We start from the raw sequence: 114490 nt of genomic DNA on the forward strand, positions 1-114490 counted from the left end.
TTAATTACTACTAATACTAATAGTAATACTAGTACTAATACTTATACTGAACTGAAGGCTGCAGAGAGACTTGAGTACTACATAATTTAATTACTACTAATACTAATACTAGTACTAATACTTATACTGAACTGAAGGCTGCAGAGAGATCTGAGTATTCCATCATTTAATTACTACTAATACTGATACTGATACTAATACTAATACTAGTATAATACTAATACTGAACTGAAGGCTGCAGAGAGACCTAAGTACTCCATCATTTAATTATTACTACTAATAATACTAGTATTAATACTAATACTAGTATAATACAAATACTGAACTGAAGGCTGCAGAGAGAACTAAGTACTCCAACATTTAATTATTACTACTAATAATACTAGTATTAATACTAATACTAGTATAATACTAATACTGAACTGAAGGCTGCAGAGAGACCTAAGTACTCCATCATTTAATTATTACTACTAATAATACTAGTATTAATACTAATACTAGTATAATACTAATACTGAACTGAAGGCTGCAGAGAGAACTAAGTACTCCAACATTTAATTACTAATAATAATAATACTAGTACTAATACTAATACTGAACTGAAGGCTACATGGAGACCTCCAACATTTACTTTTAATAATATATTAATATTATTAGCCCACCACTATTACTGCTACTAACACTAGAGTCTGCACTGCAAACTGTGGACAGCTATACTCACAGATGAATTGCTAAATTACCACTAATATATTGCTATTATATATAACTATATTACTAATATTTCTACTATTACTACTACTACTACTACTATTAGACTACAATGCTATTACTCTGCATACTGGGTGCCTGTGGACTTTTACTAAAGCTACTATTTCACAACATCCAGTCTTTACTGGAAGCTGCAGAGCTGGACTCACAATATAATAGCTACTAATGTATGGTATTGCAAATATTTATTATTATTATTATTATTACATTCAGAAGTTAGCAATTTTTTCAACTTGAATTCCAGCTATGTCACTACTGTTTCTATGGCTTCTACAAGCCTTCTACTTCTGCTACTACAACAACTACTACTAGAGCCACAACATACTATAATAATATGTTATTATTAGCCTGCTGTTACTGCTACTTTTTTATACTACTATTATTATTATTATTATTATTATTATTATTATTAATAATAATAATAATAATAATATTTTTTATATTGTCACAAATACTAGCTTACTACTTTTATTCAACTATTCAAACTACTATTTCAACAATTACATCATAGTAGCCTATTACATGTAATAGTGCTGCTAAAACTGCTGCTATACTGTTGCTGTGTCGCTGCCACTAATATTAAACATTAAAACACAATATTATTTTCTAAGAGGGAAATCATTCTACTACAGCTGCCACTGCTACTGAGTATATTTCTGCTGCTCTTAATGTCTAAATGGAGATAATATAACGATGGTCTGAAGTTGTCTGTGTGTCTATTTGTGAGCTGGATATGGAAATGAATATAAGTCTGATTGTAGACTGCAGTTCCAAGTTCCCATAACTTTAATAACTCTACTCACATTAATTTATTATATCTACGCATGCAGACACACAGTGCTGTCCTGTAGGTCTCACAGCTGTTCTCAGCTGGATCACTGTGAACAGCCAGAGAGAGATTTTGGAGATGTGATTGTATCAGAGGGAGTAAAGCAAACCAACTACTGTCTCCATCCCATCGTCTCTCTCAGTGAGCAGTTGTCAGGGAGGTGCGAGATAATACAAAATCCTGTTGTTGTTTTTTCTTCTCCTCTCTAACTTCTTCCTACTCACTGCTTGCTGGCTGCGGAGCCTCGACTTGATGAATGAGGTGTTTTCTCAGTGATGTCAAAGTGTGCTGCTCTGACACACGGAGCCTGAGAGGAGAAGTGGCAGGACGCCGCCCTGTCTCACAGTTTATCCGCAACACGGTCAAACACTGAAACACTGAAACTCTGCGGGCCTGCACGTCAGCCGCCGCAAAGAGACATAACAGGCCTCTAATCGAATTACCTCTCTCATGCATTCACTGGGAAAACACACACACATACTGTATATCTCGGAATTATAGACTAATAGCACTGCTGTGACTGCTGCCAATCATAATAATAATAATAATAATGATAATAATGATAATAATAATAATAATAATAATAATGATAATGATAATGATAATAATACAAATAATAATAACAAATACTACTATTACTAATAATAATAATATAACTATAACACCAATAATAAGAATAAAACGAACTAAAACTATAAAACAATAACAACAACAATAAGAGCAATAATAAGAATACAGTAATAATAATTAATTAATTCTTCTAGCTGGTCCCACTGCGAGTATTATAGGCAACAATAATATAATATAATAACATTATAGCAATATTAGTTTCGTTAGAACAAAATAAAAAGAACCAACAACTATTACTACTACTACTATTATTACTATCACTATTACTACTACTACTAATAATAATAATAATAATAATTACAACAATAATACTAATAATTTAAAGGGAAATTCTAACCAATTGTCATGTTAATTCACATTTTAAAGCCTCTGTTTCTCTTAAAATGATCGGAGTTTGTATTTGCATTGATTTTTTTTCTTTTTGCTGGTTTATCTGAATCCTGTTTGTTTCTTTCAGGAGGTGTACAGCTAATGGCCGACCCTCTTCAGGTGTCAGAGCCTTATATGTACCGACTTGATAATGATTATCTCCAACACTCCAGTCGTGTTACAGCCTGCTGCTGCTGATGAGCCAATACTGCTGCTATATGCACCATGTTATGGAGATAACAAGGAGCAACTGAGATTAGAGATTATTCACTACAACAAGGATTAATACCACACTATGAATTATTCATCATTGTGATTACGTTTTTTTTTTATTTTTATTTTTTTATTTAAAAACTGGCCCTGGATTGTGACTCAGTGAAAAAGCTGAATCACTTTTGAATTCTTGGGTAATAAAAAGCGTTGTGGACATTTAACACGCCCTAAACACACGGAGGTCTGTGATGTCTCCATTATGATTAATGACAAACGACTGCAGCTTCATGTAAAACACGCAGGAAATAAGCTCAATTCATCATTTTAATCACCATTCAGCTATTTTACAGCATTTTCTTTTGTCTTTCAGACAATGACTGGTTGTATGTTGAGCCATACTGTACATAAGAGGCTCTTAATGATAATATGGGAGGTTCGTTTTGATTTTAGGGAATTGTTTCAACTTGAATGGGGGACCTTTGCACCATAATGATCACAAAATAATTTTTGCTACCATCAAAATAAAATAACATTTTTCCTGATAATTTGACACTCAAAGGTCCTTTTGGCTAGACATGAGTTTTATCTGCTGATAATACTGCAGCTCGAATGTAAAAACAGAATTATTTAATAACAGATATCACTCTGAATGATACACTGCTTGTATTTTAAACACACACATTTTCAGATTAAATATTATTTACTGATATTATAATGGACAATATGAGGAGCCTGATGACCTTTTTATAAACCAAACATTTTTTTTTCATCATTTAAAAAAGTCCCAGAGAGATTAAATACTTTAAAAATATATGACTGACAGCATATCCAGTATAACAAATATAAACATTGATTCAGTGCACTCTACAGTACATTAAAAGGTGAGTTTTAAAGAAAGTTATCATTGTTTTCTAATAAAGACACTGAAACACTCAATTTCAAATTAAAATATACATTATGTTTGAATAAATGAATGAATAAATAAATAAATAAATAAATAAATGGCACATCCCCACCCTATTGGGTTGGGTAGTGAAATTAGTAGTCCTCTTAAAAAATACAACTTTTCTTAAAACTCTGAATTGTTTTTTTAAATAAAAATGATTGATTATTATATCATATTTTTGTGTATAAGCATTATACTATATATTCTTAACCATTGCTATGTGCCATCACCTTAAACAGATTTTGATTTTAACTTCAGATTTAATGTTTTGTTTGTCTCTCATACTGAAACTGAAAAGAAAAAAAAACTCAACTCATGAATAAAGCTCCCATCAATTGTAAATGTGTAAATCCATGCAGGATGCATCAGTTCAATCTGTCACTTTATGAGAGAAGTCTCAGAATTTGTCCTAACGTTAAATTAGCCACAGCACCTGTGAAAGCCATTTCCAGTATTTATTACATCTTTGTCTTACTGCTGGTCTGGAGCCTTTAAAACATTGACCTATTTGCTCTTATTTTATGGAAGACACAGTTAAGTTTTATACTGTTTTTCTCTGTCCTTCTACTGAATGGCAGCCTGTCCAGAGCTGCTGGAGCAAAGGCTGCTGGGAGGCCGCCAGCACAGACTCTCCTGTTTGAAGTGGTAGATGATTAAACGGGCTGTGACAGGTGTAAAAGCAACCTTTGTCATGTCAGACATGTACCGTCATTGCTTCCTCGGCTCGCCCACAACGGAACGCCCTGCTGCTCACCTGCTTGCTCACACCGAGTGTGTGTGGATGAATGAGTGTGTGTGTGTTGGAAGTAGATGTTCTGGTGGGGATTGGAGGGAACAATCCTGCACCATCACACTCACTGCCAGCATCATGCTGAATGATAAATACATTCATCCTCATTCGAGAGGTGCAAAGCTTGTTGTCTGTGTATATATGGTCTTGGGGTTAAAAACAAGTACATGAAATGCCACAAATGATGGTACATACTCCCGGGGGAACAGATGCATGTCTGTCTGTGACTTGAGAGAGATGGAGGCACATTTATCTGCTGTTATGGGTTATCATTTGTGTCTCCAGCAGCTCCAGTTTATCACTTCAGTGTCATGATGTCACATCAGTTTGACATCAGGGTTCATTTGACCTACACTCTCTTAACGTTGGCTCCAATCGTGCATCAGCTTGTATCATGAGCTGTTTCTATCATTTGTGCCGCTCTTGTCTTCAAGGACCCTGGATATCAGTGGGAATACTCCAAGATAAAAACTTTGTAAGATAATTCACTTTATGATTTGATATAAAATATAGGTCTTATTCTGTTATGGAGTCAAACGAAGCTTTGATAAAACAAACCGCGGCTACGCACACTGCCGTGTAATATGAGGGATTAAGTGGATTAGCAGAGCAAAGTCTTGCTGCATGTAATTATAATATTAATTTGCACACTCTTCAGGTTGTGTTTAGTCATATTGGATGTGGGATTAAGCGGATATAGGAGCTCCTGTTGCTAGGATTATGAAATAAATGTGAACACTTTTCAAGCTGTGTTTCAGTTTGATGTGGACTCTTCGATCAGCAGCAAGTTGTCTGCAAAAGATCCAAAGTCCATTTACTATTTTTAGATATCTTGATGGATGACAGAGCTCCATTGATGCTTTTATTTTTGTGATTGCTTATTGTGACACATGGTAAAAAGAGTTTGCTGTATTTCTGAATGAAAGTCAAGGGGATTAAGTGAAAAATGTCTTGCAATTACCTCTTAATATCTTAGTTCTTTTTAATTCCCATGAAACTGACTCATAATTCCTTTGTGTTTAACAAGCAGTTGACTCATATTCCAGGACCTCAGGGAAAGTTTTGGTCCCACGTCAAAGGAACCCGACCTGGAAGGAGCCAATAGTCAGATAAGCCCCCCCATCCATCACCTATAAAACTTAAGTGTTTAAAAAAGCCATTAAAACAAGATAAGGCATGAACAATTCAACACACTTAGCCACTGAATGCATTTACAATGTGATCACAGTGGAACTGTATTATGTGTTATTCGGGGGGAAAATGACCACAAAAGCAACATCGCTGGGCCAGAGCTGCAGGGAAACTGAAAAAACTCCCCTCTGCATCAAAACAAATGAAGATTAGAGTTTGTATTCGGCAAATTGTAGATCTGCTAGTGTAAAATGAGACACACATTTCATTTATGTCTTTTAGCCCAAGAAATGCCTTTGAAGTTCTCAAATTCCTTGGTGATTCTGTGATTTTGTAACTGAGTACCAGTAGAGTCCCATAGGGGTCGCGACCCCTCCAATGGGTCACAAGACAAATCTAAGAGGCCACAAGATGATTTAATAAAGACATACTTTTACATTTTGAGAAATACTCATATTTACTTTCTTGCCCAGAGTTAGATGAGAAGATCGATACCACTCTCTTAACTGTACGCTAAATATGAAGCTACATCTAGCAGCTAAGATAGCTTAGCTTAGCACAAAAGTTGGACGCAGAGGAAACAGCTTGCCTGGCTCTAGATTAAACAAACATAATATAACATGCTAATCAGTGAGCTTTAAAGGTGCTGGTAGGCAGATTTTACTAAGCTAAGATATCCGGCAGCTAGCTGTAGCTTCATATTTAGCACTTTGGTACACCAAGTCCATATTTGTCACATGCTTTTTTTAAAAATCCGCCATCAAATAAAAATCGGAAAAATTGCACACTAATATCCGATGAGTTTTATTATTGTCTTTATTGCAAGAATTTGCAGTACGAGACAAAAAATAAATGAATTAGGCTACGTGGGTGCAATGGATAGCGCTGGATTCCGAAAACTTTAATGACAAACAAAAGTTTCGGAGTTGGTGTGTAAACGCGATTGACCCAACGGGAGGTCGTATTCATTTTTAAACATGTGACAATTGCGGATGAAAAATACGGACTTGGTGTGCAAAGGCCTTAACTCTTGGCAAGAAAGCGAATAAGCACATTTCCCAAAACTAGTTCTAAAGTTTATGTTTACCTGAATTTTCTCCAATCTTTATTGTTTTTGATAAGTTCTTCAGGCCTTTAAAAAAATTCCCACTATCAAATTGAAAAGGGAAAATCCGTTTCTGATTTGATGTTGACAACTTGCAGACACATGCAACAAGCACAACAAATGATTTGGAGATCAAAGCGAGGTCGAGTGTGGATGCCGAGTTTCAGACGCCAGGCCGCCTGTCTTTCTGTCTCTGGAAAACCGAGCCTCATCTCGTGTCTAGATGCATAGGCCGTGTTATTGTTTCCACGCTAACGCCTCCATCCTGTGGAGTCAGCCAGTCCCTCTCTATGTGTTTTGTCTCAGGAGAGAAGGTCAGGTCTCTGGTACACTTTGTGACTTTCCCTGAATCAGCTGTTTGGAGCCTCAGTTCGAGAGAAAACAGCCTTGGGCAGAGGTGACGTCACTGATAGCAAAACACAGACAATTTGGAGGTGAGTGGGTGGTGGTGGTGGTGGTGGTGGTGGTGGTGGGGGTATGGAGGTTGGATACTTGGGCCTGGTACTGTAGTGGATTATGTACAGAGCAGCTGGCAGACCTTGCAGGCCCACTCATGCTTTCAAGGTCTAAGGAGGCTCAGCTGCTTGTTAGGAAGATATGAGAGGAGTGTGTGGTGCAACTGAAACAATCACCAATTGTTAGAATCTAAATTGGGGCAGATGGAGTAATATAGGTGCCAATTTTGGATGTTGACCAAGAAGAGATGTTTTTTTCAGAAGGAAAAAGCACATAACAAAATGTAATGCTTCAGTTTCAGGGTCCTGGTATTGTGCATGCTGGCTCACTGTCACACTATCATGGCTTACTGAATACAACTAGAATACAACAGAGCCATTGTTACTGTTATTAGTCAAATCTGTGCTTCTCCAACTATGACAAGTCAAAATGTCTGCTGTGAAAATAATATTGTTCCGTCTAAGAAGATGACATTTCTGTGTCATTTTAAAGTGTCAGTATTTACAAAAACACATATTTTTTCACTTTCCTCTAGTGGTATCTTATCAGGGTGAGGTATAGCTTATCTCTCTGAGATTACTGACTCTTTATCTGTATCCTTCTCTATCTATCTCTTTCCAAAAGAAGTTATTTATATGGACTTCTTCATGCACCTGCAACCTGTGTGTTTTGGATAAATGTCTAAATGTAAATGTCTCTCTCCTCTCAATTCCTGTCATCTCTCTAACTTTTTTTTTTCTCACTTTTATTTATTTAGGGGGGAGTTTCACTTCTCTTTTTCAGGAACGCTCTGATCACATTCACACAGTTACACATTTACACCTGGAAGCGGTCCAGTACAACCACAGTCTGATCTGCTGGCCAGCAGTTGGGGTTAAGGGCCTTGCTCAAGGTGACACCTCTGGTGACACCCATAGACTATATAAAATATGGACGTAGTCTCCATGACGTCACCCATAGGTTTCTGAAGAGTCATTGTGAAGTTCAAAGTGGGCTTGGCAGCGACGACACAGCATAACTCCCGGCTAATCCAAAAATGGGTTGCTCGTCGGTGGAGCTGAGGCGGGCCCGGGTGACGGAGCAGAGCAGACAGTTAGCAGCTATCGACCTGAGACGGCACCCACCTGTCGCTCAAAGCGGCCACGCCCTCATTTATGACTAACTTTATGTTTATGTAATCTAAACGGGTGAGTTATATAAAAATCTCCCCCCACATACAGTTGTCATGTTTATTTCTGCTGTAAAGTTGGCCATTTTAACATGGGGGTCTATGGGGATTAACTCGCATTTGGAGCCAGCCTCAAGTGCAGTTTTGGGCATTTGCTTCAATTCACAGCACCGGGGATTGCCGCTTGGTGACACCCAGATTTATCCTGCCGGTCCGGAGGGATTGAACCGACGACCTATCGGTCACAAGATCGCTTCTCTAGCCTTTAGGCCACCATTTGTGTGCCCTCAAATAAGGGCCTATGTATGTAGCCACTGTCGCTGATGAACGTGCCAACTTCAGAAGACATCAACAAGAAGTGGAACAAAAAGCTCAGTAGTCTTCTGCATTTGAACACACATCTAGCAAAGCCATCGTTAAATGTTAACACATTGATTGCATGAAAATAGTTTTCTATTTAGTGATGAGATGAGGCAAATTATCCCATAGTTACTCTATATCACAAAATGAATATAAGAATCACTGTGAGGTTTATAATTAAAGTAAGATATCATGTACAATACATCTGTCTACTGTTTGGGCAGTGCATATCAACAGCTCAAATCTGATATGAATTAAAACCTATGCAGTAAGTATCTACAACATAACTCCTTGCATCAAGTATAAATCAAGCTTTAAAGTGATTCAATATCAGAGACCACAGTCAACAGTTTTGATAAGTAGAAAGTAATTTCTTTCAGTTGTGGAAGAAGTACTCCGAATTTTTTATTTAAGTAAAAGTAGTAACACCAAAGTGTAAAAATACTCTGTTACAAGTAAAAGTCCTGCATTCAAAATCCTACTACAAAAGTATTAGAATCAAAATTTACTGAAGTATCAAAAGTACTTATTATACAGAACGGCCAACGTCAGAATGATATTATATTATTGGATTATAATTATTGCTGCATTACTGTATATATCACATTAATATTGCAGCTGGTTATGGTATGGCAAATTTGAAATACTTAACTGCTGGGCAGCTTAATATACAATAATATATCATAATTTATTAGTCTATTCAGATTATTAAGACAAATATAAATCTGTAAAGTAACTAAAGCTGTCAGGTAAATGTAGTGCAGTAAAAAATACAATATTTAGCAGAAAATAGAAATCTGGGACAAATGTCTCCAAGCCTGGGCAGATAAAACTAAAAACTATTGCTAGATACCACCAGAGGTAAATAAGAAAATTGTTTTTTTATGTAATTTGGGTGAACCGAACTTCTAAATGCACGCAGAAATAGCAGCAAGATTCAAAACAATGTTTCAAAGAAACTGCATCTCCAAGTAGGAAGTGCCCAAGTTTGGCCTTGACCTTCTGTAAATACAGTTAAACTTTCTTTCCAGGGCGAAAATGTGTTCAAATGTGTCTATAGCTTTTCAGCCAGAAGAACAAATAAGCCCTCGGAGATCTGATAAGATTTGAGCTTCACTCAAAGGGGTCTGGAGCTCCACCAGACATGGCCGCCTTTGCACTGCGCTTGTCCTTCCATGACCGTACAACCTCGCCTCTCACACTTAAACACACATCATGCAGACAAACACACACACAGCTCCCCTTCCGCACACATTAAACACACTCTCAGACCGACTTGGAGGTTTCTGTCGCCCTCTCCTTCACTTTAGTCAGTTGCCAGACAATGAAAACATTGAGAGGCAGTTTCTATGGCGTGACCAGGGCTTTTGTTTGACCGAAAAACATATGCATTCTACATGCTCCAATTATGGTTTTATCAGATCGCTGTCAAACACACCAATCATGCGCCTTCCTTTGTGCCCTCTCTAACGGTGTGTACTGTACCAAGCAGAGCAGTGGCTCGCTGTGTTTGCATGTTTGCCCATGGTGGGAGTATAATATCTCAGGCTGGTTTTGTGTCCCCGTTGGCGGAAAACACGCGGCTTAGTCGAAACACAATGTGTCACGATCCCTTCCACTTCACAGTAACAGATTGGTTTCGAATGCAGAACTTCCTTGTGTGAATGTTTTGGCAAAATTAAACACAAGCGGTGCTGCCATTCTCCTATCCAGCAAACACATCCAGGTTTCTGCTTCGACCGCCACTACGAAAAAAAGGAGGCCATATCAGGCTGATCTGCAGCACGTAGTGTTAAAACTTTCATTGTGACTTGCACTGTACGCCTCAACAAAAGAGGCCAAGAAAGACACGGCTTCCGTTCAGTGTCAAAGTCACGTCCGCATTGCCAGTTATTTCACAAGAACACTGTTATCATAACTTAAGTTATTTAACCCTAATATGAATATATAAAGACTGTATGGTACACCTGCAGCTGGAAAATTGTCGGTATAGATAATTTTCTGAACATTCAAACTGTCTTTAAGAATAAAAGACAAACTTCAAAAGTCTTCCAGTTTGACCCCAGCCCTTTGACACAAAGACAAACCCTGGCCAGTGAGCATGGTTTGTTTTGGTAGACGCCGTTCAGCAGCTTAGGTGCTTAGGCTCCACTAAGCCCAGTGTTTACAGATCTGCTAAAACGCAGCCTCATAGCCTCAATATGCTGCATCCATGGCAGACAGACATCGCTGAGGTCTGGACCGGCTGATATTATCCATGAAACATGATTAACATAACATGATAATGCTGGTGACTCAAGGCGAGGATGGAGCCGTCGTCACAGCCGGTATCGTCAGTGTGGCTCCATGACACAATGTGAATTGGAAAAACAAAATTTGTGGAACAACAGTAAAGAATACCACAGCTTGATATAAACGTCCCACGGGGAAAAAAATACAATCTGACCTAAAATTTTTAATGAAAAGGTGAAACACTGGCTGAAACTAAACCAAACGTGTGATCACTGATTTCTGATTGGGAACATACATATGTAAATTGATTGTAATATACAATGTTGTATTATGTGATTTTATGTATGATGTGGTATTAAAGAGACTGTTCCTTTAATAATATTTAAAAAATTTTAAATTAACTATTTATTCTATTCTATTTTTTAGTGTACTTTTAGCTTATTTATTAATGCCCTTAATTATTAGTTAATTACTTTATAGTTTTCACCAATTGTTTTGCACTGAATTTCTGAGTGGTGGATGTAAGAAACACAATTTCGTTTTTATGTGGAGCATAAAAATGACAAATAAAGGAATCTTGTTATAATCTTGTTATCTTGTTTATTTCTATTTTTTCTTAAAAAGCCTAACCAGGGACAAGGTCTGCAAATAAGCTATGGGTAGAAGTCCTATATACATTGCAGCAGTTGCACTTTAATTAAGTGTAGCAATGCCTACATGTATTGTCCCTGTCAAATAAATAAATAAATAAATAAATAATTAAATAAATAAATAATTAAATAATTAAATAATTAAATAAATAAATAAATAAATAAATAAATAAATATCTTTTAGGATTTCTGCCTCCACTCCAATACAATGGAGAGGAATGGAATTTCCTTTGTGCACAAATGGCAATTTAAAAAAAAAAAAAAATGATTTCCAGAATTAGTGTCCATACGTGGAAGTCAGAAGGGATTGTTTCTTTGGTAGAAAGTACAAACTGTAATTTTTTATATCAGTGAACTGACCCTTTAAATAACATAAAAAGGTAAATGGGTAGCACCCAGGCTATTATTTTGTCCTCCTTGATTTTGAAATCTGGGATGTGCTACCCTATCACATTTTTATGCTTACTGGATTCAGGGTCTAGCACTTCACTGTGAATCCCGTTGTTGAGACCATGGACTGTATATAAAGATGGACGACATGACAGCTCCCCAATAGTGAAGCCAAAACATCTCGATCGCCCCCTGGTGGCAGGCTGCAGTATAGGTCATAAAGCCTACCCCCTCCATGTTAGTGAATGGGACATGGGCCAAACTAACAAGTCAAATAACACATCAAATACATTTTTATTTAATTTTTTTTATGTCATTTTAGGTAGTTCTCATCACACTGATGTATGTTCAAGCATACTTTTTTTCTGATAAGTTTGGTTTTAATTAGTTATTTGATGCTATAAAAAGGGGGTGAGACGTCATGATTGGCAGCTGTGAGTCTCTATCGAGCTGCGGCCGTACTCGGCTCATGATTGGTTCGAGCGGGTGACCTCGGTTCTACTGTCCGATCACTACTGCGCAGACTCTGGCTCCAAAAACGTCAAAATCTCAAGATGGCAGCTCCCGAATTGGGGATATTTTGGCTTCATTTCTGTACAGTGGGAGGAAGTGGAGATGCGTCGTCCATCTTCATATACAGTCTATGATTGAGACGCAACCTCATTTACTAAAAAATAACCCTTAAATAACATATTTAAATTTTTCCAGAAATATATATTTTGCAAATCTACTTATTAAAACATGATTAATGATCTGGAAAATACAAAAAAAAAAGTCTGCACAGTTGAGTGCGGCTGCAAATAATAATTTATCAACACCTCAAATAATTAAGGTGTTGACTTTATTGACACATAACAAGAATAGTTCACTTTGGGGGAAACTCGTTTTTGCTTTCTTGCTGAGAGTTCAACGTGAAGGTCAATATAACTAGCCGGGAGACTATTAGCTTAGCTTAGCATAAAGACTGGAAGTAGGGGAAACAGTTAGCCTGGTTCACTCCAACATTCAAAAGTCTGTCTACACTACCAAAGCGTAATAATACTAGTAATAAACATGCTGTATCTCGTTTGTTTAATCTGTATAAAAACTGAAATGTAAAAAGGTAAAATGTAAAACTCTTACGGGAGTTACATGCTGTAAGGACGTATAAACGGAACTAACCCGCTGATTAAACAAACGACATAAGACGTGTTAATTTGTTGGTGAGCGTTAAGCTGCGTTCATACGAGCAACACAGCGACAATTCATTTTCAATTGAAGCCAATGACATGAAGCTACACATTGATGCCCAACACTTGTGGATGTGATGCGCTACAAATTGAGCTGGTCTCAACTTTTTTCAGCACTCCAATGATGCGGTGAAGCGTCAACCAATATGTTTGTTCCGTTCCATTTTAAAAAAATACCGTTAGCCAGTTCAGTGCTATTTCACGACATAATACACCAACGAGCGCTTCAGCAACACTTTAATGGCGACTTGCCTACAATGTAGCTGGCCACGCTGGCCGTTTTGTTGCTCGTAGTATGAACATAGCATTAGAGGTGTTGGTAGACACATTGCTGAACAAAGGAGAGAGCTTGGCTAGCTGTTTCCCCCTGCTTCCAGTCTTTATGCTAAGCTAGGCTAATCGCCTCCTGGGTCTAGCTGTAAACAGACATCAGTTTGGTATCAATCTTCTCATCTAAGTCTAACAAAGTGAACTAGTGTATTCCACCAAATGTTAAACTATTTCTTTAGAGACACACATTTTCTCATCACTAGGACCAATTGGAAGCTCATAGCGGTTAATGACCAATAAAGTGCAAGAGTCTTTATCTTCCTGCTGTGCTATGTTTTGAAATATTACAACGTAATGTAGAATAAGCTCTTATCACCGAGCGGGTTCGCATTGCGGCACAACACCTTGACATTTCCTCATCTCTCAGCCTTGCTGTACATGTGCTGTGAGTCATTCATCAGTGTCCACTACACCTTAGACTTTTGCCCCACAGTAAAGCACCCGGGGCCACTCCATGTCAAACATGGCTCCTCTTAACTTTGTACAAGACATATTTACGTCTCAGCGTTTTATGGCACAAAAGGATAAAGGTCGTCATGAAGGTCGTTCAGCGAGGGAGAGGACTGAACTGCGTGAACGAGTCTGCGTGGGAGAGAGGGAAGCAACGAGGGGGTTGAATAGAGGGAGGGAGAGGAAGGAGAATAAGAAAGAATTACGACTATAGAAGGGAGGCTGCTTTCCAACGCCCGCATGGCGAAGGCCGGAGTGTAAAAAGCCACACCGTAAGAGCGTGCACGCATGCAAACACACACCTAGAGGGATTCCTACCTGTGACTCAGGTCAGTGGGAGTCTCAAGAGCGAGAGGCGGTAATCAGTAACAGTGTTATATGGCTGTGTTAATAGTTAACATGGCCCCTGGAGGCTGTGCCCCTGGCCCAAGCACCTGCAGCCCCTTTTACAGGCATCATCCATGGAGAGAACAAATAGTCTGAATGCTTGTTGGGCACATCAGCTTTACATCAACCATCTCATCTGACATGCCAACAGGTGTTTGGTGAAAAACACTCCTAAAAGAAACTTTGGTTTTGCAGAACAGGGTCAGTTATTGGAGGTCAAACTTTGTTATTACCTCCATAAAACTTTGGCATGCTCCGTACACATTTACTGCTTCTTCTCTTCTCTTCTCTTCTCTTCTCTTCTCTTCTCTTCTCTTCTCTTCTCTTCCAGCTTTCCTTCCAGGGTCATAGTAACTAGTGCTATCTGTCTGCCCGACTCCCCCAGATGGCCTTCTGGCTTCACACACAAATGAATATTTGACAAACACCTATGTCAAAAATCTGAGTAGCTGCTTTGAAATTAGCCCTCGCTTTCTATCGTCTCTCTCTCTCTCTCTCTCTCTCTCTCTCTCTGCACATAGACCCACAAGCAGGCATTGGCCCAAACAGAAACACATGCCTCCTTTGGTTCTTGATAAACAGAGGCAGCATGAAATGGAGCTCAGGTCAGGATAACCTCATTGTGACCCACCGGCTCCATCTCTTGTACTGACCTCTCTCACCAGCTGCTGAGTGTAGCCTGTTCGGCCCATCCCTGCAGCCGGGTCAACCACACACACATACACACAACACAATGCAGACTAGTACTGCCAAAAACTATACAGCTTCCACGTCTCTTCTTTCTACAATCGGTTCGTGACACCTTTCTTCACTTCCGAGCCGAATTGATCAAGTCTCAAAGTCCGAGGGCTTGATGCGAACGTAATGGCAGTGACATCCAGAGAGCACTAAGGCAATGTTAATGCTTCTCTATCCGGGCAGATGGAGGTGTGTGTGTGTGTGCACAGCGCAAACAGACCCTTGTACCGAGGAGGCTAAGCTGGAGCACTCGGTAGTGTAAAAAAATCTGGGCTAATGTCTGTTTCTCCCACTAAATTGTTTTTTGATAAGGGAATATCTGGAGATAAGTGTTGTCACTATCCTATCTGAGAAGTGGAAGCCGGTTCGATAAATCTCCTGTGTAATCTAATAGGAGTCATGGGCAGTAGCTGCCATCCAGGGAATACTGTCTGTCTGTCTGTCTGTCTGCTGAAGTGAAGACTCACTCTAATTAAAGAACAGGAGAGAAGTTAGCCAACACGGCCAGCTTGTAAAAAATGATAACATCTTTACATTAAACAAATGACTATCGCTACTCATTCAGGATTACTTTGGATTTGTTGACATATTAAAGCAATACTGATAGCCTTTGTCAGTTGCCTAGTGACAGTATATCTCTGTTACGGCACACAGAGCCAAAAAAAGTGAGACAAAGTGGACAAATGTGGCATTTGTATTATATTCTGTGTAACTGAGGCAGGGCCAAGATGGTGAGGGAAATGTCAGATGTCAGTTGGAAATGCCTTTATGATAACCACCTACACAGAGGATGTTTGTATGTAATAGACCTTTGAATTGGATTTAAGTTATATTATATCATATATTAAAGCTGGGGTCTGCAACATTGGAGAAACCAGCCAGAGTACGCTAGATTTTTTAAATTATCCAACCGAAAAACCAGCCCAGTGTTGCCAACTCTTCCAATGAAAGTAGCTAGCAGCACTAGCTCTAAACCTGGCGACACACCAACCCGACATCTGAAAACTAGCCGCGACGAAGGCTGCATGTTGTGTCGCCTCATTTGTTTTGGCCGACAAGTTGCACCCGAGCAACTACTACAGCCGACCAGTTAGCGTGTACGTTCTGCGCCTGCGTGAGATGAAATAACTCTCCACACCAGCAGGTTGCGGTAGTCTGTATTCGTCATTCAAAAAAGGGAAACCGGAAGACCGAGGACTATACAAGCCGTTGTTATGATACGTACATGAAACAAAGCAGCATTTGCCGACCATTTTCACACCACTCTCACTCACCACGTAGCTTCATTCCAGATGGCCATGTCGTTGTGAACATATCCGTGTATTGGAATGATCAGATGAGATGAAGATGAAAAATTCAGATTCAGATTCAGACAACTTTATTGATCCCAAGAAGGGCAATTCAATTAAAAATGAGAGGAGCCTTCTGTGTTTTTTTTTCTTGATGTTACTCATTGGCTTGCTTTCCTAACGTCCGTTTCTCTTCTCTTGCACTGATTAGTTAAAGCTGAACAGCCAATCAGAGTGATTTCTCTCACCGAAGGGCGCCGCCGATCCAACATGCTGAATCGACCGCAAAACCTCCAACACGGGCAGACTAGAGCCGACGGTGGCAGACACACTGCAAAAACTAGGCCGATGGACGCTCACCGACGACCACAAACTGTCCGACTGTCCCAACTGTCGGCTTGGTGTGTCGGGGCCTTTAAGTCCCTAAATCTAAAGAGAAAGTCACCAAGTTGGCAGTCCGCCTGTTCAGGCCTCCCTCTAAATTTAAAAAAAAGTATCCAAATATTATCATTATGAACGTAAACAGCCTGTAAGCAGGTAGACAGGTCGTTCAACCATTATATCTGGACCTAATGAAATGATTGGACAAGCTTATTACAGTCCTTTTTTGTCAGAGCTTTTGATTTATTGATTGCTGTCGGCATGTAATGAGAATTTCAACACATACAACAAAAAAAGGTTTCTAAAACACATTACCTACCCTAGCTTTAAGGTGTATAAAGTTGCAGAGAATCTTGTTTGCGACAGCTAATCCATCGCAGCAAACACTGAGCCGTTTCTATCTTTTTGTATTACCACTGTGAGGTTAACTGTGAGAAGCTGGGCAGTTTTTTTGACAAACACTTCCTTGTTGGTGGATTTTACTGTGGGAAACTCCAACATCTGGGATTTGAAAGTCGGCTGCAGAAAAGCATTACATTTATGGGATATTACGTTGTCAGGAAATCAAGCCTGGATGGCAAACAATATGCTAAAAAAAATACCAAATAAAGTACCACAGAGGCTGAGAGACTGTTCTCCAGGTCTTTTTCTCTGTGACAACAATCTCTCTGAGCTGGAGGCGAGCAGGGTCTCCTCCCCCCCGGTGACCCGAGCTCACAGGGGTTGGTGTTAAGTAAACTTTGTCAGCAACGCAACGATCTCCAGCAGAGAACTGTCTCTGTGCTCATCAGGAGACCTTCTCCGTGACCCCCACCTCTCCGCCTTGGCATTCCTCTCTGCCACACCACCTCCCTGACCCACCTCGTCTTCATCTCTCCCGCCCTCCTCCCCCCCCCGTCAGCCCCGCCATCCGTCCGTCGCCTTGGGTCCTGCTCTCTGTCCCAGCAGCCCGTGCGGCCGGCTGGTGTCTCCTCTGTTGGAGACAGCCTATCAGGGGCCTCACGTCATCTGTCTCCAGGACCTGACTGACATGTCGACCTCAGAGATTACCAGCTACTATCAGAGAAAGGGGGGTTGTCTGTGCTCCCTAAGTGGATGCTCCTTTCTCTCACCATAACACTGGTTGGGAACTGGAACCTGCTTGAAACTCTTATGTGGCGTTTTATCTGTCTGGGAGCTGCTCTGTTGATTCACTACAAGGTCTGCGGGGACAGAATGCCAGACAGTGACAGATATCAACTATCTTGGCCGGCGTAGACGCAGAGAGGAGAGAAAACCTCAAGCTTGTTGGTGTGTGCTGTAAACATCTAGCGAGTTTCTGCTGTCCATCCTAAAGGGGTTTGTAATAACAGCACGGAAAATGTGCCGGTCTGCTATCAAGGTCCACATGCTGCGTTCCCAGGCTGCATGAGGAGACCTTCAACAACCCCGAATATTAACAGGGCGGTTGTTTGTGAAAATTCTTCCAGTGCAGGTTGAAAATCAATATTAGTCTCTTCCTTTTTTTCCCCGTAATAATTTAGTGGGAGTATCATCAGGTGTACAGAAACATATAAATAGAGCACAAATGTAAATGATTGTCCCTCCATATTTTGGTATTTTTCCCCCAAAGCCCCCTCCCTCCCAACCCTCACCCATTGCCGATGCAAAAAGGATAAAGAACAAAAAACAAAGTTAAAGAAAAAAAAAAGAATTAAAATAAAATAAATAATAATAAATAAAGTAAACTTTGACAGTAATAATATTTATAGGACAAATCCCAAACTACAAATAAAATTAAAGTAAATAATAATAAAAGTCAAAATTCTCTGAATTTCTCTCTTAAATGTGAATATTTTCTGGTTTCTTTCCTCCTTTATGACAGTAAACTGAATATCTTTGAGTTGTGGACAAAATAAGACATTTGAGGACGTCATCTTTGGTTTTGGGAAATGCTGATCAACATGTTTCCCCATTTTCTGTCATTTTAGAGACCAAACAACTACGGTTGTCAAAGTTAACGCAATAATGCGTTATCGCAAATTTGTTTTAACACAACTAATTTCTTTAACGTATTAACGCAACTTGCGATTTTTAGGTTGTAGCTCAGTTTTAAAGTTAGAGTGAAGATACTGTCATCATATGAAACTAAAAAACCTAAAGAATCCATTGGTACCAATCATGTCATACTAGCTTGTCGCGAAGGAGGTTAAATAACACTCCAAACTTACGCAAAAATTTGGTGAGGAAAAACTGTCATGGCCATTTTCAAAGGGGTCCCTTGACCTCTGACCTCAAGATATGGGAATGAAAATGGGTTCTATGGGTACCAACAAGTCTCCCCTTTACAGACATGCCCACTTTATGATAATCACATGCAGTTTGGGGCAAGTCATAGTCAAGTCAACACACTGACAGCTGTTGTTGCTTGTTGGGCTTGAGTTTGCCGTGTTATGATTTGAGCATATGTTTTATGCTAAATGCAGTACCTGTGAGGGTTTCTGGACAATATTTGTCATTGTTTTTTGCTGTTAACTGATTTCCAATAATAAATATACACATACATTTGCATAAAGCAGCATATTTGCCCACTCCCATATTGATAAGAGTATTAAATACTTGACAAATCTTTAAGGTACATTTTGAACATCTATAAAATGTGTGATTAATTTGCCATTAATCGACTATCGAATATTTTTATCGACTGACAGCCCTACAAACAACTAATCAATTAATCGAGAAAATAATAGACAGATTAATCAACAATGACAATAATCGTTAGTTGCAGCCCAACAAATATGAGTGGTATCGATCTTCTTGTCTAACTCTCAGCAAGAAAGTGAATAAGCATATTTCCCCAAATGTCAAACCAACATTTGTTTTTCAGATGTTAGCCAGGTTCAACCTTCAAAACTGTCAAAACGTGACTTGAAAGGGTTGATAAAGTCTTTCCACAGGAGCCCTGCTATATAATCTAGCCTCCCTCTTTCTACATTGACTCTCTACACCACATTAGAAAAAGACCTTCCTCTCTGCCAGGTGCTGTGAAGCCGGTTGACTCTCAAGCTCTCGTCATCGCTCTCTGTCTAGAACATGGAGCCCTGGGATATTTGTGTATCATGTATTGATTTGGAGGTACAACCCTTGGCTGTAAAACGAAGATAAAGAAGTTAGGCATTAACTATTTTTTTCCAGGGGTCACTCTGAGCTTGTTTCACATAGCTTGAACCCACCTGGAAAAAAAAAAAAAAGACACCAAAATGCCTGCCCGTGTGATGGACTCTGGAATATTGATTTTTCTCTCCGAACACAAAAAAAGGCCTTTGCTGCAGTCAGTATTTCCCTCTGAGCTCAGATAGGGCTGCTACATTCCTGTCTACTCCCTCCAAGGTTACTGCCTGCTCGGCGGAGGCGAGCACCTGTCAGATGTACGCTTGTTTTGTTATACAACGTGTCTTTGTAGCATTTTGCTGTCTCCATAGAACCCCCTTTTTTCCTCCAGTAACAAGCAGAAATTGTAAGAAACAAAAAGAGTTGCTCAGGGGAATTCAGTAAACTCTGGCTCGGGGAGTTTCCTTGTTGTCTCTATCAGAGTTCACAAGGATTACAAACTGTTGAACTCTCTACTCGCATGTCGGCTTAAATACTGATCCCACAGCTAACCCCGTTTAGAAACCCTCACCTGGCACCCTGCAGGAGGACAGTGTCACCGACGCCTCCTTGTTTGCTTAGTTGAGAGTTAAATGTGATGAGGTTTGCACTTGTTGATTAAGTATGTCTACCCCATTGTTCTGCATAAGGTGTGAAATTAAGCACATCTAAAGAGAGACACTATTGGTTAATTATCTGAAGAATTTACTCTGATGTAACTAGTACTGGAATGTAACTTAGTACATTTACTCAAGTGCTGTACTTAAGTACAATTTAGAGGTACTTGTATTTTACTTGAGTATTTCCATTTTCTGCTACTTTTTACTATTATTGTACTGAAATATTGTCATTTTTACTCCACTGCATTTATCAAACTGCTCTAGTTACTTTTTACATATCATGTGCTTATATAATATGACACTACTAATATACCCAGTAGTATATAACGTATCTAAAATTGAAACATTAAAATACTAATAACAGAATAATATAATATTCTATGATAATATAACAATTTGAAAGAATCCATTCTGCACAATGACTACTTTTACTTTACATATTTTAATTTTGTTGATAATACTTCTGTACTTTTACTTCAATGCCATTCTGAATTTATTTTCTTATTTTTTTATTATTTTCCGTTTGTGTAAGTGTTTTTCTTTACTTTTTCGTCTTTTTCTTTTGAGGTTATATTGTCATGTTTGTTATCTGTGTTTTGCCTGTATTCATTTAATTTATCAGACAGCTTTAGTTACTTTTTACATATCATGTACTTATAAAATATGATACTACTAATATACCCAGTAATATATAAAGTATCTAAAATTGGCTCCACATTGAAAAACTACAACATTAAAATACTAATAAAATAATATTATAAATACTATGATAATTTAACAATTTCAAAAGAGACATTCTGCAAAGTGACTACTTTTACTTTTCATATTTTAAGTACATTTTGCTGATGATACTTCTCTACTTTTTCTCAAGTAACATTTTGAATGCAGGACTTTTACTTGTAGTGGAGTATTTTTAGGCCATGGTTTTTCTACTTTTACTCAAGTTAAGGATCTGAGTATCTCTTCCACCACTGGATGTAACTGATAACACTATTGAAGAGATCCTAATAATTTTTTATTATATTGTCATGTCATCATATTTTCGTGTTTGTTATCTGTATTTTGCCTGTATTAAATAAATTAAAAAAAACGGGATAATACTGGTAGTTATTAATGTTTCTTCAAGGAAATAAATCTAAAACACAAGCATACTAATATGAATTCTTTAAAAGTCATGGTTTCTGTGTTAGCGAATGCACTTAACCCATTTGTGCCCAAAGACTACTGTATATTTAGTATGATAAGGGAAAATGCCACAACATTTGTTCTTGAAATTTGGTACACACATAATTTGGGTAAGTATCTATCAGAACAACTTTTGAAGAAAAAGGCTCACATTGTGATTATTAAATGTTTTCCTTATTAAATATATTTTTTTTACACTGCATATGTGTGCATATCTTTGATATTCAACTTGTTATGAGTTCATAGATACCAAATACTTGATTGTGCTTCTTGTAGTTTCTGAGATAGACATTTTCTTATAATAATAATAATAATAATACATTTTATCTGGTGGCGCCTTTCAGGATTATCATATCATCTTATCATACTATATCTAGTATTTGGGCACATTGAACTACTGTTTCTTCCTAAAATATAATGGAATCTGTTGCAAAAACAGTCGTCCCATGTACCCAAATACTAGACATAGTATGATAAGAAAAACTCACTTTTCAGCCAAACAGTTTGACCGATTTTGAAAATATTTTCACATTTATGTTAAGGCAAAGGAAATTAAAAATGTCATGAAAAAAAAACACAACTTATTTATGTGTTTTAAACCATTTTACGTGACTGGAAATGACTTGTGTGTTAGTGTTTGTAATCTAGCCTATAAAATTAATAGGTTGCAGCATTTCTAACCCTCGTCAGGAATCTTTTCAATCTCAGCATCAAAAGCACTCGACAGTTTACTGCCCAGGCAAAGGTTGCACCTCCACAGTTTTATAGAATTATTAAGTAAGCAATTATGATAACCCACTGTTTTAAAGATAATAGGATGATAAGGTTCTGCCAAACTCACACTGTAGTTTGCCCTCACGCTGCTCTTCCTGAGGAGGAAATCAATATCTTTTGCACTTAGGCCACTTCGTCCTCTTCACACGCCAAGTGTTTATTTTACCTGCTGAGCATTAAAAGTTCCAGATGATCCACGGGAAATAATAATGTAGAAATGTGCCTCGTAGCTGCACGTTGTAATGGCCCTGCATGGCTAGTGGCATTTTATCAAAGCTCATAAACCTTGAATGACTATATATTGATAAAGGCTGTTTAAAGTGTCATTGGAACGATAACATTTGCACTGTAAATGTGGCTTGCAGGCTCCGGCCTCCAATCGTGCCGGGATGATAAGGACAGCGACTGACTGCGGCTACGAGCAACAGGTCAAAAGCCACACAATATCTGGTCTGGTGATGTTAAAAGCCAAGTTTTACGTTGTCAAAATCGTTAAACGGAGATAATTAAATCAACTCAGAATGAAAGCTGTGGGCCTTTAAAAGAGAAGCTAAATTCCCTATGATAATGCCAAAGTGTCTGCAATTGATGCAATTTGTCCTTAAACACTGAACTGGGAGTAATTTGTACTGATGCAGCCAGACTCCTGTTCTTATACCGAATACACATTTATGATTGTTTAATACAAAATGTAATTAGAAATATATTTTTAAAAATATATTGTATTACATTTCCACACAATCTTATATCTCCAGGTGAATAGGGTAAAAAATTGAACTAATAGATATTATCATTAAATTTCCCCAGTTTATTACTTACATTAAGGCAATTATTTTTTGTATTACAAATTTTCTGAAATTGAATATGCAAATGAGGCATTATCTTATCAAATATGTGCTAATTTGCATACATTTCCAGAACAGAAATCTGAACATTGGATAAAGCCAGGTTAAAAAATTCTTGGTTTTTACAGAGAGGATTTTGGATATCTCTTTTTATCACTCCATAAATCAGAAAATACTGTCAGCTATAAAAAAAATCTATTTCCGCCATGTGAATAAAATATTCCATAAATCAGGCTGTGAATGATATATGAACAAACCCCTCTGCAAAAAACCTTCAGAATATAGATAGGAATGAAAATGCAAAGTTTGGAGTGTGTAAGTGCTACTGAAGTGGAGATTTCTGGCTCAGAGTCTGAGAAAGAAATCATTTTGAGAAAACGGCCTTTAAAGATATGGATTGTAAAATTTCATACATTTTTGCAAGACACTACAGGTGAATAGGATAAAACAAAAAATAATTAATAGATATCACCATGAAACTTCCCCGGTTGATTACTTACATTAACACAATTCATTTTTTTTATGACAAGTTTTCTGAAATTTGATATTTAAATATGCAAATGAGGCATTATCTAATACTAAGTTTGGTTGAATTCAAGAGAAATCTACAGACGCAAACAGACAAAGTAGTAAAATAAACAGCTAAATGTGTATTTTGGATGTTTTCTTTCCACTAGTCTGAAAGACGACATGTTATGGAAGCAAAATAGCCCCAAATCTCAAAATTGACCGTTTTTTTTGCCAGTTTTCTTACATACAAGTTACTTTTTGCTTGTTTTACTTATAGGAGTTTTATACCAACGCATACGGGAGTGTTGTTTGTGTTAATCTTCTCCCTCTGCATGCATAAATAACAACCACCCACCACTGAGAGAGAGATGGACGAGTGGTTTGACACTTTGCCCTGATCAATATCAATAAAGCAATCAGCACGTCAGGGGCCTATATGTTGTGAGGAGAGATCTGTAGGAGAGTTTATGGCTTTACTGTGGAGGTGGGGCTGCTGCTTTCAGGTACACCAACCCACCCTGCGAACACACAAACACATGCGTGCTTATATCACATTTGGAGACATTGAGTGAAACTAAATCCCTGAATGTTTGCGATAACTGCAGCCATGACTGAACTTCATTCTAACTGTAAATGAACCACAACAAAAACAGTTTATCGAATGTCCCAATTAAAAGTCCAAAAATTTGTCCCACAAATAAATCTTCAGGCCATTCCCTTCTCTGGTCCTCGAAGAGTCCAGACAGCTAGATTGCACTTTGCTCAGCCCTGCCATAAACCGAGACAATAAATCCAACCAGACTTCTGAACTGGATGACATGAGGGAGGAAGAGAGGGAGAGGACCTTCAGACAGCCAGCGATCGATTCCTTCCAACATGGAAGGAAAGCCCAAGTGGCCAAAATAGATGGGAAGAAGTGTTTCTCCCCTTTTCTTTTATCCGTGTGGTCCGACTCAAATCCAGGGAAGAATTGATTTCTGCAGGTTTTAAAAAAGGAAAAAGGAAACACTGACATTGAGAATTTGAAAAATAACGTTGTGTAAAAAAGAAATGTGTTGCAGATGGCAATGATTCAAGGTCTGATACTCTGACTTTGCCCTCTTTTCTGTTGGTCGAACGTATGCCAGACCTAGAAATCATTTTCCAATGAGACCTCATAAATCGATGCGGTGAAATCAGAAAAATGCATCTAGTGTTCATTAGGTAAACTTTTAGTTTTGGATGCTGAATGATGTTCGCTTCTTGTTGTCTAGGCTTCAGTTTGGCTCAGACAGTTACTCATCAGACTGTTTTCACACAGGGGATCACAACATGTTTAGCTCAAGTTCTGAATCAAGACGTGGTAGTAAATTTAAACTGTTGCATTTCCTGCTGCCGGCCGAGGTGAGGATTAACAACTCGAGCCTGCAGCTCTGAAACAACTACTGAATAACCTCTATAGATGAATGATGGCATCTCTGTCACACCAAAATAGAATGTGTCCAGCGTGACTTATTGTACATTTTCTTGATTTGTCCTCTGCACCACAAATACAAGTGCATCTATGACAAGGGGAGGCCTGCAGTGTTTAGTCATTGGATGTACTGCCACCTTGTGATGCGCTCTGAAAGCTGCATGTCAAAGCCCTGTTGTCAGGGCTTCATTTCACAGTAAATGTACAGTGAATGTATTCATTTCTGTCAGGTCATAACTTCAGAAACAGCACCAAGGGCGAAGCCTGAGGGGGGAACGCGCTCTTTCCTCCCTCGCGGCCATGCTGACTCCACCAGCAGATGGATGTCACTGACCCTTCTCAGTGATCACAGCAGAGACTTGAAGCAGGGTCACAGTCACTCTCTCGATCGTGGTCGCCCGCTCTCCTCTCCAGGGGTCCAATTCATCTCTATCTTCTGCTCGGTGAAGCCTGCAGCTCCGAAGCCACCATCACTCACGCTCCGCAGGGCGGCCGGTGGATTAGCTGACCCCCCATGTGTGGGAGTAACAACCCCTGCAGTCCAGTCAGCAAACACTGCACTGCTGAGAACGGCATGCAGGCGTGGCGGTCAGGGATCCTCCCCAGGATCAGACCGCGGCCAGGGGAGAGATAGCGGCGTCTCCAGCAACCCTGACAGTCAGTCAGCACGGCAGGGCCGGTCTGGAAATGATGGACATCAGCCTGGTTCTGACATTCACCCCCCTGGAAGTCTCTGTTCAGCATGCAGACTATTCGGATGGTTGAATTTTATGGTTTCTATGATTCTGACATGGCCAAAAGTAAAAGGACAAGCAAAAACTCTGGCCATTAATATGCTGCTAACCAGCCTTTTCTCCTATTCAGCCACAAGAGCATCAGTGAGGTCAGCCACTCATGGCAGGCTATAAAGGGCCTTCCTCAAGCTGTTGCCATCAGCAACTATTTTAAAAATGTATTCATCATTTTTGTAATTTATTAAGCATAAAATACAAACATATTCTGGGTCCAGCTTGATCCAGTTTTAGGATTTGTTGCCTTCACCTTAGGTTGGGGGAAATTGTGATGGGCATTTCTCACTTTTTTGTGACTTTATCGATCAATCAAGAAAATAATCAGCAGATTAATCGATAATGAAACTAAGCGTAAATGCATCCCCACTTTTGGGTGATGGATAAAGCCATTAACCAGCTTCTGCAGGGTAACTAATACATCACTTCACTGCATATCACTCCGCCAAGCCAAACAGCTACTAACACTACAGGCAATGTGCAAACTAGAGCTGCAACGATTAATCAACTCGTTAATTAATTGTCAACTATTAATGCATACTAGTTTGAGTAATTTTTTAATAAAGAAAAGTGAAAGATCTCTGATTCCAGCTTCTTAAAAGTAAATATTTTCTGGTTTCCTTACTCCTCTGTGACAGTAAACTGAATATCTTTGAGTTGTGGACAAACAAGACATTTGAGGACATCATCTTGGGCTTTTGGAAACACTGATTGACATTTTTCAACATTTTCTGACATTTTATAGACCAAACAACTAATCGATTAATCGAGAAAATAATCAACAATGAAAATAATCGTTAGTTGCAGCCCTAATGCAAATGCTTCACAAAAACAGGGACATTTTGAACAGTAAAAATTACATAAAACGATTAATTAAAGAATGTCAATCATCCTAAAAAGCATTGGTAAAATGAGGTAATCTACAAAAAAAACCCACAAAAATAATTATCATTTTACAACATCATTGTATGACAAAGCATTAAGATTTCCCTTGAGTGAAACTAAGGGGCCCAAACATTTAAAAAAGCTGCAGAAGTAAACATGTTGAAGCGACTGGAGTGTCCACTAGGGTCGTACTCGACCAAAGAAATTCTTAAGTCGATTGTTGTCGGCTAATTGATTAGTTGATTTAATCGACAGATCAGAGTTTCTCCACAAAGAATCACACAAAAGCACCACTTTAAATCTTGTGTTTACCAGAGATGTGCTCATAAGTTTCTTGGAAATAAGAAACCTTAGTCGACTAAGACCAAAACTACCAATTAGTCGACTAATCGACTAAGAGGAGGCAGCCCTAGTGTCCACATACTTATGGCCATATAATGTATATATATATATTCTCCATGCAGGAAATGGTGACAAAGAGGCCAGCAGCATCATCTGCCATTCACGTCACTGTCTAACACTGTAACAGGTAAACCACATGAGGGCCCGTTGGTTTTAAAGACAAGTACTTGAGTGTAAAATGACAAAGCACCACAGACATGACACCAGACGACACAGCGACCGTCTCGGCCTCGCGCCAAGTCACAGAGATCTGAGAGGGAATGAAAAGGTGTCAGAGTCTCCCCTACAGTCAGCGCGCAGTGACGGAGCGAGAGGGCGACAGCATGATGGATGCCTTTGTTATGAGCGGCCGCATGTGAGCCGAGGCCCCAAAGATGTCCAGGTTATGAATGGACTAGTCGATGAGCTAGAACATAAATGGCCTTTGGTCATAATTTCTTAGCGCTATAGGGAGATGTCACCGGCTCACTGGAGAAGATGCATCACTCTATCTGGGTCTCCTGAGTGGTTTTACTTTACTCTTTTTTTCCCTCTCCTGATTAGCATAGCTGACCTATCACACGCTGGTGCTGAGTCATTATTAGGTGTTAGCATTTTCAATTAGCTCACACCTCCCATCTCTGCCACCCCGTCTCCCTCTGCGAAGGCAGACGCTGCACAGCAGGAGAAAAGCAACAAAATGCTAATTTGCTGCTTTTAAAGAGGATATCTACATCTGAGCTTGAGTTGGAAAACAAAACAAGCTCATGAACAAGAAGTTAGAAAAACACTTCTAAATGTCCCCGTGGTTCATGTCGAACTTTATTTCAGCTATATGGTTGTTTTTAAAAGCACTTATTAGCAATACAGACTGAACGGTTTCCATGATACATGTCGTACTGCATATGTCAAAACATTCATGCCAAAGAAAAAAATACTACTGATACATTTCCAACAGGACAGTTAACAGGTATTGAAAATAAAGTACAAAATAGGCTTTTTTTCATAACAACCATAACAAGACAACACTACCATAAAGCGTATTAGTGCTTCTAGCTTAAAGTGTTATCATGATCAATGAAAAGAATCAAAACTGTTACTCAAAAAAAGTTGCTTTCAGTCATAAAAGGGAAAGAAAAAAATGCTTGTATGCGGTTGCAAATCCCACATAGCGGAGCGAGCGAGCCACCTTTGCTGAGCCTCCACGTGGGCAACTGCCTTTTAAAAGAGGTAAGGCAAGTTCTGTCTTTAGAAAATCATTAGCTTTCCTCCCAAATAAAACACTGGTGAAAAGATACTTGACACTTTTGACAACAAAATGTCTTTTTTTTTCTGCTTCACAAACGAACAGGTTAGGCTTACAGAGACCTATTTTTAGAGACTTCTACTGATGATTGCTAGAAAGCTATTGCCAACGAAAAAGCAAAAACGAAAAACATCACAAACGTATCTCAACATTAATATCAAAGCAGAATGTTAGAGAGATTTTTGAGGCTACATATTAGGAAGGCAGTGATACCTATAAATCCTATTTTTTTGGGCAGCAATACAAAATAATTTATTCTACATTTTCATCTTAGTGTTCTAATAGATTGTACTCTCTAGCTCAATAAATGTCGATTTTTTGAGAAAAAGGAAATACACTTAAATAAAAAAAAAAAAAGTAATACAAGATAAAGAGCACCTTATCCCCATACATGTTATTTAACAAGTAGATTTTTTGGAAGCAAATGGCACAGAGTCGTCAATGGTAAATTAGCAATGCTCGTTGAATTGTACATTTTTTTGTCAGACAATACCACCTCAAAGTTTCAACAGTTTAACATCAAGTTGTGACAAGATACTCTTGTTACAGAAGTGTTTTGCATCGTGTGAGTTTGTGTGTACAACAAACAGGTACAACTGGGGGGGGCTGATCACTGGACAGAAGCTGAATGAGTTTGTGTTGAATCGCTACACGGCGGCGGAGGGATTCGCAGCCAAAAAAAAAGGGCGTTGCAACACCGCCACCGCCGCCGTTCTTGGTACAGCTTGGTAAACAAAGTACGGGTGTGGTGTGCTCCCTGGCAGTTACTACAACTCTATCTGTGTTTTAGCACTGAGCTGAAGTGGACCTCCAAAAAGTCAGCGCAGAAAAGAGCTTTTTTTTACCCTGACTCAGCTTTTCTAGTGCAAAACTGCCAACATCTGGTCTTCAACTGCGAGGACAGTCGGCATACAGCGTGTCACGACGGCCAAACTGAACACAGACATGAAGCTAAAACACTCACCGGACCTTTGAACAGTAATGTGTCACAGGTTTGCCATACTGTCGTGAAAAAATTAAGTACTTTAAGATCCACATCTGGAGCTTCCGATACCAAATACACGTGCATAAAGATTTACAAATACAATAAAACTCGACTGCAGCTGGCAATCGACTGCGACAGATGCGTGAGAACTTTACATCAAAAAAAGGTATCAGGCCGACCGCTACATCGCCTCCTTTACACTTCTGAAATTGCTCGGAGCCGTTTCTAGGATGAAATCCAGAAATGGGCCCCTCAAGTTCATATCCAAAAAGGAGCCGTCATGGACTCAATCAGAGAAAAGATCTTTCACATATCAAGTAAAAACAGAGACACAGAAAAGGAGAATGAGAAAGGGGGACGGCGGGAAAAGAAAGGTGGAGAGAAAACGGAGAAAAGGGTTCGACGCCTGCGATGCAAGCATCGTTCTTGCTCCAGTTAGGACACACGACAGAACAGCAAAACCGATATTTTTTTTCCTTGTTTTGCAACAGAAAATCCATCTGAACACAATCAAACCATTAAGAGAGCATTTGTTGTGTCCAATAAGACATTTGAGAACGCCCTTGGCTGGCTGACTCGGGTGCTGTGGGGATGGTCGAGCAGCGGCAGCAGCAGCAGCAGCTGGTGTGATTGTGGCTTTGCGGGCGCGGTGTCGGTGTTTAAGAGAAAGAGAAAGAGTCTGTAGGGAGAGAAAGAGAGGGGGGGGTCTAGTAAAGGAGGATGCGGCGCTCGATGGCCTTGCGGCAGATGGGGCACTCGCTCATTCGGTCCCCACACAGCTGGCAGGTGCCGTGGCCGCACATGAAGATCATGTTCTTCAGCCGGTCCAGACACACCGGACACATAGTCTGCAATCACAGTTCAGGTTTTTGTTGTGATAAAAAAGTCATTTCAACTTGCAAAAAAAACTTTATGATGCAGGCATCCGTTTGATCACACAACATTTTATATCACCCATTTTCATTTTATACTACCGTAGTAGTTCACGAGCCACACCTGGTGGTTTGTGTCTATATAAAAAAAGTGTGACGCCACATCAAGGTAAAACATTATCTTTTAACAGAAATGGTAGAGCTCTGAATGTCCTGCAAAGCCTTGGTGCTAGTTATTATAGCGGCTTCTATAGCGGCTATTTGGTTTCATTCAGGGGGGAGTTTCACTGAGAGCAATGCTCTCTTCTTCAGGAACGCCCTGATCACATTCACACTTGGATCCAGTATAACCACAGTGTGATGTAAGGAGCGGCTCCACTGGAGCAGTCGGGGTTAAGGGCCTTGAGTATGGGCACCTCAGTGGTGGTAATGAGGGATGCGGTCCGGGGGATTGAACCAACCACTGCCCCGTCATCAATTTGGTCTTAAAAATAAAAATAATTCTCAGAAGAGCTGAAATAATTAGCTGATTGATTTATTTGACAATCAAGCAAAAAAAGTAATCATTTAACTCTAGGGGCTGGGCGATATGGTCAAAGTCTTCTATCACGGTATATATCATTTTATATCACGGTAACGGTATATATCACGATACATAGTAGTAATCTGTAAATTCAATTAAGAAATGGTTAAAAATAACCATACTATACTTCATCACATTTGATTATTTTCTTCTTCTATTTGAAACTTCTATACAAACAAATACAACTGCTTCACATGAGACAACACTAGGGTTTAAAACAAAAGACTCAAAGGAGTAAAACAAAGGTCCTGACAACAATGTCAAGGTCATTTTAAGGTTAACAGGTGTAAATAAATTCCAGCTTGGCTTCAGTCAGCGATATAAAAATCACACAAATTTGTATTTTAGAGTATACCAAAACAAAAAAAAGACGACTTTTCCTGCATGATTTGCTCATGTTTTATTTAAAAAAAGCTGACGATACAAAACAAACTACAGTGTGCAAATGTCTGGTAATCGTGTAACCGGAGTTCTTCCTCATCTTGGGTTGGTTGGGATGCCTCCTCCTTCCTGCTGTGTGTTTACAACTTCCCCCTCCTCCTCCATGTCTTCCCAAATCACGTTACCTTGCGAGGAAGCTGGATTTGCGAGATCATGATATCGCGAGATCAAAAGAGAATCGCGAAATCCTGCAAGAATCATGCGAAAATTGCTGCCGCGGTGGAAACAGTATTGCCAAATCTCTACCGGTTGACACATTTCTACCGTCGCACGGTATATACCGCCATATCGCCCAACCCTATTTAAATCATTTATCAAGGAAAAATGCTGCAGATTTAATGGACTTCAAATGTGAGGAATTGCTTTTATATGATTTTAAGAGCAAATTGAAGACATCAACTGGGAACTTGTGATGGACATTTTGCACTATTTACCGCTTTTTTTAATTCATTTGGAAAAACCCTTCAATAGACTAATCAAATATAGGTGTGTGTGACCTCTGTCCTACAGTCCAGACAGTTTGGACTCACCTGTTCCTTGATGTCCTGGAGCTGTTGCTGTAGCTTCTGAACATCTGCGTTGACGTTGGTGTTGTCCTTGTCTCTCTGCAAGGCCGGGATGTTTCCGCTGGCTGTTTGGATGCGACAGCACACAGATATGTTGAGGGGGGGAAAAAAGGGAATTCAGTTACCAGCCGAGAGACTAGACAAATTAAGAGGCCGCGCCAGCGGCCACATCAACCTTCTACTAATCCTCATAATGATAAACTATATTGCCAATAAAACTGAAAAGCAGCCACGCCGACATCGCCGTTCAGAAACAAGCTGGGAGCTAGATTTCTGTTTAAAACATGTGTTTTGTAAACAAGCGTGGATCACAAACACATGCACTGTGAATTTTAATGTTTGGCAGATCAAAATTTGGGCTCTAGCAGTCTGTGTTGGCATTCATTCTTAAAGGACTTGAATTCAATGTAATTATCTGAAACATAAACTGACACAGGCATCATACAACCCTGTTGGCACTGTAGGAGCCACAGGATGCATGAGTATAATGATACCAGTGTGAATATATTATCTGAGCACTCAACAAGAATTAGCTGGACTGAGGCCCTGTTGTGCACTCCAGACTGGCAAACATCTGCCAGAAACAGTGAGCACCAATGTGATTCTTATATACTGTATATCAGCATATACTGTTTAGTGTGTGTATGTGTGTGTGTGTGTGTGTGTCACTGAAAAACAAAGGGAAGGGGGTTTAAGGGGAGGGGATGGGGGCCAGGGCAGCACTGGGGGGAGCTCTTTAAAAAAAGGGTCTGATAAGGGAGGGGATCATAGAGGTATACTTACACCAACTTAGTGCCAGATTGTTGGGCTGGAGAAGATCCTGCGATCCCCCTGCCATAGTGTTAGAACTCCCTGCTGGGGATAACCAGTCACATTGTTATAGCGGGAGCGGTCCTCGCCAGCTCAACAGCTGGCCTGGGGACCAAAAACTACTCACTACAGCCTCTAAGGGAGGTTCAGAGACAGGATTTGAAGAGAGAAAGCTAGCAAGTTGGAAACAGTGATCGAGGGGAAAGAAAGGGAAGCCTCCTCTGTGTGGAATTAATAGTTCAAATGCAGAGCGGCAAGTGGTTTCTCTCTTTGCCATCAGCCAACGCTAAAGCATGAGTCTAACGCCTGTTAGAAGTACATAAGTAAGGGAGTCAAAATAATCAAAGTGACAGATGAATCTCGTGCACTAGATTTGCTCTCATAACAGACGTCGACAGTCAGTGTTACTGGGATGAAGGGAGAGGAGGTAAACAATCAATGCTGCCCCTTGCATGAGTGTATGTCGCTTTTTTTTTGCACGTCTGGTAACGACTGCTGCGAGTTAGATTTGCCAACAAGGTGACACGCGGAGAAATGTAAAAATATTTCAACATGAAGTTAGTGAACTTACAACAGTTTCCCTTTTAACTCAACATAAAAAATGTGGAAAACACGATAGGAATAACCACCGGTGAGATGCACCACTAAAAGAAGGTTATGGGCAATAAAACACTGTGTTCAACCTGTAGACAAGAAGATGGATTGTGAATGCAACCAAAAATAAATATACTTACACACTATATTAAATCACTAGCCGCTGGACAGTTCTGGGTAAAACTGATGACATTCAGGGCTTGTGTGCAACTGAAAGAACACGCTTGTTTATGTAAAATATGTTTTCATTCCAAAACTGAAATGTTTCTACGAGGTAGGGGTTATAATTCACTTATTTTTCACATTCATGGGAGTATTAATATGCGTATATATCATTATGACAACAGGTCGTTTAGCATATGTTTACAAATAAGTTCATCCATTTTTATGTGAATGTGATTAGTCAATCTCTTAGAGGCCACCGAAACATCAATAAGGTAATCGGGTTGTCTGTATATTAGGACATTATTGTATTATTCAGTGCAGGTCAGCAAAACTCAATTTGGAAAATGGCTTCTGAGATCCTACATATAACAAGATTATGATCTGAAAACACAAAATCCTCTTTCTTTGGAGGATCTCTTTGGCAGCCAAGCACTTGTGAAGCCACTGTCCATATCAGCCAGAATCTAAATAGAAGCTACAACAAAATGAAATGATAAAAAAATGGATGCAAAGATTAAAAACATGCCAGATCTTGTAGTGGTAAAAGAAATAAGATTAACTGATTCAAATGTCTGACTTAATTTGTACATTTTCTAACAAGTCTACTAGGATGAGAAAAAACAACAACAAAAACAATGTATCAGTGATGCAAACAAAGGAATAAAATGCGTAAGCAAGGCAGCGACAAAGCAAAAAGATAAAAGCAGATATTTTGAAAGAAGTGGAAACTAGAAAAGAAAGAAAGGGAAATTAAAAGAATTAAAAGGGAACGTGTGGAAGATTCACTCACTAAGGTCATCATCATCATCATCATCATCATCATCATCATCATCATCATCATCATCATCATCATCAGCGGCTTCATCCTCCATACCTTTCCCTCCACAGCAGAGAACAAAGGGAGTGCGGCGTTCTACCACAGCCCGGCACTGTACGCACTTCTTCATGAGGCTAGCACAGTCTGGTGACGACAACAAAACACACATTGGTCAGAACCTGAAAGCAAAGTTTATTCTGGGTACAGTGTGTTTTTTTATAATTCAGCAGCTGGTCAGAAGAGGTATAACTTACTCTCACAAGCGCACATGTGGCCACAGGGCTGGAACAAAACGGCTGCCTTTTTGTCAGAGCAGACTACGCACTCCTCAATCTGCAGGGGGGACAAATTAAAAAAAACAAAAGCGAATAAAAGTACCCACTCTTTATCGTGTATCTAGTTCTGCGTGGGACAGATAGTAGTACTGCTTCTGATACCTTAGTTCTGGACTGGACCTGATCCTTGCAGATGAGACACTTCTTGACACGAGGCGAGCAGAGGGAGCAGGTGGCGATGTGTCCGCAGGGCCCGAACAGAGTGTCTCTCTTCATGTCCGAACACACCATACACTCTTCCAGCGACTCGATGTTGCTGTTCAGAGACGGGCTGCGGGTGCCGACCTGGCCGCTGGAACATTGAGAATAAAAACCACGGTGTGTGTGAGAACAGAAGAGATTAAAAAAGGGAAGAGAGGCTGATGGAGAGCAAAGAAAATAGGGTGAGACAGAGAGAGACTAAATAAAGGAATCGAAGGAGAAGGAAACAAAGCCTTACATGAAACATTTTTAGCAAAGAATGGAAATCAATAAGGTCGCTGATGATTTTCCTGAGATGGTGCTCTCTTCTTTTTTTTCTGGGTCAGGTGTTATGCTTCCCGGCTGGTTCCGACTACACAACATATTTGTCGGTTATGATGGTTCTATGTCAGATTTGGCGATTGAGAGTCATAAATTCTTGTCGTGACTTGTGCCGAGAGACATGACAGACTACACGTCGGACACCGACCAATCATCGCTGGTCGTCTTTCGCGACGTGCGTGAGGTCATCAGGAAGGATGCTTGATGCTAATGGCAGTAGCCTATACACCGGGTTGCTGACGAGCCTTTGCTATTTCACGACAGCTTTTTTTTCTTTTTTATTGTGTCTGTTTATTCTGGTAGTCACTCGAGGAAACTTAAAAAAAGGCTGGGGTGTTGTTGCCATAGCTCCACAAATGTTTCCTCAATTTCACAATTCCACCTCACAGCACCAACATCGTTCATCTTTAGCTTCGCCACAGTTTACAGTTGAGCGCGCCTGCGCAGCAGATCGCTCTGTGCTCCTATTGCTCAAAGTCACAGCTGTGATGAAATAATCAAACATGCTTGACTTTCTGTCGGGACGTCGTGAGGCGTCCCAGACACGGCGTCAGTTGTCGTCTACTATGCCACTCTACAAAAGATAAAATGATCGATTGTCGCACGAGCAGACGTCATACGACGGCCGTGTCTGGTTAAAATCGGGCTGATATTGTGTAGTCTGAACCAGCCATTACAGTCACTGTGGGTGCATGAATATACTTAAAAACACATTCCTGTAATTTCATCCTTTTCATTCCTGTGTGTAGTAAAGGTTTTCTTCTTTGTTTAAAGAGTTTTTCAGAAGCATCGTAATATCAGTTTGATGAACAGTTAGGTGCTGTTTGGACACATAAATGTGAAAAGCAGACGAAATAAATAAAAATAGATCTAGGTCTCTTAGTCTAGGTCTGTCTGACTGTTTTGATAGTTAATCCATAAAAAAAAAGGAAGCATAAAAAATGAACCCCCGTAACACCACAAGTTGATGACTTCTCACCTCAGCTTTTGTACAAACAAACCAGATATAATGTGTTAACTATTGAGTTTTAGACATACTAGTTTACTTAGAGTCCAGGCATTACATTACATTCATACACTTTTGTCCAACTTACAACTCGAGAATACGCTTTGTACTTGTTTCCCCCCCCGTTTCCAGTCTTTACACTAAACTAAGCCAACTGCCTTTTTGTCTCCAGCTTCATATTTAACAGACAGACATGAGAGTGGTATTGATCTTCCCATCTAACTCCTGGCAGGAAGCAAATAGGTGTATTTCCTAAAATGTCAAACCGTTCCTTTAAGGGATGTTTACCTGCTCTTCTCTTTGTGACATTTGGCCAGAGCCTTGCAGAGGCTGGGGTCTGGACACAGGTCTAGAGGGGACTGGCCCTTCTTGTTACGAATGGTCAGGTCCGCTCCGTTGGCTGCCAGGAAGCAGGCGATGGATGCTGCACTCTTCTTCTCTGCCCCCTGGGTGCCCAAGCCCATGATTAACTGCAGGGAGCCAGACAGACACACGAAAACAGATACATCAGAGGCACATCAGGCACTTTTGACATAAAAGATTGTTTTCAAGTTGAATCCAGTGGGACCAGAGTCTCTACTTTCACTAGAGTAAAGAGCATGACGAGTAAGGACTCCTGATTTTAATATTAATCAGATGGCTTCAGAGTTAAATTCAGATGGACCATGTTAACGTATTATCAGATCACCACTAATTAGCCAGTCAAAGACATGCTTTAAGATGGCCATCAGGCAGCGTGACCCCCCTCACCCCCACCCAAAATCCCATTAACTGTCCCGTCTCTTTCTCCCTCCTCCAGCTCATCGCCTCCCTCAGTCTACCCCAACTCAAAGCCTCTCTCTCTCTCCAGCAATTTGGGCCTTCCATGTCTGATTGTCTTCAACCAGTAGCTTTTACATCTCTGCTGATGGAGCCATCGGGCCGGCTAATTCAATTCTCATCTTGAAGCAGAGGGGAGAGCTATGGGAGAGTGACCCAACTGCACATATCTCAATTAGGCCCGCTGTCTGTCTGTTCCGCTCCTCCGCGGGGAACCAGGGAGGGCAGGAAGGGGGGATAGAAGAGAAGGATGCGGAGGAGACGAGAAAGAAGTGGGAGGGAGACAGAAGGTGACAGGTAAGTCTGTAGCTGCAGCTAGCCTTAAACCCGTCCCTGTAGGGATTAGTGATGTGGTGTTAACATGGAGCGGGTTCAGGTCTGACATGGCCTCTACAGAGGGACAAACTCATTCAGGCTGGTCAAGAGGCTGCAGCGAGCTGGTTGGCTGCTCCGTGCTGCTGCTGTCTGGATGATGGGCCGGTGCAGGCTGGGCTGTCCAGTGATGCAGATGACGTGGGGGGACTAAGGAGAACTGAGCTTCCTGTCTGAGCCAGTGGTTCACTTACTGATCTTCATACAGGTGTGTGTATACAGGTCCTGTAGAATGCTGCCAAGATAACTCTAAATATAATCAACTAAAAGCATAAATGCTAAATGTCATGACATGATTATACTCTCTAATCTAAATATTCAACTCTTGAAAAAGCAAACGTGCCTCATACTTCTGAAGGTGACTGCACACTCTACCTGATGCTTTATAAGAAAAAAAGAAAATCCTACTGAAGGTGGTTTGTGTGTTCTCTCGCGTTGTACCGATATAACGCGCTAACGTTCGTTTTAACGCAACTAATTTATTTAACGCATTAATGCAACTCTCGATTTTTAGGTTGTAGCGGGCTCGGTTTTAAAGCTAGAGTGAAGATACTGGCATCATAAGACATTAGAAAACCTAAGGAAACTCCGGTGTCTCCCGTTCTCCCGTTCTCCCCGGCCGCGGTCGGGAGGCTGAAGCAGGAAAATACATTTTCAGCATCGATTCACGGAGAGACCTTCGTCTGGTCAGCTAACATTATTGCCAAGCAGGTGAAATATAGAGTGATATTGTGGTTTTAGCTGATGTGTGTCGCCTCACTGTGTTGAGCGATGCTCGTTCATGTCTATGTAGAGCGAGCACAGCGCGAGCCCGAGCAACAGGATGCTGACTTTCGTTGACTTAACGGCAACAGGTGTCGCTGTTAACAAGCAATTTCTGATTCTTACAAACAATCCCTTTAGTTTGTCTACTGATTGGTTATTTTTCCTGCTTTTTATTGTCATTCATTTTTTGTTGTATTTTTCGACATTATGTTAGCTTAGTTTCCTTTTTTTTACCTTTTTTGTTATTATTTGTTTTTCTCTTTATGTTGAGGGGAGATCCGTTGTATAAGCCCGAGGCTTCTTAACCTCTCCTGTCACATTTCTTATTTTTTCATTATCTGGATTTTATGAAGTCTTATGTGTTCAATTCAATTTTAAAAAAGAAAGTTCAATGTTTGCTGTTAGTTAGAAGTTAGAAGGGGTTAAAGTGAGTTAGCCAACCAGAATTACACGACCTTGCTCCCAACACAGATCTGACACTGTTAAGCTTTGGTATGAAAAGATAACCATGGGTTTCTATTACTGTGTGTTTACTCCAGAGTTATTATAGGATTACTAGAAACACAGTAGCCATTGGTGATGACTTGTTGCCCTCTCAACCATCAGTACTGCTCTTCAATCTCAAATACATCAAATCTGCAGCACGTTGCAAAAGGTGCATTATTCTGTCTCACACGCCGGGCTGTTGTATAAAGGAGGCAGGAGCTGTCCCCAGGTGTGAATATGTTTGTATGTGCCTCAGCCCTGGAATACACTGGTGTCTTGTTCAGGGTGTCTCGTAGTGTTCTGTCAAATTTATGCTGGTAAGACCCTCAACAGGAAAAAGCAGGTGTAGAATATAAATGGGTTTTAAACGTTGAAGAGCCGTGAGTGGCAGTTGAGCAATGGAAGGTAGTTTAAAGTTAACATGCTGCATTAATGTGCGTGCCTTTTGTAGACAAATACATCGGGGAATGTTTAACTGAATCACATCAGCCTATTGGATAATGAGGTGCCACATTTCCTGCTTTCTACGATTGACCTCCAGGGTTTTCAGTTTGTTGTTTTCTTGTTGATAACTGCATCTCTTGGCTGTTAGACAACACACAAAGCGGTTTCATTTCACTGTAATGTTGTGATGCCTTATGATACCTTAAGGAACCTTGACCCAAGTAAACGACTGCCATCTAAGAGGACCAGTGAGGTGGTTAATAATAGATGTGTACGCACTGTGTTCTTTGAGGGTTCCCATGGCTCCACTTTGCTGACGTCCTGCATATCTTGGAGCTGTCGCAGTTGGGACAGCGTGTGGTGACGCAGTGCCTCATGAAGTGGTGTGTCCCCGTCCTTGTCCTGCACGTCGAGCTTGGCCTCTGCCCGCACCAGCAGCTGTTAAGAACGACACATAAATAAGCAGTCGCGCAAACAGGCAGTCAAACAGAAACCCTAGCAATAACCATAAAGCAGCTTTAATTTTATGCTACAATGCAAATGCCACAGTGCTGATTTATAAGGTTGCTGCTCACAATGAGCTGCCTCAGTGTTGTACTCCCCAATTATGGAGTGCATTTTTTCTTGAGTCCACAAGATGGCAACGTGGCAATCTCAATCCAATACTACGCCAAATGACTCTAACCAAGACACTGCCTCAGAGCATTTCCCTACACAGCATCAATCTGAAGCAGGACTTCATTCAACTGCAGGACATCCACCAGTGTAAATTAAATGTGGGGCTGCGCTGATGTACTACTCCCCCTTTGTGAATGAGGGACTGATAGAGAGATAACTAGAGACAGTTTGTGATGGAAGTGAAAATGATAGAAGCATAAGAAAGAAGAGGACCCACTAACCCGGACTATCTGGGTGTGTTGACGCTCTACCGCCAGGTGTAACGCCGTCTGCTGGTTGACGTTCTGGATGTCTAAGCTGGCACTGCCCTTGAAGGAGAGAAGCAAACACACACAATAAACATATGGACATTTGTGCATACATAAACAGCCAACCATAATGAGTCACACATACATTGTGTTCCCATAAATATGTGATAAATGTAGACAAAAAAAAAATAATTCAGTTAAAAAGTAAAATAATTGTTCAGCTCATGAAAGATTGTATTCTGGCTTTATGTGCCGTGACAGAACCTTCCTTCCTTCCTTCAACCCTGCCGACCAACAAAGTGTCACCTAGGGGGTTGGAAAAAAAAAAACGCATCCTACAATAACGCTGCATGTGATTGTCATTTCCAATTGCGAACACCTCAGCTGAGGAGATGTGGAGGGAAGATAAGCATTGTGATCAGGCAGTGTGTGAAATCCCCAAGTAATAAGACTGACTGACTGGCTGGCTGGGTTGGCTGGCTGGCAGGGAATCTGCAGTGCACCTTGTAGCGTGGTGCAATTTCTGAATAGAAAGCTGAGCCATCACTGCGAACCAGCCCATTGCAGGGACTTGGGAGGAAAAAAGGCCGTCCCCGGCTAAAAGAAAGGTAGCTTGCACAGCGAGCGTTCATGCGTTGGAATGTTGCAGCAACATTGCTGCCTTGCACCATATCCAAATTAACCCAGTTCACCGCTTGGTCAGGTGACTTCTGCTGTAAACTCCTGTATGTGTTAATCTTCAGAGAGTTAAACCTGCAATCTCAGAAGGGAAAAAGAGCATGAACCTATGATTGCAAGAGGAGGAGGATATGAGGGCCCAACAGCACTAAAGAATACCCCTGGAGGCTCTGTGAACCGTATGGATTCAATAAAAAAAAGGCACTTATAGCAGCTTCAACTGGTCTACAGCTTGCTGGCTGTAGGGAGTGCTGTAGAAGCTGCTCTTAATGGTCTGCAGGCAGGGAGAGCCAGAAGTTCAGGCTGAGCTGATGCAGCTATGCTTTGCGCTAATAACTGTAAACGAAAGGGGTCTCTTATGGAGTGTGAATAATTTTGATAAGCATGCATTCAAATGAGCTATTTATATGTCTATGAGTACTTGTGTTTTGTTACCTGGTGCACCAACAGCTCAGCCACCTCCACGTGGTTGTTGAGGGCAGCCAGGTGCAGTGCAGTGTAACCGTCGTCCTTCTTCTCGTCTACGATCCAAGGCCTCGGGAGTTTAGATAGCAGCACACGCATGGCACTGCACAGAGGAGAAAGGGAGAAAAAAAGTGAGTGTTTGACGGTCTAAGCTGGGAAGCATGACGGAAAAAGCCCAAGAAGGTACAGAAAGTATAGTCGATAGTTTCTGATGTAAACTGCCAATGTGAATGACTGAAAGTCGCATGCACTCTATGATAGCTGGGGGCCAGACACAAGCTGCTGTAAGCAAACACATCGCAGTGTCTGTACTGCTGATACACAGCATATTCCAACACTTTTTTTTTTTTTTTTTTACAGCAGAGCATATCCCATTTTCACACATAGGGACAAGAATACTAAATCAACTTAGGGAGGAGTTGCTTTCCCAAGCAGAGTGTTATTTACATCAAGCTCTGAGCGATACAAGAGCTGTGTTTTATTTTAGAGTACCCGTCCCCCTACCATCTCTTCAGTTAAAAAAGGAAGCCACTTTTCCCTTGATGATGCGCAAAAGCGCCTATCATTGGGAGGCAAAATGGTAATTACACAAGGTTTAGCTGCATTCACTCAGGTCTCCTCCTGGGGATGAAGCAGGCAGGGTGGGAAGGGGGGGCATTGTTTAAACAGCGCTGTTTAACAGAAGTAGCCTGGTGTGGTGAAAAGAGTCAGTCAGTTCTGTGCCATTGAAGGTCATTTAGAGGATGTGTGCCACAGAGAGAAGTGGCTGCAAAGACAACTGTACAAGAGTCACAGTGGAGATAGAGGGAGGTTGACTGTCACTTCCTACATTGAAAAAAAAGAGATGTCTGTTTTACTAGTAAAAGGAAGCCACACATGTTTCCATTCCTTATTAAATGCAAAGAACGCAAAAAAAGACAGAAGGGAAACATTTAAAAAAAAAAATCCATGAGATTTGATTTAAGCTGTAGAACTGTTGTAATTAGAAATAAACAGTTAACACTCTTCTTCTTACTAGATTTAGTTTAGTGTTTGAACTAAACCATTATCTTTTTACACCCAACCTCTACCTCTCTTCTTGCTTTAGCCCCTGGGCACACATCCAGGCATATGGTACATGAGAAGAGACGCATCCGTAATTTAGTGTGTGACCAGCGCATCAGTCGAGGACATGTGATGAGGAACAACGGTTACAAATGCAAACTCTTCAATTTGTGCAAATGCTATGGAATATAAAACAAGACACTTTAAAGCCATATCCCTGAACTGCTCTTCTTGCATCTTGTCTGTAGTTGGGTACACAATGTACCTTCAATAAGCATTAAAGCAGCAATGCTGGAGGGAACACTTCTGACCTTGATTAACCCTGAATAATCATGCAGGGCATATCTTTGAACTGCGACAAAAAGGGAGGCAGCCCATTTTACTCTGACTTTGATATGGCTGAACAGCCCCCCGAGCGAGCGCTGGAGTGTTTACATACACAACGGTGAGGTAAATAGGGTCGGAAACAGCACGGGGAGGAAATGGGCTCCAGCACAGAGCAAGGAGGCCACAGCCTGCCCTGCACAATCAATGGAAACTGTTAACTACTAAGACAGAGGAAAAGAGAGAAATGCAAACCAACATGCTGGCAGGCTTTCAGACTGAAGGTAATCAGGATGGCTGGTTTCCCTGCGGGTTTTTTGCTAAACCTACAGCTTGTCTCCCTCCTTCTGGAGTAATGAAAGAGAGCATCATCAGCACAGCCTCTTGAGGAAAGCAGAGAAAGAGGGGCAGGGAGGCAGGGGAGTGGGGGGGGGGAGGGGGCAGGCAGTCAGCACCTCTGTACGGACACAGATCCGGGGCTGGTATACTGCTGCAGTGATGAACAGCGCAGCACACTGATCCCAGGCTCCCTCTTGCTCTCTCTCTCTCTCTCTCTCTCTATCTACCTCTCATTGCACAGAGGCTTTACGCACACACACACACACACCTGCATTGCTTGCAGCCATCTTCAACCACTTAATGCAGAGAAGCACTGCTTAAATGTGATAGCAACCGCACCCACTCTGCCTAATCTCACATTCGTAATGTGTCGCCTTTGTTACAAAGAATTACTTGCTTGCATGCTGTAGATTTACCATCTCAGGGGGGACTTTTTGAGTAATTTCATCCATGGCCCTCCCACTGGATAGGAGTTGAGACTTAAAACAAGCAAATTATTCAAGAAAAAGACCTTGCCACATCAGATTCTTGCCTGAAGCTGTAACATAAAAACTTATTCCCAGCGGTTAAACACAGCACTCTTTTAGCTTTCTTTCAAGTGAGGCTGATAGACAATACAGGAATGCAGTTTTTTACTACAACTGTTTCCATCAGAATCAAGGGCAATTGTCCCACATAAAGCCTTTGTTCTTTTTGTGCCAATTTCCTTCCTCCTATTGGTGCAATGTATAACATTTGTGCGATCTGGATTGGCTGGAAATATCTCCTATATGTCGAACAGCTGGCCAATAAATGCACGCCTGCAACACTACAGGGGCAGACTGGCGCCTTCTAGTGTCAGAAGCAGGCACTTGAGTGCTGGGCAGGTGTTTGCTGGTGTAAGGAGCCCCTCCAATAGAAGTCTAGATTGACAGGCTCCCTGCCACGCTGGGCGAAATGGGCGGACATTAATATTAATGCCCCATACTGGCAATGCTGCATTGCAGTTAAGCTATTTGCTGTAAAGGCAGAAAAAAAAGAGAGTGAATTAAGAACCAAGAAATAAATCCTAGTTGGTTTTTTTTTATCTCTTGAGTAAGTGATGTTAGCGGTGACCGAGGGTGGTGTGAGAGAAACTGTGAGTTGGCCCTTGAGGTAGGTTGTAGAGTGGCAGCTCAGGCTGCAGATCTTTTACTGAGCAGGAGATGCCGACTTGACCCGGGAGTTAACATTTAGACAACTCAGGTTATCTGCTACGAGAAGGAGGCAGATATTTAGAGTGAAGTGAGGATCCCCTTATAGCAACTGAACTTTAAAACCAATGCTGTGTGAATGCAGGAGGACGTGCAGCTGAGGGAAGGGAACGGTAGAGGAGAGAAGGGGAGACGTGATGGAACTGGGTCACCCTGTGAGAGATCTCAAGAGTCCCTGAGGAGAGCTACACCGGGGCCCGTTGTCTTGGGCTGCAATTTGTCATTGACCAGGACGCTCTCTGACGCCCTCAGCTCTGTGTGTGTCGGCGTTTGTCATTGTATGTAAGACAGCGGAAGCGTGCGTGTGCGTGCAATTGTGTGTGTGTGAGTGTGAGCGTAGGGGTCGACAGGTCCCTTCTGCCGCCCTCGCCTGGCTGACAGCCATCTGTGTGGTGGTCAGTAGCCGTTATTACAACAGGAAGTGAGAGTCGGGGGACAATAACTTGGGTAGGACAGGGCAAAACGGGAACAGTCAACATCCAGCCTGAGATTAATGGCTGTGCACAAACATATGGTTACTCTGATGTAGGAGACGTGTTTGGCATACCGTCATCCATTAACCGAGGCTTCAAGCTCAAGAAAAGAGATTCTGCATCGGAAATTAGTCCCCAAAAAGTGCCACCTGCCTTGGAAAAATAAAATGCTTTATACAACTGATAATGGAAATGATCAGTGCTTATATGATCAAGCATACAGATCAGCTCTATACTGGTGGGGGTAAATACTCCGTACCCCAATACATTAACCAAAATGTTTGCAACCATCAAATTTCAGTCTTGACCTTGGAATACAATCCCAACTCAAGGTGCATTTACTAACTTTTACCAGAGCTTTAACCCTTGGAACTCTGCAATAGAAATGGTCCTTCAGTGCCTATATTGGTATTTTTCATTTCTCAAACTATCTTCAAACGCTTCATATCACTAAAATTTGTACAAGCTAAGCTACAAGGTTATGTCAGTCAATAAACTATTATAATTGATAAAGTACTGAAATTGTGTCAAATAAAATGTTACTAAATAAAAACAAAACAAACTGATCCGAAAGATTTCTAAATGTAGAAAAATTTAAATATTTCTTAACACTCCATAAATTATTTGAGTTTCGCAATCTTTTTTGTTTCTGAGATATGCTCATTTATAAGAGCAGATCGAGTGGAAAAGACGTTTTGATAGTTTCGTTACGTTCCACATGTAATGTAATGATGTCATCACAAGCGGAAAATGTGATAACGCGAAAAACAAAAGCCTTCGGTTTCTGCTGCCAAAAAAAATGAATGCTGTAGTTATTATAGCTTTTATTTTACATTGATTTAAACAGAACCATGCAAACGATGATCTCCGTATGGGGCAATACTCTGGCGCCACCGCACATTTCACCATGTTCACGAGCCTACAACGTAATGACGCGAAAGACAGAAGGGTTGCGTCCCAAATTCCATACTAACATGCTATTTAGTACGCTAAAATAGTATGTGCGATTTTTTAGTATGTCTGAGAGCTTAGTATGAAACCAATAGTATGCATATTGCATACTATTTCTGGGGAAGTATTACAGTATGCAAACGCTGGACACTACGGCGGCATAAATATCCCACAATGCAATGCCGTAGGAACAACAACGTGCATAACGGACAGCTCTGTAATGTCAATGACGCTTCAATTTAACTGTAAGTATAAGATTTCACTTTGCTAGGCGTAATATATATTTTAAATTAATTCAGAATTTGATTCTGACAAACCGTTGTTTTGGTCACATGAGGTTGGCATGGGTTACTATGGTTACATGTCTCCAACCAGCAAGGAGGCTCTCAGGAAGTGACGATGTAAATTACAGTTCAGTGCGTCCGAAAAGATGAATTAATGCTCTAGCTATTATGGTTTTTATTTTAGATCGATTTAAACAGGATCATGCAAACAACAATCTCTCCGTGGCCGCCCACAGGATCCGTTTTTAAGGGTTAAACTGTATCATGGATGAAGATGTATTCTATCTGTACCACTTTTCAAACTTTAACAAAATGTGTTTAACTTTAAGCAAACGTGCACAAGACATCCTAAAAGTGCAGTGGATTAAATTGTAACAGCTACTAAGCTGGCATGTCGAAACATTCATCTCCATGACAACTGAGCAATTTCTATTCGCTGATGAACACCATTTGATACGGTTACAAGTCTTTGGGAAAAGAAGCTGGAGAGTTTAGTTTAAATCATTTTGTCAAAAATAGTCTTAGATGCCTAACCTTATCCATACTGCCTTCGACAAACTTAGCTGGTCACAATGTTCCATGAGGTTTACCAATAATTCCTTCCCCAACACCGGTAGGATTTTCCCCCTGATGCAAGGTCCTTATTGGAGCAGCCTTTCGACTTTCGAGATGAGACGACTTCAGACGATACATGAGGTGTCAGCTCATCGGGGACAGGATCAATACTTTCAGGTCCCTTTGAAATAGTGAACCCTGTTCCCAACAAATCATTCACAAATACAACACACCAACCCCAAATGGAGCCCCCCTTCCCACCCAGGGCAGGGGAGGCACTCTCCATCATGTGTGAGAGGTTTGGAAGGCACCGAGTCCTTAAGTCAGTGGCAGCTGGGAGGGTTAGAGACATAAAACTGTTCAGGATCTCACTGATCTTAAAACATGTCGCTGTGAATGATGATTATTTTTGAAAAGGTGTGTGAAAATCAGCATATTGTAATTCAAGTCTACTGATAGATAACTAGACTTCTGCACCTCCTCTTGGCTCTGTTTTCAGGCTTTAAAACAATCTAGCTTGTGACGGAAGACTTTGGCCAATTTCAGAGAGAGAGCGTTCCTATTGGCTGTTCATTTAACGGTGGCAGCTGTAAATCACTCGCATGGCGGCCGGGTAACAAACTTTCTCATTTAACAGCTACACAGTAAACTACAAGATGTTTCTGAAAACATTTGAGGTGATAAATAGGCATTACAGTAACAGAATATTGATTCATATTTGATCGGCGCAGCCTAGTGCAGATGCCATCAGGAGCACCGGAGGACACCAGAGATTTTTTTCAGATTACCTGTCTCATGCACCACTGTCAGGATATAGTGACCGTTTTATAAAAATAACTTTTTTTAAATCATATTTGCTCCAGTTCTACCCACTGCTGCATGTTTAGTGACAGCAGCAGTTATGCTGTCACTAAATAACACAGCAGATATTGGACGGGACACATGATTTAAGCAGCCTATAATCCCCATACAAATATAACTGGTTGACTTTCAGAGCCCCTTAAAAGTTCATCCAGGCCATCACTCCACCGCTAGAAGCAATTAGTTACCAGTTCACTTTGTCAGGGCCGTCCCACAGCTACTGGGCAGAGTAAATAAACAGATAGCGTCCGGGCCAGCAGTGCAGCAGTGAGAGCTGAGGACAAGAACCTAGCTGGCTCCGCTCAATAAAAAAAGCCTTTCATTACCATGCCGTGAAGAGAATAATTTTCCCTACAATGTGACCTTCCCCTGCCTGCCTGTACCTGAGGCCCCTGAGTGAGCATGCTTTTATTAAGGACTATTTGCATAAACCGGGAAGGGAAGGGGGAAGACGGGAACGAGGTGCATTTCTATAATGTTTTGGTTATCACTATAGCTATTGCCTGTGCCTTGAAGGTTGTTTAGGAGACGCCAGGTGCATTTTCAAGCATCTCAGGTACAGTTGTCTGTCCATTTGGGAAGTAGGTGGGGGCCTATAAAGACTTAGCTTTAATTAGCCTTAAATCACCTGGTATTATGGCGCGTCCTGATTCATAGAAGAAGGAGGCAGCAAGACAGTCAGAGAAGCCCAATGGCGCGTTAATGTCCCATTGGTTCGAGATGACCCAATTATTTTCCCCGTGCTACTCTTCCTTTGCACTTTATTCTCCTCAGCACCTTGAAAAAGCCTCATTCTCATTTCTGCAGCAGCCATTATAGTCATAATATACATCCTTTTACCCAAAAAGCGCAAACTGACATAAAAGATAAAGCAAGGACATGCAGATTATATTAGATAAAAAGAGATTCCTAAATCACGCACACTATGTCGAACAATCGCCCAATAGCATCATTACCTATAAAACAACCATGTGATTTATGAATGAACAACCCTTTTCACACAGGCTTGGGAAGGCCTGGGTCATAACTAATAGGTTGTGCATTCATCTTTTGTTCTTTGTTGAACAAATATTAATAAAACTGAATTGAAATTAATTTTAACTGAATGAAAATGACTCACAAGTAGTTGACCTGGGTCTGACATAAAGGAGTGAACACACTTTGAGAATGTGTAAAAAAACAGAATATGATAAAAGATGACAAAACTACATGACAGATTTAGTAACAGCACTTTGAACGGTTGACTTGACGCGGGACAGAGTATACAAACCGAGACGCAGAAAATGAAAGCTGTAGCTCAAATGACTTATCAGACAAAAGATACAAACAGATTTGAGTACGCCGTCACCAGAGCATCCACACTCACCGGCCTCTCTTTCCTGTCATTACAGTCATAGCGCCGCATAACAAGCTGCTAACAGAGCAAAGAAAGACGTCTCTAACTCCTTTTCTCACTCCCTTTGCTACAAACCTTTCTCTGACTGTAATCCAGAAATTAAATTCATGAAAACAAAACCTTGTCCACCAATTGTCAATATCTGCACACCTATGCACTCTGCCATATCAATATATCTCGGATGCTGTTTAACATATTGTATGTACAGTATATGTAATGTTTTTTATTGATGGGTGTGACGTTACCCATTGGTTTGTGGACATTTTGAAGCCTCGAGTTCGGCATCTTGGTCGTCACAATCTTGGTTTTTGGCCGTTGCCAGTTTGGCTTTTTGCTAAGTACAAACGAATGCTGAATAAGACATTTTTAGGTGCCCAAGATATCCCTTTGGAAACCTAAAGGCAACGTAGCACACATGCTCCATCTGTGGTTTTCTACAGTCCAAGAAACAAGACGCAGCAAATTTGTCTTTGGACATTTTTTGGAGGCCTTTTGTCAATGGTTGCTTTTTACGCAGGTGGACTTCAGCAAAAAAGTTCTTGCCCTAATCTCCACTTTGTTAAGTACCCTCTTGGCCTCACATTGAGATACAGAAAACCCTGAATTTGAACCATAATATGTATGTTTTCTAACCTGCTAGGTCATTAGCAGGCTGTGTGTGGAGCCACCATGTCCTTTGTTTTTAGGACACAATCTAACCCACCAGAATCTAAATGACTTCTCACCTGTGAAGCCAATGTTTCATTTCTGACCGACAACTACTCTTTAATTGTGACTGAGATACTGGCCGTTTCGTGATTATAAAGTTTCTTTAAGTTTCAGTGAAACAAAAAATCAGACTTGCTCCCGCCTGGTGAAATTAACTGCAAGTGCTTCCACGCTGAGGTACAAAGCAGTAAATAGAACAGAGGGATTGACTGGGTTTTGCAGAGCGGTGGAGAATTCAGCCGTGCTGAAGGTCCTTCGATCGACAGCCACTCAGCAGCATGCCACACTGTCACCATACGGGCAGACGGTCTGAGAGGCTCCCATGATCTACAGTCTCACTGCAAATCTACCACGTTAAATCACCCCCCCCCCCCCCCCCCCCCCCCCCCCCCCCCACTCCCTGGCCTGCCTCCCACCTTTCTGCCCCCACAAACACATTATGTTCACCATCCCCCTGAAACGCTCATTTCTGTATGTTGTAACCGGTGAGGGTCCCTTTACACACAGCAAGCCAGCAGTACCAGTAAACAGAAAAACAAGGATAAAGCACCATCAAATTCTCTTCCGCGGTAATTGGCAGAACAGATCCAAAGTGACACGAACAAGCTGCCACATTGCAGCTGATGAGTCTGACTTTTTCAACAGTTACACTTTTAGGCACACCAGCAGAGGGAGAAGCTGTGGCTGACAAAAGCGGTTTGGTAATTAAAATCTATTGTTTGCAGAGGGAAATAATAGGGATCAAAGGGCCTTGTATCAGCTACTGCCTCCCCTAAGCACTGAGACAACAGGCCATATGCCCCAGAGCAGCACAGAAAATGTCTAACAGAGAGCTTTATAATGGCGGGGGAATGGAGCTTGTATGAACTATACATTACGCAGATAAGGCTCCATAGAAACTTACATGTATTCCACACAGATTCGTGATTCTACAGATGATGGTTTTCTCCAACAATTTTGCATGTAAGCCACTCCGCCCAAGCCCAATAATGTAATGCTTTTTTTTTACTGTCGATTTTCTTCAGTATTCTTTGCATGTTCGGACACAAAGACCCACACATGCACAAGCACACCAAACGCCACAAACAAACACAACTCCTTATCCTCTCTGACCTGTCATACTGCATTTACATGGGAGCCACTGACTTCAGTGTCCGTACGGGGTTACCAAGGTAACCTGGTCTGCATTATTCAACAGCTAAGCTTGGTTTTAGCTGTGAGCATCGGCCTGAATGTGTCCCTCGGAGTGCATTAGGGTTACTAATACTCCATCCGCTGACAAAAATTGTACATGTCTGGACATGGGATACTGAGCAGAAGTTTTTTGACACATCGCACAGGTGAACACCATTTCGAAGTTGTTCGCACAAGACTTGAAAATCAGCAATTTTGGCTCCCGAAACATTTGATATTGTTAAAACGGGTCACCAGTTCTAATCCTTCATTAGCTTCAGGGCTCGAAATTAACTTTTTTGACCATCGTCTCAAAATACAATTTAAATCATCCCAAATTAAAAGATGGCTCTCCAAATTATAAAATGACTGTTTTTCTACAATAAAATAATTTCCATAATTAATTAAAAGTGATACATGACATAAATAAAACACCATGGAAATGATTAAATTATAAATTACTCTCTCGCAATTTTACATTGACAACTTTGTCAGAGATTGATACTGTTTTTTTTTTTACTATTTATTATTGGAAATAAATTAACAACTCAAAACAATGACAAATATTGTCCAGAAACCCTCACAGGTACTGCATATAGCAGAAACAAACATGCTCAAATCATAACATGGCAAACTCAAGCCCAACAGGCAACAACAGCTGTCAGTGTGTCAGTGTGCTGACTTGACTATGACTTGCCCCAAACTGCATGTGATTATCATAAAGTGGGCATGTCTGTAAAGGGGAGACTCGTGGGTACCCATAGAACCCATTTTCATTCACATATCTTGAGGTCAGAGGTCAAGGGACCCCTTTGAAAATGGCCATGCCAGTTTTTCCTCACCCACATTTAGCTCAAATTTGGAGCGTTATTTTTACTCCTTCTCAACAATCTTGTATGACATTGTTGGTATCAATGAATTTCTTTTTTTTATAGTTTCATATAGTACCAGTATCTCCACTCTAACTTTAAAGCCCGCCCACTACAATCTCCAAAAGATCGAATGGCGGCAGGGCATGATGCCGACCCGTCAGATTTTTAAGAGGTTAATTAAAAATCGCAAATTGCGTTACAGAAATTAGTGCCGTTATTGTCAGGTTAGCTTTGACAGCCCTAATAACAATATTCAATCACACGAGGTGGCCAGCTTAGTAAAATGTACTCAGTGACATGTTTTCTTGAGTTTTGTGTTGTGTGAAACCGTATTTACTATACTGCAAGGTCTATTCTGGTGTTTTACATGCGCTCACTCAGCTAAGAAATGTGCAGCACACTTCTCAGCGTTTCATAAAAAACACAAACCAAAGTACCATCACTGATGTTTAAGTACCATCAATACGCAAAAATAAATTCTATTACTTATGCCAATACATCAAGTAAATAGATAAACTACATTTGTTTTTAAATGGGGGGAGGAAATATTAAAGATGCCTGACAGCTGTGCTGTGGAAGTACATCACCTTGCTCTGTCATATTTATTACCTGCATTGCCGAGGCACTTAAAGTGCCACAAATAAATCCTGCTCTTTCTAGGTTTGGCAAGTGGGCAAAAAAACCCATATCATCAGTGGTTATGGTGTCGTCACAATGCAAGCTTTTCTCTTTGCATGCTATAGTCACTTTCCCAAAAGCTCTTTATGTCCTTGAGTCCCTTCAGTAAGAGATGTACCCCTCCCTATCCCTCCATCCATCCCTTGATCCCTCGTTTCCTCCCTTTCCCCTCTATCCATCCATCCTTCCCTCCCTCTGCTACCCCCCGCCCCTCCCTCTTCCAACATGTGCTATAGCAACGTAGCAGCCAGGACTCAATGTTTCAGCTTGCCACAGGACAGACAGAGCATTACAGCACGGCTGAGCTTATCTATTGGCTCAGAGCCACTGTTGGCCCGGCCCTGGGAGGAAGTGTGGGCGTTCTGATTGGTCACAGGGGGATTGAGGCTTGTATCAGCTTGTCCTCTGGCTGATCTGTTGGACTGGTCCCAGCTCATACAGAGGTGGACACTGGGAGGGCATCTAGGATTGGGCGACTTTTCAATTAAGTCACAGTGCATGCTGCAGCAAACTGGTACCCAGGCTCTCTCAATGGACCAGTCGCTGCGCTACATCTTTAATGGGCACGCTCTTCAGTGAGCAATTTAACTAGAATAAGCTACAGCAATCCAGAGTCTAATTGAACAACTGAAGATAATAACAGATAATACTAAGGAGACGTATGTAATTGCAAACAATAAATCAGCAGTCTCTCTAGACTACATAGAGTATGTTATGATAATTGTCCAACATAGGGATTTTACCTCCCATCGTGGGCTCACTAAGTGCAGTTCATCTGGATTCCAAAGGTTACTTCGGCATATCTCTGCATGCGATCAGTTATCTTTTAATGAATTACAGCCATGTATACCCTTTCCCCCTGACCAAGTTTATCGCCTCCACCATCCTGCCATCAGGAATTATCGCATATTACTCTGTAAAAATGGCGATATCATACACACGGCAGATAAACAAACAACACTAATAGCCAAATCACTATGTCTAAGTGACATCCCACCTCAATTTTACCCTCTAAAACCTGAATATTCTTCCACCATGTCTTGCATGAATGTGTGTGTGTGTGCATATGAGCATATGGTGACAAGGAGGACCTCATACATTGTCCTCAGCAGCTACGACACCTTTCCTGTCACCTCTCTTTAGATCATCGATAGGGTTGTTGGCTGGTGCATCTGGCTGTCCTCACCTGTATTAACTTCTAAAATCGTACACACTTACAATCATAAAAAGACAAGCTAAGCATTAACAATATAAATTGTGCACGAGAATGCACGCGTCTACTTGAGTGGCCGACTGCCAAATAAACATAGCAGTGTACTGTGGGTGTGTGTGTGATGGTCTTGCACACATATGCACCCCTGCAGTGCATAAGTATTTGTGCAGTTTGTGAGTCACTTAACGGTTACACGCGGCGCCAGTAAAGCACGGTAAAAGATCAGAGGCACGAGAGGCAGAGGAGCTTCCCCTGCAGTGAGGCTGGAGGGAACAATGGGCTGCTGGATCAGAGAGCCTGACTGCCACTGGCTTCCCCCTCCAGCACCCAGGTAGGCTGGCCCATTCATAAATCACTTTTATTCCTCCAAGCGCTCAACAGCCTCACCTCTTCAAATGATGCACTGTGTTAGGGGATGAGGAGGGAGGGGCAGGGCGGGGGAAAGAGGAGGAGGAGGGGGGGGTGTCGGGGAGGGAGAGGAGAGGAACTGATGAGAGAGATGAAGTAAGCACAGGGAAGAGCTAGGCCGATGGAGGGGGGAGCATGGAGATTTACTGAAAAAGCACAAACTGGACTCATTAGAAATGTCTCTAATCCCTCTATGATGTTGACTGGTGGGCAGGAGCACAGAAAGGAGGAATTAAGACAAGCTGAAAGGCCAACCAAGACTTCTCCAGCAGGCTTGAAGCTCAAAACAAAAAAAAACTGGGGCTTCATCACCACCTGAAGCCTGAAACCAGAAGTCCCCGTACAACACATCTTAATCTGAGAGGAGACCTGCCTCTCATTTGTGTAAACTCAAAGGGATGAGCTCTCATCATATGAAAGAACCAAAAATACATGTTTTAAGGCCCTGACACACCAAGCCGGCGGTCAGCCGTCAGACAGTTTGGGGCCATCAGTGAGCGTCCGCCGCCCTAGTTTTTTCGGTGTGTCTCGAAACGTCGCATCTAGCCTGCCCGTGTCGGTGGTTTTTCGGCCGTAGGTCAGAGAAATCACGCTGATTGGCGATTTAGCTTAAACGGATCAGTGCACGAGAAGAGAAACAGAAGTGAGGAAAGCAAGCCAACGAGTAAAATCAAGAGGAAAAACACAGAAGGCTTTTCAAATTTTTCATCTTTATCTCATCTGATCATTCCAATACACGGATGTTTTCACAACGACATGGCCATCTGGAATGAAGCTAAGTGGTGAGTGAGAGTGGTGTGAAAATGGTCGGTAAACGCCGTTTACTCAGTGCTGAGTCAAAGTGAAAAAACTTTGATAGCAATATATTAAAAGCCACGATTCCCTGCATAGAGGTGGCAGCTCTTGAGACGAAAAAGATAAGTTTGCTCCTTCGTACACGCCCCTCAGCAACCTATTTTCTGTTTAATTTGGTCCGCTTTCATTTGTGCACTGTGAAACCGAACCAGACTAAATAGAAAACAAACCAAAATGATCAATTTCACTCTGATTCAGACGAACAAAACAGACTATTGGCTTGTGAAACTACATACTGGGGGGTACAAGCCTGCCATTGGCCACCTATTTCAGCTGGCATTCTCCTCATCTTCCGCTATCTGAGCTATCTATTTTGAGAGCACCGTCGCTGCATCCTATGCTTAGCTTCACCCAAGACGATTGTGATTGGTTTAAAGAAATAAAAACAAGCCAGAGCATTTTTTTGCCCCCTGTACCAGCATGACAATGTGTGCAGCCAGACCTTTGTTTAGCGCTGTGATAGGTCTGGCAATGACAGAATAGGCTTTCTGAAATTGATCAAAAGAAAGACTATTTAATGTCAACAAAGCTTTACAAATTTATATTAATTACGTACAAATAAATAAATAAAATCATTGATTGTTCACCCCTGCATGTCAATATTTAGTAGAGACACCTCTGGCAGCGATTATAGCCCTGACTCTATGTGTGAACACTGCCTAAGCTCCGTTATGGTGCATGAGATCTGTGAGAAACGAGCCATTTTAAAGTCCTGCCACAAATTCCTGATCAGAAGCCTGCTGCAGAGAATCATCCTCACAGCATGACGCTGCCACCACCACTCCGCTTCATTGTGGGGACTGTGTGTTTCTGCCAGTGTGCCTTGTTTGACTTGCGCCAAAACACAGCATTCACTCGTTGACTAACCAGCGGTGGGCCTTCCAGATAGAGTTGTGTTTAACCTAACATCACTTGTCACACACTGATCTCTACTTATTATCCAACATTTTATAAAATGTCTAAAAATACCATGGGTGATTTAAAAACTATTTCATAGAGTGAATACTCTGCAATTATTTAAAAATAATATTTGTACTTAATTTAGATCAATAAATATAACGGCAGGAAACGATTAGCTTCAAATCTACAAGAAACATTTAATCAGCTATAATTAATGTTGCATTTTTTTCACCCACAATGCATCTACTGAACAATATAAAACATCATTAAAACAGGCAATTTGTTGATCTCGCACCAATCTGTTTTTATTATAATAATTACTATCTAATTTGAATGGAGATATGTCTTAAGCACTACTCGTAGGGAATACAACACGTCCCGCCCCTTCATCCACTGAAAGAAAGCACATCCATTAGTCGACCCTTTTCTTATTGATCGATTAACTGCTCAGCTAAACATTCAGCCCGGCGCTATTCATCATGCTGGGAAGATGTAAGCCGTGCTGCTGAGTTTCAGGGGCAGATGGGATGTCGGGATGTAATTGAGATTAAACTGGTGGGTTGGGTGGCTGGAACCGGCAGGGTGGATACCCACTGGGGGATACACAAAACACACAGGGCATTGTCGGTGGAGATGGTTATAAACCTAAACCAACTGAGTACGGAATTTATCAAGTCCAAATGCACATGTACTAGGGGATGGGATAAAAAAAATCAATACAGCATAGTATCGCGATATTTTGCTTGGCAATATTGTATCGATACATGGATGTCAAGTATCAAGCTTTTATTATATAAAATTATTAACCCCTTAACAATCTTGACTTAAACATTGCTTTCCTAATTTTGTAGAACAAAATGTAACAAATAAATACATAGATATAAATTTTGTGAATTGTTATCTATTTTTAAAATAATAAATTGTACACCAGAAACTGGGTAAAAAATCTTAAAAATTAACTTAAAAGGGAATTAAAATTCCAATATATAATGTGTATAGTATATAAACAGAGCACTGAATTTAATAGATTGGTCCCATTGTCACCGATATCTGATCCAGCTCTTTGAGTCAGTATCGGCCCGACATCCGATCCGGTATCGTGCATCCCTAGTTAGCTTGTCGGGAAGAACGCTAGATAACGCTACAAAAGTTACCCGAAATTTTGGCGAGGAAAAAACTGGTATGGTCATTTTCAAAGGGGTTCCTTGACCTCTGACCTCAACATATGTGAATGAAAACTATAAGAGTGAAAACTGTATCTTATTAGACAAAACAGATGTCGACAAACTGCATATTTTGCAGTTGAAAAAAGGTAATAAATCGCAATATATCTTATTGCAATACAAAACATACTGCAAAATATTCAAAATTGCAATGAGATCGTATCGTGATAATATAGTATCATGGGGCCTCTGGTGATTCCTACCCCTAACATGTACAGTAAGTGTGTACTGTGTGTGTGTGTTTATACACAGTGTGTGAAAATGTCCACGATGTGAGAATTATGGCTGGCTGGAGCATCCCATTTTAAGTGGTGTGTGTAAACGTAGAGAGACTGCAGGGCAATAACAGGTGGACGTTCACAGTTGCCATTTATATAGCTGCAATTCTGCATTTTGATTGGCCATGTGAGGTCAAGTTTTGAGCAGACACATTAGCTCGGAATCCATTTTTGTCTCGCAAATGGTCAATTCTTGTAACAGCCGTAAAGATAATGTAATCGAAAAGCTATAAATTGCAGTGACAATGCATTAATTAAATTGGACACTTAAATTTATGCAGAATTATCTCTGCCATGGAAAAAGGCCCAAGATATAACGGCGAGCGAGGGCAGAATGTCTGGGAGCTCGTTAAAAGGCTTATCAAATCAAAGGACGGTGAAATGCGTGACATTTTTTTTTTTTTTCTGGCTCGTGAAAAACAACACTTTGACAAATGTTCACGGTGTATTGAGGGTATTTGTGAGTTTTCACAAGCTCATTCATTACATGCCAAAGGCTGGTTTCCACATGATTACCTTAAAGAGCATATTGGTGTGAAGAAAAACCTCCTCGTGGGGCATTGTGCAGTTATAATGCAGGTGGGGTAGGTAAGAGGACTTGTGTGCTGTCATTGAGGTATAAGAGGAGAGAAGGCGAGAGAGTGGAAAAGATAGGAGGGCACAGAGGACATTGCTTCCGTACAGTATAGATGAGCCCCGTGATGAGACCAACTAATTAAACAGATTCTTCAGTGGCCGCGCCTCGGGAAAGCTTGAAAAAGACACTTGAAAATTAATGAGAGCTCAAAAAGGAGAGAAAGCAAACCCAACTTTTCAGTGCCTCAGAGGTGAGGTTGCCGCTCGTCTCCCTGCATTGCCAAAAGCAGGATGAATAAATAGATAAATAAATGGGAAAACACAATAATATTTCCTGCCACGCTTCTCTGCGCTACACGTTCACCCTTTCCCTCTCCTCCATTTCTGGGATATCTAAGTATAGAGGTGAGCAGACGGAGGCTCTACCATAAGCAGCGTGTTCCAGCTCTATTTAAAAAGAAGAATGATAGAGACTAGGAGGTGGGGGGGGTCAAAAGGACACAGAGAGTGAGGGGGTGGTATCAGAGGAGTTGGTGGAGTTGGTGGTGAAGGATGTAAAGCAGGGGAGGTGGGGGGGGAACGAATCAAGAATATACAAGTGGAAGCATGAGAGACCACTTTATTTGGAGCTACTAAAAATAGCGCAGCAAATGGTAGCAGGGGCTAGCTGGCCTAACGCTCCTCTCTCCTTCCAGGCCGGTGGAATCGATAGGCAGGGAGCCGTAGGGGAGGCTTCCCGGAGCCTCTAGCCAACAGTTGCTGAGGGGGGGATATGGAAGAGAGAGGGGAGGGGAGGTGAGGCAAGGAGAGGAGCAGAGTGGAGTGGAGCGGAGCAGGGAACTATTTTTTGCACTGCTTGACTAAATATGGTCAGGGAGGTGGTGAGACAAGACACAGGAGCAGCCCCGGCAACAGGGGCCGAGGCATGCTTCAAATGCTTGGCTTCCCACAAAGTGCTAACTGTTCAGCTTAGCCCTGCGCACTGTGGAGGTAGGAAGCAAGCCGTCGGCCGGTTGACCTCGTGTCCCTAATTTGCTGCCACTGTGTTCTTCCTGTGCCCTCCGCAAACTGCAGCAGCATCTCCACTTGATCTTTCCCGAGTAAAAAGGGTGACCCTGGAGATTAAGAATGCATAAACTGCATATTGAAGATTCACAAAAAAAATGTCCAAAAATATCAAAAAGATATTGCAATATCCTCTGTCTCTAGTCCCTGACAATGGTAATCAAATTTGCATGGATCGCGAGGGACTATTAAAAGTACAGCTGTCTTCTACCGCAGAGGCACAGCCACCTCTTTTTTTTCCTTCTTCTTTTTTTTTTTTTTTTAAATACCTCCATCACAATTCTGCTCTCAACCCATTCAGTAAACTCCCTCTTCTTAGATGCTGTATAAAGTTCCACTGAATAATAAAAGCGCATTTTAGGAGCAGAATAAAGCTCTGGGGCTATGTGTGTGTCGATGGAATAAGAAAAAGGCAGGGTGGGAGGACGGTTGGTACACTTTCTGCCTCCTCCACCGACCAGGGCATCCTCCCAGCTCTCTCCCTCAGAATGCACATGATGGAGAGGAGAGTGCTGCAGATTTTTTTTCACCCCTCCTTTTCCCCCCTCTTCTCTCTCTGCCTCCCCCTTTTTTTCAAATAGCAGCTCTTCATGTCAGCTCTACGTCTTCCTCTTCTAAAGGTATGACTTGTGTTTGTATGGGAATGTGTGTGTGTGTGTGTGTGTGTGTGTGTCTGCTTTCTCTCCTTTCCCCCTCCCTGACTCTGGCGCTCAACCCGCCCGCCGCCACCCCTCCTCCCCCCCCCATCATAGAAGCTGATTCAGCGAGTCAGGCGTGCACCCGGCACACACGATGGCTGCAGCAGCTGGAGCGCTCTCTAGGTCATTATGGCTCTCTTCACTACGGGAAGAGGAGGAGAGGAGAGGAGGAGCAGCTCAGATAAGAAACTGATCTGACAGGTAATATATGCTCTTCCTTCGCTTTCGGACGGAGTTTACCCCCTGACGGGCCTTGACGTCTCCTGTCCTGCCTCTTCCCTCTCTCTTCTTCGGATGCGATCAGTTATTAACCGCATGGTTTGCCTGTGAGTCGCGGGGGAGTGGAATGCACTGTTCTGCAGCAGCAGCAGCAGCAGCAGCAGCAGCACTGGGACAGAACTTAACCAGAGACAACCTTTGGGCTTTTTTTTCTCCTCTCTTGTTCTTCTTGTCTTAAAGGAAGGGAAGAAATAAAGGCTTTATAAAAAAGAAAAAGTATGGAGAGGAAGAAGATGCAGGAGGAGGTGGACCAGGGAAAAGGGAGGCTGGGGAGTTGCTATGGTCCACATGGATTTTAGCCCTTTTTTTTGCACTCTCCACTCTATCTCTCTCATCTTGTTCTTTCTCCCTCCCTCCCTCTCGTCTTGCACTCTCTCTCTCTCTCTCTCTCTCTCTCTCTCTCTCTTGTGTTCCTGGCACTGGCCGGACATGCTGCAGCAGCAGAGCTCTTTGGCTCATTAGGCTTCATGGTTGCAGCCCTGCCGCTATCTAATGACGGACTTGTTAACTCAGACCTGCACTGGTGTGGAGAGACATTCCCTTATGCACAATTCGCCCTCTGCGTCCGACACCTTCCAAGACTCTTTTGTCACCATGACTAAGGATACTATAATTATTGGGACTTTTTAATGTCTTCTTTTTTTTTTTGTCTCTTTTTTAAATATCTTTTTGGTTCTTTTTTGGTGAACCACTTTTCAATTTAACTGAGGGGGCAGGAGGGAGGGGGGTCACTGCCATTCTTAATTGATGGGAGGTAAGTTTGAGGACACGTCACACTTTGAAGTCCAAGGTTGGCTGATTGGGGCGGGAGGATGGATGGAATGTGGCGACCAGAGGGATGACGAAGCATCAGAATAATGAACAGCAGGCAGGTCGGGAGCGCTGAACGGGGGGTGAAAAGCGGATTGACGGCACACAGCTGTGAGAAGTGTATTAACACAGATGTGGGTGGGTGGGGGGGGGGAAGGTGAGGATGGGCGGGAGGGGATATTGGGCAGCAATGGTTGGCTGAGTAGATGTGTGTCACCGGCTGAACCCACAGCACTTAGGGTAGTAACCCAGTTTCTTCTTCTCTCTCTCTCTCTCTGTAACGGATTGCTATAGGCTAGGCAGGGCATGCAGGGCACACAGTGCTGCAGTGCTATCGCCCAAACCAGAACAGACACTACACGTTCTCCAACCTCCATCCCGCTGTGTGTTGGAAGGAATTTCACCCCCCCTCTCTCCCATTTGCTCACCCTCTCGGGTGGCTGTGACATTTCCTAAACAGGACGTCACACCTTTAGGACCGGGCTCATCCGCCAACTGTCACCTCCAGTTCAACCTCCCCTCATTGCTATTCCAAACCCTTCCACTGCAAAAGAACACTGCACCAATTTTCCCATTTATTCTCTGCCACCAAGTCTCCAAACTTAAGCTAGTCTTTTTCCTAATCCATTTTTTTTTTCGCTTTACACCCGTTGCCTCAGCACGCAGCCTGCTGGCTAGCTAAGCGTGGTTGGAGGCAGTGTCGACTTGTGGAATGTGTTGGTCTGGGGCAAAGATTCATTAGAGACTTGCTGAACAATTCTCGCCACCATGCAAATGGTTATTGATCGGTTCCACCCCCCTCTGCAATAGAACAGCAGGCTTTCGCTGTAAACACAGACAGGTGAGGTTTGATCAGAGGAAAAGGGAAGTGAGAGAAGATGAACATAAAAACAGTGTGGGAAGAGAGAGAACAAGGTACAGAGAGAGAGGGAGAGAGAGAGAGAGAGGGAGAGAGAGAGGGTGGGGGGTGCTGTTGGGTGGGGGTATAGCCAGGACCAATCCACAAGTGCTGAGTGGGCATTAGCGCCTTCATGTGACCTATGGCCTGCCTCTGCGCCTAAAGCCCAAATCCTGCTCACAATAGCTTCCTGTTCCAGTTGGATCACCCTCGTTTTCAAACATCAGCAGGCGCTCCAGCTAGCCGCCACTGGGGATGTTGCTGACACAAGAGGGACGGGGGGGACAGGCAGGAGCTACATATCGGTAAAAGTAGAGAGGTAGGAGAGGCTATAGAAAGCGGGGGTGAAATAGGAGAACGAGATGGCGGCAGTGAGGGAGGCAGACTGAAAGAGAAGTGGGAGGAGAGAAGTGAAAATGTTTAGTGTGTCAGCGGGGCCAATCAGCTTATAGGTGCACCCCTGCTCCCAGGACACACGGTCCAGAGCAGATGATCATCATACAAGACAAGGTGCACACAGGAGGCACTTTACACCGTGGACTTTCTACCAAGGAGAAAACTCTTCCCATCTTTGCTGCCGTTTTTTTGTCCAACCCCTTAAATCTACCTCGACATTTTTCCTGGAAAGAGAAAAAGACCACCTTCTAACTGCAGTAAAAAAAAAAAGAAGGGAGCTTTATTCCTCCCCCTGGTTTCTCCCAGTTGTCTGGAGGACAGCGGGGGTCACCGGGACAGTCGACTATGGTATGGACTGCAAAACTTCTGTTATGTTCAGGGGCGGGGGGACTGGCTGCTCAGCCTTACATGGCAACCAAAGGAAAGCCTTGAGTGTTGAACTGAATTTACACTCAAAGTCACCTTACGGTGCAGACTACCATACTTGGGAGAGAGAACGGTGAGGAGAAAAAATGTTCTGCTCATAACTTCCTGACCTTGGCGAAAGGTGAGAGAATTTCATACCTAAGATTACCTCCTTGGTGTACATACTTCTTTATGTACCCATATGAACATATGATAGCTATGGAATGTAAAGAAGTATGTATTCTTGGTGAGGTGCTGGTCCTCGTTCTGGAAAAAAAATGATGTTGGGCAGCAATGTCTGTGTTTGTGCTTTGCAGATTGTTAATATGACTGTGATCATGGTGTGAGAGAAAATAGCAGGCAAAGTATAGAAAAAGAGAGAGAGGGATAGAGAGAGAGAGCATGAATGTGAGTGGTAAGGCTCATACATTAGCTATACTGTCTCTGGGCAGTCTCACTGCAGCAATATTCACTGTAGGGAACTTACTGCTTTCTAAAACTGGCTGACTTGGCCAATAAAAACCTCTCATCCAAGATATGCCATCAATTCATTGGACAATTATGTAAGTTAGCATAAAATGATAGCAATCATGTTGCTCTGTCAGCAGTGTGTGAGTTTAGCGCACTACTTGCCACCTACACCAACTACGGGCAAATGGTCGCCTTGTGACATCGTCATATGAACAGGGCCTCCTTTCATTATTGGCCGATTTTACTGCATTACAGCCCTTGAAATTCAGCCAGCCGCAACTTAGAACCAACTTCAGCGAGCAGTGCTCCTGATCATTAATACCATAATCTTTCCCTCCCAGTGCTCCCACATGGCTCAAAGGGGAAAAGAAAGCAAGGTGAATTGGACCAAAACTATGCCATTGTCGCTGGCTTTTTTTTTTTTTTTTTCTTTAAACATGCAACTGAAAGAGCAGGAAATAGTTGCTGAGGAGGCAGAATGAAGAGGGACTGAGGTTGCTGCTGCTGGCTCCATCCTACTGCTGTATCATATGGCTTCCGTGTTAACAATCTTGTGTGTTTAACTACGACTGCCCTCCCTTTATGCCGCTGCCCTTATCCGCACCCCTCCACCCCACATCAACCCGGCTGCCCCCGTGCTCCCCTCCCCTCCCCTTCCTCTGATTCCTGCTCTCATTGTTCACGTTTGCTATGCTTGCCAAATGCTTTGCCGGGCCGCATGGCAGTCAGATTAGACCATCAAAAAGTGACAATGCAGGATCAGAGTCAACTCTGGCCTGTCAGCTGATTCCAATTGTTGACTGCTTCAAACAAATAAAGGCAACAGAATATGGAGAGAGGCACGGAGAGAAGTGAAGCGAGGGGGGGGGGAGGATGTGGGGAGTAGTTTTGCATGGGGAGCTATTCATATCTAGCACTTTCACCTATTCTGACCCCCTCTCTGGCCTGTGCTAGGATCATAGACAATCCCTGTACCGGTTTTAGCACAGGTTTACCTCTCTTTAAACCCCTTTAATGTAGATACACCGCTCAACTAAAGGTCTTTTTTTTCCACTTTGGCTCTAGCTTGAAAAAGCACATGAAAGAAATAATAAATAAAATAAACATAGACAATTAGGACCATTATTTCAAGTCAGTAATCCGCAACTATTTGAGGTCTGATCAACAAATTAGATAATACAAATTTTAAAAAACAGCAACCCTTGGATGAAACCGTGAAACTAAAACGCACAAAAGACCTGCATGTATAAATCGCTTCTTCATAAAATGAGATTTATTTTCCTTAATTACAACGTTGTCCGATGCGGCAGGCTGGGATGTATCAGTGCCTACAAAATTTCTCCCGCAGTGGAGCAATGAAAAGGTGTACGTACGTATGCCACTGTTGTACGACAGCTCTATTCTAATGAAATACAAGACACTTCAGTCTGAGCTGATTAATATGCCCAGTGTAAGGCTGACTTACTCCATTCCCCTTCAATGAAAGAAATATCTAAGCGGAAATGACACGACTGATACCAACGCTAACAATCTGCATTCTTTTCACCCTAGTTTACTGACGATGGTTGAAATACTGAAGACAAAAAATAGTTTGCAATCGTTGCAGCTCTAATTTAATTTAATAAAATAAATTAGAAAATAAAACAATTTTTTTTCTGAACACAAAGGCCCACCTCAACTCAAACCTTTTTATGAGAGCATCAGAATGAAGCTGCATTTTTAGGCTTTTCAGTTTTTCCCCACCGTTCAGACCCATCTGCATGATATTCTGTCTCGCTCTCTCTTCTATCAAGTCATCAGAGGCCTGTCGGAGAGCATGGCTTGCATTGCATGTTCCTCCCAGGCCCTCAATAGCAACGACCTGCCTGTCTGAGTGACAAACGCAGCAGATGCTGACATTATCAAATGCTGAGTGCCTGTCGTCCCCCCCTGCTTTTGCCCTGTTATGGCCCTCAGACGAGGTGAGCAGCCTGGCCACCTGACTCTGAGCGACTGCGTGTGTGTAAGTGAGCAAGCATGAACGTGCATGTGTATGTTACAAATAGACCTGCGTCTGGTGTGCCATATCAAGCTGGCCCTGCATTGACCTCCATCCTGTCTACAAGCAGTGCCGTATATCACTCAGCTGTCGCCGGCCACTCGGAGAACCTCATTCGTGCCTTGGCAGAAAAGTCAATAATTAGAACAGCTGACCTATGCTTCATATTCCTCTTGCAAAAAATAGTGTCAACGGAACGTTTTGTAACGATTAATGATAATGAACGCTGAAATAAATGTCACATAATTGTATCTTAATGCAATACTGCAGCAGTGAGATTAAAACAGAAAATACAATGCGTGGTTAAAAATATGTGAAATGTTTGATGTTGCTCTAATATTAGGAGTGGCTTATTGAGCTTATGATTGACTACCATAAGCTTTAGGCACACATACACAGAAACATAATCAAAGTTCTTTATGTGGGTGCTACTGTGATCATTTTTGTATTAGATAGATAGATTTTTAGTGGAAAATGTGACATTACTGTACTAGTGTAGAGCCCTGAAAGAGACATAAAATAATCTGCCCTCAGTCACTGTTCAAACACTACCCTCTACACTACGAATCAGTCTCTAGGACTTAAATGACTGGTTTAAATTAATGTTGTGACTTGACACCCCAGAGTGCTGCTGTAGGAGCATGAGCGAGAGAGCTTGTGTACGTGGTTATGCCTCTGCATTTGTCTGTTGGCCGTCTCGGTGACCGCAGCGGCGGCGGCGTGCTTGCAGCAGGGCCCATCTGTCAGAGCCTGTAATTGCTTCATGACTCCAGGACATTTGACTCAAGTGCACTGCCACAGATTATTATTATCCTTTTCTCAGGGAGCAATTTTTCTCACTCTCTGGGAGGGGGGCAAGCATAAAAGTTAAAAAAAAAAAAAAGATAGCGAGGAGGATAAATAGACTGCCTGGGAGGCAGCAAAGGGGGAAGTTAGGTAAGGTTGATCAACTGTACCTGTGTGTTATTGGTGTGGTGGTAAATGGGGTGCTAAATGTAATGTGTGTCACGCAGAATAGGTGAAGGTGAACAGGCAAGAGGGAAAAGCAGGAGAGGGAAGCAACTAGTGGGGTGGACATGGTGTGATGATCTCAGGTTTTAATAAGATGTTTAAATGCAACATCTCTGCTCAGTGTGTCTCTGGCTTGGATAAAACCTTACTGCAGCAGAGCCTTTGAGACAGCTCACTTCCCTTCACAGCGGTCCCCATGTCCGTCTCTGAAAACAGTGATTCCACAATGCTTTGCTAAAGCTGGTAAAATGGAACCAAATCACCTCTTGAATGGATTTGGTCCCCTTCAACCAGCTGTAGCTATGCTTTGATGACTACAGGAGCTCCTTTTGCTGTTTGATGCCTTCGACAAAATCACTGTGATGGCAGCGGGCCACTCCCTGATGATGACTGGCTTATGGGCTTTCTTCTACCTACAACATCTGGAGTGTTCGGTAATTGTCATGTTCAATGCTGTCTCATTTTTGACTAATAAAGAAAACCGATTCCCAGCTTCAAAACTTTTGGTATGGTCCACTTTCCTGACTGAGTGTTACCTCTCTGCCTCCAGCGGGATTGATATTCTGACCACACTATCAGTAACTGTTTCAAAAATAGCAGGGGGTGGATGTGCAGCGTGCGCTATTTCAGAAACACAGCACTCACATGTCTGTACGGCTGTCTTGCTAAGACGCCTCCTAAACTGACTGTCACTGGATGCCAACAGTCAATTACACTGTGGGTGGGAATAGGCAAAGGAAGAAAAAATATAATGGAGACAGAATGCAGCTCAGCAGGGGTACAACAACGTTGTAAAGAGATCTAAAGACGGAATAAGACAATAAGAAATAAAAATAGGGGCAAAATATAGTTGTTTAGAGACTGTACATTACACGCATTCAATCTCTGTAGCCTCCTTCAAATGAAGCCTCCTGCAGTGATATTGGACAGGCTGGGGTAGATGAGGGCCAGATGCTTTTGGCTACATCCACAGTAATACGTTTTAAAACTCATAACTTTTGCTATGTTTATGCCTAGCGTCGACATTACTCCAGAGTTTGAGCCCCTAAAACGGAGACTTTGGAAAAAGCTGCTTACCCCGTTTTAGTTTTAAAACTCCGGGATTGCGTTTTAGTCTGGATGGACATAAACCTTTGAAAACGATGACGCAGACACACACTTTTGCTTCTTGATTGGGCCTTATCAGTCATGACGTGTCATTCCCTGATTCGTCACGCCCCATCACGTAAACCTCTTCCGGAAGAAGACAAACGACATCAGCCTTGACCACCAGTGGTTCATTTCAACATGGATAACGAGTTACAAGCGTTGCTGACCTTGTTGTCTATGCTAGTTAAATTCTGCATTTTATAATGCTACTACTGCCTACATGCGCAGGAGGCAAGCTATTATTCGAGCGCTTTACATCAATTCCCATGTCCAGCGCTGAAACCGCGTTTTAAAACAAAAACATATTAGTGTGGATATAGCCTTAGAGCAGTGGTTGTCAACCAGGGGTCAGGGGTCTCCTACGGGCCACTGAGGGAGCTCCAGGGGGTCCCCAGAAAAATGGGGTCTACTCATTTTCACTATTTCATTCAATATAGAAGTGAGCCACATGTAAGTAAGAGTCATAAGAGTGACTATTCTGATCATAGGTTTCACTTCCTCCACAGTTATCTCCGCAACTGTAGATGACAACTAACGATTATTTTCATCGTTGATTATGTTCTTGATTAATCAGTTAGTTGTTTGGTCTATAAAATGTCAGAAAATGGTGAAACATGTTGATCATTGTTTCCCAAAGCCCAAGATGACGTCCTCAAATATCTTGTTTTGTCCATAACTCAAAGATGTTCAGTTTACTGTCATAGAGGAGTAAAGAAACCAGAACATATTCACATTTAAGAAGCTGAAATCAGAGAATTTCTTTCTTTAAAAACTACTCAAATCGATTATCAAAAATAAGTGGGGATTAATCTAATAGTTGACAACTAATCGATGAATCATTGCAGCTCCATTGACAACTTTAGAATTCTGGTCTTAATCATATCTAAAAAACAAAATCTTTTCCGATAAAGGTCCCTGAGGCAAAATCTTATCAAATGGGGGTCCGACACCTTATGTGTATCAATTTAGGGGTCCTTGACAGGAAAAAGGTTGAGAGCCACTGCTCTAGAGGACTGGAGCTGAACGCACAAATCACAGCAGAAGACCGCAACCTCACACATTCCCTCCCTGTTACTGCAGAACAATCAGGCAGGTCAAACCAAACTCCCTTCACACTGTGTATCCTGACCACCCTCCTTTCCTTTTCTTTTCCTAATTTGGTGCTTAACACTATGTCACACTGACCTTTTCTTAAAATATTCAACATAACCACGACAACAATCCTGAATTATTTGTTTCCGAAATTCATCTAAAAGCTGTAAATTCATCTAATTTGTCTCATTACACAAACTGATGTGAGGATGCGGGTGTAGCACATACAAATTATTTATTAAATTCGTCGTAAACAGCACTGTATTCTCCATTTCTTTTCAATTTAAAGTGTTTTCCACTGGACCAATAACCATGAAATCTATTTGGGTAATGTAAGAGGCACTAGCTTACTCAATTACGGTAGTCTGACTTGATTAGCCTAGTCTGAAATGAGCAAGAGAGAGGGTGAAAAACTCCTAATTCAATCAATGGCAGCCATGAAGAACATGCGAATAAAGCGGCAAGCCTCTAGCAATGCAAACATTTGACCAATTTCGCAGATCCACCTCCACGGGGCCACCACAACTCTCTGTTACAATACTACCATTATGGTGCTGCCTATTAGTACTGATATTATATTGGGAATACTGCATTTTTGGAGCACAGTGTGAATGATTTGCAGAGCCCTCGACCACCATATGGGGTTTGCCTGTATGTCGCCATATTAAAAAGAAAGCTGAGCACTATATGAGAGAGGGAGGAGGGCAAATATTACAAGGAGGTGACACGAAAAAGGGTACAGACCGACGCTGCAGGGCTTGTTTGGAGCCCGTTTATGAGTCATGGGCTATTAATCGTATTGTTTACAGTATTGTAGCAGCTACTGGCTCCCAGCAGCCCGAGGGAAAGACACAGAGACGAGCCAGGCTCCCCTTGCAGGCTCGGGCTGCGGTAAACACACACAGGGAGAAAACACAACGCGGATGTTTTCGAGAAAGTCCTTTCTTCAACGCGTTACCACTAGTTATAACAGCACTTTCAATTTAGTGGCAATTGTAAAACTTAACAACTAGGTGTAATTTATGAGGAAATGCCTTTACACTCTGTAGTGCGTGTGAGTAATGAACGAGGTGAGATGTAGTAAAACTCCCCAGTTCCTGCCGCACCCCTGTTGGTAGACTTGATTTGTGTCTGTATTTGGGACTCCCAAGTTGAAAGATTCATCTGTCACCCACAGGGTTCTTCCTATGCGTCTTCCTCAATCTTTCTTTCAACCGCTGGAAGACCCAACCGCGCTCTTAAAACACATAACACACACAACACACACACACACACACACACACACACACACACACACACACACACACACACACACACACACACACACACACACACACACACAAGGGACTCTGACGCACTCTCTACTTGAGCCCAACAGCTAGCATTTGATGGTGATAACTTACACCACTTAGAAAGAGAAAACGTTTTTTTTTTTTCCTGTTTTACAGGAGTTGTATTGTCATAGTTTTGATGAGAAATTAGACTTGTTTAGGCCGTGGTTGCCAGGACATTCTGTGCCGGTGCGCAATCTAAACACGAGAGGAGGGAGAGCGAACCTACTATCAGGACATCAATCATTAACTAGAGGGGCTTCATGTCACATCCTTCATCCGAGGGGCTTCCGATCAACTTCCAACTCCGAGCACTTCGTCATGACAGTCGTCAAAGGCACTTTTTTGAAATATGATTGTATGGTAGGAATTCCTCTAAGCACTCAATCGAAACAACTGCCTCTCCACTAAAAACACACCAGACAAGGTACTTTCATTTCAACCTAGGGAGAGATTTTCGAGGGCTTTAGGACTTGTGGACTGTCTCCGCGATATTGCAGGAGCTCGAGCGTGAAATAAAAGTAAATGGGCAGACTGGAGAAGGCGACATATATCTTCGTTTCTCTGAAGGCAAGGGGACAGAGCGTGGACTGAAGCAAGCGACACACTCTCACACACACACACACACAACACAACAGGAGCCCTGATACAGAAAATACTGTACTCCAGCACTTTTCACCGCTAAATCAATGAGTGCTACAGCGGACCAGCTTTACATTCTGAATCCTGGTTTACATATACGCATTACACACCCACTGCATTTTAATATTTATGATGCAAGCAATTGTGTTTACACTCTGCCAGTCAGTGACCTTTCCTAAATAAGTTGACTATTATTTATTAAAGATTAAAGCTGTGCAATAAAAGACAACACAGTAGCCTTGTAATATTTTTTTTTCCCTCACGGACAACAAAGTCAGACTGGGACTGCTGGCCAATTGTGTGTGAGATTTTTATATATTTTTTGTCATTTATTGGGTATAATTTCAAAAAGATTTAACATGTGGATCAAAACCCTTATTTATATAATTACATTTAATTATAGCATGTCAGGGATCATCAGCTCTGGAACGACCTGCCGAAGGGGATCGGTGGGGCAAGGTAGTTCTGTATCTTTTATAAAATAAATAAGAAAAACACATTATTATAGACTTACTTTTACTCTAGCTATTTATACTTTGTGCCCTTCTGCATTTTTTCTTGATGTTCATACTTTGTCTTTATTTGTTCATTTCATATTTAATTTTCCATCTGGTTGAAACGTTTTCTGATTTTGTCTTTTTTTTTTTTTAAAGCACTGTATTTCTTTTTAAAATTGCCATGAAATTTGTTTTGTCATTTTATTACAACGACCACTTTAGAGCTGCAACGATTAGACGACTAGTCAATCAACAGAAAAATAATCGGCAACTATTTTGATAATCTATTAACTGTTAAAGTAATTTTTACGCAAATACTCAAGTATGGAGATTTCCTGCTTTTCTCTGTTTTACATAATATTACTGAATATCTTTGTGTTTTGGACTGACAAAACGAGACATTTAAAGACATCACCGTGGACTTTGAGAACCAAGTATGGACAGTTTTCACTATTTTCTGACATTTTATAGACCAAACGATTAATCTATTATGAGAATAATCCCTCCCCCACAACTTGTATGTTACTTATAACTATTTGCCAATACATTTCAATGGAGATTAACCCATTGACAACTGATTTTAGCCGTGATAAGCATTGTTTTGTGTTTTTATATAGTTATTCTTTATGTCTAAGTCAATCTGCAAATCAATTGGTCAGTGTAGCACACAAGAAACAGGACCTGGCTTTATACAATCTATTCAGCAGTGTGCCAGAGGTGGAGGGCTGGGTCTGGCCAGCTCGTGGCAGGTGGCAGGTGTTCCACAGCCCTCTGACCTCAATTCCATTTGTCCTCGTGCCAAACGAATGAATGCCAGTGAAGGGGAATGATGACATTTAGCCTAGGATAACCACGCTCGTGCACAACCATACATGTACACACCGAAAGCGCTCAGCGCAGGAAGCAGCTGTTAACTTTTCTAGAAACCGCTCCAGTCTATATAACACTGACCCTGTAACGCCAATGTCCATCAATTTAAGACACCCCGGATGATCAACCTGATACAGACAGCCGTCTCACTGAGCCATCTTTAATATGCTCATGGTTGAGAGACAAGAATAAAGCAGCCAAAGAGTGGAGCAGTAACCTCCTACAGCTAGAAATAGCTATGGCCAAGGACAAGGCGAACTGCCGCTGCTGCTGCTGCTGAACGGGCCAGCCGCTTCAGGCCAGCCTCTGCTCACAACACACGGTGACGGACCAGCATAACAGTAAAAGGAAACAACAAATGAACTTCAAGGACTATTAACTACACTAATAGAAAAAAAGTAAATGTAAGACAGATGCTTTGAAGGCCTCAAAGGTAGTCTAATGTCCATACCATCTGTTGGGGAGATGGATGAAGCCTACAGGACTGCTTCAAGCTTCAATCAATGTCAAACTAAATTGAGATCCCAAGGTAAATTTTATAGAAGGATAAAATGGATAAAATGTGATCAGTGACATAGTGGAATTAAAGTCTTTAAACAACTTTTAAATTGAAGTGGAATCTGTGGAAGAATTTAAAATATTCATATAAAGTGGTCGATTTATTTTAGAAACTACCGTTTTAGACTTTTGGAGAATTTGGAGAAGTGGAAGCACAAGACTGCAGTAGTGTAATATTGGGATGTCAGAAGAACCGATACTTTGGTACCAAGTCATTGACAAAATTCTGAAAGCATGACGGTACTCGTTTTTCTACAATACCGCAGGTACCGTCAAGACTCGAGATTAACGGTGTCCTATCATCCCGGGGACGATAGAAAATGTGTTTGGGACGCAATAAACTCACCATTGACGCGCCCAGGGGACGCACCCTATTTTTTCCCTGATAATGCTACTTTGTGAACAACAAATCTATGATGAAACAGACAGGACGAGAGCTAATTCACATTAGCTTGTTAACTAGCTGATGCGTTCAGGCTCTCTTCAGTAAAAATTTGTATTCAGCGAAGGTAAATTCTAAAGTGATCATGATGTGTTCAAATGTAATCTTGTAAAATGTAGTTTTTGGTGAGAATTTTGAATAAATCCAGTGGTTTGAAGGAGATGTTTTCGCAGAAATAGATAATAGAGAGGGAATTATGACCGGTTTCACTACCTAACAAAGACCAGTATGCAAACAGTAATAAAGAAGTGTATGTGGAGTACACAGGATTTATTGCTTTACTTTTGTTTTTTACCGTGGTATCAAATTGTTATCGTGATTTGTGTAATTTCAATAGTATTGGTATCAACGTAAATTTCTGGTGTCATGACATCCCTAGTGTATTACATAACATGTTTTGGAGATAATGAAACTTGAATGAAAATTAATCTTTACAACAAATACAACAATTTGTGAAACAAGCGCACATTCTGAAGTGCCATGCTTTTACATGCTTCTGATGCCTCAATAAGATCCTCTGCCAGTTAATCAAAATGTTCTATTTGTCTGTGTCAATGACTGGACTTTGTCTATGTCTGACTCCCAGTTTAGACCTGTAGGTGGTTAACCAACATCTTTCATTCCAACGAAGGATGATTAAGTAACGGATTAGTAGTAACAGATTAGTGATTCTGCCACGACCTCTGTCCTCTGGCTGCTAAGAAGCGAAACATGAAGTGTAGTGGTCGTAGTTTTGACTAATATTTTCAAAGCTTTGATTTGGTGTGCTCATAATAATGCTCGGAAATGTATTTTTCTGGAGTTAAAGCTGTTTCAGTTGTGCTGAATATTCAGGACCAAATTATGCATCAGTTGAGTTACTATTTAATACCACGGCTGCACAATTAATCCCATATATACATTAATCAATTATGATTTTGGCTTCCCACAATTAAATGAACATGATTGACTGCAACATTGACGTTTAAAATGACTGCTCCGTTCATAGAGAACTCTGCTGCATATCAAATCAAGCGCTTCCTAAACTAACAGCCAGTCACCAGGGGGCGATCAAGATGTTTGGGCTTCACTTTCGGGGAGATGTCATTCCACTGCGTGCAATCTGTGAAAAACTTTCCTGAATGTTGCGGCTGCAGTCCAGAGTAGTAGAGCAGACGTGCAAAACAAAAATGCACTGGAATCAGGTGAAGAAGAACCTTATTTTAAGTCTCATTTTGATGCACAGATTTGTTAATTAGCAGGAACATAGCACAACGTGAAAGTGAAAGCAGTGTGCCATCAATCTGATTTCTCAATTTTTGATTTCCATACTTTCTACTGCACTATGAAATCTCTTTTCCAGTTGAGGAGTCATGTGCATCAATGCTGAATCAGTCAAGAAAGAATCAGTGTGTGGACATTAGAAATATATAATATCTGTACCGAATCTGGGCTTTACTGAAAGCGGCCATTTATTGAGATCCTGAGGATACTGTTTCCACAGATTCCACTTAAACATGCCTTTGTTGACACCAAATAGGTGTGACAGCGCTAGCAGGAGAGCAGGACAGAGTCTCATACCTGGGGTTTCCTCGCAGGGCTGCATGATGCAAGGCATTGAAGCCGTTATTGTTGGTGATGGTGACATCAGCACCAGCCTCCAGCAGCACTGACAGCATGTCATCTCTCTTCTTGCTTATGGCATCGTGCAGGGGTGTGTCTCCCTCTGAATCCTAAAAAAGGTAAACCTTGTGTTACTTACTACTCTCATACTAATCTGTGATTCAGCCTAAAACGAACTCTCTACTGTGCTACAAAGCATTTCTTAAATAAGCTGTAGTGATAGATACCTGAAGGCTGGGGTGGCAGCCAAAGTCCAGCAGGGTTTTGACCACCTGCAGGTGGCCCTTATTGACAGCTATGTGTAACGGAGTCTGCCTTCGCTTGTTCCTGGCATTCAAGTCAGCACCGCCCCTCTGCAGCACCTCAATGACAGAGCCCTCGTCACCAAAGGATGCATGGTGCACTGCCCGGTCTCCATCTTTGTCCTGAGTACAGTGACACACCCGCATAATGACTCAGTGTTATGTCCGGGAGTGGATTTTTTTTTTTCTTACATAGTGAAACACACTTAACATGGGCTAAGATGCCTTTGTGATAATTAAGAATAGGGATGAGAGAGGAGAAATGTATTTAATTATACAAACCTCAGCTTCCAGGTCCACATTGTGTTTAAGCAGCAGCTTTAGGACGTCCACATGACCGTTCTGACTGGCTGCCTGCATGGCGGTGTGTCCAGCACACTGCCCGTTCACCTGTCAACACAGCGAGAGGGAGAGCGTGTCAATGTCGTGTTTCATATTTAGATATGCATCTACTGAATTAGCTGTTCACCTGAGGGGCTAAGAGCTCGGCGAGGGCGTGTTTAAGCGTTTGTACGTGTGGATGTGCATGCGCGGCTGTGTGTGTGCATGTTTCATCAGCAACTGCAGCACTGCAAAAACTCAGACCATAAATATTAATGTGGACTCCTTTGGGAGTCTCGAGACGTCTCTTGTCCTGGCAGGCGGATCACTTGGCCGAGCTCAGTGTGCTCAGCTTTAAGCAAATAATTCCACTGAAAGGCAGTAGGGCATCTGGCCAGCTTTCACCACTGACACACGCACTCATTCACTCTCTCTTGCTCTCTGAGTGAGGACAGTATTGCAGACTTGACGTAACCGGTTCTCATAACCTATACAGGGCACAGGCTTCTGTCCTGTGGCAAACGGCTGGGCCTGTAGCCTGTGTCGCAACACAATCTGCAACCATGTGGGGTTTGTAGACCTCTGCTTGATTTTAAGAGTGAATCGGGTCTGTGCTGCAGTGCACACCAATACTCCTCAGTGCCTCCTCTGGGCCTTGCCTTAATGCTTTTCAGATAGAGAGAGGTGCAGGAGTGGGAGGATCTCAGAGCCCTTTCCTGGGAGACTCTCAGCCTCCTCAATATACTGAAAGCAGAGCAGAGCACAGCCGGGGATATTCCAGCTCCAATTATCAATGTACTCAGATCTTTTGTAAATATTCAATGACAAAGTTACTTCATCAAAAACCTATCTAGAAATCCAGTAGGACTGGGACGATATAACTATATCCCGATTCAATACTATCACAATACTTGAGTGCCGATTCGGTATGTATTGCGATTTTTAAGTATTGCAATTCTACAAGTATTGCGATTCGATATTATGATTTATTGTGATTTTTGATAGCGTTTTTTACACGAGACCATGGGAAAAAGTTGAATCATACACTTATAAGGACTTTTACTTTGGAAAATATCTAAATTGATATAGTAAGAATGTTTGATTTTCAGCATGTATGAAGTCAGAGATGTCCGGAAGTCAAATATATCAGTCATTGTTTTTTCTAAGACATTTCCCTCACAAATTAGTGGTATTTTTTTTCATTTATAAGGTACATTTAACATGTTTTTATATTTCTGGTGAATATAATCTTATTTCCATATATGTATTTTGTGTATACAGTTCCTTTTGTTAACACCTTATTTTGAAAACCGGATGTAGTCATACTTGTATACTTCCGCTAACTTCGCCAAGTCCGTCGCTAGCTCTCCAATCAGCTCCGTTCTCTTTATAGATCCATGGTCAGCTCCATCGAGGCCGTTTGAATGCATTCAACATAAACGTCAGTAGATGGGTGCTCTACAGTTGATGCGTCGGCCGATTTGACCACAGAGATTTGAGTGACGGCTGGCAGCACAATATAACGTTTCCTGTCCATGACAGAGTTAGCATGCACCTTTAGCCACGATGTCTAGCTCTGCTTTTCCTTGCAATGTGTGAAACCCAAAGTGTTTCCATACTTTGCTGTGTGTGTAGTGTTTACCACTTTATATTTAATATGTGAGCGTACAGGCCGCATCCACGCAGACCCTTCGACGTTTTCTACTTTCTACTTTCGGCTCGCTGCGGCCGACTGCATTTTGTTTTGGTTGACGTATAGGAGAACAGATATAACGTCACGTTACTCAGACTACGACAATAAAAGTGGTAACTTCCTTCTACCTCCACATCGACTCAAATGAAGCAATGATATTGATTCTGTCATTAAAAGATCAATTTCAAAAAGGTAAATAACATAAATCGCGATACATAGGTGAATTGATTTTTTTCCCCACCCCTAACATCCAGCAGCTGCTCATACCAAAATACTGTATGTTGAGCACTTACATCCACATCCGGTCTCTTAAGGATGTCCTCCACCTTGGCCAGGTCGCCATTGGCTGCTGCCTTCACCAGCTCCTCATTGATGTCTCCGGACTCTTGTGTCTCAAATAGTTTCTTCAGCAACTGAGACAGACGCTCTGGCCAAACAGAGGGAAAACAGCAGAAAGTGATTGCGTGTAGGTGTCAGAGAGACAGGCAGTGAGGACAAAGAACTAAGACGACACTCTCTCTGTGTCAGTAGTGCTTGTTTATTCGTACCTCCAGAGGCGTTGCTGACAGCAGAGCCAGAGGGCGCAATCTTGGTGACAGCGGCGGGATTGTACGTCCAAGAAGTTCCGCACACCTCGACCTTCAGGTCACTGTCTGAGTAGATCTGCTGCACACGGCCCACCTTGCCAAGGGTCTGTTGGTAAATGTTGCGACAAACTCATTAGTGTATGGAGGGCTGTTGTCTTTGGGCTATGTTCTGTGTAACAGAGCCTGTAAGTGGCAGAGGAAAGATGGAGAGAGATTGTTAGAAAGAGCAAAATAATACGAGAGGGAGGGAAGGGTAAAGAGGAGAAAATACCAGCTCGACAAAGCAATTGTCCTACCCGATGCAGAAACAAAGCTAGTTGCAAAAATAAAACCTGACAGAAAAAAGCTAAATATTACACATTTAAGCTGTGAGGACATTTACTTGCACGAGAAAGAAGATGGATTTAAAAGAAAGAAACCTTTCTACCGGCTAGACCATTCTTCATCTATACAGGCAATACAGAGAGGACAGAGCCAAATGCTTTCCAATTTTCAATCATATCATCTCGATCTTGGCTATATGAGAAAGAGGCACTTTGAGTCTGTCGAGCCGGGGTCTGGGTCTGTCCTGGAGGATGCCATCAATAACGGGGACTGCTGCAGTAGGAGCAGCAGCGGGCGACAAACAGCCGTGGTTAGTGATCAAAGCTACAACCCATCTCAGGGTTTTAAGGCTCATTAGCTGCTGAGGGGGGCCAGTTTGGCAGGGACAAGTGGCATATTGGAGGAGACTGGCGTTACATAACCTAAGGCGTGCTGGGCAGCGATGAACAAACTTCATAATAAGGGAAGAATAAAGTCGTGTCCAGAGCAAAGAAAGATAAATACAATAAAAAATTGGCAACAACACAGCCATAGAGAGATTTGAGGTGAGGAATCGTGTCTCTGCATGTTAGTAATACTGCAACATTTCTTTAAAGAAGATGACAGACTGGCACAGAGTGTGGGGGGAACAGCAGAAAATTATACACAGCTAGATGGATGAGCCTAATTTATAGAAGCTTCTTGCATACAAATTGTGTACTTGCGATGAAGTCCAAGTCAAAATCTTTTTTTTTCTTTAAATAATCACAAAAATGTCTGGTGCCAATATCAACAGCACTGTTTTTCTCACATTTTCAAGCACCCAACAGATTTTTCTTGTCAGGTTTAAATGAAACTGTCTAGTGTAGTTTAGATTTGAAGATGTTTTGTCACTCACACAACTTCACAGCTACAGTCCACTAGATAGTTTCATTTGACGTTGTACTACCCAGATAAATGCAATAAATCTACACGGACACATTTCTAAAAATATTCTACATCTATTTTTTGAAAATCAATCATGAACATTTCATACATGTGTATGTCAGCATTTCAACTGACATTTAACTAAAGAAGGCTCGGTGTGAGTGGTTCAATTTGTACAAATGTGTGTAAACATCTTTCAGACTCTTACGGGTAGCATGGCCTCAGCCCACTCTCCATGGCCTCTTTGTAGCAGCTTGATGCGGTCGATGTCGTAGCAAATCTGGACCAGGTCTCCCACTACGAACTGGGAGGTGCCTCCCTCTGCCCCGGCTGCTACGTCACCGCTGCGCACCACGTTGGCCTTTGTCAGCACTGCTGGGTTGAATGTCCATCTGAGGACACAGAGATGAATGCATTCAAACAACTCTGACTAATTCACTTACAATTAATAAAATATGATACCTGATCAAGTATAGATTCTAAGCAGTCACATGGAGTATTTGTGGATTTGCAAGCCACGATTGAGTAATAAAAAATTATAAACTATAAAAAAAAACCTTGTTTAAATGATCAATGTCAGACAGAGTAATGAGATAACATTGTTATAAATACTAGAAGCAGACTGAAAATTAGCAGTTAGGGTGCTAAGAAGATCCACTTTTAATCAGAATCAGAAATATTTTATTGATGCCTGGGGGAAATTAGAACGTAACAGTTGCTCTTATATATATATATATATATATATATATTAAAATGTAAATTATGTACATATGCAATATATAACACAATATATGTAGAGTAATATAAATAAATAACAAAATAAGAAATGAGAAATATGTACAAATTAGGGCTGTCAATCATTAAACTATTTAATTGTGATTAATTCCATGATTATCCATAGTTTATCACGATTAATCGCAAATTAATTGCAATTTTTTTTCTGTTCAAAATGTACCTTAAAGGGAGATTTGTCAAGTATTTAATACTCATATCAACATGGGAGTGGGCAAATATGCTTGCTTTATGGAAATGTATGTACAGATCCATTACTGGAAATCAATTTACAAACACAAAACAACGACAAATATATCTCAGAAACCCTCACAGGTACTCAAGCCAAACAGGCAATAACAGCTGTGTGTCAGTGTGCTGACTTGACTATGACTTGCCCTAAACCGCATGTGATTATCATAAAGTATGCATGTCTGTAAAGGGGAGACTCGTGGGTACCCATAGAACCCATTTTCATTCACATATCTTGAGGTCAGAGGTCAAGGAACCCCTTTGAAAATAGCCATGCCAGTTTTTCTTCGCCAAAATGTAGTGTATGTTTGGAGCATTATTTGGCCTTCTTTTGCGACAAGCTAGTATGACCAATGGATTCCTTAGGATTTCTAGATTCATATGATGCCAGTATCTTCACTCTAGCTTTAAAACTGAGCCCGCTACAACCTAGAAATCGCAAATTGCGTTAAAGAAATTATTGCCGTTAAAACTAATTTATGTAAACGTATTATCGCGTTAACTTTGACAGCCCTAGTACAAATATGTGCATCAAACACATACAATATATAACCAGTGTAAATAAGTAAATAAAAAATAAAAAAATGCTGATAAGTTGGATCTATTAAGAGTGTTAAATATAAATGGTGTAAAATAAATAGCGTAAATAATAATTAAATAAGAATATTTCTTGAAATGTACAGTATAAATGTAGTATTAATATCAGAGTATTGCATAGTTGAATTACTGCACAAATTATTGTACAGTTAAGTTAAGTTAAACTATACTTTACAACAAATTGACCACTATTTTTTAGAGAGTCTCATCTCTCAAGTGTTACAATCCATAATTTCATCTTGTAGTGAAGATGTTCGTAAGTGTGACTGAGCTAAGGTGAAAAGGGTTACATAAAACTCAATTTACGGGAAATTATGGTGATGAGATGCAGTTTCATTGGTTCCACTTCTTAGCAGCCAATAACTCTGAGCCAGTTTATGTAGGGACTCACCTGTTCCCACTGGGATACTGAACGACAATATCGTGATCTTCATCGATGCCGCATACTGTGCCGGTGGTGGTGAGCGTCTCAAACATGCCGTCGGTCCACCCACCGTGGCCGTGTTGGAGGGACTGAACAATCTCTAGGTCCAAGTCGATGTTGACCAGGTCTCCAATCTGGAGACCGCCCGGATTTCTGTTGCCATTCTGCTCACCTGGGAAATGAAGGTACAGTTAGTTCTATTGATAACAACATTTGTGTTACTAAACGTGCATCAAAAAACAAAGTGATTTAAAACAGAATTATGGAGAGAAATATAGGAAAATACATTTTAGAGAAATAAATTCTGATAATTTTGTGAAAAAAATAGTATTACAAAACTTTTCAAGCGCATATGTGGTTGCAAATTGGTAACAACAAAACAGAGGTAAAGCATCACTACAAGTTGTAAGTGCTGCTATCTATGAATAACGTAATGACACTATCAAACCTAATGAGAGATTTCTGCTGCAGTGTTGAATCCAGATGTACAATTCATTAGGACTGTGCCATTGATCAAATTTAAATTACAATTACAATTTTGGCTTCCAACGATTATGAAAGCAAGATAATCGACATAAAATGATTATTGTGATGCATTCCGTTTCTCAATGACGCTCTCGTTTGATCCTGTGCTATAAATCCAGCGCACCCCTTTCCTTTACAGCTGTTTCTGGCATGCGTATTTCGCAATATTTTGCGACGCAACTAGCTCTTGGTCGGCTTGGAGACGCCCGGGTTGACGGTGGCACTTTACAGAACCCCTCGCCCGGACCTCGCCACTTAGCGCTCGCTGTGCCCTCTCTCCCTGCGGGGAGGGGCAGAGCTTCCTGCTCCTGGCGTGACCGTCAACCGGGGCGGACTGTCCTCAGTGCAGCTATGTCAGCAACCTACCTTATCCGTCTTGAAACACAGACCCCAGTCTCATTTAACATGTTTTTTGGGTGTGACTTTTTTTGCCGTGTCATCACTATTCATATCTATACAACCAATGCGTTTATGATTAAATTGTTTACTAGAGCACAAAGCTCTTCATAGACCTAGCCTCTTAATTTCCCTCTCAAAGTGCACCAGATTGATGCATTTAACTTTAAAATGTAGGCTACAAAATGCTCTTTTGAAATGCATGATGTCTCCAGAGTCAATGAGTAATCGTGTTAAATAATTGTGATCTCAATATTGACCACAATAATCGTGATTGTGATTTCTGCCATAATCGAGCAGCCCTACAATTCCTTCCTTCCTGGAATTCTTGGAATGCTCTAACTGCATGACCTGAGTCTGTACTTGGCTTTGGGAGCCAGGTGACTATGCAGCGCTGCCATCTACTGGCCAAACACAATTAACTACAAGTGAAACTCCCCTAATGCCCTTGAATTCACTGCACCAGAACGATAGGTGAGAGAATTGGTGCAATAATGACGGTGGACACGGATCACAAGGCTTACTTACCTAAAACGGGACAGTGGTCTCTGTAAAAAGAGCCTCCTTTGGCATCCTGGACACATTTCAGATCCGACTGAGAGAGAAAAGAGGCAAGGGGTTAGATAATTACCCGAGGTAATTCCATTAGAGGAGGGGCACGGTGATCATGAATAATGAAGCAGAGAATTTACACACTTCAAGCTGTGTAGTGTCAGTGTAGTTGCCTAGAATACCAACAATATCAGTGCCCTAAGGGTGAGGCAGGACAATGAAACACTACTACGGAGAGAAGGCATCGTATCATTTGTGATGACTCAGATGCGCAGCCACCGTGGCAGAGTTAGAGGGCAGAGATGATCGTGAGGCAGTGCAAACATTCCTCTGAACGGATGGAACACTAAAGTACAACAAGTCCCAACAAATGAATAACTCAAGTCTATCCTACTGTATCCAGCCAGAAACACACTTTTGATCTTATGACGCTTTGAGCACAAAGCAGACATTACCAAACGGTAAAAGGTGTTGGCCTCGCTTGCTGCATTACTGTAGAAACATACCCTAATGTGCGCTACCTTTGTAGTTATTAGCAGGACTTTATCGCTGCGTTAGTAACAAACAAAGTCAAAATAAAACAGTCAAGATGGGGGGTCTATTCCAATGATTTATTTAATCCAGAGGCAGATGCCATCCACTTTTCTATCAGCCTATTAAAATAACAAAAGGGCAAATCTGTTATGCGACCGAGACACCCGATTGGCCTCTTTCATAAAAAGGCAAGGGCGGTCTCCACCAATGAGGATGGTTCTTTTCATTTGAGACGCGTGTGTAGCCCGCGCCTGCAACAACCCCAAGAGAATGGCCCCCCTCCTTTAAAGTTGACCTCCATGTTCACTCTCTCCTCCCTAAAAAGCAGAAGGAACAGCTTGCCTTTATCATGCAGATATACCTTCCCCTTCCAGCTGCCTTTACAATGGCGCCTTACTCATGCTGGCTGCGTGGCTCTCACAAAGGCCTGGCAGCAAAAGAAAGAGCCTCAGCCCTGCGGTCAAACACAAAAGCCACCCGACAGCTGATCTTTTGTGCGTCTCTGCGTGTGTGTGAGTGAGCGTGAGGTTCAGGCCTGGAAGTTTGCTCACCATTCCCTCAAAGCCAACTCGGTACAGGTTCTTGGCCCCGTTGTCCCACAGTACGTAGGCAGCGCTATGAGGGCTGGCTGCACTCCAGTCCTGGATCTCTGTCACCTGTGGAGGAGGAGGAGGGGGAGGAGGAGGGATGAGATGAGAAAGACAGATAAGGACACATTGAAAGCACATTGTTTTGAATTTTAGGGCACTTTCACAAGCCAACATTCAGTCACGTTTTAATCTAACTCTGATGCGGGTTCGTTTAGGCAGTTGTGAACGCAGTAATTGTACTCCAGTGAGGACCAAAACAAGTGGTACGAGAATGCTTGGAGAGGTGGTCTCGGTCCGTTTCAAAGCGAACCAAAACACAGGCTGCCTGTGCGGGCATTTGTTGAGATGGACAAATGACAGGTTAACATGAGTGGGAGAGGACTGACCTGGACGTCTGCAGACGTCCAATGTTTGCTTGACATCTGGGCCAAAGAGAACATACAGAATATGCTAAATAAAGTGACGTTCATAAAGTCATTAAACTGGAGGAGAAAGTAAAAAAAAACTTCGATAGCAATATATCAAAGTCAACACTCCCTGCATAGAAGTGGCAGCTTTCGAGACAGAAAAGATAAATTCGCTCCTTAGTACACGCTCCTCCACTTTAATTTGTGCACTGCGAAACCGAAACAGACTAAGAGACTAACTATAAAAGGAACCAAAAGTATTAATTTCACTCTGATTTGGACTACGGACTATGACTTGTGAAAGTTCCCTAAATCCTAATTTCATGATAATTTCTTTACCAGCTGTTAATGAAAATAAAAGTTTTGGCATACTGTATGTGAAAATATAATATTGACCAGAAAGAGATCACTTTCGTCGTGGGTGCTTTTGAGCAGGTGTTTGGTGGCCAAATTGAAGGTCAGAGTAAAAGTTGAACAACAGAACAGCAACCCTGGAGCCAAGTACGTATTCCGTGTCTAGCTCAAGGACAAGGAGATGTCTGCTAAAACACAAGTTGAATTTGGGCTCCTCTAGTTGAAGGGTCCAACATCTTCTGTGCCACTTACGTGTCCACATGCTCCGTGCTTTCCACGCTCCCCATTCATTGTCTATGCAAGCAGCCGCGCAATGTATTCTGGTAGCGTGGCGTCGCGATTCGAGAGACTAGGCGGCACAACGCCCGCTCCTTATTTGCATTAAGTTGAGGTCCTGTCTACTTTATGCAAATCGCGGGCGTCCGACGCGACTCGCCGCCTCTCGAAACTCCCGATAATCTTTTAAACAAAACGTTGTCGAGCCAAAATAAAGACAGATTCAGCAACTGCATGGGTTATTTCTCGCCTCAAATGTTTTCAGAAACACATTTCAGTGAACTATTTACGTGAAATAAGAGAAGAAAGTTTCCAAACGAGCCTCCATACTGGTTCCGGTTTGAAAGCTGGGAGCAGCAGCCAACGGCGGGAAAGCATTCGTCCAATCAGGAGCCGAGTGCCTTGTTTCTAGGGACAGCACACCAAGCGTCCAATGTTGGGAAGCGTCGCGTCCCCTCGCGATAAAAAACGCCCCTGTGGACACAGCCCACCAAGCGTCCAATGTTGGGAAGCGTCGCGTCCCCTCGCGATAAAAAACGCCCCTGTGGACACAGCCCACCAAGCGTCCAATGTTGGGAAGCGTCGCGTCCCCTCGCGATAAAAAACGCCCCTGTGGACACAGCCCACCAAGCGTCCAATGTTGGGAAGCGTCGCGTCCCCTCGCGATAAAAAACGCCCCTGTGGACACAGCCCACCAAGCGTCCAATGTTGGGAAGCGTCGCGTCCCCTCGCGATAAAAAACGCCCCTGTGGACACGTACCATAGGCTTGGAGTTTTTAGTGTAGTTGGGAGTTTAGTTTTTGCAAAATGTTGGCATACTGATGTAATAAATCTATACTTGGTAGTGTCAGACGCTCCGTATGCTCCACAGTCACTGTGTTTTGAATTCAAGTGAAGTTTAATTCCCTAACTACTGAGAAATATTAGCAGTGGGATTGGTCAAGAACAAATTTGATTATGCTTTGATTCTTGAGGTCACAATTCGATTTTGCTGTAATTCTCCCTGCATTGCAATCTCACAGTCAATACTAAACCTTTTATTGTCTTATTTTTTTTTTAACCAGTTCAGAACAGTTGTAAAATCTCCAAGAATGTTTAAATTAAACTTTTGCAACCATTAGTGTGTTTGTTTCCAAAGACAAAACAAGACACAAGACAAAGGCAAGCCTAGTTCAGCCGGGCCACAGACCGAGCCTGTGGGAAACATAGCTGATTGCTATCAGAACAAGGAATTTTTTAAACATGATTTTCTATCCAAAAGTAGTAGAGGTCGACTGATAGTGGATTTTTGAAGTCTGATATAATAACGATAATTTGAGACAGGAAAAAACTGAAGTGTAAATTTCACTACAGGGTTACAGAAGAAGAGCACTCCAACAAACACACCTGTTACTTCATTTTTACACACACACAGCTTCTCTTGAGTTAGTACTTGTTGTAATACATTATGACTAATGCTGTACCCAACTTCTGTAGTGAGGACCAGCTCACAGCTTTTGGCTAAACAAAAAAACTGAAGGGCACTGTAAGCCAAGAAAAATGATGTGTTATAGGCATAAATAAGCAATGAGCTATGAATGGGGGACCGCAAAATCAATTCAAATTTGGAAGATGGGCTTGGGATTTTCACACCAGACAATTCTCTCTCCATCACAAGCAGCGCAACGCTTTCATCACATTTAGAAAGTGTCAAGAGAAGAGCTGTATCGGAGTAAATTAATTCTTTAATTAAAAGCTGTGCCTTAAGTAAATACAGAAATCAAATAGTTAAATTATTTCCAGGCCCCTTACAGAGGTAATTGATTAATGGGCCTCGGGAGGTAATATTCATGCTAAACTAACGGAACATCTAAGCTGCAGGACATGCAATAGCAGTTTTCTTGAGAGCATATTGCTTACAGCATCATAAAACTGTAATGAGATATGCCATTAAATAACACAGCAAAATGAAGTCTTAAATTGCCTGGAGGGACTCTTAAATTGAACACTCTTGGGTCTGGACCAGAGTCAAAATACAAGCACTTTACAGCACATTTACAGTATAAATCTAAATAGAGTGTGCTAAACAAATGCAACCTCATCAGCCATTGCATTACTTTCTAATAATGTGTTTAAGCCTGGAATAACCTGCAGCAAGGAAGTCTGTTTATAGCCTCAGTTAAGATAAAAAGGAATCTGTGGAATTAAACCAAGGAGTAAAGGTATTTCAGTGGCGCGTTCTACTACCTCCTTTCATCATACAAAGTTACTATCATATTTTGATCATTTTCCAACACATTGTGACACTCATCAGACTATATTTTCCACTAAATCTGGATTATTGGCTATAGCTGCTGAAGTTTAACAACAGGGCTAACTTAGTATTCTCCACTTAAGGAAAATTATGCTGAGTTGCGGCTGTGTATTGGCAAGGATCTAGCGATACGACATGTATCATGATATAGGGTTGCAATACTTCAATATATTGCGATACTGTAAGTAAGATGATAAACTGTAATTTGAAAAACATGACGTGAAAATGAAAGTTTACTTTTTTTATGCAATCAGAACAGTGGGATCTGCAATTTGCAATCTTTACTTTCACTGATTTGTAACTCTTCACCCGAGCTAAAGGTGGCTGATATCAATATATTACTGACACAGTGATATGAGACAATATATTGATTTTGGTTATTGTAGTGGTCGGGATGAGAGTCAGTACATCCAAGTCTGAGGCCATGGTTCTCTGCCGGAAAACGGTGGATTGCACCCCCGGACATGGGAGTGAGACACTCGGGGCCTTGTTCACGAGTGAGGGAAAAAATGGAGTGGGAGATGAACAGGCGGTTCGGTGCGGAGTCTGCAGTTATGCGGGCGCTGTACCAGACCATTGTGGTGAAGAGGGAGCTGAGCCAGAAAGCAAAGCTCTCGATTTACCGGTCCATCTACGTTCCAACCCTCACCTATGGTCATGAGCTGTGGGTAGTGACCGTAAGAATGAGATCGCGGATACAAGCGGCGGAAATGAGTTTCCCTTTGTAGGGTGGCTGGGCTCAGATTTAGAGATCCGGAGGGAGCTCGGAGTAGAGCCGCTGCTCCTTTGCGTTGAAAGGGGCCAGCTGAGGTGGTTCGGGCATCTGATCAGGACGCCTCCTGGACGCCTTAAGAGGTTTTCTGGGCACGTCCAACTGGTAAGAGGCCCAGGGGTTAGACCCAGAACATGCTAGAGAGATTATATATCTCGTCTGGCCTGGGAATGCCACGGGGTCCCCCAGGAAGACCTGAAAAACGATGCTGGGGAGAGGGACGTCTGGAATAACTTGTTAAGCCTGCTGCCCCCGCGACCCAGCCCCGGATAAGCGGAAGAAATTGGATGGATGGATGGAAGGTTATTGTAGTATCCATTACAGTGGATTGCAGATAAGAGATATATATTTTTATGACCTTAAAGGCTGCAGAACAAAACAATATAGTTATCTTCAACTTCAGCATAATGCTGCACACCTAGCTAGGCACCAGAGGACTGAACTGGACTGGATTGTGTTCTCGCTTGCCTGTAACATGTCCATGCTACAAACATGTTGAGTCTGTGCCCTTCCTGTTTTGGTTGAGGCTCCTGCACATTTCACATCACATCATATCCTGAGATGCCAGTTTGTTTTTTCCTCCCTAAGATTGTTTAAGGCAAGGGATCCTTCTATGCAGCCTTTAGGGGGTGGTCATGCTCCATTCAGTGGCACACATGTGGTTGTGATGATGGCCTCTGTCAGGCTCACCAAGGCTGCCTTATCTCCAGGGATATATTATCCACTTAATTGTGCAGCTTTGAAGTTATAACAAAAAGCGGAGTTTGCCTGCATTTTTGGAACTGAATCATTTAGCAGTCATGTTCATTCAGCAAAAAACATTAAGATATCATTACACTTGTACCTTATACCTCAAGCCCTCATGTGATGTAGAAACGTATTTGTAAAAAAGAAAAGTGGTAAAGATCCCGTGCTTTTCACTACTTGAGAAATAGTAAAACCAGAAACATCTTTCAAGCACTGGCCCAAGAAGGTGACTGACTTACTGGAGTCGATGTCTTATTGGCCTCAGTGCTCACTGATCTCATCTCTGTAATGTACATATTTACAGGTCAAAACTGTTGGCTTGTGGGGAAAAAAATGGGCAGAGTCTTGGGAGCTACCCTACCTTTCCTCTCCTTCCGTTGCCTCCATCTTGGTCTTCCCACTGCCAGTCCACTCCTCTCACCACCCGGCCACCAGTGAAAATCCCTCTGGCTGTGATTTTCTTTGACTTGCGACGTGACTCCAGAAGTACTCTGCTCGGATAGAAACAGAGAAAATTATTTTCATTTGGGTTAAGCTTCAATCACTCATGTGACACTGTCAGAGTATTCAACAGCAGGTGTTTACTCTGTTTACATTTTTTTTTTCAATTATTAGCAAATATGCATTGCAGAGGGGATGCTATTGCCTCCCTCCTGCTACTTCATGTCCTCAACAGCCCTTCCTTTTGTGCCTACTGCTCTGGAGTCATGGTGTAAATTACTTTCAGCAAATGGGCAGGGCTCCAGACTGACATTTTACATTGGTTGCACTGGTGCACCCAACTTTTTCATTTAGGTGCACCCAAAATGTAATACATTTTAAGCATTACTTTTTTGTCAGTTCCCACACAGACACACACACACACACACATACACACACACACAGAGGTAATTTCTTAACACATCATGTAAATGATTAACAGGAATAAAGATGCACATAAATGTTTTTTTAAGTCAGATGAGACAATCTCCGTTGGATCAGAAGGGCGCTGGAAGTAGGGCAGTGTATTGGCAAGAATCTTGTGATATGATACGTATCATGATACAGGGGTTTCAATTCAATATATTGCGAGACTGTAAGAAAGGCGATATAGTTTGATTTTTTAAATCTAATTTTAGGAAAAATGTCATAGTATAAAGAACACATCGCCATATGCATACAATCAGATTTAGAAAAGTTTACTTTTTTTATGTAATCAAAACAGTGGTAAGTATTGACTGAGTTCATCTTTGCATGTAAACTATTAATTAAAAATCAATAGTGCTTTTGAGAATCGATACAGTATCACAAAATATAATGTTGCGATAATCGATATTTTCGATAAATTCTTACACCCCAGCTGGAAGTAGGGGGTTCAAGGGGCCATTGGCCCCCCACTTTACGCCCCTGTCCCACATTGCGAACAATAGTAGATGAAGAAAAAAACGTGTGAAATGCCTCGCCACGCACAATTTGAGGCTCGCAGTACTACTGTGTGAAAATGCCCATGGCCGTGTTTAAGTGAAATCCACGTTAACATGCTAAGTTTGTATTGTATAAGAGGAGCGTAATGAGTGCATCGTGAGAGAGTGGGCAAGCGACAGAGAGAGGGATGCGCTCAGAGCAGATCAGCTGTTTGGCGATCATCTGAGCAGAGAAGAAATTAGCGGTAAAGTTGCATTGTGTTATTAAATGTATCCTACAGTGTCACACACACACTTTTTTGCCCCCATCTCCACTTCTGAAATTAATCCAGCGTCTCTGATCAGGATTAGGCATCTTACCGGGGACAGGAGGGGAGACAGGTGGTGGAGAAGTTACCTCCACCTATGATGTCAGCTGGGACAGGTGTAACGGGCACCGCAGCATATATATGATATTGCTAGAGTAGGAGTACAGGGCATAGTTTCGCACATACACACACAGAGACCGTCTTGCTAAATGTCAGACACACCGGTGCGACCAATGAAAATGTTTAGACGCACTTGACTGATTTTTGGTCGACACAGATGAAAAATCTTACTGTGAGCGTTTGGCCTTAACAGCTTCTAATCTGCTGTTTCAACCATGCAGTCTCTGACAAACCTCAACTGTCTCAGCATAGGGCAGCTGATGTTTGATGATAGCAAAACAAATCAAACCAGAATCTTTACAGGTCTTTGAAATCACAAACACACCATTTCGCAGTGGCAGCTTTCTGGAGATCAAAAGCAATTGTGACTTTCTACTGCCTTTAGGAATGGTATTTTCATGTAGTTAAATTCAAGGAGCACGCTTTGCATCACTGAGTGGCAGGTGTCATGTTGTAACATCATGAATAACAATCATTTTTTGTAATCTCATGGCATTCACACCTCACTGACAATTCTCTTTTCATCCATACCCAACAATCATGGCGCTGCAAATGCAAATGAAAAGCCAGTGGTTAAGCAGTCAAATTTTTGTTTTACATTCTGACATCACTATAATGCTGTGAGCTACAGTCTAAACTCCAGCTTAGCTACGAGCCTAACCAATGAAATGGTAACAGCAATTAATAGCTGAGCTCTAACCATCAAACAAGTGTGAGCCTTGATCGTAGACGCGACAGCTGGACAGTGCAGGTCTAACCAATGCAAACCGCTTGTGGCCCCTAACCACTCCCTCTTCGGCGGTTAGCGACAGAATCTAATGTGGTGTAACAAAACACCCCACTACGCCGCCGGAGCTGTTTGAGCTGGGGAGACCCCCAGCACCCATTGTGCATTATGCAATGTCTGTCTCGGGGGAAATGAAGTCGTACTCAGTTGAAAAGGCTGCCAGCTGTTGGGCCATGTGTTCATTTACTAAACTATGGGATTTGGATGAAATAGGCCTGAAATGGATGAAGCATCATCGCAGTACTGACAGTCTGTGTGATAACACAATCAAATGCAAGTTGTGGAATTTAGTGACAGTGCATGCTCACAAACAAGTCGAAATAATACAACTTTAAATCAAATCAGTGACTGATTTGATTGCTTGTTTTTCCTACAACACATGAGCTACATTAATCTCCATGTAGAGCATCTTTGAATGCACAGAGTAATGCTGCCTCCAACAATTTGACTTCATCTTGTCTGTACATGAATTAATTGGTAGCAATGTTTGCACTTTCCACACACCACCACACCTAAAACATTGTTTCCACATGAAACGTTCTGTGATTTTTTACCATAAGACCTGAGTGTAGACACACACACACACACACACACACAGTACTACCTCATGTAAGAATGGTATTTTGCTCAGATCCTTCGGTCTGATTACCACTGTTCATGCCCTAGATTGCCCAAACTGTAAAGCTTCTGAGCCAACTTCCATTGTCCTGACTAAAAACTAATTTTTACTTTTAGGTAAACTTTTAATTAGTCAACTTTTGGTAAGTCTAGCTAATGTCTCGCTGACAATGTCAACACTTCCTGAGAACGCTTGACAGTGAACCTACCGCTGTTTTCACTGCAAAACACCGTCACACTAAAATGAATCAATTGCCAGATACATGCAGGAAGTGCAGAGTTCATACAAATTGTAGTTTTACACATCAACATGAAGAGAAAGAGGAAAACAATCGGTCTCCGGCTGTGATAATGCCATTTGAGTGACAGAGCTTGACTCCAGGAAAATAGTGATAAGTTAAGCAATATTAAACACAAGTAGGGCTGGGCAATATATTGATATAAGTAATTTCATATTTTGATAATGGTATATATCATGATATGGCATGTTTTCTGGTAATTCAATAAATAAATAGTCTATATGAAATAACAACATGGTAAAGCTTATTTTTGTATACACCTATGGATTAAATATTTGCCAAATGAAAAGTACTGAGTATTTTCTAATTTAATTAGTGCAAAATGAACGTAACAGGTTCAAGTGAATTAGACAAAACTGAATAAATAGTTCTAGCTATACACTGACTGTTTATGCATGAACACAAATACAGAGTAAGACAATAGTTTGATTTAACTGCACTGTGGTATTCCCATAAGCAGAATTCTTATCAATTCAGATTTTCTGAGCAATTTAAGTTAGTGTGTGCTTGTTATTATCAATTTAGATGACGTAATAGTGTATCATGATATCACGATATATCATTTCATCAGGATACGATTCCTTTGAAAAATGATAAATTATCATATTGAATTATTGCCCTTCCCTAAGCACAAGAGACTGCTGTAGCACCCTGCTGCAACTGAATGAAGCGGAAACACTGGGCTAAACATGTCTAGTGTTATTCTTCATATTATTATATGATTAGTAACTTCTGGGACACACTTATGTGTCCCATAAGTCCTTTGTATTTAACAGGAAGCTGTCTTGCATAATAATGTAGTCAGAAATGTTCATTATCTATGTTCATCATATGCAATAACAACGCTTTCTGCAGAGTCGAAGCTTTAAATTCTGAAATTTGAAAGTCAGCTGCAAAACAGACTTTTCAATCAATCTGCAATTTGTATCAAGTGAATATAGCCTTCTGAATACAAAAATACAAAAACTAAAAAGATATGGGAAATTTACTCAAATAAATTCAACAAATGGGAAGCGCTGCATTACTATAATTTTTAAAAAGGTACGACTGGATCTTAAAACAAGGCTGAATTGTTGCCTGGCAACTGAGGGCTGGAAGCATAGAGATAGATTCTGTCTGAGAGGCAGGGCGCACAAAAGACTTCTCAAATGTCACACACACACACACACACACATAAAGCCAGGGAGTAAAAGGGTAGGCCAACCAATCACAATGAAGTGCATGGATTACCTGGCTACCTTGTGTCTATTTTATCAATGGTGGGTCTAAAGATGAGGCACAACACTGGCAAATGTTGGGCTAACTAACCTCTCACTGCCTGGGGTGGTGATCCTGTAAAAGCGGTGTCTCAGGTGATGCTTGTCTCCATGGTAACAGGTTGTGCAAAGGTCGTAATTGGTGCACTCAGCACATTTCCAGCGAATACCAATGATGGGCTGTTGACGGCAGGTGTCACACATGGTTCCATCATGCTTGATGCCTGGGGGGGCAGTATTGGTCAACATTAATACATTGGGGTTGTATATTGTATGATATTACATTGTATATCAGTTGTTATAAACAATATGTATACTAGCTGTGCATAAAAAAGAAGAAAAAAAATGTCAATATGCAATCTGAACACTATGTATTTTACATAGTTTGACATAATTGTGTGCACTATGAAATTTGTCCATATTCCCTATATTCATTCTCACAAAATCTGACACCTGTTAATGTGAGAACAGCTATACTCATTTTGGCGTTACGGTCTTTAAATCACTCACTTCTCAAGAAGCTGTTGATACTTCAGAAACATATATAAAGAACTCAGCCGCTCCTCATCCCATGACTACATCACCAGGTGAATATATAAAGAACTTAAATGAATGGGATACATGCTGAAAAGTGTAACTGTGTTGGCATGTAATACTATGACAAGTGCAGACAGATGAAGCTAAACAATGGTGAAGTGATCCTTAATCGTTTTATGTCCATGCTGACATCAGTACATCCTACTGATATATTTGCATATAATGTTGATAAATGTTTTCCTCTCAATGTGCAAATTTGGAATCATATCTCCCAAAGCTTATTTGCATATCTTGTACACCAGTGCTGTCTGTGACATACATCTGTTCAGACAGGACGTATTTAAATTTATACATTTTTATACATATACGCTGAAAGTTTCTTCAATTATTTTGAATGGCAGATACTTCGCCTTACCACTGTAATCTAAACTTGTAATTACAGCATCAACTTGTCTGGATCAATCTCATTCCTGCACTCACCAAAGGCCAACACATGTTTATGTATATACTGTATGTCGCCAATGTTTCCCTGATTTGTATGCCCTAGGGTGTTGTCTGTGTTTTATTTATTTATTTATTATGTTTTGTTTTGTTTTGTTTTGTTCTCCTTTCAGTACTTATGTTCTTTGTATTTGCTTGTCTCCATTTTCGTTTGCCCTTAGCTCCTAGTATTGTCTGTTTTTGTTGATATATATATAAAAAATGAAGCATGATACACACCCCACAGAAGTCTGTATCACTAACATGCACATGCTTCTTAATAAACATATTTGAAACTAAACTCACTAAAGGTAAAAAAAAAAGGGACCACCAGTATCTTGCATGTTAAACCAAACCTATTTTGCATTGAAAGACACTACTTGTCTTTAAATGAGTATGAAAGTCTTGGGCAAACAAAAACAACTGATTGACTTATATAGCGCCTTTCAGAAAGAGTGATGTGTAGGAAGAGTCAGCTGAGATCATGGGCCTTGATGAACAGGTGGTGTTGAACACTGAAAAGTTTCCAATTATTTTGAATGGCAGAGACTTTGCCTTACCATTGTAATCTTAGCTTTTAATTACAGCAACAACAATCTCATGCCTGCACTCACTAAAAAGCCCAAAAAAAGGGGACCAGTATCTTGTATGTTAAAGCAAACCTATTTTGCATTGAAAGACATTACTGTGCAAACAAAATCAACTGATTGTAAAAGTTACCTGTTGGAGCACTGTCTAATATCCTCACGTCGTAAGCCCCAGAGCACCGGTAGTTAGCAGCAGTCCCATTATCCCAGACGACCACCACCTCCTCTGGACTTTCAAAACTCCTCACGGTGCCGACATGTCCCTCTCCTCCATCCTGCTTGCCCCACTTCCAGTCAGGTCCGCGGACGACTCTGGCTCCGACTCCCTCCATCATAGCTCGGTTATTCCTGCCGGTAGTCATGTTTACAAAAAAAAAAGGGGATGTGCAAAAACACCAAAAACAACAAGTTCAAAAAAAGCTAGCAGCTCTTTGCCAGCTAGGAGTCGGTTTCCAAATGCAAAGTGTGAGCAAGTCCTAACAGGAAAGAGACTGGAACAATCCACAAAGCTAGCCTGCTAGCTCAGTAGCTCAGTTAGCTACCTAAGGAGGCTCCTACAGAAACTATCCCACAAAGCTAACCTTAACTACACCCTAGCGCCTCCTCTGGTGTTGCATTTGAGAAACTAATTTCACCCGAAAAAGCACAGCAAGTGTCAAAAAACAGCTCCACTCTCCTCCACACAGAACACTGCCTCCTCTTCAACTTAGCACAAGCTAGCAGAGCCGAGTTGCTAAGCTACCTAGCAAGATAAAACCTCTCCTGGCTAGCAAGTCCTTTTCTCTGTTGAAGGTAAATGTAGTCCTTTGTCCTTATTATTGTTGTTGTTGTCTGAGGTGATGAAAATCCCATCCAAAGGTGTTCCCCTTTGTCAGCCCAGAGATGGTTCCCTGGAGGAGTCAACTCAGAATAAACGCGTCGCCATTATTGTCAATCATCGTTTCAGACCCTCAGACCAGACTGCTGAGCAACAACTAGCTCCGGAGATAGCCGACAAAACCCGAAGACGACGCGAGGCTGGGGGAAAACAAGCCCGAAGTCCATATGCTGCGCATGCGCAGCATCTGCAATGTGCAAGCACCTGTTCAGCTCCGTGTTGATAATAAAAAATCATAATACAGACAGATATTTGTGAATTGTTATTGTTAAATAGTCTGCCAATCAGAACAATAATTTAAACTCTTATAAATGTCTTGATTTGCACAGACAAGTAGGCTACACACACCAAATTAATCACAAACAATCATTGGGTATGGGTACGAGGAGATTTGAGCACATCACTTCAGTTTTAGTTGCACTTCGCTGGTTGCCTGTCAGATTTAGAATTGATTTTAAGATGTTATTATTAACTTTTAAAGCTCTGCATGGTTTGGCACCAAGCTACATCACTGAGCTCCTTACACCCTATGTGCCACCGTGTAACCTGAGGTCCTCTGACTTGGCTCTACACGTTGTACCCAGGTCTAGGTTGGTGACTAAGGGTGACAGGGCCTTTGCCATCAATGCCCCTAGACTGGAACAGCCTACCTCAGCTCTACTAGCAATTTTAAATCTCTTTTAAAAACCCATTTTTATAAAAAGGCTTTTTTAACTCCATAAGGTAACAGCTTGGTGCACCTTTTCCCACACCTTATATTGTCCTCTTTTGGCTTATGTGTAGTAACTTATTGTTTTGATACCACTGGTTACGGGTTTTAGTTGTCTCATTTGGTCTCTACGTTTTTTATTTTTATCGTTGTTTTTATTTTTCTGTATTTCATTGTATCTGTGAGAGCACTTTGAAACTATGTTTAGAAAGGTGCTATACAAATAAAGATTATTATTATTATTATTATTATTATTATTATTATTATTATTATTATTGTACTGTATATTATAGTACAAAAAATATATATATATGGGTTTTTTTGTCTAGTCGTGGGAACATATACAAAACCGACACTGATTATCTAATTAATTTATTAAATACATACCACCTTAAACTTAAGAATGAATTTACTCTGCATCCAAGCATACACACTAGATATATTGTCTACAGTGGATTTATAGTGGTGTCATTATGACTGTCTGACCTGATGGCTGCTGACATTAATTCAAATACTCAGAATTAAATCAGATCCGGCCCACAGAGAAGAAATAGCAGCAGCCGGAGTATGTCAAAGGCCACCAGCTGGTATTAGTGAATGGAATATTTTTTTCTCATTTAAAGGCAATGTAATAAATTTTACTGATGAAGTTATTCATTGTTATTAATACAATAATTGGCATATTAGATTATCTTTATTTAAATTATGTATTAATTGATCATAATCAACAACTTGTTAAGTTGAAGTCTGTAATTTTTTCAGTGGCACATCAAAACTCCATACACAGATAGAATACAGAAGCATTATTCAACGAAGTATATTAAGTCCAATAATAAATACTCCAGGGATGTTACAATGATTTGAAGTATGTTTACCCAGTGACTCCAAAGTCCAGAAGATGAGGTTGACAAGGCCACTTGTATGTTCATCTATATCCAGCGTCAACCTAAAATTTGCCACATTTTATTAATCCTTTCCTCACGATCCGATGTTAACTCCATTTCCATGTTGTTTTAAGTCATATCAGACTCACCAGATACTGCATATGTTATAATCTGATAATACCAAAACACGTTTATTGTAGACTCATTTTGAAATCAGACAAACCATGGTGGGCCTTGATTAGAATAGCACACTATAGGGCCCCATTTTTTTCCACTCTCTGTGCATTGTGTAAGTAGCTTATTAGCAGCAATTTACCTAGTACAATTCACCATATAAGGCAAATATGAACTGAAATTTAAAAAAGGCCATAAAAGATTTGAACTCAGGGCTTTTCTTTACAAGATGTGGCTCCAAGATTAGATCATAATAATACAGGTGTTGTATAGTTAATTAAGTTACCACAAACTAATGCCATTAAAAAAAAAATTAACTTTATGTATTTTTATTTATTTTGTCTGTATATGTGTATGTGATCTATTATTTCATGTGCGTAGTGTTTCACTAATTTTGGTGTCACTGCTGCTTTAAGTCTTGTTGTAACTGTTGCATTAGTGTGATATTGGTTATTTCCTTTATTTTTCTTATTGGAAAATGGATGAAAAAATAGAAGGCTACTCATTTGCTCTGTGATTTATATTCCTTGCAATGTTCTTCCAATTCAAAAATAAAAATAAAAAGATTAGCCCACATGACCACGTTTTTCCGCACTCTGTGTGCATTTGTTAAGAAAAAAATGCATGTGTAAAATACACTATATAAGGCCAATATGAACTGAAATAATAAAAAAAAAAGGCCTCAAACATAGATTTCAACTCAGGGCTCTTCTCTACAAGATGGGGTCCTTAAGATAGGTAAAAAATACAGGTGTTGCCTTAAGGCACTAATCATTTCAGTTTATAATGTGCTTTACATTCTCCGTTAATTAAATTACCACAAACTAATTGCCACAACCTTAAGTCTTTGGGGCCCCCTGTGGGTCTGTAGCCCCCTGGGGCAGTTATAGTTAGCCTGCTTTGCCTGGTTGTTGTTAATTCAGTTACACTGTGTGCAGAAGTTTCCACTGCAGTAAATACATGATCACTTTTTTTCCGAAGCTGAAGGTGTTCAGTGATGTTCATGCTGTCTTTGCAAATATCTATTTAATTGTCTGTGGTTGAGTTATATTATATATATATGCATGCACACAAATACAGAGTAATCACAGTAAGACAATAGTTTGATTTAACTGCACTGTGGTATTCCCATAAGCAGAATTCTAATCAATTCAGATTTTCTGATCAATTTAAGTTAGTGTGTGCTTGTTATTATCAATTTAGATGACGTAATAGTGTATCATGATATCTCGATATATAACTTCATCATGATACGATTCCTTTGTAAAAAGATAAATTATCATATTGAATTATTGCCCAGCCCTAAGCACAAGAGACTGCTGTAGCACCCTGCTGCGACGGAATGAAGTGGAAACACTGGGCTAAACATGTCTAGTGTTATTCTTCATATTATTATATGATTAGTAACTTCTGGGACACACTTATAAGTCCTTTGTATTTAACAGGAGGCTGTCTTGCATAGTAATGTAGTCCATCCATCTGTACTTTGTATGAAGTGAATATAGCCTTCTGAATACAAAAATACAAAAACTAAAAAGATCTGGGAAATTTACTTAACAGGAAGCTGTCTTGCATAGTATATATATATATATATATATACATATATATATATATATATATATTATCCCCACTGAAGACAGTACAGATGCTGAGACTGCAGCGCCGCATGGTGCACATCCCCTCTGCAGCCTGCAGGAGGCGACAGACAGACTGACTGACTGACTAGTTTGTGAGCGGCTCCACTGATATCTGGTTAAAGAGCGCCACCTCTCCGTTGATACGTGTACTTATATAAATATATATAAATATCTCCACCACATCAGGTCCCCTTGACTGTCTCCTTCACAGTGGGCTTCGCAGGCAGACAGACACACAGCTGACTTTCCACCGAGCTGGCCGCTTGTCCTTGCACTACGGGGGATAAACAGGGACCTTGCAATGATCTCTCTGGACTTCAATTTCAACATTTTGACCAGGGATCTGTCACATTATCTGGAAAATCAGGTGAAAGTTGGTCTGTTCGGATCGGGAGTCGGACTGTCTCTGGTGCTGGGCTTTAGCGCAGCGTACACCTGCTACTATCTGCTCTCAGTAGCCAAGGTAATGTTAATTTAGGCTTTATATCCCTATATATACAGTATATCCCTATATCCCTATAATAAAACCACTGTGTGTGCTTTTCATGGAGCAGCAGCAGCATCACCATCACTGATGATACTCGACCGGTGCATTTTGCTGATGGAGGTTTCTATTATAGGTTGCATCTGTCTGTCCAGCTGTGGTGGGCTATAACCTACTGTATGTTACACGCGCCTGCACATGTGGGCTGATGCATCTCAGGGAGATATAAAGACACACGTTTTCATGGCGCATATTATTACCTCAAATTAATATTATCTACATCCATGTGTTATATAACTACATTAGAATCAATCCGTAGCAGGACGGTTACAGTTAGCTGTATATAGGCTGACATTACACGGTTGCTGGATGTTAGCTAGACATGCCGGGTGAAGGTTTTCTGTAATAATGCATGGTAGGTTGCCATAGCAGGCAGAGGCTCACACTCACTGGGTTGATTTTATGTAGTAGTAATGATAATAATAATACAAATAAAAATAATAATAATAATAATGCATGTTTATGCATGAACTTGAATTTAATATTAGATATAATTTTAATATGAATTCAATATACCACAATATAATATAATATAACGCAATATAATATGACATAATATGATATAATATAATATAACACAATATGATATAATTGACATAATATGATATAACATAATATGATATAATATAATATAATAAAATATAATATACCACAATATAATATGACATAATATGATATAACACAATATAATATAATATAACATAACATGATATAATATAATATAACACAATATGATATAATGTAATATAATATAACGCAATATAATATGACATAATATGATATAATATAATGTAATATAATATGATATAATATAACATAATATGATATAATATAATATAATATAATATAATATAACACAATATAATATGACATAATATGATATAATATAATATAACACAATATAATATAATATAATATAATATAATACATATTATATTATATATAATAATAAACGTTAATCTGTTTGAATTCACATTTAAATGAACTGGATTTAATGCCACATTGCCAGTCAGCCCAACATATCCTCCAGTGGAATGACTTATAATAGACTAAATTATGCAACAAATCCATATTGTTAAAAATGTACAACTGCAGGGCTAATGCATGCCTAATTTTTATTATTATTATTATGTTGAAGTGTAATAGAGACCTTAAATGCAGGTTCATGTTGATCGTGTGTTTCAGTATCAACCAGTTGGATGCTTAATCATGTATTACAAATGAAATCTTCTCTATTTTAAGTGTTATTTGGTTTTGTTTTGCTGATCTGCATCAGAGGATTTGAAGTTAAGTTTAGATACAACAATGCAACAAGCTATGCAATTTAAGACAATAATTTAGATTTTTCCATTTTTTAACAACATATGATGTAACAAAACATGGCTCAGAGCTATACAATGTTTTATTACAACATTTATTTATATTTATATTTAAAACATATTTATTGCAAAAAAATAAAGAAGTCACTTTTTGGACTCTATAATATAACCTGTATTTTCACTCTTCTTTCGCCTGTGTTTTGCAGAAGCCACAGCTCATCTCGGGGGGTAAGAAGTTCTACCACTTCCTGAGGGAGCAATGTCCCGTAGTGTCAGAAACCTACTACCCCACCTTTTGGTGCTGGGAGAGCCGCATCCAGACTCTGCTGAGACCCTTTGTAACAGCCAAACCGGGGGTCGTCTACAGAAAGTAAGTCCTCGCTATGACTGACATACTAATTATCCATCACACAAGTTTTTTTGTTTCCCCACAACTACACGAATTTATTTCTCCTTGCAAGCAGACACGCTTCACCTGGTTAATATGTGCGTTTGAACTCATGAAACAGCTTCAGTCAAAGAGGTCATAGAGATAAGGGTGAAGCATGCAAACTAGAAAGTTAGAAAGTTCACCTTTGACATAGTACAGTACATGTGCATTTACAATGGCAGTTTTAAAGGCCACTGCAGTAAGTTCCATGGCCACAGTGTAAAGCATTGTTAAGAACATTCAAAGATTTGCTTGGCCACTGAGAAACTGCCATTGTTTCTTGATTTCTTTCTTCCCAGTTTCACAACTGGAAACAAAAAAACCCAGTCTTGTTTTTAGCCAAGATTCAAAGGCTCAGAGGAGAAAGAGATCTTTTGTGCCACGATGCAGGCTCGGGCCGCCCAGCCTACTCCCTCTCAATGTACATTCTGTTGAAGATTAATTGCCACTGCATTCCTTACCCCCTGCACACATACAGGAGATTAAAATGAATTAAGAGAGACTTATTTTTCATTATTACTATTTATAACAGATTTATCCGTATTACATTCTCACGTAATTTGTTTCATGCATTCAGACGTTCCCTAATTTCCATGACCATGATATTTGGCTAAGTGTACGTGTGTGAATATACAGTATAAATTGTACATGTAGTTATTATGAGATATAATCGTGAGTTGTTTGTCAGCCAGGTACTCGGGGTTGGAGAAAGAAAAAAGAAATTCCTATAATTGAGCTTTTGCTTTGTTCACCTTTAACATAAAAGCTAAACATTAACCGCAACCTAAACAAGAATTAAAATTGATTAATTTAAAATCAATCAGCACAGGCACTGTTCATCACTGGATTTTGGTGTCTCATCATTTGTCTGTCCCAATAAACATTCACATTAGGTTTGCCGCGGTAGTCGGTGTTACCGGTGTTACCGTTGTTACCGGTGTTACCGTTGTTACACGGTGTTACACGTTGTTACACGTTTTTACATGGTGTTCGGGCAAACGCCGTTTACATTACTTGCCCCCTGCCCCCACCCTCGCTTTGCTTTTTGTCATAGAATTAACCCCCTTTTTTTCATTTTCATTTTCGCGTATCAGCGCCCACGTTCATCAAATAAAAAAACTAAAATTAATTAATTAAAATGAAAATACTCAGTGTGTTATAAATACTTTGTCGGACGACAGACGCTACAATTATAAACTGAAAGTGTCTGCTTTCACTTCTCTGGAGTCAGATTTCACTTATCACGTGACGAGAGTAACGAGAGTTGACCGACCAGACAATGGCGGAGGATTTGGTGTCCCATTTGGCAAGCTTAAATATGTAAACATTTCAAATGTGTCCCAGTTTATTTCCTGTTGCAGTGCAGAAGGAACATATAAAAGAAGGAAGGTCATTACATCATTGTGAAACCATTCTTATTTTGCAAGTATAAAGGTCTAGATTTATAGAGGCATATAAAATTTGCAGTTTCTGCAATTTACATGCAGAATACTACCGACATGGCACCAATGTGAGTTCAGTGACATGATGACCCTTCCTTCTTTTATATATTCCTTGTTGCAGTGCAAGGACATGACGTAACATGGACCCAAGCTGTTGCCTAGCAATGCAATTCTATTGAAACGGTAAACAGATATTGAGTGTCATTGATGGATAACTGTCCAGCTTAATCTGTAACACCGGTATTGTCATAACTCGTGTGCTGGCATCTCTAATTCACACTGCCTCTGCTTAGTCAAGGAGACAAATTTTCCCATAATGCACATTCATCTTAGTCCAACTGTCTGTTATCAAACATGGTAAGACTGATGGTCACATTCACTCAAGGTTTTATCACATTTCCTCTGGGGACAACAGGACACCCCCACAATAATGAAGTTACCCAAGGTTGACCCAAGGACAGACACCGTGAAAACCGTCCTATTTGACGATAGCTGTCAGGGTGAAATTCCACTCATCTCATTGTCCGAGCGAAGGATTAGCACCAGGTCCCCTCCCACTGTGTGTGCCAGTCACTCTGGATTGGCCCTCACTGACTTTAAAGTCTAGCTCCAGGTGCATATTTCATGGCGGTTCTGTAATTTCATGCTGATGTCGTTACCGCCGGTCGGCCGGCCAAGTTGGCTCACCGGCGGCTGTGTGTGTGTGTGTGTGTGCAGTGCGGGTTTTAAAATGCACTAGCGCTGGGACTGAATGACCTCATCTGCCAGGCTATGGTTGTATAGCCCAGAAATTGATTGACTATAAGAGCCCACTGGTGCAATGCCCTCCTCCTTATCTTAACTTTGCTGTGTGTTGCAAAGCACGCTGACAAGATAATCACAAGGGAAATGAGGCAGCTGTAAGTGAGTGTCCTTCTCACATATCCAGTTCCCCTTTGGGAGCACTTGTGATGGATGCAATGAAGTAGTCGCTTCACCTGGAACTGAACAGAACAAATATTAATTGTGCGGAGAATGAAGCCAGAGAACTTAAACAATATTAATGACCATTCAGTGAGCAGATCTTATCAGTGTTGTCCTGTGTGTATGCTTGAGACAAATGAATCAATACATAGAGATACATAATAAAGAAGATAATATCCGTCTGTTGCTGAGTTGCGTGTCTCGCTCATCTCTGCAGTGAGCTCATAAAGGCAGCAGATGGAGGACAGATCTCTTTGGATTGGTTCGACAACGACGACAGCCTCTCTCATCCCGACCCCGCCACCAGGCCCACAGTCCTCCTCCTCCCGGGTCTGACCGGCACCAGCCGAGAGTCCTACATCCTGCACATGGTCCAGCAGAGCCGTGATCTGGGCTATAGGTGGGTGGTCTTGGCTGGACGGCCTGGCTGAGGTCCAGCACTGAGTGAGACATTCAGGGCACTCTCTCTGCCTTATGCTCTAATTTGTGATTTTGTCCAAATACCTCAGCAATCACACCAATATTGATTAAAAGGTAAAACCTAACACCAACATTTGTGATGATTTTGTAGCTTTTATATAACGCGTGCACGAGTGCCAGGGGTTATTTCAGGTGAAGTGCACAAATAAAGTGGGCAGCTAAGCTCTGTGTCAAGAGTTGCTTTTGTAAATCGCCAAACGTAGCACAAGCTCGAAAGAGTTGCAGAGGGTTGCAGTTTCTCCCCCCTTCTTCTCCTCTCTCCAAGAGGCCCTTCCTCCGTGTTCCCTGCACTCATTCTTTCACCCAGATTTGGGAAGGCATGGCAAACTCAGCATCTTCCACCCCTCACCCCTGTCTGTGTAGCTTAATGAATTACAGCTTATCCCGGTACAAGCTTTGCAGCTTAGCCCAGACCAGCTTCCGAGTCTATGCTGCAGTGTGTGTTTAAGCACACACACCCCCATGCACACACCTCCCCGTCCTCTCGCCCACCCTGCTGCTGAGTTACACCGACCATAACAGCAGGTCTGACTCCAGGTAATAGATGAGAGGAGGGATGCTGATGCCTTTGCTCTGCAGTACAGACAGAATGCTCTTCACACAGCTGTGCCTCCCTGCACGTCTCATCATATTCCCAGTTCAGTTTTTTTTAAGTAAGGAACATTTGTTTAAAGGAATTTGGGCCACCGTGCTCCATAGTCGGTAACTTGTAGCGACAACAAAGAAGCAAGCTTACTAGAGCTGGTAAATGTTTTTCTTCCTTGTACAGATGCTTTTGGTTAAAAAGCAAACCCTTGAATTTAGGGCTGCAATTAACAAATATTTTCATCATTGATTAACCTGCCAATTTTTTCCTTGTTCAGCTGATTAATCTTTTTGTCTATATATATAGATATATATAAATGACAGAAAATTGTGAAAAATGCCCATCACAATTCCCCAGAGCTCTAAAATGACATATTCAAATTGCATGTTTCGTCTGACCAAGAGTTGAAAACTTCAGTCATCCATCCATCATATAAAAAAGTAAAGCAGAAAATACTGACTTTTAAAGGTCTTATTGATGAACATTTTATGTAGACAATTTTTTTTTTTTTTTAAATAATATATCTGCAGAGCTTTTAGAAAGGTGCCGAAATCTTTTTTATTATGATTGTGAATTAAAGGGACTGTTTGTAACTTCTTACACGTATAAATCATTGCGGGTCGCTGTCCCATGCGCGCTCGCGTGTGGCTACACTGTTCAGACAAGACGCCAACACAAACTACACGGACGCACCAAAACCGCAAAGTTATAGCTAGTGAAGCCCGTCTACCAAAACAGTGTTGGCTGCGATCGGAGGACGCGGGGGAGACCGTCGCTTTGGTCTCCAGGGCCGGAGTCTCTGCTCCTCTGCTCCTCTGCCTGCCTGCCTGCCTGCCTTCACTCACACAAAGCGCTCGTTCTCGCTCTTTCGCTTCACTCTCACATGCATATGCGCACACTACACACTGTAAAAGAGTTAGTTTAGCTCTGAGAATATCTAGTGAAAGTGGACGTTTGTGCAGAAATAAATACTGCAGCTCCTCCAGACCAACAGAGGTTTCCCGTGTCTTGTGAAGTGATGGGGCACCGCAGCGAGTTATGTTATCGTCTCCGACCAAACTCCGGTGTCTCCCCTGTTCCCTCCAGCCGCTGTCGGGAGGCTGAAGCAGGAAAAGCCAACACTAGGATCAGCATTGATTCATGGAGAGACCTCCGTCTGGTCAGCTAACATTACTGCCACGCAGGTGAAATATAGAGTGATATTGTGGTTTTAGCTGACTTGTGTTGCCTCACTGTTTTGATCGATGCTCGTTCATGTCAATGTAGAGCGAGCACAAGCACGAGTGCGAGCAACAGGACGCTGACTTTCGTTGACTGAACGGCCACAGGTGTCGCTGTTAACAAGCAATTTCTGATTTTACAAACAGTCCCTTTAATAATTTTTAAAAAATTAGCGGGTCCAAAATATGACGTTTGGTTCCCACTTCTAACAAGGTGTGACATCTAGTTTCTGAGTGTTATCAATGTCATCAATAGCACCTTTAATAAGCTGGTACCATAAAAAATAGTTGCTGATTCATTTTCTAGATTAATCGACTAATCGTTTCAGCTCTATCTGAACTTCTTTCAGCTACAATCTAAGATGAAGTGATTAATGGAATCATTTAGGAGACTGATAACTTATAAAAATTAGGGCTGTCAAAGTTAACGCAAAATCGTTTTAACGCCAGTAATTTATTTAACGCATTAACACAATCGTTCTGTCAGAGGTTGTAGCAAGCTCAGTTTTAAAGCTAGAGTGAAGATACTGGCATCATATGAAACTAGAAAAAACCTAAAGAATCCATTGGTAGCAACATGTCATACTAGCTTATCGTGAAGGAGGTTAAATAACGCTCCAAATTTGTGCTAAATTTTGGCGAGGAAAAACTGGCATGGCCATTTTCAAAGGGGTCCCTTGACCTCTGACCTCAAGATATGTGAATGAAAATGGTTTCTATGGGTACCCACGAGTCTCCCCTTTACAGACGTGCCCACTTTATGATAATCACATGCAGTTTGGGGCAAATCATAGTCAGGTCAGCACACTGACACACTGACAGCTGTTGTTGCCTGTTGGGCTGCAGTTTGCCATGTTATCATTTGAGCATATTTTCTATGCTAAATGCAGTACCTGTGAGGGTTTCTGGACAATATTTGTCATTGTTTTTTGTTGTAAATTGATTTTCAGTAATAAATATATACATACATTTGCATAAAGCAAGAATATTTGATCACTCCAATGTTGATAAAAGTATTAAATACCTGAGAAATCCCTCTTTAAGGTACATTTTGAACAGATAAAAAATGTGCAATTTATTTTTAATCATGGACAATCGTGATTAATCGCGATTAAATATTTGAATCGATTGACAGCCCTAATAAGAGTATATGTTTTGTGTATTTCAGATGTGTGGTATTCAACAACAGAGGGGTTTCCGGTGAAACGCTGCTGGTAAGAATCTAACGTGTGTCATCGTTTTTAAACTATCATTCTTTGTTATGTCATGTCTTCATTTGTCTCGTCCATATTCAGAAAGACAGACATGTGTACGGGATAAAAAGGACTGCTGTCAGTGCGTCAGCTTCCCAGTAGAGTTGTCCTTTTCCTAGACTCAGCCAGTACAGAGCACGTCTATTCCACACGTGTCACAGGGAGCCCTAAGCGGATGCTGCACAGACAATGTTGTTGCACATCAGGGATTAAGTTGCAGGCAGATACTGTATTTTAATGCCGATACACAGAAATATGACCTCGCCGAGCACGTGCCGTTCTGACACCTATCTTAATCTGTCCTCTTACACCCGGCCGGGTATATTTAGCCAACAAAATGAGCCCGAGCACTGATAGCACAAAGCAAACCCACCGTGTTTTAATGTCGTCTTTGGAACAGAGGCACGTTCTTTATGGATGAATGTATCACCCCGATCTAATCACACCATCACTACCGTACAGAGATCTCATTCATAGCACACATGGTGTTTCATTACCGGCCGGGATTGCCCACAATCAATCTAATGTTCCTCTTAGTGGGTGTAAATCTGAACCAGTGGCTGATCTGTGACCTGCTGTTGTCTTTGTCGTATTCTGTCTCAGCTGCAAAAAAAATTGTAAAAGCGACACTAAAGCAAAGTGTCAGTTTGATTTAAACATGTATTCTAGGTCATATCCAGAATTTAGTTGTCTCAGCTAAAAGTTGAAACTGTCTAACCTTGGCTCTGTACCAAGTGGTGGTGGAAAGGCTGGGATTTTCTCCCTCATTTCACTTGGGAGTTGTGCTGTTCTATGCAAATGATGTAGCATTTGTACGCCCCTGTGATTGTTTTCTCTGTGTCCACTTAGTGTGAATATCGTGCATTGTTTAAATAGGCCAGCGCTTTAGTTTAGAGTGACTCGCTGTGTGAAAGATGCCCCCCTGCCTCAAAAGACTGTCCTGAGTGCGAGTGCCCTATTTCTAGACCTCGTAAAAAGCCTATTACGTTACCCTTTCCTGTGGAGTAGCTTTGCTGTGCAAATATTTCCCCCTTACTATTGGTATTATGTTTCTCTTTTAAATATGTTAAGTGATTATTTAGTTTGTAAGTTTAGCTGTTTCACTGCAGAGTCCAAAAGTTGTGCAGGCCTATTAGAGGAACCTTTAGAGAGTAGAAAAACAGGAATTTGCTTTGCCCGTGTTTCTGCTTGAATCTTAATGAAGGGCTGAAGAGTTGACAGCATCCTGAGGAATTGGACTTGTTAAATAGGCTCCTTCGAGTTCAAGCTGCTTTGTTATATAATGTTAAGTAACCTGCTCTGCCTGACAAACTGTTTCAAGTTGAAAAGGGATTCTACCCTTTTAACCAAAAATCATAGAACTGTTGACCTCTATCATAGGCTGAATGGATAACAACGATAATATAATCTTTTTCAAGATAAGCTGTAAAGTCATAGCTTTACAACATTAGAGGCAGATGTCACCCTTTCTTGGCTTGCAAAAATAACAATTTAATTTATATGCAGTAGGTCATAGAAATAAAAATCTGCTGTTGACACTTTTACTCTCTGTCTGCTTGTATGTATGTATGTACAGTATGTCTGTATGTCCTTAGATTTTCTCAACAACCGTTCATCCAATCAACTTCACACTTGATGGGCATATTGCTCAGGACCGAAGGAAGAGCAGTGTCGAGTGTGAAGTTGTTTGGATGAGCGGTTCTCGAGAAAGCAGCAAGCAGCAACACCGGAGGTCAAGGCAATCGGCACCTTCTGAATGGCACGTTTTGAATGGGCACTGCACTAGTAGTCATAATAACAGAAATTACCAATTGTTACATAATTATTGTACATTTTAAAGGTAGAGAATCGAGTTGGCTGCTTAGGACTAATGATTAGTTTCATTTTCCCAAGGTGAAGCCTTCAAATGTCTTGTTTTGTCTAACCAACAGTCCAAATTTAAAGCTAGGATTGGAAGCCTTTCCGCTTATTTTTCACCTATTCTACAGACTAAATGCTTAAATAAAACATTAGACAAAAGTGAAAAATCCTTGTTTAAGTTTTCCAGAGTCTTTAAATATCTTGTTTTGTTTGAAAAAACAGCCAAAAACCCAGAGATATTCCGTTTACTTTGGCAGAAGACTAAGAAAAATGTCAAATAGTCACATTTGAGAAGCTAGAACCAGTGAATAGTTGGCATTTTTGGTTAAAAAAAATACTATAATCATTTCAGCTCTAGCCTGATATGCCTTTTGGATCATATTGTTTGGCTTCTGTCAGAGCTTCTTGCATCACTGTACAGCCCCATCAGGAAACAGTAACTGATCTTCCCTGAAGATGGAAAATACCATGAGCAGCCTAACAGTGATAGACTCTATAGGTCCACCTCCTTTGCTGCTATCTCTCCCTGTCAATAACAAATGTTGCCCAGGGAGATTGTGTACATATTAATCTGTAAACTCTTTGTCCTGTGTCATGTCTGTGTGTCTCAGATAGTTTTTTACTTAGTTTGTTTCTTAATATTCACCCAATATGGTCCAAAAGCATAATGCTTCAACTCTTAACATTGACTAGAGATAGAGAGACAGAAAGAAAAGAGTGACTCTGTTGTCTTCCCGTCCCACCCAGACCCCGAGGACCTACTGTGCAGCCAACACAGAGGATCTGGAGACTGTTATTGAGCACATCCAGAGGACTAATGAAGCTGCTCCAATCATGGCTGCTGGAGTATCAATGGGCGGGTAATGAAGCCACTCACCTCCATCTGACTGGACACTGCTAACAAATCTCAGAATGTGACTTAAAGCTGTACAAGACATCTTCACACCGGTCGGTGACTCAGTGGAAACTTGCAACTAAAAACTGCAATACCCAGAAATCACCAGACATAACATAATCCAGCATTAGTAAACTACTCATAACTCACATTTACTTTACATTTACATATACTAATATAAATCCAGTATCAGTCAGGCTATATTAGTGCTTTATTATGGTCCCAGTTGTTTAATGCAGCATGCCAAAGAAGGTGTTTTTTACTGCACAGCACTAATCCCATGAGAAGTGAAGGATTGGTTAGAAATGGAACATGTTCCAATCCCTGTTTTTCCCCCCATCTGTCCCGTCCTCTCGCCCTCACTCCATATTCAGGATGATGCTGGCCAACTACTTGGGGCGCAAAGGCCGGGAGACCTGTCTGAGAGGGGTCGTCGTCTTCTCAGCAGGCTGGGATGTGTTCGAGTGCACCGCTTCGCTGGAAAAACCCCTGGACCGCTTCCTCTTCAACTCCTACCTCACCAGCTGCCTACAAGCGTCTGTGCACAGGTCAGACGGGGCGGGATTAACGCGGCCGCTAACTCACTGCTAGTGCTATAGGGAAGCTTGAATAAGTGGGTTTTACGTATTTGTTTTTTATGTGTTAATCAAAGGTTTGCGTTCCATATTTAAAAAAAAAAGCCTGCCTGGCAACGTTTTTGCAATTATAATACCCACAATATATTCCAATCTGTGTATTAACATGGGCGTGATATAAATGCACAGTAAGGCTTTTGTAGTACTACTTGGAAAGCTGAGCTTGATTGCTGTTTCATTATGCTGTTACAACCTTGTCAGCATATTCAAGGGACATGTTCAGATGCAAATCATTTCACCTAACAGTTGTCGGTGACAGTTTTATTTTTAATCTCCCCCTGCAGACACAGACCAGTGCTGGAAAAGTGTTACGACATCGATCATGTCATGAAGGTCGGGATTATTTATAGTGACATTTAGCCGTAAATGCTAATTCAACAACGTAGACTTTTACATTTTAATCATCTTACTCGGTCCCTCCCTACAGGCAAAGACCATTCGAGAGTTTGACGAGAGGTTCACTTCCATAATGTTTGGTTATCCCACCAATGACGACTACTACCATGATGCCAGTCCTGTCCACAGGCTGAAATCTGTGCAGGTGCCAATGCTGTGTCTGAACGCTGCTGATGATGTCTTTTCCCCGTCTCACGGTGAGTGGCACAACTCATTTTAATGGCATGAATAATGAAAATCTAGTCCCCCGGAGAAGACAAACAGGACCCTGTGTTTCCGTTGCAGCCATTCCAGTGGAGGCAGTGAAGAAGAATCCCAACCTGGCCCTGCTCATTACCTGTCACGGCGGCCATATCGGTTTCCTGGAGGGCCTGTGGCCTCGACGGAGCACGTACATGGACCGAGTCTTCAAGCAGTTTGCTAAGGCCGTCATCGAACAAGGCAGCGGACTCCAAGACCTCTCATTATAAGAGAACTTAACAAAGTTTGACTTCCTCTCTCGTATGCCTTTCTTCTTTCTTTCCTTCCTTCCTTTAATCGTTTCTTTCATCCATCTTTCCTTGCTGCATTCCATCCTTTATTCCTTCCATATCTCAGTCAATTCTTACTTGTTTTTCTTCCTACCTTCCTTCCTTTGACCTTTTTCCCTCTTTTACTCCTGCCCTTCATCCCACCTTCTCTGCATTCCATCCATCCTTCATTCCTTCCCTCTCTACCTAACCCTATTCTACCTACTTCCTTCCTTCCATTGACCTTCTTTTATCGTTGCCCTCCATCCCTCCGTCCCATTCTTCCTCCCGCCACAAGCAAAAAAAAAACATTCTCTCTCATTTTGAAGGGCACATCTTATTGATCGCAGCATTTGTGTCGCATTCATTTATTTATTCCACGCAGCTAACAAGTCATTGTATATAATCACGCTGTCAGTGGTATGTTTATTAAAAAAAGAAGCATAGCTGCTCATGTCACCGTTGAAAAGATGAACGCATCTCAGTCAGTTGCATTAGCTAGCTAACAAATTCTGCGATTACATTGTGCAATCGTTTTCTTTTGAAGTTAACACAAGTACTGTACATGGAAATCCAATCATCTTGAACCTTTAGTACTTATATCAGTAGGATTTTAGCCCTCAGGGATTTTCTTTATGTACTCATACTTCCTGTGTAAATTTGTTTTGTCAATCATTCTCCTTTAGTTTGTATTTTCCTTGTTTAAAGGTAGATGTTATTTACCAGTTGACATACGGTTCTTTCTTTTCTTTAAGGTAATAGTTTGATATTTTGGGATATACGCTTATTTGCGTTCTTGCGGAGAGTTAAATGCGAAGATTGATACCACTTTCATGTCTAAGCTAGCCGATTAGCTTAGCTTAGCATAAAGACTGGAAGCAGGTGACAAAATCCACCTACGAGCAGACTGATTTTTTTTACTATTGGTTTCCCACTGCTTCCAGTCTTTATGCTAAGCTAAGCTAAGCTCACCGGCTGCCTCATATTTAAAGAGGACCTACTATGCTTTCTGCGCTTTTTCCCTTTCTTTTAGTGTCTTATATCGTTTCTTTGTGCATGTAAAAGGTCTGCAAAGTTACAAAGCCCAAAGTCCATGCCAAAAAACACTGCTCCTGAACTGCCTGAAACGCCTCGCTTGAAGTCCCCCTGTTGTTCCATAACATGGTGATGTCACCAAGTAACAGATTTGCTTAATACCTGCCTAACGGCTAGTTTGGCCCTCAAACAAAGCTAGTTAGAGCGGAGCTGGAGCGGAGTCCGAAGAGTTTGGTTCGGTTGACCAATCACAACAGAGTGGGCCAGCTGACCAATAGGAGCAGACTGGGCGTTTCAGGCAGAGGGTGAAACGAGGTGCTGCAGCACAGCCAGTATGAGAAAAATAAAGCGTTTTTTGAACATTAAAGCATGTTAACATGTTCTAGTAGAAACCCCAAATACAAGTATGAACCTGAAAATGAACATAACAGGTCATCTTTAAGTGGTATCAATCTCCTCATCCAGCTCTCGGCAAGAAAGCGAATGAGCGTATTTCCCAAAATGTCGATCTTGTCCTTCCTTAACCTTCTGCATGCACTTTTATTTTCACACATTCTACCTTTTACGCACACCAAATAGTTCTACAAATGTATAATATGGTGAATAACTCATTAATGACAAGGAATGTGAAATTGCACTATTTTAGTTGATATACTACCATGCCTCTAATTCCTTAATGCAAGGCACTTCATTTCATACGATATATGAAAGTATATCCCAAAGGCCGAACAGAGCAGTATATGAATTCCATGAGGTTTTCTTTGTGACGGTGTTGGTGGTTAGTTCTGTAAGTAAGTCTGAGGGTGCTAGATACAGTGATGTGAATGAAGTAACGCACATAGGAGTGTACATATTGGTTGTTTGAAGGATGTTCCTTTACAATATGCGTAGTATTGTTAGTGGAACCTGGTCATCAGTCAATTTTTGGTTTCGTTTCGCCAACAATGATCAAGTGGCTGGCTACCGCGTATGAGTTGGCATCGATGGAACGATCAGATGTGACTGGCGGCCAGATTTTCCGTAACACACTGCATGAAGGATTTTGACTTCCTGTTCCTGTGGAATTTTGGTGTCTCTTTGTTCTGCCAAGTTGTCCATTGAGTAGCATGTGTCACATCATGTCCTGAACCCTTAACATCACTTCTGTAGCACAAAGGACATGTTGTTTGTTTTTTCATAGGAGGCTGCATTTCATTTTGTACACTATACATAAAAAAAGAAGAAACATCATGTCTAACGTGTGCAGCAATAAGATTTTTAAATTAAAAAATTGTCTCTATAGTATAATATGCACATTATCACCATGAGTGTAATACGCTGTATTTAATAAATTATTAAACAGAGTCTAGGTCCATTTGTCTGCTGTCTCAAATGCTTTTAATGTATTAACTCAATATTGGATTGCCCGACTGACCGTGTACGGCAGGTTAGAAAAATTGACTGCAATTGTCAGCAGTTTTCTTTCTTTCTTTCTTTCTTTCTTTCTTTCTTTCTTTCTTTCTTTCTCTGTCTATAACAATGGGGTTTTACGAGTGTTGTAGTACTCGAGATCGGTCTCAAGGCCACTTTTTGAAGTTCTTGGATCGACCGCACTTTTACTACTTATGGATCTCGATCTCAGACAAAGAGGACTCTATAGATAGAGGATTTTATTTCAAGAACGGTCAAGATCTCAACTGCAGGGATACCACTAAATTGCCTTTGCATTGTCTGATATATTTGTTAACATCATTATAATGATTGTTCATAGAAAAAAACGGAGAATTCCCACAAATGAAATGCACCTCTGCAATGCCTTTTGATTATTTTATTAAGACATTTGTTTTGGTATACTTATACATACACACATATACGTACACGACATATGGCAATAAAAGAGGTGAAAGAAGAGGAATTTTCATTTGTTTACTGTTACACATTTTATTGTGTGTCATGCAGTGTGGGACTCGCACTGGTCTTGGTCTTGTCTTGGTCTCAACCCCTCAAGTCTCTGTCTCGATACACTCCGGTCTTAGTCATGACTTGGTCACGGATTAGGTGGTGTTGACTACAACACTGCGTTTTACCTTGGTGGTGCTCAGTCTGATCAGTCATGTGAGGTGTCGAGCTCATGCAGGACTTCCTCCCCCCCTCACAGACTCGTTCCCTGAAGTCAAGGCATTTGACAGTCCACCTCTTGAGCTGGCTTACTGCATGACCAGCAGCAGCGTGTCACTGCAGGGTCACCCTCCCTCTCCTCCTCACATCACAGTCTGGAGGGTTTGGCTCCCTGGAATTGACTCACTCCACACTCACGGGCTTAGCCGCTGATAGGATATGCATAGCTACGCAATAGTGGATGTGATCCACCCAAAGGCAAACTGTAATCCTCCGGCACTCCACTTACCTTCACCCCAACCCCCCCTGCAATAAGCCCACAGACAGATGAGCTTTGGTTTTAGCGAGATGGTTTATGGAAGCCTGAGAGTAATTAGAGTAGACTGCCAAGAGGGATGAGTGATTTACTGCTGGTTACCAAAATTGATATTATGTGGCAGGAATCCCTCTATTATGAATGGTGTTGATATCTCTGCTCATGTGAGGATGTGCACTGCATAATTATATAGTTATAGATCCATAAATGAGGGAATAAAATTATATTTCACAGCAGTATTGCACA

General features: G+C 41.2%; 2 protein-coding genes across 17 annotated transcripts; one reads left to right on the forward strand and one right to left on the reverse strand.

The window, feature by feature from the left end:
• Positions 1 to 24122: 24122 nt before the first annotated feature.
• Positions 24123 to 94345, reverse strand: mib1 (MIB E3 ubiquitin protein ligase 1). 16 transcript variants are annotated; one of them, XR_005209096.1, is made up of 23 exons: positions 94117 to 94345; positions 92432 to 92603; positions 87950 to 88079; positions 82701 to 82805; positions 81592 to 81658; positions 80110 to 80314; positions 78307 to 78490; positions 76830 to 76974; positions 76575 to 76708; positions 74550 to 74657; positions 74193 to 74390; positions 73924 to 74075; positions 41339 to 41471; positions 40199 to 40285; positions 39579 to 39737; positions 36702 to 36883; positions 34988 to 35177; positions 34805 to 34883; positions 34524 to 34694; positions 32948 to 33019; positions 32129 to 32229; positions 25692 to 26142; positions 24123 to 24881 (listed from the first exon to the last, which is right to left on the reverse strand). XR_005209096.1 is itself a non-coding variant. In XM_037786897.1 (22 exons), exons 1-22 carry the CDS (start codon positions 94343 to 94345, stop codon positions 24858 to 24860), a joined length of 3027 nt encoding a protein of 1008 aa, XP_037642825.1. In that variant the 3' UTR covers positions 24128 to 24857. The 16 variants fall into 16 exon arrangements, 15 of the variants coding, with proteins under 15 accessions (XP_037642825.1, XP_037642834.1, XP_037642831.1 ...); XM_037786897.1 differs by lacking the exon at positions 25692 to 26142 and having other exon boundaries at positions 24128 to 24881; XM_037786896.1 differs by lacking the exon at positions 24123 to 24881 and having other exon boundaries at positions 24904 to 26142.
• A 4060-nt stretch (positions 94346 to 98405) lies between these two features.
• Positions 98406 to 111732, forward strand: abhd3 (abhydrolase domain containing 3, phospholipase). Its single transcript, XM_037786264.1, has 9 exons — positions 98406 to 98727; positions 100334 to 100497; positions 103180 to 103362; positions 106417 to 106462; positions 109109 to 109221; positions 109631 to 109804; positions 110176 to 110224; positions 110319 to 110484; positions 110573 to 111732. Exons 1-9 carry the CDS (start codon positions 98566 to 98568, stop codon positions 110755 to 110757), a joined length of 1242 nt encoding a protein of 413 aa, XP_037642192.1. The 5' UTR covers positions 98406 to 98565; the 3' UTR covers positions 110758 to 111732.
• The last annotated feature ends 2758 nt before the right edge of the window (positions 111733 to 114490 follow it).

This window comes from Sebastes umbrosus, chromosome 12 (genome assembly GCF_015220745.1).
Source record: "Sebastes umbrosus isolate fSebUmb1 chromosome 12, fSebUmb1.pri, whole genome shotgun sequence".
NCBI lineage: Eukaryota > Metazoa > Chordata > Actinopteri > Perciformes > Sebastidae > Sebastes > Sebastes umbrosus.

Coding starts and splice junctions, on each gene's coding strand:
- mib1 (XM_037786890.1), bottom strand. CDS start 94,345: ATGACTACCGGCAGGAATAACCGAGCTATGATGGAGGGAGTCGGAGCC. Junction 88,080..92,431: donor ACCACCCCAGGCAGTGAGAG/GTTAGTTAGCCC, acceptor CTATCCGAGCAG/AGTACTTCTGGAGTCACGTC. Junction 35,178..36,701: donor TGTCACAAAGAGAAGAGCAG/GTAAACATCCCT, acceptor TCAATGTTCCAG/CGGCCAGGTCGGCACCCGCA.
- abhd3 (XM_037786264.1), top strand. CDS start 98,566: ATGATCTCTCTGGACTTCAATTTCAACATTTTGACCAGGGATCTGTCA. Junction 103,363..106,416: donor AGCCGTGATCTGGGCTATAG/GTGGGTGGTCTT, acceptor TGTGTATTTCAG/ATGTGTGGTATTCAACAACA. Junction 110,485..110,572: donor TGTCTTTTCCCCGTCTCACG/GTGAGTGGCACA, acceptor TTTCCGTTGCAG/CCATTCCAGTGGAGGCAGTG.